Consider the following 144179-nt stretch of genomic DNA (forward strand, 5'->3'; position numbering starts at 1 on the left):
CGCCGGCGCTGTCCTGGCAGAGGCGCCGTGTGTTTATCCAGCAGCGTTCTTGATTTCAGCCAGGCCGAGCTCGGCTCCCTCAACGCAATGCAGCCCTGAGGCAGCGCGGCCTTCGGGCCTGAGCCCGGCGCTGCGCCTCCCTTCCTCCGCTGCGGAACCTTTCTCGGCGGCCTTAGCGGCGGCTTCTCAGGCGCGCTCCCTCCCTTCCTCCCGCCGCGGGCAGGTCTCCTCCGCTTCCCCCCGCTGCCTCCTCCCCCGGGGCCGGCCGCAGCACGCGGCGCCCGTCAGCCCACACTCGGGACCGGGCGCGCGCCCCGCCCCTACCCCGCCCACCCGGCGGCCGTTGGGCGGCAGCGCGCGCTGCCCGGGGGCGGGGACATTGGCCGTCACAGGGCAGGCGGCGGCGGTCGTTGCGAGAGCGCTCCCTCAGCGGCACTCTCGCGAGAGCGGGGAGCCGGCTCGGTTCCTGGTTGGTGGGCGCTCGCCGGGAAAGCCGGGGCGGCAGCGGGTACGGGCCTTCGCCGCTGCCGGCCGCGCACCGGGCTCCGCGTTGCTCGTCCCCAGCCGCCGCCAGGCAGCTGCCCCCTCCCCCTGCGTGCAGCACAGCCGGGCGCGGGCCCGGGCCCCGGCGAAGCGTTGTCTGTGGCGGGGATCATGTCCGCCGGGCAGCAGGCGCCGCCGCTGCCGCCGTCGCAGCCGGACGAGCTGCCCGCACCGCCGCCGCAGCCGGGCGCCAACAGCAGCGAGGCCGCGGGGACGGCGCTTTCGGCCGCCGGCCCGCCCGGAGGCGACGTCGAGATGGAGGTCAGGCTCTTCCCCGGGGGGCATCCCTCTCCCCCCGCACCCAGCCCCGTCACCCCTCTCCCCGGCTTCGCGGGGCTAGGCGGCGGGTGTTGGGGGCGCCGCGGCACGGGGCGCGCCCGGTAGCGCCGCGGCAGGTGCCCGCCACGAGGAACGGCGCCGCGGGGCGTCCCCGGGCCGCGTGGGGCCGCGTGAGACAATGGAGGGGCGGGCGGGGGCGGGCGCGAGGCCGCGCCGTGCCGTGCGCCGCGGCGCCTCCGGGGCGCTGCCGGGCCCCGCCGGGGCGGGCGGGCGAGAGAGGAACGGCGATGGGGCCGGGAAACGGCCCGGCGGCGGCCGGGCGGGGAGAGGGGGGGGGGAGGAGGAAAGCTCCGTCCCTCCGCTTTCCCTCGCTACGGGGCCGCCGCACACCGCACGCGGGTCCGGGGCGCTGTGTTCCTCCGCCGGCTGCCGCCGCGGGGACGGGGCGACGGGAGGCCGTGCCGCGGCGTTGTGCTCATCTCTGCTGCGGGGTCACGGAGGGGCAGGGGGCTTCGCCGTCCTCCCCCCAGGCGCGCACTGAATGCCGAGGTCTCACCAGCGTGGTCACCCACTTCTGGCGAGCCGCCTTCCTCTCCTCTTCCTCCCTGAAGCGCCTTCCCGCCCCTGGGCTTCCTGCCTCAGCGGCGGGCGAGCCCGGCCGCCACGGAGCAGTAAGGCCGAGGAAGTTAAAAAGTTTCTTTGAGGGGAGCCGGGGAGTAGGGGGGCTGCCTGAGGGTTTGGCTGGGGTCTCTTTCCCAGCAGGTGCTTGTTCCAGAGGGTTCAAGGGGTTTGAGCACTTGCCCAGAGATGCTAATTTTGTCGCGGTGTTGTTTCTGTCGGGGTGCGAGGAAACGGGTCGGGCCTGCTCTCAGCCCTGGGTGTTGTGCGCTCTGAGTCACGCTCGGCACTCCGGCCTACTTGATCTAAATAAATTTGCACATACCATATTTTACGGGTGAGCAAGTAGCCAAAGCACTGTGGGTAATGAGTCCTGCTCCGACCTGCCAAAATCAGGGCAGTTCGGGGCTGGGGCTGAGCATGCGGGGGCTGCGAAACCTGTGCTCTTGAGGCACCCCTGTGTGAGGGCTCTCTCCTCGCCTGCCAAGCCAGCTCTTCTTCGTGTGGGGAAAGGGATCCCTGCCTGTCAAGTGAAGTTCCAGTTGAAATAGCTTCTCAGTGTTACGGCTTGGCTGAGAGACTGCTTTTGTTGCTCTCCAGCTGAATTGCAAGGTTCTGTCACCTTTGTCAGGTGTGATGAGGTCAGATGGTGCACTGCAGCGTTTCTGTGTTTCGCCTGTTCGGCCTTCCAAGAGAAATGTGAATTTCATACAGGAGTTCAAAGGGCCCTGTGCTTGTGCCCACTGCTAGGTGAGACTTGGCCAGATCCAGCCGGAGATGAGTAAATAGGGTGTGAATCTAGAAGATCTTTTTATGCTCAGTTCTCTCTGTTTTGACTGGTGAATGAGACATTTGTGTCAGGGTTCTTCTGTTTCCCAGCACCTTACCTGCCCGAGTTCAGTGAGGAAACGCAGCCCACCAGACGTCCCTGTTTTGCCTGCCTTTGTTTTGTGGTGTTTCCTACTTTCCCCTTCCTTTGTTCTACATGGATTGAATTTCACTCAATTCTTTCTTGGCTCGATTAAACAGAAGGTTATTAATGATTTTGAAGGCACCTAGTTTGTTACCTTTTCTCATCCTTTTTAGAAATATTTGGTAATATACTGCCTTAGTGTGTTTTACCAGGGAAGGGTTATCCTGCTTTTGGTTTTAAGAACAAAAGATGAACTTACATGTGAGAGATGATGGGGAAGGAGTTAACAGGAGAGACAAGTGTTAGGGTTATATAAAAGTCCCTGTCTGAGAGAGTAATTGAAGGCGGTAAGTCAGGGATTTGGCAGGAAGGGGATGAGGGAGGACTGCCCTCTCACAGCCATTTGTGCCACTGATGATAACAAAAATTATTTGATTTAACAAACTAAATGGGCAAAAAATGCGGTTTGTCTAGATTCGTGTTCTGCTTCCAGGACAGAACGGCAGTGCAGGCTCTTAATGTAGCCTTGATCCCGTGATACAGAATAATGAGGGATTGGGGGAATCTGGAAAAAGGAGAAAAAAGCCTTGAAACTACTCTTGCTTTGGGACCAGAGGTAGTTTCACAGTATTTTCCAGGGCCAGCTTTGGTTTTGGCTCAGCACCGGAGAAGCAGTATGCTGAGCTCCTGGACCACAGCTGTCTCTCTCATTCACATCGATGTGATGCTTTAATGATGGAGCTAAATCAGATTACAGAGATCTAGCTCTGTCCCTTGCCCTGTGTCAGGGATCTTTGGTCCATCTCCAGGTAATTTTACAGTAACTGATAGCATATGGACTATATCATAGCAGCAAAAAGTGTCTGTGCCATCTGATGTGGATAGCTAGTGGTTTCAAACAAGCCTTTTCTCCTTTATGTGGGTATCTTCCCTTGTTCAGAAAAATAATTTGGTTTTCTGATTCTTTTTCATCTCAGGAATCTTTTGATGATGCATCACCAGGAAAACAAAAAGAAATCCAGGAAGCAGATCCTACGTACGAAGAGAAAATGGTATGTAATATTTGGGACTTTGTGCAGCTATCTAGTAGTTATGTAGTTGCTTAAAATAGACCAAGTTTTCTGCTTGGTTGAAATATCTTAATTGAATTTATTAAACTTTGTCTAGTTATTAAAAAACCCGTAACTTGGAATTAAATAATACCCAGAAAAAAAACTCAGACCCTTCTCTTTAGGCCCTCTGCTCTTTCTCCTTTTCCATTGCAGTCATCTGTGGGAATAAATGCTGATGTGTTTTGCTGTTTCTAGGAAGTAGAGTCCTAGCAGCTTTGAGGTGCTGTAGATTTAAAAGAATGATATAATGGGAAATACTCAAATGTCTTGGGGAAAATTTAACAAAAAGTTGTCAAGCTGCTTCTGAAGTTTATGTGTGGAGTTGTCCTTCCCATCGGGAAGGGGGATTACGAGGAGCTGAGTATGCACTTCTCGGTCAGAAATAGAGAGGTCCTCTAGGAGAGCATCCATAAGCGTTTAAACGGCTGCTGCCTTGTTCTCTCAATGTACAGAATCAGTCTCGCGCCTTTTTTGTTGTTGAATACTTGAATATGATTCCAAACTTATTTGAACTTCAGGAGTAGCAGTTCTTTGTAGTAAAAGTTTATTAATTTCTTTTGGGGGGAGGGGTGAGTAGTAAAAATAAAGGTTTAGCATAAGCCTCTGAGTAGGAGAGTCTTGTAGTTGAAATATGCTTTAGAAGCAGGACTTCAAAATAGGCAGGTTCTTTCAAGCAATACAGTTTATGGGTCAAAGTAAACAAAAGCTTTCAAAGTTCACAGGAGGCTGAGGAAAGGTTTGCTGTTTGGGACAGGTGCCGACTGTATTGGCTGACTTTTCAACTCTTACTTTGCCTGGACTGAAAGGGATTTTAGTTACCTTTTCTGAAATGTAATTTTGTCTTTGAGAAACTCTAGTTAGAGTTGTTGAGCTTTTGAAGATGGGTGATGCTGTGCTTCATAGGTTGGTTAGGAGACAACGTAACTTACTTTATTTTTTAGTTTGTCTAAGATCCTGGATGTAGGAGATTGAGCCATCTGCTCCTCACCATCTCATCACATTTTCTTCCTCTGTGTCTCCCTGTTTTCCTTTCTTTCTGTTCATAATTCCAGTGTCTCGCTGCATGTGGAATTTCTTTATGGGAAGGTGAAACTGATTCTTATGATTTGCTGCTTCCTGTGTTGTTTCTTCTTACCTCTGAAAATAGCCCAGTCTTCTGCGAATTTCTTTGTGCTACTTCCTGGCAAACTGAAGAAAGTGAACTTGGAGCTGTTGCTTCTTGTCGAGACAGGCGCAGTTACACAGAGGGTTATGTTGCAATAGGTGCACTGGAAAAGAAAGTGGGAAAAGTTTCTCTGTTGGTAGAAGGATAGCTCAAGGTTGCAGAGGACAGCCTGTTCTTGTCTGTGTCCTATCTCCAAGATACAGATAATGAAGATACAGATAATGCTTGTTAGACTCTGAAAGGAATATCGCAGTGAAAGCGAGTTGTGGGGATGTGTGTGCGGTATCAAAACTGGCAGAAGATCCCTTATTAAGTTTTAGAACAAGGAAACTTCTGCAACGCCACCTGTATCTCCTGTCTTCTGTGCAGCCAGTGAAACAAGTACTTTAAACTAAGGGTCAGCAGTTTGCATAGCAGTACGGACTTCCCTAGTGTAAACTCTAGAAACAAACCAAAAACGCGATGCAGAACAGACAGGAAAACTAATTCAGTGGATGTGGATTGCAGCTGTCTCAGCCAGCTATAGAGTGAGTCTGACTCTTCTGTGGTATGTACAGGATCTCTTTCTCGGCCTAATTCTTCCCTAACCCCCTGTTTTTACATAGGGCAGGAACTGCTTCCCTAAAGAGGAGAAGGCTCACAGAGCTGGCATTGCTCTTGCAGAAGTCTGGAATGTATGTTCCTTCTTACAAAGAAAACTGACTTCCTGTAACTGTGCAAATCTCTAAATACCAGGTTATGTTGTGGCAGCTGGCAGAATGTCAGAGTGGTTGCTGTTAAGCTTGGAGCTGTTTTCAGTCTTAATTGTCTGTTTTAAAGTTTTGATGCAGCCTCAGGAAGGTGTGTTGATTCCAAATGGAACCTGTCTCAAAGGAACTGAACCTTCCAGATACTCAAATTGTCTCCTGTAATCTTTTTTTTTTGTCCTTCTTGCACAGCAGAAACGACAACTTATATCAGAGGGCAGCCCGACCAGTTAGGCTGAGCATATCTAAGTCTGCCGCTGAAATAGGTGTTCTGGCTTCTAGCTATGGGCTCCTCTGCCCCCTCCGCCCCCTTTCATGCCAGCTCTTTTGCTTATCTGGCACTGCAGTGAGGCGGTGTATCTTACTGAGCAGGCAGGAAGCTCATGTGGTAGAAAATAGCTGTTGCCGGGTTGGTGAGATGAAGAAGAAGAACTTGAAGAGTCCTGTGCTCGCTGGGTGAGGGATGGTCACTTTTTGATCAGAGAAGGCTGTTGAGGGAATGCTGGCCTTGTCTGGTGACACTCATGGAATCTTTGTGCCAAAGCCAGATTTCAGTCGTAGCGCAGGTTTGTCTTGCTGCTTTGATCCTGCCGCATAGCAAAGGATAGGCTTGACCCAATAAAAGGATATCCAGTCTGTCAACCACAGTTACACTCTTAAAGTTAATAATCTCTCCTTTGTCATTTGTAGCTATGCTGATAAGGAAATGTGGATCTGTATTGTTTAAAAAGCATTTGTTATCTTTTTCTTTTAATGAATACATACTGTAATGTCTCACTCTTGTTCCATTTCATTTCCCTTGTCAACAGCAAACAGACAGAGCAAACAGATTTGAATATCTGTTGAAGCAGACTGAGCTATTTGCTCATTTCATTCAGCCTGCTGCTCAGAAAACTCCAACTTCACCTTTGAAAATGAAGCCTGGACGTCCACGAATAAAGAAGGATGAGAAACAGAATTTACTGTCAGTTGGCGAGTGAGTGATGACATGTAGGCCAGCTTGTACTGTAATTAAGGATTTTATTGTACTTTAGAAGCGTAAGTTAAACTTGCTAGTCTTTTGTCCTATTTTAGTGTGCATTTTACACTGTATAATTGTGGGGTTTTTTCAACTGCCCACCTGTATGTTGAGGGCTGTTGAAGAATTGTAGGAGCTACAAGAAGTTTGTGTTGGTGGGGTTTGGAAAGTAGAACACTCGTAGCTGTAAGTTGTAAGAGGTCACAGGGAGCGTCAGCGTGTACTGCACCTTGTGGGCAGCTTGAAAATTGCCTTTGCTGCAGTGACCTGGCTGTGGGTATACAGTGCTGGGTGGGTGTTCCAGAACCCTTCAGTAACTGTCACTCCAGTCTCGTAGTTAGAAGCCAGTTCTGAGGCACACAACGTACCCCTTTCCAGTCTCTTTGCTTTGACACTTGAGCCTGCTAACAACGGGGTCATCTTACCTTGACAAGAAGCTGGGTGGCCCGAAGGAGTTAAGAAACACCATTCTAGTGGATCAGCTAAACATGAGTCCTTTGGAAAGAACCTTGCTAAAAACTTCTGTGGTGTCTGCATTCCATATTGCAGTGACTTTAGAGTTAAGTTTGGGCAGTTTGGTGTCTTTTCAGGTTAGACAGAAGCTTAATTCTTCCTTGCACTTTTTCAGCTACCGCCATCGTAGGACAGAGCAGGAAGAAGACGAGGAGCTGTTAACAGAAAGCTCCAAGGCCACTAATGTCTGCACTCGATTTGAAGAGTCTCCATCATGTGCGTTTTGGTTTGTTTGTTAGCGTCGTTCCCCCCACCCCCCTTTTCCTTCAGAATGTTGTTTAAAATGAAGTTTATTTTCATCCTTCCCAAGGACAATGAGTCAGTTTTGGGAGAGAGGAGAAAGAGAGGAAAAATCTGGCACTGGTCCACTGGGACAAAGCGTGTTAGCTGTTTATTTTCAGTCAGGCTAGAAACACAGGCCAGCGAGTCTGGTTCTCTAGAGATCCAGTTGCTGTACTATAGGTTCTAGAAGGGAGCTAGTTAAGCCTGCCATCTTAGAGTTTTTGCGTATGTAACAGTGTAAAGCACTTCACAGCTACGGGTTCATTTAACAGAGAATTCAGTGCTCTGCTGTTCTAACACTGGACTGTTCTGGTTTGGGGTGGTGGTAGAGTGAAAATTCCTCTGTATTTTGGGTTCTCACGGAAAACAGCTGCTGGAGCAGCTCACAGAAACAAAACTGACACATGGCTGTCTCCAGTCTGCATTGTCCTTGGAATTTACTGCATGAAAAATAATTTGCTACTAATTGATTTTATTCTCTGGCTTAGATAACGTGTCAGTCAGGAAGCAAGGGATGGTGAAATTCCTTGGTAACTTGTAACAGATCTTTTGGTCTATTCTTTCCTGTCTTTTAGATGTTAAATGGGGAAAGCTGCGTGACTATCAGGTCCGAGGATTGAACTGGCTCATCTCTTTGTATGAAAATGGCATCAATGGTATCCTGGCAGATGAAATGGTATGCACATGGCCCATGTCTCTGGGGACTTGTGAACACATGTGATGCAATACAATTTTAGTTCATCTGTATATATGTGTGGTGTTTTAATAGTATAGAATGCAATATATCATTATCCAAATCTTACTTTTCTAGTGTGTTTTAAGTCACATGTTAAGTGTCACAGCTCTCTTAATTTAGATAAACCATGCAGGTACTTTTAGAAATAGGCCAACCTATTGAAAAGGAACCTGCCAACATTTAGAGAAATAAAATTCGGTGGAGGGGAGTTGTATAGAATGACATCCTCTATTTTTTTTTCCTTTTTCTCCATATTGCAGCTATTTTGTTAGGATATTCTCAGGCTGCTCTGGTGAGGAGCGTGTCATGTATGAAAAGAGCAATGTATGCAGGAACACTTGCTCTTGCTGTTAGGGTAAAATGTGAGTAGTGAGTGTCCTATATGGACAGCAGCAAAAGCTACACTAGTGGGAAATTGATGCAAAGACAGATGTAGCTACAGAGCTGTGTTAAAATTTCAGCACCGGCCAGCGTAGCTTTTGCTTCTGTTGTTACTGTTCCCTGAAAGACAAGGGATGAATGCAGAAGGAGTTGCAGTAGTTTGACAGGTAGATATGTTTTTGTCCTCTGAGCGATTCATTTGTATCTGTTTTTCCTAAGGAGCAAATAAGGAGAAACAATAATTTAAATTATATTTGAGGATATCGCATTTCTCATATATTCTAGTCATTTCTGTGTAATAAAACTTCTTCAAGATAAATTAGAGACATATGAGTTTAAGTTACTGTATAGTAATGTTTAATTTTGAAATGCAGCAAGGATTTTCCTCAACATACATGTATGTGAATAGAGGATTTTTTTTTCTGAGTTTAGTTCTAAGTGGAGCAGGCTTGCTTTAATAAAAACAACTGGGAAATTTTAGAAGTTATTGAATTTGTGGTATTCCAAGTCTGTCTTGCACTGAAGAGTTTAAATATTTACTATATTTTTTTATTCATTCTTAAATATTAATCCTTTTGAACTTATTAATGCCTTTCACACAGCTTGTAAACACTTTCCCAGGTGGAATGTGGTTACTTTGAAGACAAAGGCTTGAATTTTAGAAGCAAAATAACTTGCACTGATGTTTTGGGTTTTTTTTAAATCACATGTCTTTGAGTCATAATCTTTTTGTACTGTTTAAATAATATAAATGATCTTCCTCAGTTTTTTAAAAAATTATATGCTGAAGATGGAAGGTTTTAAATATTTCTGTTAAATAAAGAGTAGAGCCCTTAAAAGAGTACTTCTAAAGAAGCTCTGTACTTGGTTTTTTCTTTGACATATGCAGCTGTTTACATTTATATTTGGCTTCTCACAAGACCTGATGTTGTGTCATGGCCTGTAAAAGCCTCCTTACAGGATTCTTAATGTCTTCTCTTTATTCCAAGTGTAACAGAATGCATATGTCCAGTTTGTAAAGTTCACTGACCACTAAATAAATAGTCTGAGTACACCCTGGGCATCAGAATGAAATCTTATGAAACAGTGTTTTCTTGCACTTCTAAGAATGCTTCTTATTTGAAAGGCAGGGCAGAATTCTGACTCCATCATTGAAGGCTCAAAAATGTTACCCTTAGTACTTTTTTTTACTAAATGTAGTAAGCCATCCAAACCCTTCCTAAGCCAGATCGTGATGCCTCTCTTGAGGGGCGCTGCCTTTGGTGTATCTCACCCTTGTCCAGGCTTCTACGCCTCCTTGTTGACTTGAACTCAGCTCACTCTGGTGTGGTGTTTCCTGAGCGATTTACTTTTTTTCCTGACACGTTGCCATCTCTTGCAGGGTCTGGGGAAGACACTCCAAACAATTTCTCTTCTTGGGTACATGAAACACTACAGAAATATCCCTGGCCCTCACATGGTGTTAGTTCCCAAGTCCACACTGCATAACTGGATGAATGAATTCAAGAGATGGGTACCTACGCTTCGAGCAGTTTGTTTGATCGGTGACAAAGACCAGCGAGTAAGTGGTGATCTTAACAGTTTTTTTCTGGGTAACTCCAGCCTGTGGTCTTGCTGTCCTTTACCTTTCCTTCATAGGGAAGGATATTGGATTTGCAGTGGTTAAACAGTAAGACCTACAAGTCCTACCGGTTTAAAATACAACCAGCTTAGAATTCACACAGATGTTGCCCAGCTATTGCTTCTTTGCCCTCATAGTTTTTTATCCAAAGACTTTTCTCTCTCCTTTAGTGAAGGCAGTACTCTGTAGAGCAACAAAACCTGATACATTCCAAACCAGGAAAATAAAGTGCTTTGTGTAAAGAATTATCATCTGTACCAATACATGAATCTGTAGAAAAGGAAACTGCTTCCTGCACAGGGCGTTGTACCGGCTGTAACAGCAGCTTGTAAGGAGGATTACAGGGTCTGTCACTGAGGAACTTCTTTTGGAAATAGCTGACAACCTAATGCTGGAGAGGGTGAGGTGGGCTGGTTGGTAAGGTGGTGCACAGGTGGAGTTTATGTGGCTTGAATTTTGTCCAATAAACCAGAAAATATTGTTTAGCCTCTTACAGCCTTACTATTTCAGTCCTTCTCTTTTTTGTTACTTCAGTATCAGTTCTCTGCCCGCTTTTTAGTGCAGCAAAGAAAACTTAAAAATATGGAATATAATGGTGTCAGCTGGAATGAGCCATTTATTTATGGGAGGAGGAGTTGTAACCGGTGCCATTAAACTGGCTTTTTTCAGCAGTTCGTTTTGGGGGGGTTTTATTATTTCTGAGGGCAGCTGGCTCTGTTTTCAGAGCTGTTTGGGTTAGAACTCACAAAAACACTGATAAAACTTAAAATAATTCTGGAGGGCATCGGTCTAGGTCTGATACCATGTGGGGGTTTTTTGTGCATCTTTTTTGAAGGCAAAAGATCTTACTCTTTCGTAAGTATCTCTCTTGCTTGTATGAGTTAAGTTCTTGACATTTACACATCTCGGTGTTTTGAATGTTGACTGATTCCTGTGTCTGCTTTTAACCTTGGCTGTCAGCATTCTAGAAATTGTTCAGTTAGCCAGATAAAGCTATGCTAGGGATTATTTATTTGGTATTTGAAGCCTACCATTTTATAAACTTTAAAAAATGCCCTACAGAAAATTAATCTTGTGTTCTGCTTTATAGTTCACCTTTTGAAAACCTCATGTGTGTAGTAGTAATCTGCAGTTCCCTAAGCCAGAAATTAGAGCAGACATCTCTCTCCTGCTCTGCCCTGCCCTAAGGGTTTTACAGCTTTCAGCACTAACGATATTGTCAGGCTTTAAAATGGTTGTATGTTGTGTTGCCTCTGCAATTATTTTGCTTTTTTTTTTTCCTTCAAATTCAGTAGCAGCATTGTTTCAAGATGTTAACTGTGTTAGTGTGTTCTTTTTGTTTTGGATTTGAGAAAGGCTCCGTAACTGACTGTCACCTTGTTGTCTAGGCTGCCTTTGTCAGGGATGTGTTGTTGCCTGGAGAATGGGATGTCTGCGTAACATCATACGAAATGCTTATCAAAGAGAAATCTGTGTTCAAAAAGTTTAACTGGAGATACCTTGTTATAGATGAAGCCCACAGGATTAAAAACGAAAAGTCGAAGGTAATTTATACTCTGGCTGAAAGGGAGATCTGTGGGAGTTATAAGGTGGTGGTGTGGGGACTAGTCATGTGTTTTTATCTTTGCTCATGTATCTGCATTCTTCAGTTATCAGAAATTGTGAGGGAATTCAAAACTACAAACCGGCTGCTATTAACTGGAACTCCACTTCAAAACAACTTGCATGAACTCTGGGCACTTCTGAACTTCCTTTTGCCAGATGTCTTTAACTCATCTGAAGTAAGTCTTCATTTCTGCTGGTCAAATTAAATAAACTTTGTTGGTTTTCCAGGTTTGAAAACAGCCCTGTGCATGTACAGGTAGGAGTATTGGTCACTGATAGCGACAGATGGACAGGAATGTTTCCAGAGCTGTGCAGTAGGGTAGGCAGACCATTTTTCTCAGCTCGGCCATTTTTGAGAGCTGTTGTGAGCTTACCAAATGCAAGAGGTATTTCAGCTCACAATGGCAAGGTGCTCTAACTTTGTTCTTATATTTAACTATAAGGTACCTTACTGTTTATCTAAGACTTCTTTCTTGTGAGTTGGAAAGTGCTCTGTGATGGCAGCAGACTTCACACAGTGAAGCCTGTGCTTAACCGTTTTGATGAATTGGGAGTGTAATGCCTCTAGAAAGGGAAGCCTTCTGGTGCATTGCACCAAATTTTTCCTTTCTCCTTTGCATTTTTCATCCAACACTGCAGCAGTATGCTTCTTCCAGACAGAGTTTGTCCAATGGAATGATGAGTGAATTTTTTTCAATAGAAAAGGACTTGCATATTCCTTAATGTATCTTTTTTCTCCCAATGGTATGGAGGTTTGGTGAGTTTTTTTTCTGAAGACGTTGTGTCACAGGGCTCTCCATAAAAACAGACCAGAGAGGGTAATTTGTTCGTTTACTTACTGCCTATGTAAGAGAATCGCTTGAGGTGTATTTATTCACCATTGTAATGACATTGCACCTTGAACGGAAACCTTCTGCATACCAATGATTTTGTTGATACAGGACTTCGACTCGTGGTTTGATACAAACAACTGTCTAGGGGATCAGAAGTTGGTGGAACGCCTCCATATGGTGAGTCTGTCTGCTTCTTGTTTAAGTGCTGCTTTCACCTGAGGTTCTACATAATTCTGTTACTGCTTCTCCTGACAGAGTGTTATCCCATAGCTTATCCCAGAAACTGTGGTAGAGTCTCAGAATAGGTTGGTGAAGCTCAGAAGATGCTCTGTTTCTTGAAATGGAAATTGTTTTGGAAAGGAAAGAAGGGTTTTGGGGTTACATTAAAAATACTGGCTATGCTGAGCTTATAAAAATTTCCATCACGCAAAATCAAAAAAGAATCGGGGGCATAAAACGACTTGAAAGATGATTTTGGCCTAATCTTCCAAAGAAAGCATGCCTACATTCCCCTGTGTACCTGCTGGTATAGACTGCTTTTTCAGGTGATCTCATCACAGGTCTGGTGTTTGAGTATTAGTGGTGAAGACTGTGCTGATTTTGTCTGTTGAGCTGTTCAGTGTTTCAGTCTCCAAGATGTGTAACGATGCAATCCTCCTCAGGTGCTACGACCATTCCTTCTGCGTCGCATTAAGGCTGATGTAGAGAAAAGCTTGCCTCCAAAGAAGGAAGTTAAAATTTATGTGGGTCTCAGCAAGATGCAACGAGAATGGTAAGGGGTGTATTTGACTGTGCTGTGTTTAAGGCTGGTGTGTGCTGCTGGCGACTTGGTTATTGCGGGGAACGTGATTTGACTCCTCCCCACTGGTGTACTCCCAACTCATGCCTGTTACCTCCTGAGGCTTTTGTGGTGACCAACCATGCATAACGGAGTTACCTGACGAAATGGGGGCTGGGGTGTGAGCCCTTGACTACAGCTACTATTTAAAGAATGGTCAGCTTTGTTTTTGGGTTACAAAAGGTTTCTTTTCTTTCTTTGATGTGTAGGTATACACGAATCTTAATGAAGGATATAGATATATTGAATTCAGCCGGGAAGCTGGACAAAATGAGGCTGTTGAATATCCTCATGCAGCTGCGAAAATGTTGCAACCACCCGTATCTCTTTGACGGAGCAGAGCCTGGTCCTCCCTACACAACAGACATGCATTTGGTCACCAACAGTGGCAAAATGGTGGTGCTGGACAAACTGCTGCCTAAGCTGAAAGAACAAGGTACGCAGATTGGTGGTGGTGGTGGTGGTGCTTGAGAGTTGTTTGGGTCTGTGATAAAAATAAGCGTCAGTGCTTCCTAATGTTCCTATGTTTCCCGGGGAAAAACCAGGATGCTGTAGCTGGGATTATTGCTGCTTTCTAGCACGATACCAGCTTGACAAGCACTCTGTCTTTAATAGTTGAATAGCTGATATAGGATGGGTTCGTGAACGTGCCTTGGTAAATAGTTAATCAGTAGTGCAGTGTGGCTTTTTGTGATGAAATGGGGGGTGGGGAGATGGGGAGGGTGGGAGGGGTTGTGTTTTGTTTTGTTTTAAATCCCAGCTAAATTGAGACCACAAAAGCAGCAGCTGGCCTGGGCGTTAGGTTTCTTTCTTAGTATTGTTAGCTGTTTAATAAAACACAGTGTGGTGTTTTACCCACTGCTTTGATTTGCCATAAAATACCATTTCATCATGTAGGGTTAAAGGCAGATCCTTTGTGGAATGTTGGGCTGTCTTGCTGGGTATGATTTTTAAGCAGCACCTGAGATTTTCAGTGAGTTCTTTAAGGCGCTGAGACATGGGGGAACAGTTGGGACAAAGCTCTGGAATACGTTACTGTAAAACTCAGTTGCCGCAGAATTTTTGATGCTGGAATAAAGTTTTAACTCATGAGTTAATGCTGGTTCTTACTGAGGGGACTTGGCTGGAGGAGTGGAGGAAGGTTTGTGACTGGGGAGATATTGCAGAAAAATAAACCCAAGTCCAAACCTCAGCCTTAGGTAATATAAAAGTAACCCGCTCTTCATACCCATGTGTCATTGAAGCACCTGTGGCCATATGTAAGACTAAGCACTGTAAGACTGAAGAAGAGCTCAGTGGTGACTGTGCTGAGTCTGGTCTTGGTTTTTTTCTGCCATGAGGCTTCTTGTTGAGACACAGCAATTAAAGTTGGGTCTGGTCTTAAATTATTACCAAATTATTAAAGAGCATTCGTTATTAGACCTTGAGTCCAGCAGACAAAAAAAATCCAATTAGGCGAACATGGGGGAAGTGGAAACTGTAATGTTCTGTGTTTTACTTAAATCTGTCAAGTAGGTTGGAAATGGTTTTGTGTGTGTGTATACATAAATTACTGTGCCTTTACAGTTTTTGGAGGTGGTTTTTGGCAAGTAAATAAACTGACAAGTCTTTAAGGAGAACTTTATTTCTCTGTATCTCAAATCCAAACAAAATACTTCAGAATTTCATTCTTCATATTCCTCAATGTTTTTATGTTTGTGTTACCACCTTACTCTGCTGTGTCTGGAACGTTTTGATAAGGCCTGTAGCAGAAAACAAAAGCACAAAGAGCTGCCGCTGACTAGAGGCTCTTGTGCGGCGCGGCAGGCGAGCCCCGAGCTGCCAGTTTGGGCTGAGCAGCTCTATTGGCCCAGCACACTCCAGTCACACCTGCTGTTGTGTGGAACACTTTGAACCCCATGTTGGGTGCAAAACAGACTGGATTCGTGGCATAACCCCAGTGGGCAGCAACGCCCACCAGAGTGGTTCCAAAGAATGTTTATCAATATGATGATAGGCACTTTGTAAGTTTAAATATATATTATAAGATGTGGTGATGGCAGCAGCTGCAGCCCATGTGTTTTTCTTAGTACAGGGAACAGCCCTCCTCCCCTCCTCCCCTTTCTGGTAACGCAAACTTGTAGAGTTGGATTGCCAGAGCTTCAGGTTTGGTGTCAACATAAGAAAGCTTTTCACCCAAACAGGTTCAAGAGTCTTAATCTTCAGTCAGATGACCAGAGTCCTGGATATCTTGGAAGATTACTGCATGTGGCGGAACTACGAGTATTGCAGACTGGACGGACAAACACCGCATGACGAGAGACAGGTATCTAAACTCCTCAGCATTGTATTTAGGTAAACATAGTACTAGTAAAACATTTGCTTCAACTGATGTGTTCCTTTTATTTATTTAGGCATCTATTAATGCATATAATGAACCTGGTAGCTCAAAATTTGTGTTCATGTTGAGTACACGGGCAGGAGGTCTTGGAATCAATTTGGCTACTGCTGATGTTGTAATTCTGTACGATTCGGACTGGAATCCACAAGTAGACCTTCAGGCTATGGTAAGTATCCACATGGAAATTACCTTCTTTTTTCTCTCTCACAGAACTTTCCTAGAATTGTGTGGCGTGGTGCAGTAGTTCCCAAATAAATCACTGTTTTTCCAGGCGTTGTATTGTAAGGCTAATTGTCAGTTCCGTTGCAGCTGCTTCACTGTGTGGAAGCCTGTCACGTTTGGGCTGTACAACATTTTATGCAGTGGGAAATGCTGGTTATGTACTACAGAACTCTCAGTAGTATTTACTGAAAACAGCCTGCTTTGTTTAGAACACAACAGCCAAAACCAAACAACCAAAAAAAAAAAAAAGAAGAAAAGATCTAGCTTGTTCATCCCACATCTATAAAGCTTTTACTTCTGCGGGGAGTGGAGGCGAATGTGTTTGCACTGTCTTCCCCCAGACATTGGGAAAGAGACAAAGAAAAGTGGGATTAAACTTTTCAAAACCTGCTTTTGCGGTGGTGCTAAGTAAGCAAGCTCCTTTTAGCAACCAGCTTTTAATCTTTTTCTGAAGTAGATTTGCATGCATCTCCAGCCTCAGGACATGTGACAAGCACTATTGCCCACACCAGAAAGTAACACCATTTAAAAACTACCCTGTTTTTTTTTTGGCTAACGAGGCCTTTCACTGGCAGATCTGGGAAATTTATTTGTAATTACATCAGTAAAGCTGTAGGTTTTCAAGTATTATAGCAAAAAATTAGTTCAAAAGAATGATGGAACTGATGCCTGGAAGCTAAAGGGAGAGCGCTCCAGCTGGCACCAAAGGTGTCTGGACACTATGTTTCACAGGAGTTAATAATTGGCCAGTCAGGTGAGGTGGTGTGTTGTGTTTGTCTTGAAATACTCATGGCACAACTGACTGATCTTGACAAAGGTGGCTGTTACTCAGTACAGAAGTAACTTCCTGGATACTTGGGTTTTATAGAAGGTTATGTAAGGTTAGGAGCATCCAGTCTTCTTCCCTACGTGCCTGAACAAACCCCCCCAGACATACAGCGCTTTTAGGTATGACATCTGGAAACTTACTCAGTGTTTTGAAAAAAAAAAAAACCCAAACTACCCCAAACCTTGCAGCTCAGATACAAATGTGCTCTCTCAGCTTTTGTTAATGGGGTGTCTGTGAAGCTGTAACTAACCTGTGCCTATAATCAGACTGGAAACCATGTACTCACCTGCTGTGGGCTTTTGTTGGGGTTTCTTTGCCTAGGACCGAGCCCACAGAATTGGCCAGACAAAGACTGTTCGAGTGTTCAGGTTTATCACAGACAATACAGTGGAAGAAAGAATAGTGGAACGTGCAGAAATGAAACTCCGGCTAGATTCCATAGTCATCCAGCAAGGCAAGTATTGGAGGCACTTGGTATTATGATGGGATAGTGTGTGTGTCCCCCACCCCCCCAACAACTTGAGACTATAGTACCAGCTGATCTCACCAATCAGCTTTTTAAGTGCTCAACTTGTCCCTTGAATTGGAGAAGTTAATGCCTTGACTTCTTTAATAGATGGGGAGAAGTGATGACAGTGTAACCTTTCTGGTTGATTTGGTTGGAATAAAAAAAAAGATTCAATAAGGTTTAGTCTGGAAATTGTAAAGACACACACCATAGCAGAGCTGATGGAGAAGGCCTTGCAGCCAGCGTGATGTTTGGTGAAAGAAATGTATTATAACCCCCAGCTGGATTTTAAACGTTTTTTTGTTACTTTTATCCTTCATTTGGAATTTCTTTGACTGAGAGAAAAGGATGTGGCTTTAATGTGGGAGTGCAAGGAGGAGAAAAATGAGGTATTGCTCCCTCCCTAATGTAAACGCTTTAGTTAGTCGCTGTCCTCCTGTGCTTTTACCTTCAGGAAGACTGGTGGATCAAAACTTGAATAAACTTGGGAAGGATGAAATGCTGCAAATGATTAGACATGGAGCAACACACGTGTTTGCCTCCAAGGAGAGTGAGATTACAGATGAAGATATCGATCACATTTTGGAAAGGGGCGCAAAAAAGGTGAGAGAAAGTCTAAGAAAGAAACAAGAAAATACGAAGGACTCCCCCCTCCAAATTTTCTAGCAGGATGGTATATCCATAGCTGATAACTTGATTGTCAGCTGGAGAGGCTGGGGGCAGGGTTGGTCAAACATGTTTGGTTTTTCTGCTGCTGTAAATGGTTTATAATGAAGCACCTTTAAAACTGCTACTGTTGTTTTCTCTGTGCCCCCCTCCAAGACTGCAGAAATGAATGAAAAACTGTCAAAGATGGGCGAGAGCTCACTCAGGAATTTCACAATGGACACGGAGTCCAGCGTGTACAATTTTGAAGGAGAAGACTACAGAGAAAAACAGAAGGTAATGTTGAAATTTGGTTTGGAGGAAAGCACAAAGTTGTTTGAACTGAATTTAAGAAAGAAGTGTTGTTTAAAATACAATTTAATCTATGAAAATAGCATGTAAGTTTTATTATGCCATGAAGTCTATGTAGACCTAGTTTTATATAAAACTTGTAGCTGGTCTGAATATTTTGCAAGGCTTAATCTAAATATTTTTGGGCGTGGTGGGATTTGTTCTTACAGATGGCGTTTACAGAGTGGATTGAGCCACCTAAACGAGAAAGAAAAGCCAATTATGCTGTGGATGCTTACTTCAGAGAGGCCCTTCGAGTCAGCGAGCCAAAAGCACCCAAGGTGAAGTGACTTAATTTAAAAAAAAATGAAATGTTCCATTGCACATGTAAACGGTTCAGGCTGAAAGCACAGGGTTGGCCTTGACTCACAACCACGGCCCTCTGCCCTTTTGGGGGGCAAACTGGGGGGCGCAGCTTCAGAAAACTCCAAAGGATTTGAGACCAACTTCTGTGAGAAAAAGTCTCAGTAAGAGCAGGGTGAAACTTGTGAGATGTTTGCAGGGTTGTAGCAAGCTGTTTCTTTATTTCTGTTTAAGCAGCTGTGAATCTTTTCCTTACCTGTGGAAGATTCCTGTGTTGCTGCTCAGAACACCTGAACTTTGTCCAAGGGGCTGCATGTGTGACTTTCCCCAGCTGCTGCCGCCTCCTGAAAGACTCCCAGACCCCCTTCCCTTTTCTCACAGGTCTTCTACTTTTAGAACTTTTCACGGCTGTAATTGTCTCTTGCATGGTGGGGGGGCCTCTTCTCAAGACAGTTTGCTTTTGTAACAAGAAAAGGTTTTGGGGGGGGATTTATTCCCTCGTAAACAATAATCAGTTACTACAGGGAAACATTCTGGATGCAGAAGGGAGTCAAATACAAACTTGGTTTTGTATTTCAGGCACCACGGCCTCCAAAACAGCCAAACGTACAGGATTTTCAGTTCTTTCCTCCACGCCTGTTTGAACTATTGGAAAAAGAGATCCTGTACTACAGGAAGACAATTGGGTACAAGGTAATGGAAGAATTCACATATTGCAACAGTTTACCGCAAGAGTAGAAGAATATGTACTTGTCCTGCCTTGCACAGTAACTCCAACGAAATAGAAACCTCTTGAGTTGAACAGATGGTTAGGTTATAGTAATAGACAAGTGGCAATTAGCAATTACCTGTGAAAAACTATTCAAATTCTACAAAATGCAAAACCTTGCAGGTACCTCGTAACCCTGACCTGCCAAATGCAGCCCAAGCACAAAAGGAAGAGCAGCTGAAGATTGATGAGGCTGAACCGCTTAATGATGAAGAACTAGAAGAAAAAGAGAAGCTTCTAACCCAGGTACAGTTGGGGCTTCAGCAGGAGTGCAGTCAGCTGGAGCTTGCTTTGTGTTTTGCAAGGTGACAGGAATGCTTCACAGTCATTGTCTCGCACACGTGGTAGTTACACAGCTGCAAATCCTGGTTCTGCCTGGAAAGAGGTTTAGTGTAAGGTGGGCCGTGGGCCTGGACACTTTTGGAGAACATGCACCAAACAATTAGTGTGCTCGGGGTCTACAGGCTGTGTATTATATGCCTGAAGAGTAGGAGCTAGCCCAGTGTCAGTGTGACTTGCCAGGTTTGACTGGCAGGCCATGGCACCTTTCCTCAGCTGCGGAGCAGGCACACTACCTGCAGAGCTGAGTGTGCCACTTACTTCCCTTGTTACTTAAGGCGCCTCTTCTGCCAGAATGTCGCTCCCGTGAGGAGGTGAATCCTGCAGGGTGAATGGTCGGCTTTCCCAGGCTATGACTGGCAGTGGATAGCATCCCTCTCTTTAAGAGGTTATGAAGTAAATATATGATTAGGTAGCATGTATATTTAAAACAGGTTAGTGCCTGTGACGCCTTGTTTGGGTGTTATGTTTTTACATTGTATTTTGGAGCAAAATTACAGGACACAAGCTCTTGCTCAAGCAGTAACGCGCTGGACCCTGCTCAAATAGGTGTGGCTGAATCCTCACAGGCCAGGCAGAGTGTGTTACTGCCAACTCTTTGTAAAAACTTACTGCTGGTATGAGACCAGCCTGATGTGGCAGCGGGTAGCTTCAGCAGTACCATTTCCATCCCTACTGCGTATTCCCAAAGCTAGCGTTAGACCTTCTGGGGGAGGGTAGCCAGGGGAAATGGCTGATGGTGCCCCAGAGGCACAGATGCTACTTGCTTCCCTTGAGGGACTTCTGTTAAAAAAGGATCCCGTGTTCTCTTTCAAAGAACACTGGTAGGAGGGATTAAGTTACAAGCTGAAGACTTTTGTCCAAAACTAGCCGGTAGTTCGAGAACAGGGGCTAATCTTTAATATTTAGATGGAGAGGCTACAGTGACTGCAGTATAAAAACAGCTTTCTGCTAACAAACTGCAGAGAAAGCAGAAGTTTAGTACTGTTTCAATGATGAAAGTGGTTTGAAGAAGTGCAGAGACAGACAAATCCTGAACTTCTGTGCAATGTTTCCTTTTGTTTGCTATAAAGGGATTCACTAACTGGAATAAGAGAGATTTTAACCAGTTCATCAAAGCCAACGAGAAGTGGGGCCGTGATGACATCGAAAATATAGCACGAGAAGTAGAAGGAAAAACCCCAGAGGAAGTCATTGAGTACTCAGGTACCGTTTGCTACGTAGCCAGCCCTGTGAGCTCAGGCCTGATGCTGCTTTCCTAGTGGGAACTGCCTGTGAGCGTGGTGACCTCTGCCTTGTGAGCCTTTCTTACACGGCTCTTTAGGCCTTTCAGGGTAGAATTGTTCTGATCGACTTGGGATCTGCTGATGTAGATTTTACCATGTTTAGCCCCTGCTTAATTAGAGCTGTGCTAACATGGGTGTAAACTACTGCTGACCCACTTCAGAATATCCTAAATCCGCTCTAATAGGGTAGTGCTGTCTACAACCCGTGTTAATTTTTGCAAAGGAAATACTGAGAAACCATGGAGAGATTTCACTTCTCCTTGTATTCAACTAACCCCTAGTCGTCTTTTATTACATCATCCTCATCAAGAGTGTGATACAGTAAATGTTCTGCAACTAACAGCCGTTGGTTTTTGTAACCTAAGACCACTTGGTTACTTACTTGTGATGTCTCAGAGGAGTTTTCTATTGTATGTAGTGCAGCTGCACAGTCCCGGGGCTGAATTTTTAAAGGTACACAGCAGGTTACAGATGGGAAAAATTCTTTTAAAAAACCTTTTTTTAAACAACTAATTGTCTTTTAGACACTTGCTGTTGTCTTTCACCACTCAGTTGCCCTCCTGCTTCCCTCTGTAAAGTATTGCAGTTTCCATTTCAAGAAGCTTTTTTCTTTGAGGAGGTGGGCTAACAAAAGCCTTTCTGGCCATTTAAGCTGAGGATTCCTGTATCTACCCCCTTCAAAACAGCACTTGTAATCTGGTAGTACATGATATCAGGAAGTGAAGGTTCCTTATCTGGTAAAGGCAGGTTTAGTTTTGCACAGCAGTAAGTTCTGGTAAAAGGAAGTAACTTGTAACATCTTTAAGATAAAAAAAGCCCTAATTTTAAGATGCACGATAAGAAACTAACCAATTGTTCTTTTCTTAGCTGTGTTCTGGGAAAGATGCAACGAACTCCAAGACATAGAGAAGATCATGGCTCAGATAGAAAGAGGAGAAGCCAGAATTCAGAGGCGAATCAGCATAAAAAAAGCACTTGATACAAAGGTATCTTTGAGTTCCTTCCTTCCTGTATTTCCCTGTGCCAGTGATGTGAGATGCAGGACTCTGTGCCTGGCTGGCATTACTCCTGCACAAAGATAACGTGGTGGGATGGTGTTTGCCTCTTTGCATACTCCTCAACAGTTACTTCCCATAGCTTTCCCATTCTGTAGAAGTGCTGTGCTGGCTGCTAGTGATGATGATGAACTTCAGGCATGGCCTAACCTGTTGTGTGTAACAGCCACCTTCATCCTAGGCCAACCAGTTCATAGTGCCATGTAACACACTGCCACTAACCACATGCTTCTTGAAGAAGTGGAGTTTTCTTATGGACCCATGTAGCCGAAACTGCTGCATACATGCATGTTTAGAGCACTTAAATAGGGAAGACTTACCAAGCAGAGGCAGCTTTTGTTCTGATCCAAACTGGACAGGGTTTGGCAATGAACAGCTTTGTTGTGAATTAGGACAGAGAGTGTATCAGAATCTGTCTGTATTCCCCTGGCCTGTCAGGTTTGGCCTCTTTTCTGGGGAAGTCAGGGGAAGAACGGTGCCTCACCCCATTAACTGTGCTGCGGGCTCCTGTGCCTTTCTACCCTTAGTTGGAGTTCAGCCTTTCCTGAGGACTTGCCTGTTCAAAAGAACCGCTGCCGTTTGAATAGCCAGGCAGATCCGCGCTGCTTTCGGGTGTCATGGCAGGTCTGCAGTCTGCCCTTACAGAGACAGAGCTGGCCAGTGTGGTATCTGCACTGTGTAGAACCCACAGTTCCTCACGTGTGGTGACTTAGCACCAGAGATAGTAACAGTTTTCTGTCTCACTGCTGTTCACCTGCCTGTCCTCATGTCTTGTTTTCATGTTGTTCTATGCTAATTTAGAACTATTTCTTCTTAGCTGTATCTGATCTTACTTGTTTTGTTTAGATTGGCAGATACAAAGCCCCATTCCACCAGCTAAGAATATCATATGGAACTAACAAAGGGAAGAATTACACTGAAGAGGAGGATCGCTTTCTAATCTGTATGCTTCACAAGCTGGGGTTCGATAAAGAAAACGTCTACGATGAATTAAGACAATGTATCCGAAACTCCCCCCAGTTCAGATTCGACTGGTTTCTCAAGTCCAGAACAGCAATGGTAGGTATTCATCTGCTCTGCTTCCTGTCCGTGAACGTGTACAACACCACGGCTCTACACCAGCCTAATGAAAGAACTTGTGACATCCGGAGCTACGGGCATCGTACAATCCATTTTTTACAGGTTTTCCAACAGCTGTAGTGGATGGCAAATGCAGAGAGCTAAAATGTAGGGGGGGGCAGGAGGGAAGGTGGAAGTCAAAATTCCCAGGTACAGTAACGTGAATTGGAGTTAAATACAAACACATTTTAAAAGCAAACGTCTGCAATCAAGCCCATGCTAGTGAAGCCAGCCAGTCACTATCAGAAATATTACATTCCTTTTCTTGCTCTGCCAAGACAGAGTAGAAACCTTTTACCCGCTTACAGGCATCTAACAGTCTGAGATGATTTTTACATTAAGTGGTTGCCTAATGTAGTGAGTGAATATGTTGTGCAATTTAGGAGCTGCAAAGGAGATGCAATACTCTAATCACCCTGATTGAAAGAGAAAACATGGAACTGGAAGAAAAGGAAAAGGCAGAAAAGAAGAAACGTGGACCAAAACCATCATCGGTAAGATTAAAAAAGACTATTTTAAAGGCTATTTTAACTTCTATTTCTGTTTTAGTGGAAAAGCTCCTTTAAAGACAGGGTGTTTTTCTAGTTGGGTAGGAAAAGGTGGTATCTGAAGTTATTTAAAAACAAGAAGAAGCCTTATAGGGTAGTGTTAAGAGCTGCTTAAAGTTCACACTGTCATTCAGCTAGTACAGATGTGCCTGTCAAATAAAGGAAGTGAGCTTACGTTCTAAATGAAAAGTACTGCTAAATCCACAGGCCTCTCCTGTACAGCAAGGACAGACTTTATGCAAGAAAAGGGTAGAGTTGTTTGCTGTTGCCTAGAGCTGCTGTAACAAAAAACTCAGCAGCACAACGGACTTTGCAGCTGTGCAGAAACCAGTAAAGGGTGATGGATGAGTTAAGTTGCTTAGAATTGTTCACAAACTATTTAGAAATACCATTTCAAAAATGGGAAGCTTTATAACATCCATAGTTAGATGGGCTTTTACCTGTATGGTTCAACCTTGTAGATATTTTTTACTTCTTGGAAATTGTACTCCTCCAGAATAGGAAGAATACAAAATGACAGCTAGCCAGAGGGGGGTGTGCATATTTACCATATTACTGTTTGCAGTTTATCCCATTTTAAAGTCATCTCCCTCTGCTCTGATGTGAAATGCATTGATTTCTTACCATCTCTTTGTATCACAGTAACTTATTAAAAACCTACCTTGCAGGCACAGAAGCGCAAAATGGATGGTACTCCGGATGGTCGTGGAAGAAAAAAGAAGCTAAAGCTGTGAATGGAGAATTTTTGTAATCACTAAATTTAAAAAGTAGTTCTTTAATTTACGGGTCTTCATAAGATGTACTGTATAATGCTCAACTATATGTCATTAAACGACATTGGGTTCATCTGTTTACTGAACTAGAAACATAGTACTTAATGTAGTTTCACTTTTTTAAATGCAACAGCTGTGCTGAATTTTTTTTACCATTAACACTTTGAAGTAATAAATAGGCTTCATTTATTAATAAAGTTTCCTGTGACTTTTTTCCAGTAATGTTTCCTCTTGAATGACTGTTCATTTAATCACACACACACAGAGTTTTTTTTCCCCTTTTAGAGTGTTATGAACACTCTTTCCATTGTGACTGTTGGAGCTCTCTAGTTGTGTTTTCTTGTCACAAGCCATCACTGCTCAAACCCCATTTTTGGAAATTCTGTGGCTCAGACCTTCCCCTTATTGAGTTTTATTTTACCACAGAAATATACTCTGTTCCTTGGCATTAGTGGAAAGGGCAGGTATTTACCTCAAGAACTAATAATGATCAACATACATACACACAGGGACAAAATGATAGCATCTGTCTGCTTAGCCTTCCTACTGGTGCAGAGGCCAAGTCAAGTCACATCAGTCACGCTGCGGTTTGTGCCGAAGGAGAAGGGCCTACGACTGACAAAATTCGTTTTCTTGGCAAACAGCAGAGGCAGAAGAAAACAACCCTGTGTGAACCCCCCCCCCCTTCTCCTAAGCAGCTTTGCTAACACCTCTCTAAGTGCCAGTATGCAGCAAGGGAAAGGACCTGAACCTGAGTCTCCCCAACAGCACCCTACTCACTTTAGAAAATTAATTTTCTTGCCAGTGGAAGTGAAAAATGAAACAAAATGGTTGCTCTAAGTGATACCAGTGTGTTACCCCAGTGCCACCTGGCAAAAAACCTTTTGGAAGTACTTGTTTATGATTTGGTGATCTAATGTCTGTAGCAAGCAAATGAAGCTAAGCAGGCTAAACTAAAGTGGTCAGTATTATTTGGAGTACAAGAAGGTGTTAAGGCCCACATGAAAGCATTTGATGCCAGCACCTATACATTACAATACCCTTTTTTCTAATGTGGCTGTAGAATGTAGTTCTAATGCCCCCTGCTCAGGTGCAATGCTCTCCTTACAGACACCTCCCACTGCTGGCCACAGGGCTGAGGTCCCTATTAACACTGGAGACCACACTGCTGGTATCAGATATAAAAGAACACAATCACCCACTACCATTCTAAAGCTACTATTGTCCTTCCCCAGCAATAATTATTTAAAAAAAAAAACCAAACAAAATGAACAAAGAAGCCCAAACAAACAAAAACCACCCCAGTTCTATGAAAGCTGGGAACTGTACGTTACCAAAACCAGCATCCTAAGCGTATGTTCACAACATTAAAGAAGCACTAGGTTTAAAAGGGAAAAAAAAAGCCAAACCAAACTCAAAAAGCATCAACTCCACTCATAGAGTAGTAGTGTGAGTTCTGCCAGCTGCTCCCACCTGAGCCTAGTAGCCCAGCCCTGTCAGAGGCAGCTGCCCATCACAACTAACTGAACGCCAGGAGAAGCGGAGCAGCCAACTGTCCGTGCAAAGGGGTCAGCCAAGAGCCTGCTTTGGCATTACATGTCAGCAGACAAGCCCCCAGGAAATGGGCTAGACTAGACTTCCGAGCTGTCAGGGCTGCTGTGCCCAGCCACCACCGTGTCACTGCTGCTGGTGGGCACGGTGCTGTTCCCAGCACAGTGCTGTTTCCTCTGCTTACACAAAAACACAGTTAGGACCACTGTGCAGATGAGTATCAGCAGTCCTGCCAAGCCTCCAGTAACAGACACAATGCTGGTTCCAGAGCCCCAGCTTGTGACTTCCAGAACCGGCCTGTGATGCGGTGTGCCAGCTGAGCCCTGGCCTTTCTGGATGCTGACAGCTTTGCCAGAACGGTCAAGTACAATGTGTTGAATGTTGGTGCCCCTGTTTCTATCTGCTCCAATGTCTTGCATGAAGACTGGAGCTTCTGGGTTGGCTCTTCTGCTGCGTTTTACGGCTGTGGTGCTAACTCTGCCTTCAGCAGAGGACAGCTCGTGGTGGTGGTCAAGACTCCTCTTGCCATTGTGCCTGTGTGCGTTTTCCTTTGATCGGACTGTGTAAATAGCATGAATGTACCATTCTCGGCCAGCTGCCACCTAAAACAAAACCCAACCAAACAAATAAAACCCCAGCAAACCAGAACAACCCTCCCCCCCTCCACCCCCCCCCCAACCCCCACACCCCCCCCACATTCACTATAAGATGGAAAACAGGGAGCATCAGATTCATCCAGACAGATGTCCCAAGTCTGCTGCCAAATATGTCTAATTAAAGTCAACGGCAGAAACAGACGCTTGGAGATCAGATTAATCTTCTCTTAATGCAGGCTGCAGAAGTAGGTCAGGTAACCTGTGTTCTAAGAGAGCCCGGCTCTTTCTAGTGTAAATGCAGAAAGGCTGCCACCTTTATCTAACAAAACACTAGTTTTACTTTAGGCAAGAAGAACCCCAATTGAGGAGACTAAAACCAAGACTTCAGGAATTTTAATTAATCTGACTTAAAGCAGGATGCACAGTCCTGGACACTGAACTCAGCCACATGCTCTGACTTGGCCAGCCCTGGGTGGAGCCTTATGGGTCCCTTCCAACTCAGGATATTCTGTGATTCTACAATTGTCTTTTTTTATTATTTCTTATAATATGTTTCTTATACAAATTAATTACTTCCCCCCCCCCCCAAATTGCAAGCATATGAAGTCTAATTCTGTAGTTCTCTCCCATGTAAGAAGGTCCCCATGGTAAACAAAGCCAGTGACTTCTGCTCACAGTCACAGGTGTACCAGTGTGCAATAAGAGCAAGGCTGCAGAAGGGTAGCTCAGGGTTACAAAGCAATGCTGTCATTGCTTCTACATTCTCAGGTACAAACAAAGTAAATGCATTGCTGAAATCTGTTGCCAACTAACATTAGTGCCCATGAGTAGCCCTGTGTGCTCTGTTCTCCACCTCGGTCACCTTCAGCATGAAAGAATTTCTCAGATACACTTTTCAGGCGACTTACCTGAAAGAGTGGGGCAGATGACAGGCTGAAACCATCAGAACCAGGCTGGTTTACTAGAGGAAAAGCATCTGCACGATCAGCTGCTAGCATAGCATGAAATTCCAGGTTTCCAAAGGTTCTTGTTTGTGTCTCAGGTTGAGCTTTATCCTAAAGGAAATCACATGGAAATCAGGGATCTAAAAAAGCATCCTGCCATAATTTTTTTTTTTTTTTCCTCACACATACCAGGATCTTGAATCTGTACAGGAGGGAAGGTGAGTCAGCAAGGCATCCGTATTCCCGACTCCCTGGGCTGTACTTGGGCACGTACCCATCGGCGCCAGCGCAGAGGAACACCTTCTCGATGGTGCAGCTGAAGGAGCCACCGAGATTCTGCACCGGATCCACCATCACTCGGCCGTAGATTTCAGATCCTAGTAAAGCACATCAATACATTTTGCCTTACACCAGTCAATTTAAAGCTATTACTCAAGTTACTACCAAATCCATTGCTGCTAAAAATTCTCAGGACAGGAATTACCTTATTTCCCTCTGCATGTGAAGACAGGCTGTTCCATGGCTGTAACCACTAATTTATCATGGGCCTTTCTCTTACTTTCTGTTACAACTCATAGCGCAGTTCTTACAGTGCAGCTCTTTTGGAAGCAAGCTTTCCCTTCTCTTCACTAGAGGGCAACCCATATTCACATATAAGCAGCCATCCGACCTGATTGATAGCATTATATCAAGCAAAATAAAGTTCTTACCAGTCTGAAACCCAAATGTCCTGTTAAGTAAGGGGAACAATTAAAACCAATTTTTTCCTGGTCCCATACTGCCATTACCAGAAGGTTCCCTGGAATCTGATAACAGCTCCAGTCAGCAAGAGCTCTTGCCCTGGGACAGAAGTGAAAAATAAAAATCTAGAATGAGCCTCAGCTGGTTGGCTGAAGCCAACTGCAGTTACTGTGCATCCAGCCTGCATGACTAACAGCTGCACAGCCAAGTCAAGGAGCTTCAGGTGTACAAGTATTCAATTCCTCCTTTTCTGGCTGGAGTAACACAAGCATTCAAATTACTTAGCCCTCTCAAAATGGGGCAAGAAGTTCTAGCATGGGCAGCTTCAAAACCAAGTAACCAGAGCAAGGGGAATATGTAATTATGCGGTAACTGAGCAAGAGTTTTCAGAACTGCAGTTTCAGATACATGCATCTGAATTCTCCTCCTACCTTTGGAATACTTTTCCTCACATGGCCCATGAACAGATCCAAAGCCTGTTTCAGTTACACTAAATTACACTGTATTTTAGTGCTTTTGTATTTTACTTTTCTGCAGTGGAAATACATAGACCACGTAGGTGTTCAAAACTAGTAAAATACATATTCAGCACATGTTTAAACAGTGCCCTGTTGTAGCTTTTGCAATATGCTGAAGGTACAATTGACTTCACCTTTGGCAAAGGCTGCGTCAGCTCCTTCGCCAAATCCCATTGACCCATCAGATATCCAAAGCTCCTTTTGGGACAGCAGAAACATTTGAGTATTTAGACTGAATTCTTCTGCCACTGGGTCACTGACCTGTGGGGAAAAGCGAAATTAAATGACTCAAAAACAGCCTTGCTTGTAGCTTCACAGTGATCGTTGTACACCACTGCCATGGTAGTGATGTGCTGATCAAACCCTGCAGCAGGACACAGCATTTGGAAGAATCCCTCCTACATACAGACATAAACCTCCTGGGGTTCTTCTTGACTCATTAAAATACACAATTGTAGCACTTTACTCCAACGTTGCCAGGTAAGACAGCAAAAGATACCTGCTTCTTCAGATACAGGACAGCAATGTAACTTGTCAGTGATACTTGTAAAAGTTACTGGGACAACAGGGCTGTGGGCAAAGAGGCCAATAAAAGCAGATCAGGACCATAACTTAGCACACCACCAACTCATTCCCCCTACTCTAGGCAACAAACAGCATATTCAAGCCAAGAAGCAGAGGCTGGGAAACCTTCTCACCCCTGGCTGTACTGTGCACGTTCCACCTGCAACCTAGAAGCTGCCTGCAACTTGCCCAGAGAAGTAACCCAGCCAGTGGCCCCCCTCCTGGAGACAATGTAGGAGCTGCCCTACAAGTTGGTTAAATCCATCAGTGCACTGGTAGGACATTCCCAGCCACCACTTCTCTCTGCCTTTCCCACCACAAGCTCCTCATGGCTGCAGGTGCCCAGTGGAGCCCCTACATTTGGATGGAGGAAGCTGGCACTGTGCCACAGGTCTGTGCCTGCCCTGTGATCTGGCACTCTGGAGCACCGTGAGACCCCACTGCACGTGGAAAGGTAGGGGCACGTCAAGGGGAACATAAGGCAAACAGCTTTCCAGTGCAGAAATAAGGTGAAGAACCAACCCCCTCTGTTAAATCCTGTTAACCACAATAAACCCAGAATCTCAGGGTGACAGTCACAATGGTGTGATTATACACACAGAAGTGCAAAATCAACTTAATACACAAATGCCACAACTCCAATTATTCCCTCCTCTCTCAGCCATTTTCCCCTTCCTGTCCTGCATTACAAGGTGGCAGCAGGAAGACTCAAACACTATCTCTAAATTAAACCCAACACCAACCCTTTGAGCAAACAAGACTGAGACATTCAGCTAATTTGCATGTAACACAGCTGTGTCTGCTTGCCGTCCCACTGGGTAATGAAGCAGAAGGCTCAATCAGGAGCAGGTCTAATGGTCAGAAGGGCTGAACAGCTCTGACAAATCCTCTGAAGTTTCCAGTAATTTAGGGGGTGGGGGAATTACATAATTTTTTAATGTATTGACTGAATGCAATGCTATACTATGAGGTTTTAAAAAGTTTGATATGTTTACTGGAAGTTCCCAGATTCAGAGTCTCAGTTTTAAAAACCTCAGGTCTATAAGTTATTTTTGAAACAGCCTCACTGAGAACTAAAATTCCTTCCCCCTTCAGCCCCACGCCTTCCTGAAAACTAGCAGCAAAGCATTATGGAATAGGCTGGACTATGGTAAATGAATGGAAAAAATAGATTTTTATTGTTGGGGGAAAAAATGAATTTAGCTTCATTTTATTTCACCTGAGAAGATGAGATCTAGAGCAATCCTACAAGCACTCTAAAAGTCCTTTGGAAGCCACCTGAAATAGTGCATGATTTCCTCTTGACAGTGGGTACTGTATGGCCCACACCAGAACACCTCTTGCAGTGGCTGCAGCTCACCTGCGTTTCACCCTGATTTTGCTTCTGGCTCGTTCTGCCCATGAGGCTCCAAAGAAAAATGTGTTTGTCCTAAGTAAAAGGTGTACCTGTTGGAACCTGATGTCCAGATCAAATGCAATGGGGTCCTGCGGGTTGCAGACGACAGGAAGGGCATACTGCTGGCCAGGCACCGCGGTGCAAGGGACGAATTTCACCGTGTAAGTGCCTGAGTAATCTCCTACCTGCAAAACATTTAGAGAAATGAGCACTCCTCCAGAGTCTCTGAGCAATCACTTTTTCAGATCATGTTGCCCCTGAGGTGAAGTGGAATCCCCAGAGGCCTCCTAAACACTTTTGCAAACTTGGACATTGCTGTTCATGACCATGGTGCTTTACACCTCATGCAGGAAACGTGTGCACCAACACTGTCAGTGCACTTCAGCAGCACAGGCAAGGCACCAACACACACTGTCTCTCCTTCACCTCTCTGTAGAGTAAGGACTAAGACAGAATACCTACTGTCAGGCCTTGGAGGGACTGACCTTGCTGTGGTGGTGGTGGTGGGAATCAAACATGTCAATGTCTAAATCTAACATACTAAAGCTCTCTGAAGGGAAGACAATTTGGGCTGGATTTTTAGTGAAGGCAAATGGCTCCTTCCCTGCAAGCTCAGCACAAGCTGAGTAACTGGGCTGTGCCTGTCTCACAGAAGCATGACACTTAAACAACCCCCCCTACCCTATTAGAGACACAGACTGTGAGGCCATAGTAGTTCCCACTGACTCCTGAGCTCAGCAGGAGGTAAGCAGCTTTGCCACATGCAGGGAGAAATCCAGCTTCTCATAACAGCAGCAACAATTCTGGATCAGATTTTTCCTGGCCCAGGGAGATAACACTAAGGCAAATTCTTCAAGACAGGCCCCAGCTCCAGCACTGGTCTGCTCAGCGAATGGCTAGCAGGAGCTGGACTCAAGCTCCAGGAACACCAGAAGCTTCTGACTATTCATCATGTAATGAAAATATGCAACGGCATCCAGATGAGTTGATGCTCACCAATCTTACAGTGCTGATGTCTGCATGGAAAATACATTTAAAACTGACATTCTTTTTGCTTCCCTAAACTCAAGTCTGAATATAAACTCACAGAAAAGTCAGAGATAAAACTCCACTGCTGCACAGGCTGGTGGAAGGTCGGCTCACTTCGTAAAAGACTGAGTGTAAATGTGAGGCCAGGGTGGTCAGCAGACATCACCATTGATGATAGAGATGTTCCTGAAAGAATAAAAGGCAAATTATAATTTTCCATAATTAATACTGTTGCCTGACATGGTATAAAATAAACACACAAAAGCAAAGAAGCAAGACCAGGAAAAGGAAGCGCTTCAGTTTCTGAATCCCCTACTACACTGAGACAGACCCCTTACTGTAATCCCTTTCTCCTGAGCCAGGTAGACAGCACTACAGATACTCTGGCTAGCAGAGGTGCACAGACTGGGTACACACCTGGGTGGGACATCACCAGCTGGCCCCAGAAACGAATCTCTGTTTGGAAGTTCACCACGAGTCGCCCTTCGTCACTGATCCGCAGACTTGTGGGATAGAGGGAGCCTAGGGAAGCAAAAAGCCAATGATTCTACCACCAAAGTTTCCTGAATGCATTTTTAAATGAAGGCTTTTCATATACTTACTGCATCTGGAGACCTGAAACATTTACCTAAACCCTGCTGCTCTTTGCAGACACTAAACCGTGCCACATTGAATGTTTTGAGGCAGATTTCTGAACCCACCAATTTCTTCTGAAGTGGATTCACTTACATCTGCTAGTGGTTCAATTAATCAAGGCAGATTATTTTTTTTCCTCCCTCTTGCTGATGTAAGACCAGAGTCACATGAAGTAATTCACCTGCTGATATAATAGAGTGCAGGGAGGAGAAAGGAGGAGTCTGTGACTTTTTGTCACTCCAGCACCAAGGCTACTCACTCTAGTAAGGTTCCTTTTGCAGACACTTCCCCACACAGGGCTATGTAAGTGCTTCCATTGCCCAGGAACCATGTACCAATTCAGCAGTAGAGTCTATCCTCTCCATAGGAATGTCTGCTTTAAAGTTGGTCTGTGCATTAATTTATCTGGTTTCTTATAGATTAAAAGCAGCATGCAGTTGAGGGAAGATTGAAAAACTAAACAATTGTCCTTTGGGTGGGTGCTTTATCTGAGGAGTCAACGTGCCACTACTGCTTTTGAGATTATCTAGACTAAAAACCCACAAGTTATTAATCACGTGCCTCCCGTCATCACAATGTTGAACAGGATGGAGTTTAGGAACGATGGCATCTGCAACAGCTCACCTTGGAGCTCTGATCCAGGAGGGCTGCTTATCCCTTCTTTCCACAGGATCGCCGTGTCATACACAAAGGTGAGCCTCAGCTCAGACTGCAAATCAAAATGTTGCCAGCCACCTCTGGCAGCAGGGGAGTGGAAGACATAGGAGACATAGAGAGGCACCCGTAGAGTTACATACGACTGCACCAGATTTAAGACCTGAAAAACATTGAGGTAGCAGGTTACAGCATGCTAACTGAAAAAAAAATACTTGCACTAACCACCTTGTGTCCTCATGACACACACTCTTTAAACATAAACAAAAAACCCTGTACAGAAACATTTAGCATTTGTACCTCTCAAAAAATAAGTACCATCTAAGATTTTGGTTTAATTTGGAATTAAAAAGAAATCCTTCAAAGCAAACCCCATAGAAATTGAAGATGGCCTAAATTAAAACTCCAGATCAGAACCACCAGACTCCCTAGGCATTCAGAAACCAAACACAAACTTACAAGTGAGCCCTGTAACACCTGCCTCTACAATAGACTGAACTCTACAGATAATGGTACCCTAAAACACTGCGAGTTAAAACTATGGTCTGAATTATGGAGGTCTCTCCCTATCAAGCAACCAAGAAGCAACCAGAATGGGCAGCCAAGTGAATAGTCAGTAAAAAAATCTTCTCTGGTCACTGAGCATCAGCTGAGCACCTGTGGAATGGGAAAGAATCAGGCTGCTGAGCCAAAGCTGCTTCAAGGCAGAATCAGCACAGAGATGCTACAGCCCCCAAGAATTTCCTCTAATTTAAGTGCAACTGCCACAGGGTGCTTGTGCAGTGAGTTATTTCCCAAGTAAATGTAGATATGCTCTCAGAGGCTGTACAGGGGAGCCACCATGCCAGCTCCATGATGGATGTTGATGTAATTCATACTAAAGACCTGCAACGATTTCTTGTTTTACTCAGGAAAATTATGTGGAAAAATCTTATTTGGGTAATTTTTTGTTTGTTTCATATCAACCAAGCTGCCATTGATAAAATCTCACCTATAAGACACCTCTGCCTAAAGCCTGAGCAATGTGAGCCTAAATTAGAAGTGTTTTGGGGTTTTTTGGCATTTTTTTCTGTAGGCTTAGAACACACTTCCAGGGTCAACAACACACTTTACACATACCATTTATTTCTATAAGGTGATAAAACTGTAGCCTTTTCTTTGAATATGCTGCTACACAGCTTTGGGTGATAGCATAAGCATACAGAGTTTGGAAAAGCTCTTCAAGTCAAAAAACCAGAGTTTCTAAACTTCAGATGAGAAGCAACAACAATGCAGTAAGTTGTGCTTGATTGCAGGAGGATGAATAATGGCTGTGCACAGTAACACAGTGCAAAGGAACAAATCTGTACTTCTAAAAACATCTTTGCTAAGTGAACTTGTGTTTCCAAAGCTTCCCATTGAGAGAGGAAGGCACCTCAGTGCCCCATACCTGTCCATCTGTGCCAATGGAGCCACTGCAGTCCGTCAGCAGCTCAGACACGTCGTAGTAACTGTTGAACTCCCAAAGGCAAGCCTCAAGGTTGAGGTTCTGGTAGAAGCGCAAGGTTTTGGCAGATCGCAGAGCACTGCTGTGCTGGTACGGTGATGATTCTCCTATCACTTTGAGGTTCCTAGTTTCCTCTGTAATAAATCCATGCTTGGTCTGGATCTCATTGTAGTCCAGTAGGTTGGAGCACTTGTGGTGTCCCACGCGAGTGCCGTCTGGGCTAAGCGTTAGCTCAAAGTTGGATAAGGGGCGCGTGGAGATAACTGGCAGCATTCCTAAAAGAGCAAATAAGTATTCATTAACTACTGGTGAAAATATTTTTAGAGCTGAAGTCTGCCAATATAGGAGCTAAGGATGGCAAATACTTCATCCACACACTAACCCTGCAATTGGCAAGTTGTTCATTAAACATGGACTATTCATTAAACATGGATTATTCATGGTTCTGAACAACTGTGGAGACAAATCTGCAGGAGAGGAAAAGTGGCGTGTGTTTCTGAAGTGGCTGCTCTCACCACTTGATGCTTACCATCCATGTGGGGCATTGTGACTGTTAGTTGGATCAGATTGGGATGGTCAGGATCATCTGGACCAGTGTAGCGAATTTTAGCTGAGAAAGGTTCTGCTCCTACTGTTCCTGGGGTACGAGGTTGGCAAAGACCTGGGCAAAGGGGAAAAGCAGGTTGTGAGATGCTCACTGAACTGTCACATCTGTGTTAACCAGCTTGGAGATGTCTGTCCCCAGAGCTAGGTTAGAAAAATGCAGAAACATTGGCAGGCTAATTAGGGAGTTCCTCACAGCTCTGTCCATGCTGCCTGGCCAAAAGGTCCTTTTCCAGAGAAGCAAGGGCAGAAGTATGGAAACCTTTCAATGCCCAGCAACAGCTGAGAAACCTGACCTCTTCATGAAGATTTGTTCTTCTTCCCTAGATATGGCAAGATGGCAACTTTACTTCAGCATCTACCTTAGCATCCATCATTTAATGAGGTCAGGGGTAGTTCACAATCACACCTGAGCTCTTGCCACAAAAAACTACGTAAAACATACAGTTGGTGCCATTCTACAGGGCCCACCACTTACACTGGAGATGTATTTCAAGTTGCTTCTCTTTCTGTGTATGACTGAAGCAAAGGTAATTTCTGATTAAATTACACAAAGTTCTGGCACTTTAGGAACATAGTGGTAAGCCCACAGAGGAGCTATGGTGCATAATGACCATTTGAGACCTATAAATCTAACACTTAGGAGCCTCAGGGAATCTTGAAAACTTCGCAGGTTACTGCCTAAACTTTCTAGCAATGGGAAGCCTCAAAAATACTGCCTCTATCCACAAGCCTTGTCTTGTTTTGTAATGGCAGCGACCTGAAAACAACAAAACCATCGCTAATACCCTGGTAACACAAAACATTTTTGGTTCTTCTCACGTGCATCAATCCTACCCAGGTGTTTTGCACTGTGTTAGAGGAGATGGAGGACTCCACGTAGCAGAGGACATATAGCAGAAGGACTGAATTGCACAAAACAGAGAAGTGAGGAAGCACAGCAATGACCCACCTATATAATCACCGAGCTAGTGCTTTTCTCACCCAGTATTTAATTATAGACGTGAATCCTGAGATGCAGCAAGTCAGGCTCCTGATTTACTTTCAGCAGAACAGGACTTTAAAGTAACTCCTAAATAACTGCTGTAGTTAATGATTGGGCAAAAAGATGCTTTTGCTTCATCTGAATTTTTGAGAAAAAGCAACAGATCTAGATATGGATCACGGTTAAGAAACCTGAGATGTGGGCTAATCCCAGAATTGGGATGTCCCCTTACCTTCTGAGGCATAGCCTAATTTCTCAGCAGTTATGCATGAAGTGCTGCAGTATCTGAATTTCTGCTTGGACTCCACAGACCCATCCGTTCCTGGTACCTATATTTTAACTGTCTTTAGCCTGCAGGTCTTTAGACATCAAATTCAGTACACCTATAACCTGCTCTCAGTGTCAGTAGCTGCTGTGTTTAAACTAAAACCACATGGAAAGACAGGTGTATTTGAAATACGTATTTTCAGAAAAGCAAAGGACCCAAGACTGAAGAAGTCAAATTCTGCTTTACTCACCCATCAAATGACCTATGATGAGCACAAATTCTTGAAATACCAGAGGTGATGAGATGATTATAAGATGCTTTTATCTTTTATTAGCAACAGGTCTCATACATGTACAAAATATTAACTAGTATGCAATGACTAATACCCTAAAATAAAACACCCCATAGCAGACCACCATCAGCTGCAAACACTACCTCATGTTTTCCCAGGAAAGGCTACCTAATTCCCATCGTTAACAACTTACCTTCCACTCTGTTTACTGTATAAATCGGACTTAGCAGCTCCAGACCTGCATCTCCATTGACATTTACAGCTCGAGCTGCACACTGTAGCCTGGATCCTGCCTGGAAGTATATTGAGTCCAAGGAGATGGATTTGGTGCAGGTAAAAAACGTGTTGGAGTCCACTTCTCTCAATGGGCTGGTGACACCATCACTCCCACCTGGAGCACCGACAAGCCAGCGGTACAGGGTCAGAGTATCATTGATATTTTCTGTGGCACAGATGGATCCAGTTTTGTCGTAGTCTGAATACTTGGGATTGCATGCCTATGGGTTGGCATTCACACAAAGGAAAGGGGATTAGCTCTTCTTACCTACACAAGCTCCAGGCAAGGAAACAGTTAAGCATTATTCTGACAGTAGCATACTTACTACTAAACTGTATCAGCGAGACAAGACCTTTATGCAGGCATGCCATTTTCCCCATAGTTGAGGGGATATGAATGAATTCCATGGGGCTTTTTTAATTAAAAAAAAACCCCAAGGACAAACAAACAGAAAAGCAAACACCAGATAGCAGTGAGTTGTTACAACTCGTGTCACCTCTGACCACACAAACCTGGAAAATGCTAGAGCTAACTCCAAAAAACGGCATTCTTACTTGACAACATCAAAGTCAGTTCTCCCACATTCAGACACCCTAGCCTGAAAAGTCCCAGTGTGAAACCACTCTAGTTAGAAACTGTTAGAAATATAAAGTGAATGGCCTGAATTCATACATCCCTGGCAAAGAGTTGGCGAGTTATAGCACAGCCCCCCAGCAGTCTGTTGCCGCTCCCACAACAGAATCAAGCAGGAATGAAGATGCGTGTGTGCTGTTTGCTAGTGTAAAATCCAGCTTTTCTTCTTCTCAAAAATTGTCCTTAGTGAACAGTTTAAAACACCTGACTACACAGAAGCAGCAGGCACACAAGTCTGTGTCCCTCTGCAGGGTGTGTTTGGAAGAACAATCTCCTGCAGATGGACAAATGGCTGATACCAGAGGCTGTTTAGTCAACTCTGGTAAAATCTGCTGCTCAGCTGCTCATGGCACAGCTCTGCTTGCACAGCCCAGGGTGGGAACTGTTTCTGGAAAGCTCTGTATGGCTCAGCCATAAACCCTTTTTTTGGTTTGTCTTATCACCTACTCGCCTTCCTGCCTGCTCAGCTTTGAGTTCAGAAATCTCTATTTTTCTGGCCCTAATACCCATGTGGAACTGGGTATGAGCTTGACAGCACAAGGCCAGTACCAAAGACCTATTTAGGTCTGCAAGAAGTACTCACTGCAGAAAGAGCCCTCACAGATCAGGAGTTTTAGTGACCCTCCCTTGGAAGCTGCTGTTTGCAGAGTCAGATCAGCAAGAAGACTTTGGCAAGTGCCTCTGACACAGTAACAACCTGCTGCGTTCAACTGTCATTTTCCAGATTCAGTACTGTTTCAATGGTATTTACATGGCCCAGAGTATGGAATGAGTAGGTTGGACAAAAGCATGCAGAAACAAGCCTTACTGTGACACAGACAACAGGATAGCCAGTTGGAGGGTGTGGATTCTCTTTGCTCTTAGCAGTATCATCATACATCAGAAGAGAGACAACCTGGGGCACAGCTGGAAATGTCACATCTGCAACACTGTCCATTTCTTCTATGTATACAATGGCTTTACTCATCTGAGTTGAGAGAGAGAGAAAAGGTTATCCATATTGCTGAAAATAAAGAGCGGAGAGAGAAGGAGAAGTAGTGCCTGCAATGTAATTTCTACCACCAAGCTCATTCTGGTTTTATGCAGGATTCTTTGGTAAAATGGTGACTTGTATCAAGGAAAATTCAAACCTAAGAGGTTTTTAACAGTTTTCCACTTAAAACCTGTTCACCAACAACTAGAAAAAAGGAAGAATTATTCTCCCAAACACAAAGAAAAGGGAAACAAAAACACTCCAATTTTTCTTCAAAAATAAAAATTAGCCTTGGGAAACAGTCAAACATTGCTTACCAATTACTAACTGGCAAAACATGCTAAACTTGGGAAAAAAAAATTACTGCCAATTAAAGTAGACTTGGGTACTAGGAATCATAGAATGGTTTCGGTAGGAAAAGAGCTTCAAGATCACTGAGTCCAACCATCTATCCAGCCCTACTAGGTCTAATGCCAGACCATGTCACCAAGGACAATAACCACTCTTTTTTTAAACACCTCCAGGGATGGTTACTTAATCATCTCCCTGGGCAGCCTGTTCCAATATCTGACGACCCTAACAGTAAAGAAATTTTTCCTAATATACAAACTAAACTTCCCGTGATGCAGCTTCAGGCTGTTTCCCCATGTCCTGTCACTAGCTACCAGGGAGAAGAGACTGACCCCCACCTCATTACAACTACCTGTTAGGTAGTTGTAGAGAGCAATGAGCAAAGACAAACATTAAAACATAACCTTTCCTCCTAATTTTCACATGCTTAACTTCATTCCTGACTTATCTACCTTCCCCAAAACTTGCCACAAACATAAAATACAAAAACAAATCCCCAAACTCTCCTAAATTAATTCCAAAGACCTTGTAGTAGCTTCAGCCTTCACATCAATTTGATCTCACTTGACAGCCAGTTTAGGCTTTTAACGACTTAAGTATAAAGACTGTGGGTCAACTTTAGAGCCTCTGTTTTAAAATAGTGGCCTACAAATTTATCAAGGTATAGATGATGTAATAGATCCCAGGGCCATAGTTTCTCTGCATGTAGTAATGCACTTTATGTAGTACTGAAGTAAGAAGTTGCTAATGTTTGTGTCAAATTACATGCCTCTGCACTGCACCTGTTTAGAGAGAGACTAATGAAGTCTCTCCATTGTTCTGGGTCTGGTGGCAGACAGAGTTATTATTAATACAAACAAAGACTGCCAATCACAGTTTCTTACTTTCTTTTCTTCTAATATGTTTAATCAGAGCAGGTTTCCAGCAGCCAGTCATTGCACTATACTTCCTAAGATGTATACGACTAACTTCAAAAGAATGAGAGACTCTCCACTGCCAAACTCTCCGTGAAGCATCTGGTGAGTTACATGTAAAATCTGTAACTCAAATTATAGACTTTGTTCAAAGTATGGGGATTTACAGCTAATTTTGTAGCACTATTTAGACAGGTATGCACCAAACTAACCACAGAAGCATATGAATACCAGTCTGTCACGCATGCTGTACATATATAGGGGTTTAGACATTTTTATACAAATAAAAAATACCATTACAAATGGCAACTTTTGGTGTTAACAGTGGCTACCTGTGTCTCTGCTACCATGTTCTCATCAGCTTTCAGGTGGACAGTGAATGCTTCTCTCATTTCTCGTACTCCGTCATACAGAATCTCTACTTCAAGAAAATGTTCCGTTTCTCCTTCTCTGAATTCAATATCTGATTAAAAAAATTACAAACAACAAATTAACCTAACATGAAGAGCCAAAATATTGTTTGCTTCATCAATTGTGTTCAAGTAATGTACTCTGTTGCAATAACATGGTTTTACTCTAAGTAAAATGTGGTAGTAGTAGTAGACTGAGTTGTTACCATCTGTTCTTCAGCATAACCCCCAAGTAAAACTAACTCACTTTCACTGGACAGAAAAAATAATTGATATTGATAACTTGGAAGACGTAAAAGTAATGTCAAAATATAATATTCTGACGTGATTTTGTGTGAGCCAACTAGCTTTCTATCAAATAATTCCTGGACGCAGTTCAGAGTCAGTGTGGGCCAGGGAGGTAGTTTGCATGCAGAGATGCTGCTGCCTCAGAGGCAAAGTTCAACAGAGCGGGTCTCCATGCCAAGGAATGGTCCCAGGTATGTTATTATACCAGTATGGATACTGGTCTCAGGCTCCATTTGCAAGACCTACTTAAGCAGCATCCAAAACACCTGCTCTCGGATCTGAAAAGTCAACATACTTGGCATTAGGTCTTTAGGAGATGTGTTCATCTACACAAAATCCCAAGGTGAGAATGGTCTATTAGAAAGATGCATCTGTGGTTCTTCCTCCGGAAGCCAAGTGGGGACTGTAATTTCTTGCTAGAAGCCAGGAGGAAGTATCCCTTTCTCTGACACCAGCCCAGTCAATAGCACAAACACTCAAGACATGAGAAGCCTTTTTTGTTCATTTTGCTTTAATTGCATTTAATGTTGTACCTCCCTGGAAGACACTGTAGAAAAGTTACTCCCCTAGGGAGTCTGCATAACCACCAGACTATAAACTGTTCCTGTGAGGGTGGCACTCCTTCCAAACCACGTTTCTATAAGGAAAGCAAATTGAAATGTGCTGAGTGGGTCACAGAGACAGAATATGAGCCTGTCCAAACTTGAGGTTTGGACTGTTTCCTGGGAGATGGGGAACCTGGATGCCAGCTGCCAGGAGTGGGCTTTTCTGTGAAAAGCATCCCACCACTGGCAACTCCTTATTTTAAGTGCTTAGGGCAGATCTCTCTTCCATACTGCAGTATGATGAAAGCAGGCAAATCTAGACAATTGCCTTAGAATAGCAGAATCGGGAATTTGAGCATATCCTTATATCATCTTGGGCTGTGTATCACAATATCCCAACCCTCTTCCACATCAGGGGACCTGAAGGCAAAGCTCAAGATCCAAATGCTGCATGGCTTGGGTAGCTAACAACCCAAGCTGAGCTGCATTTTCATTCTTATGAAGAAATCCTGAGTTTGCACTCCACATTAGGAAATTCAAATTAGCCAAGAACAAGCAGAATCTCATGTCCACCCCCGTGCTAACACAGCCCCTTCCAGGTCCTACAACTAACTTGGAGAAAAAAAAAAAGCCAGCACTCAAATCTGCCATTCCAAAAGACACAAAGTGAAGCAGGAGCTCTAAAGTACAGCCATTTGGTTATCAAAACAAGAATTCAGGTCCCACTCCACCACTCATTTGTAGAAAGGCACTTTCCAAACTGATGTTTTCCATCTCCAGCCCCAATGAATCCCTTACCTTCTGACATTGGATTGTAGTCTTCCCCTGCAGTGGCTGAGCCATCCTTGGTGTGCACTCTGACAACAGACACTTTGGAGCTATCACCAAGGCGGAGAACGTGGATTCTTACTAGTGCAGTTTCTCCAGGCTCCTGAGGCTCCTGAATGCTGTGTTTTATTTTAAAGAATTTAATCACTGGTTCTAGATGAGAGAGGGAAAAAACCCAAACAAAACCCCTGAACATTGAAAAAAAAATTTACTGATGTAAACTAGACCAAATGCAAATATCTTGTCTCAGAGTGAATAATCCAAAGGAAATTAGAAGGTCATAACAAACCTGACAATTCAAAGTGATTATCTGGCTATTAATTTATTTAGTTTAGTAATTGCTGTGTGGAATGACTGAAGTGAGACATTCTGATTAGAATTCAGACAGAAGGTTGTAGCTATTATTAAGCAGACAATACCTGGTCCTCTGGTGTTTGCTTTAATAGAGTCTAGAGTGGAATATTTAGAGGTAAAATATGTTTAGCTTTTGAAGAAAGCAGTCACTTTTAGAAGTTACATATTCTAACACCTTGTCAAAGGTATAGGATAAACCTGATTTTCTTAAATGAGCCTTCATGACTTGTAAGTAGTCCATTTTACGGCATTATCAATTATATTATGGGCATTCTTGTTCGTTTGAGGTTTTAAAAATATTATTTATTTATTTTGTTGGGTTTTTTACTCATGCCATTTGATGTTTTCAGATGCATGATCTGCACAATCTGTACATAATAGCCCCTATTATATTCATAGAATCATAGAACGGTATGGGTTGGAAGGGACAAAAAAGATCATCAAGTTCCAACCCCCTGCCATGAGCAGGGACACCTTCACTAGACCAGGTTGCCCAAAGCCTCATCAAACCTGGTCTTGAACACTTCCAGGGATGGGGCTTCCACAACTCCTCTGGGCAACCTGTTCCAGTGCCTCATCAGCCTCATAGTAAAGAATTTCTTCCTTACATCTAATCTAAAGCTACCCTTTTTCAGCTTGAAGCTATTTCCCCTTGTGCTATGACTACACTCCCTGGTGAGCAGTCCCTCTCCCACTTTCCTGCAGGACCCCCTTCAGTAGTGGTAGGCCATAATTAGGTCTCCCCAGAGCCTTATCTTCTCCAGGCTGACCAAGCCCAACTCGCTCAGCCTGTCTTCACAGGAGAGGTGCTCCAGCCTCCTGGTCATCTTCATGGCCCTCCTCTGGACTTGCTCCAACAGATCTATGTCTTTCTTGTACTGGGGACCCCAGAGCTGGATGCAGTACTGCAGGTGGGGTCTCACGAGAGCAGAGACAGTTCCTGACAGTTTTGTGAGTTTGAGATAAGGCATCCATGATTATTTCAACGTAGTCAAATTCATTATACTCTTATCAATACAAGACATACACAGCAATAAATGGAATGGAAATAAAGATAATTTTTCTTTCCATTATTTCATGAAAGACAGAGCCAGTGATACACTCTGAACAGGCTAAAAAGGTGCAATTTCAAAACCTTAAAAGAAAATGCTTGTCAGGTTTTTTTTTAAAACTTGGTACTGGGTACTTAGAAAACTGTTGAACCAAACACTGAATGGAGTCAGTCCCACTTTCTCATTTGCAGCTACATGCATAACCAACAATTAACATAAAACTCACTGTCGTCTTCATCCTTAATCTTGATAATGGTCTCTTTCTGCTCCCCAATGGAAGCACCAAAAGTAGAATTACTTTTTGGTGTTCCAAGCACCAATCTGAATTCCTCCTCCTCCTCATAAATGACATCATCCTCCAGAGTTACTACACAGGTCTTCTCAGTTTCTCCTGCAGAAACAAGACCAAGACATTTTTTATTCATAGTACCCCAAAGGCCAGGATAAAACCAAAATGAACCCCCCACAACTTTTTCAGGTTTACCATAGAAATGTCAGTCAAGAACGTAAAGTAGAGCCTAGTGCTGACTGGTATACTTCATTTTTTTGTTGTGTTTCAGTCAACCCCATGACTCTGACACAATAGGAACTAAACAACATCCTGTACAGCATTCATCAAGGTGTTGCATGGCAAACAATCTGCTGCTCCAATTCTCCTCTGCTGAAGGCACTGTATCAATATTATTCCTGCTTATTCTCATGAGCAAGTGCTACGTTCAAAAGTGTGGCAAAGGATGGTCAGTACTACCAAGTTCTTTATTGTCTGATTTCAACCATAAAAAACTTCAAAGGTGCTGCTGTTATAGTGACAAAACTATTTATAACAACTCACAGACTGCCCTGGAGGCCTTGCCCTTATTTACCATCAGATTACTTGTCAGACAAAAGTAACAAAGTATTTTCAAATTCCAACGGGAAAAGCTCACCTGGGAGAAACACCACTAGAGAATCATCTGTATTTGGCCTCTCCTTGTAGTCCATCATAACGTGGGCAGAGCCCTGGCAAGTATAGCAACGTACTGTGGATTTAAGGTTAATGTCCCCGCTTCGATAAATGAGGGCCACCAGCTGCCTGTCCTTTTCATTTGCCATGTACATTGGTTTGTTGAACTGGACGTTGGGTACTGACAACAGAACACATTTTACAAGTCAAAAAGGACCCTTACACAAAGGCAGAAAATGTTAAGCCACATTCCTTGATTTTTTTTTTTAAAGGTAGGGGTTTTTTTAACTTACCATTATTTAACATTTTACAAGAAACTGAAGAAGTCTCAGATTTACACATTTTTTTAAACACAGATTCTGAATCTAGATGAATCAATTCAATTATTTTCTTGGTCTACAGCAGCTAATTGCCAGTTTAGTACTAATTTTGTCACCAGTTTACTCACAGTAGCTGGGACTTGGTGAATTTTCTAACAACAGCATTTGAGACATTTCTGAGCTGCAGAGTCTTTTACCTGTGATGCAGAAAGGAAGTAGGTGCATGATACCACATGGGCAAAAAGGTGTGACGACCACAACTCCATCTCCATTGAAGTCAGCATCATATTTTGCACTGACTTCAAGAAGTGAGTGTTTCACAATGAAGTGATAACTGCTCCTCAGAGTTCCATTTGAGAATGAACTTTCTAAAACAGCACAGCTTCTGTAAGTCTTTGAAGTGAAGTGAATTTACAGAACTTGGAACTGCTGAGGGTCATCTCGGTTTATTTATCAAGCGCTGGAGAACCTCTAAATGGGGCTGTGCTGAGTGTTATTTACTTTGAGATTTTTCACCTACTTTCCCTGCTGCTCCCTTGCCCCCACCTCCATGCTCCCCCAGAATAGCCAGCACACAGTTTCATGCAATACTGTAAACTACTGCATCAAAACCTGCATAATTATTTGAAAAACTTACAATTTTTGGTATTCAAATTACTACTAGGGAAAAAGGCTGAATCAATATGGCCTCTCTACCTTCAAAATGAATACTTACTCAAACAAATAGCCTTAATGCACCAGACAAACAAGTGTATTTTTTGTTCACGGCACAGTTCAACTATTATGTTAATTTGTCCAAACAGTATATCCGAGTACATACTGAGAAGGAAGTCAGATTAAAGAACCAGCATCACAACCCTGTGTTCCAACTTCAGATGTAGCACAGTTGTTGGTCCTTATATTGTAGTTGGGGTAAATAGTACATCACAGCACTTATTTATGCTACTGCCAAAAGAGCTCTTCCACCTAATTGCACCTAAAAGACGAAAAGCAAAAACCCTTGAGAAAACTCCCCCATGCCATTTATACTCACAGTCCGTGATGGTGTCGTCGATAAAGACAGTGGTTCTGCTGGGCTCTCCAAGCACTGCATTCACAGGCACGTGGAGAACAAGTTCAAACTTCTCCAGACCTTCCAGAATAGGCTGGCCCAAGTCATCAAGGATGATCACTCGAAACACTTGCATGTTCACTCCCGGGTTAAAATCCAGGTTACGGCTGATACCCACGTAATCAACTCCAGCTGTTTGGGAAGCAACAACACTGTGCAGTCAGTTACTACTGTATGTTAACATTCATTTGTCATTTGTGAAATGTGTTTGCAGCTGTTTCTGTTGCTGCCCTGGAGAAAATTTAATTTATATTTTTGTCATAGTCAAATAAATTTGGGAACAATGAACATACAGAGCAACACACACAAATCATCATTTCCTCTTCAAGCCATCAACACAATTAAAGCTTGTTTAAAATCCTTTAAACTGCACAGTAATAGGCTACAGCCTCAACAACATGCAACAGACCTGATGTCCACAGCAATTAAAACCCTTTTGCTCAACTCTGGACTACATACAGGAGATTTTACTGAGCTGCTTACCTTTAAAGGAGAGGATGTTTGTCCCAGAATTAATTCCAGCTGCACCCTAAGAAAAAGTGTCTTGCACTACACTAGATCAACGAGCTTGAAAATCATTCTGTTACCACTGCCTCATCACTAAAATAAGAAGGAATCTTGAGATAGGGTGAAAACACCTAGAATACCTATATCTTGAGATAGGGTGAAAACACCTAGAATACCTGATGTCCACAGCAATTAAAACCCTTTTGCTCAACTCTGGACTACATACAGGAGATTTTACTGAGCTGCTTACCTTTAAAGGAGAGGATGTTTGTCCCAGAATTAATTCCAGCTGCACCCTAAGAAAAAGTGTCTTGCACTACACTAGATCAACGAGCTTGAAAATCATTCTGTTACCACTGCCTCATCACTAAAATAAGAAGGAATCTTGAGATAGGGTGAAAACACCTAGAATACCTTTTTGTGTGTGTTTGTATGAGACTAACCTAAACTGGAAGTTGTATAATGACTTCACGTCTTATACAAGTACCTCGTTTCACTGAGATTCAGACTATTTCCAAAATTTTGCAGACTTTCTTAACCAGAGCATTACTTCCCACCTCCTTTTAAATGTTCTGCTTGTCGCTTGTAATGACAGCAATTCTTTCCCTTCTTTGTTGCAGTCTGGTGAAGTGCACGTACTTAAAAGGACTGCACGTAAGCATTTACACACTTAAAGCAGATGTGTCTTTCTCTTTTACACATCATTTTGCAGTCTCTGGATTGGAAGCAAGGAATGCTTACCTGCATAAAAACTGACCTTCCTGGTTGGCTCTGTGCATTAGGAAGAACCACAGTTCTTGCACAGGCTTTGTTCTTTCCTTAATCCAGTATGGATGCATACATATTTCATATACAAACATGTTAATATTTTTTGAGTGCAAAACTCCATAAATACTTGGAATCAGGAAAAGAAACAGTGAAAAGGAAATTTTTTTCCCTATCTCATAACTAGACTTTAACAGAAATTACTTTTATAAAACTTATAAATTCAAGATTGAAATGCAACATCAGTTGGCTACACAACACAGAAAGGACCCAATCTTATTTCTCCATCTGAACAGTGAGTTTTCGCATGCTCATCCCATACATTGTCTATTCTGCTAACCACTTCTTTGTTCTTCAGTAACTGCAGTCAAATTTTATTGTCATATATGTACATTATAAAGCAATTAACTGTCCTTTCAATCACACGTGTTGTATTACTAGTTGCTGTAATGTTTTATTATATAGCAAATCTGATAATCTATTACACATACAATAAAAAGATAATTTTGCTTTCAGGTTGATTATTATGAAAATTTCTGAAGCCTTATCTATCTCTTGCCAGTGTGTCATCAATCTGTTGGGCTGAACAGAAAAATTCTCAATGCAACTGATTTCCTTGACACCCAGCAGCTGTAACCGCTCCTTCAAATTAACAGCTAGCAAGTAAAGCAACATATTTAAACAGGACTACAAAATTTTGGCCAGCCTAGGTATTCCCGAAGTCTGAAAGGGGAAAAGACTTTTTGTTGAGACTGAGAGAAAAAAGGTGGTATACAGAGACAGTCACCAGATTCAGGTATTTTGTGTCAGTGTTCGACACAGAAAATCCTTGGAGGATTTTTTTTTCCCTCTCCAAAGTAACTGAGACACCCTAAAATCTCAACTAGACCATCTCTCACAGATAAATAAAGCTTCATTGACTAATGTACTGATAGCATCATTTCAGAGCAACTGTGGATTTAGGCTGTAAATTCACTTTTATTCCAGGGAAACACAGTGTTATAAAGACAGTACTCTCTTTCCCTCCAAGAGTTTCTCCCAGTGTATGCCATCAGTTAAGGTGTGAGTAAATTAATGATCATTTTATCCACATCCATTCTGCAGTCTCCATCAGAAAGCCAGGAAGCTTAGCTAAGCTGTCCTTACCACACACAACTGTGACACAAACACACGTTTTCTACTCAATAAATCCATGTCCAATGTCTTTCACTTAACTTTTCCACCCCTTAGATACATGGAAGATAAATAAAAGCGAATGCCAGATATCCCACATTCATAGTCGCATACTCTAAAGCAATCTGATTGACATTCTTACAAGAAACTCACCTTCTGCTGACACTGGTTCTGTTTTTCTGGAATGCACTGTGACAGAAGCTGCTTTGGACAGATCTGTTCCAGTCCTCCAGACACGGATCTCCACATAACCAGCACTTTCATCCACTTGATATTCAGTGTTGCCAAAGTACAAAGCAGGCTCTAAATACAGAGAGAAATGCATGTATTTCTGAAAAAGCCTCTTCTGTCCTGCTCTTGTGTGTGTGTATTTAGCAATTAAACTCTCAAGTCTGATTTTTAGTGCTCAAACTCTGCAGTTTGATTTAATGTGGTAACAGCTGACAGAAAAAAAAGAGTCGTTACCACTTTCCCCTGCAAATCCCAGCAATATCTACTGCTCACTTACATAAATATTATTATGTGCCTGCATACTACTTAATGTAAGGAGGGTTTTTTTACATCCTTTAAAAAACAACACTAAACACTTCTTAGATTAAGTAGATATAGTGTTATATAAATAAAGTGTTATATCTCTATATTTTTGATTTTATCTACAGCTGACAGATCTTCCACAGTTGGCTGTTTAGCTTACTGTTTGTTTACCATCTGAAGTAAAACAGTTATTTCAAAAACTGTGACTATGAAGTGTAAGAGACATAAGAAAAGGGATTGTTTTTTCCATTATATATTTATTATATAAACCGAGGCAGATTTTTTATTTGTTTATTTGCTATTAAAGGAAGTATATAGCTCAATATACCTTAGTCCTCAAAAGATAAAGGCAGTTTGCAGGATTTCATGAGTTTAGACATTAAAGAAACCTTTTTAATTGTTGTCAAAGCTTGCATTTGACATGGATGTGGCAGATTAAAGGGTTACAAGCTGGTTTTTTCTTCAGTGTGGTAAACTGACTTTAGTTATTCATAGGGAATACAAAAAGATGCACAATCCAGGTCATGGCAAAGGTCAATAATAAATTGGACTCGTTTAGCATAAAAGATCAAACTTCACAAGACTGTCTCAAACTAGCACCAATTTAGTTCCCTTTCTGAATACCCATCAAGAAGAATGAAGCAGCGCACACTGCAGACACGTTATACCTGCTGCTTTTACTGAGTAATGGATAGAGTCTGCTAAATTCAAGACATGGCCTCCTTTACTTTTGTCACTGAAACAATAGTAGGCTTTATCTTACTATCAGTATTAATAAAGCCTGACACAATTTGTCTGTGCTGCATATTATTACTAATCAATATTAACACAATGTAGAGAATCTCTCCAATACCACAACAACTTTATTTTAGCACAATGGCCAGTATCTTTAGTAGAACCGCTGCAGTTGCACAAATGCCTGGCACTCATCTAATACTCTGCGTTTCTGTTGTACCTCTTGGCAAAATTCAAAGGACTCTGAAAAGCTTCAGAAGTAGTGACTGTTGCCTCCTACAGCTAGGGAAATGGAAGCTTGCAGTAAGTCACCATGGTTGGGAAGAGTTTTTCATTTTGGCTACCCGGTGTTTTCCAAAGCTCAGTTTATTACAGAGCTAAAAGCCAGTTTTACAAAAGGGACAGGCAAGTTCCAATGATTCACTGTGGCAAGCAGAGCCTTTTCTATATAATGTGAAGCAACTCAATAATAAAAGTGCCTCATATCACGATTTTTTTTTAATTATTATTTTTTTTAAATTTTGCATCTCACCTTTCCAAACCTAAATAAATAATCTTTTGTGAATGGGGAGAATATCTAGATAAGTTCTTTTCTCAACAGTGACAGACAGTACCGCTGAGCTAATTGAGAATTTTATATTTGTGTAGAAACACTATCTGCTTCCTCAATATACATATAACATCAGAACACCATCTGGCCCATACCTACACAAACATTGCCAATGCTTGCAGGAACCTTTGGATACTTACTCTAATTTTTCTGAGCCACTGAACTGTGAACCTTTGCATAACTTTACCATCAGAGCAAACCCTGATAACCACAAAGACTTGCTGCAGAAGCAGATGAGGTCTTCTGCACACAGTACACATTTTTTTTACTATTGTAGTCTTCCTGAATACGGTGGAAAGAAGAGTAGTTCAAATATCTGAACTTACACACCTTTTTGTCACAGCTAATGGATTATCAACTGATTAATGATGCCCTGTAGGATCTTGTGTGAAGCACAGAAAGGGTAACTCTGCGCAAGGCAATGACAACACTCCAGGTTATATTTGCACCACTGGGACCAGCATCCTACTTCAACGGAGTGAACAGAAAAAATATTGAGGTCCCTCAATGGAAAAATCATTTGGAAAAATACAACTTGACAAAAACTGCTACAATTCTGGCCACAACTCAGGATGATCACTGCAAAGTATGCTGGCAAGAGTAACCAAGAATCTTTTTAATAAAATAAAATTATTATTTCTATTAAAAAAAATATACTTGCAATATAACATCGTCTAATCTTTCCCATTCCTTCATCCCATCTGAAAGCACTGTGCAAGATTCCAGATTTAATTTTAAAATGTGACTGGTTAATTTTCTCTATTTACATAGGAATCTGCTCTTGAATATCAAAAGTCCATTCAATTTTCCTTAGGCACAGCTTAAATATAGGCTCTAAATTCTTTAAGCTTCTTTGAAGCTTTAAGAGATCAAGCAGTTCAGCTTATTGCAGTCCATGATACCAGTCTTGAGCCTTTAAATACCAGCCTCCTTAATTGGGAGAGAAACATTTTCTACCCCCCCCCTAAATTGTACATGCTGTGTCTACAACTCTATGGACTGCAACATTATAACTTCAGCTTCAGGAAATGCAATAATCAGTCGTGTTATTCGCATTACAGTCATCTCTCCCATTTTCATTGTACTCACCATAATTTGGCATCTCCAATTGTGCTAAGCCTATTATAATTCCCCTGCTGAGAGAACTTCAAAAGCTTGCTCCAATGGTCCAAAGTCTCTCAGCTTTATTGTATTATCAATGAAAAATACCGAGTAAGCAAATACTTTTGTTTATTTCCAATACAAGCAGATGAATATAAGATTTAAAAGTTAGTTGTGTGGTGTTTTGGGTTTTTTTAAATATTTCATATGAACATGTTTCCCATATAACTCTGCTACAGGAGAGATCTGTTCCTTGGAGACTGTGACCAGTGAAATACTGAAATATTCAACAGCATTTTATGCACCTACTCTCCCCAAAAGGCTAGGGATAATAAATATCAGTTAATGGGCTATTAAACATACAGGTACAGCCTTCAAGGAAGATGCCACTTGTGGCTCAGTTATTACAGCGAACTAATCACTTGCCTCTTATACACAACCCATTCTTATTATGGACTGGAAAGATAAGCTTGGTACCCTTTAAATTTTACCAAGCCTATCTGTTTTAATGACATATACCTTATTTAGGTAGCAGCAATTGAACAAAAATAGGAAAAAAGAGAAGCAGCTTTAAAAGCAGATGCCACTCTTCCTTTTAGGATGGTCAGTGAAGACATCATTACATTAATTTCCAAATGTTTAACTAAGAAAGCAAAACAGCATCTGAGCTAACTGGTACTCTTTAGTAAACAACATGATTCATTCATTTCAATCACGAAATTTTATAAACTGTTAATTTAAAATCAATTTTCCTTCATAAAACAATAGCTCTAAGTGTTAATTTGGCCTGGAAAGCAAGCCAATAAGCCATTCTTTTTTTTTTTTTCTTTCCCTTTTCAAGCCCTGGTCTTGAAACCTGTTCTACCTGTGATGCCACTTAAACACACAAGCAAAGATTTAATGCGGATTTCCTCCCACTTAGAAAATCACAAGCTGTTTACACCTATGTTTTCAAAGCCCTTTATTGAACAATGGACCTTTGTTCAGCTAGACACCGACTGGGTGCTCCCAGGTGCCCACACTACAAGAAAATGATACACAACTCTGAGTTTACTGGTTTAAAAGCCAGGGTCTACAACCATCTCATTATTCTCTGGCTTGGAGAGACCCTAGATCAAAAGATAGACATTATGTCTTGACTAGTAACTTGCTGTGTCTTTTTCTTTTTAATTATTGAACTAACACTTTCCTTTATTTAAAAGTTACTAAGACACTATGAGAATGTGGAATAATTAGTTTTAGAGATATTTAAGTTTTAAACTCTTTCATGTACTAGGTTATATGAAACTGGTGACTCTGAAGGCTCCTGAGACCAAACGATGACTTATTTGTGGGTTTTATATTTGTTACTTTAACCTTACTAATGCTAAGCAATACCAGTCCTAGTATCAAGCAATAACCTGATTTCTTGGTATTGTGAGATGTGGAACGCTGTGAATAATATTAGTATATTTACTTTCATATGTATGACAGGGAGTGGTCACTAAATCTTGTTATGAGTGAACAAAAGAGCAAAGTGATTGTTCCCAAATTACTTTTGCTTAGAAAAAGTGTGAAGAGTACCTCCTATGTTGCATGCTATACCAAGGAATACATGTTCTTACTGCATGTACCTGTATGTGGTCATAGCTGCCATTACACTGTCAAAAGGCCTTATCTGGCTGTCAACAAAAATTCCATTGACTACACTGATGCAGTCTAACACCTCTGTAGGTATTTAGCACTTATGATGTAATCATTCAAGCTTATCTGCTATATTGCCCTTTACTTGATCCCAGCTATATTTTTACCACCTGTACTTACAAATAAAGGAATTCAAACCTTAGAGCTTCCTATTACCTGAAGGACTATGCCTAGTACTTTGCTGCAAGATTACCTACTTTTTATTTGAACTGTTAAGGAGCTTGTAGAACTGTAAGATTCTGGAAGTGGAGCCAATATTATGGACATTTCTGTAAAAAAAGCAATATAAAAAAAAGCCCCAAAATGCAAAAAATGTTCCAGGTTCATTTGTATTAAAGATATCTGTTTCCTGTCTATTTACTCAAAATTATAATAGTCTTACAAAGTGATGTATTCTAAAGACACTTTTCATTTCGTAGCAGTCTCTTAAAAATGAGCCCTGGCTGTCTTTCCATGTGATATTAGCAGAGTCCAGAATTACTCTGAATTTATCTGATGATAGGTAGTTTTTTTGCTGGATAAGACTTTTGAGAGAAAGCTTTGCAAGCAAGCAAGCAAGCGAATATATGATAGTTTATCAAAGTTGTATTAATAATTAAATGTGTGATAATTTAGTTATCACTATAGTAATTTAGTTTAATACATATAAAATAATTTGCTATCTATTAAAAACTGCAAAGAAAATAATTTTGCTGGTAGTGAATAATTTTGTTTTCTTTAAAATCTGGTCTTTGAGTTTGGTAAAAAAACCCCAATTCTGTCCTTGCTTCAATGGCTTAATGCTATATTATTTTCCTTCCTATTCTCTGAAAAAGATAAAGAAGCCTTTCAACAAGTCTAATCAAGCTGAAGACTGTGATACTCTTATTGACTTTATTCTTATGGCAAATTCACTTTTGATAAATCTTTTGGCCTCAGAGAAATTACACTAGTGACTGTTTTAGCCCATTCATGTTCCATTTGAGAAAATATTTCTCCTCTCATCAATTTGACTCTGCCTTGACTAGAAATAAACAGCAACTGATAGAAATATTCTCCTGGATCTTCAGCTTCTTACTTTTATTCACATAACAGTGAAAACTACTATTTTATTACAGCACACAGAAATCAGCCCCCAAATCCTCATTAGTTATTGAATTAACCAAAGTTTCAGAGAATCAGCTCAGTATAGCTTAGGTACTGAACCTGATCACTACTGTATCTCATTGTAATTGTGTAGTCACAGTACAAACTCCTGCCTTATTTAGTACAATTACATTCACAAGATTGGATTACCAAGAAAAATTTAGACAGACACTAAATGAACAAACAGAAGTATGACAATAAAGTACATGGGTTTTCTTCTCCTTCTGTCTGATAGTACCAATTCTTGAATTGAATTCTCTGTCTCCGACTTCATAATAAAAAAGGAAAACTTGCATTTCTACCTTGACACACTGGGAATTAGTGTGCATAGAAACTTGGCCTCTATTAACTATGTCTATTCTTTATCTTTATCTGATAATATATAAATGTTTCTATCTACAATATTGTCACAAACCTAATCCAACACCTGTGTAAACAACTGAAATCACAGACACTGCTGCAGTAACAGTAAATCTAATCTTCACAGATCTACTTCAGAGTAATAAACCAGCCATCTATGCCAGTGAAGAACATGAAGTCTAGTTCTTAACTCTAACTGCAACAACAAAACCCTGTAAGCTAAAGTGCATGATGCATAGTTACACTTAAACACCATTCATATGTGTTCTGTTAGCTTTTCTATTGAGTAAGCAAATCCTAGACCCATGTTTTCAGCTGTTTAAAAAATAAAGACACAGTGGAAGATATTATTTAATCAGTAAAACTTCCAAAGAGGAAAGTCCCACCGAAACACTATACTCACCATCATCTGTGTCAGCCAAGATGGTTACTTTAGTGCCTGGGAATTCAGTGCCAATTTGGCCACCCACTGGCATGCTCAGAGAAATATTGAAGGTCTCATCTTCCTCATAGAGAGAGTCATCAATAATGATAACACAACAGATTTTCTCAGTCTCATCTTTATTAAAATGAACAATGCTGCTGCCATCTTCGGGACGCGAGATGTAGTCAGAGTAAGACAAGACAGTGGATGGTACTGTGCCAGTAGCAGAACCTATGAGGAGAAAAGGCAAAAGAATTAATTACTGGGACTCATGACTTTAAAGAAGCAGAACAACTACAGTCCTTTAAATGAAACAAACACAGAGAAAGTGTTTTATGCTGGAATTGACTAACAAATGTGCTTTGGTAACAGGTTAAACACAACAAATTCTTCCTATTTATACTTACAACTTCTCCAGCAGTAAAGCAGCTGAGGGCGCTCTTCTTATCACCCAGTACTGTCACATTCCTGTTCCCAATTCACTACTGTCTCCAGTTATCCTGCCTCACCATTTTTGTGGGGCTGCACTTAACCAGGTGAGATAAGCAAGTCCACTAATTAAAAAAACCCTGAGCATCTCAAAAATATGCTCTGTAACAAATTATGTAGAGCACAGCCTCATCAACAGTTGAGCAGCCACAATAAAAACCATTTTGTGAGGGAAGAAGAGTGCAAAAGCAGTTAGGAGAGGTAAGGAGCTGAACCCCCCAGAGAGGTTTTGCTGTTGAAAGATGAGGACATGTGGAGCTACATGTGATTTAACATCACTCATGACTGAACACATTTCATAACGTTTGAAGTGAAAAAAATGGCAAGATGTTTCCCTTTTCCACTTCTACACGCATCAGAATGCCTATGAAAGTCCTTGGGACTTTAGGATGAGGACTCTTCCTGAACAAATAAATGTGAATTTGAACTTCATATTTACCTCACTGTGTGTTTCTGAGAAGGTGTTCAAAAATAAGTTCCTCCCTCTTACCTCTGCTGTATATATTTATTTGTGTGAAATACTTCTTAAAAAAAAAAAAATAATTAAGGCTTATAGTTAATACCTACTCCACCCAAAGGTCAGTTACAAGTGGAGTTCTTTGGTGGCCTACCCTGGGTCCACAAAGATTTTTAGGGGACAAAAGCCTAAGCAATCCTGTCCCACCTCACTGCTACCCGTGCTTTGAGGAGCAGGTCTAACTGGAGACCTCTAAAAGTCCCTTCAAATCCACATAATTCTGAGTACATTATGTGGTCTGATTTTCAAACATTTTAAGTACACACAACATGCACAGATTACCTTTCTTTACACAAACAGGGGTTAACAATGCATCAGATACTTAATAAGATGGCTGAGAATGATTAAATGAGAGATGGCTTCATGTTTGACGTGCTTCTCACATTGTAAACTGAGAAAAATTATTTTACTGCAGCAGGCTTATGAAAAACAAAGATCACAACAATTACAGCCATTTTGGCTTTGGGTAAAGGGCTAGTATTACTAAGGCCAGGCAGGCTGATATCCTACAAGAACAAAAAGCCTTAAGTAACTCCATAAGATTTTCTGTGCCTCGATACACAACAAAAGAGGGGAAAATTCAGTTAAGTCACAGATGAATGAATAAATAAACTCTGAATGCCTGCCACTGAAGATCCCTGCCAACCACTCAGGCTGATTCTTACAGGTAAGGGTAAAATACAAGCAAAAGATATTAAAAAGGTTTTCTGAACCAGAAGTTTAAATAAGTCACAGAACGGAAGATGATCCCAAATTTTACTTGCCCATGAAGCATACAGAATGCTGATATCTCAACCTATGACTACCTGATAGAAATCTTCTGCATGAAAACCTTTTTTTTTTTTCAATCAAAACTTTCCTATTTCTTTGCTTAGGACAAATGTTAGCCTCTATCTTAAGCCTCACCTCATTTATACCTTATTTTTATTAAATCTCTTTTTGAGCGCACATTTCATTTTTAATTATCTGATATGTTTCACAATATTGGGTATTTTTACAGCATCTACTATTTTCTGTCCTCAGTCATCCTGCTTTTTCAGTTTATAGAATGCTTGCTTTGTAGTCAAGAACTATAATTGGAAAACTTAGGATTCAAATGAGTTGAAGAAGGAATCATTATTAATTACCTGTTTGCATTAACTACAATATTTGAGTGACTATCACCTTGCTGAAAATCAGTACACAACCACAAAGTTACATTCCCACATCTCTGAATATCTAGTGTAGATTGGGTGGTGATCTGAACTATCTGGCTTCTAGCCTAATCAAACCCCACAAATCTCTTCTGATTTTAGACATGTTTAGTTTTAAATCTACACCTCTTCTCTGTAGTTCACAACCAAGTCCATACATCACCTTCTTTGCTAACATTTGCTAGAAAATTCACAAGTGAGGTAGAAAGCATTATTAAGGTAGATCATTTTGCTTCATGCAGCCTCTACGTCAGTTATGTTTAAATAAAAAGTGATACTCGATGCCTGTAGTCTGTCAGTTTTCAAATACTAGTTCTTGCTGCACCAGCTGAAGCCCTGACTTGGCTTCTTCCAGCTACATAGTCTAAAAGCAAAACACTGACAATAGGAAAGCTCCCCAGTGGGGACCTCAGTTGTTGTTCTACAAAGGGGCAGTGATCAGTCAGATCCTCAACATGAAAGGTATGGGGCTTAAGACTGGAAGAGTCCTTTTTTCCCTCTAAACATTCACTGCAGGGACAGGAATTTAATCTTCAGCAGGAAAAGCTACAGGAAAAATAACGGTCCCTCTTGAAAAAAAGCTATACATGTATGCATACCTACATGTACATGCATACATGCATACGTACATACACGTATACATATATACATGTGTTCATATACACACATATTCTTACATTTTGGCTTCAAAATACTCTGTAAACAGAGAACTAGACACAGGTAAGTTACTTGCAAAAATCCCTTGTTCCTGCTACTAAAATAACTGGAAAACTAGTTGCTGACTAACACTGACTGCATTTGCTCTCTTACCTAAACATGAATATTGTGCTGAATAATCTGTTACCTTGCTAGATAACATACCTTGGTGTGTAGAACAAATGACCATCAGTTCTTGACTGATGTCTCCAGATCTTCTAACAGGAATCAGTAGGTCACCTATATCTTCCTCTACTCTATATTCCAGCTGAGGAATAAACACTGTAGACACTGAAGGTAAAAAAAAAAAATAAGAAAAGAGGGAAAGGAGGGGGCAAGGCTGAACACCTGAACACAGTTATGACATTACAGACAAGGTATGAATTCAGCCAGGGAAGAGATTTAATTAGAAATACAAATTGCTTCTTCAGCTTGGTGAAAAGGCTGAATCACAACAGAGCAGACAGATCACAGAATCACAGAATCACAGAATTGTAGGGGTTGGAAGGGACCTCAAGAGATCATCGGGTCCAACCCCCCTGCCAAAGCAGGCTCCCTATCTCATATTACACAGATAGGCATCCAGACGAGACTTGAATATCTCCAGAGAAGGAGACTCAACCACCTCCCTGGGCAGCCTATTCCACTGCTCCGTCACCCTCACTGTGAAAAAGTTCTTCCGCATGTTGGTGCGGAACTTGTATACAAGGTACACAGGTACTCACAGGACCTGCAAGTGAACAATACTGTCTGCACCTAATTACAGAATCTCAGGGAAGTGACACATACCATCCCCAGGATCCACAATCTCAACTGTTGATATTGTTGGAATCTCAAGGGCAGCCATAACTGGGTCAGACAGAACAATCTGGAATGTTTCAGATGCCTCATATTCCTTGTCTGCAAATATCCTCACTTGCCAGGTAGCAGATGTCTGTCCAGGATTGAACTGGACCTGTTTCTGAGGTTTCCCCTTGAAGTCTTTATCCTTTACTGCTGTACCATCTCTGGTTCCAATACCTGCAGTAAAACAATGGAGGAATTAGTCTGTGTCTATTTTAATAAAATTAGAACAACCATATGAAATAGTTTAAAAATGCTAATCTGGCAGTTACTGACCTTCAGGAGAAAAGAAAGATGGTTATATCACAGTTTCTCCAATATTGATGCATAGCTCATGAAAAAAATAGGTAGTTAGAACAGAGCCCTACCAACATTTGTGTGCATAAAGAATTGTATTTGCATGAAAAATTCCAGTATCAAATATGACCGAATACAACTGTTCAACAGTCAAGTTTTCCATCTATATAAAAATTTGTGGGACAAGTTTTCTAAGTTATGACTTTAGAAAATTTGTATCAATCTTTTAAATCTATGTCAATTAAGGCAAGTTTAAGTCTTCATCAAAAGTATAATTTGGTCACACACATGAAAAAAAACAAACCAACCAACCAAAAAAAACAAACCTCAACACTCATCTCCTTCAAAGACAAAATAATCATTGTATGTTCAATACTTGGTGCCTACAGTTTCTGTTACTGCTCTGTATCTGTGCTGTACTTAAACACACTTAAGATCTGTGAAGTACTTTTATCCATTTCACCTGTACAGTAACTTCCAAAGACTTTTGCACCCACCCAAGTTTTGCTTCTGCAGATGCTCTCCTGTGTAGGTGAGTACATAACAAGTCATTTGACATGGAATTGCAACTCAGTGTGACAGAACAGTGTTCTCAGGATTTATTTGGTCCACCAGACTGTAAATTTGATGCTTCTTTCCCACCACCATTTTTTCATCCTTGTGTGACTCTAACCTGCAATACTAGTTACCCATCCTCTTTTCTGGCATATTATCCAAGCAACACTGTACAGGTTTAAAAGACTACATATTCTCATCTTAATAAATGTCACACAGGATATTTGCATACCAATGAACCAACTTAGTTCAAAGGAAAGCACCAGAGGAGGAATTAACTGAAGGTAGGTTCTCTTTGCTATTCAGATCAGATGGCTTTTGCTGCAGCATGAAAAAAGGACAGTAAACCATGCATGTTTCAAAAGAGCAAAAACAATACCCAGAAACATGAATGTGCTTTATTGGAAACTCACACACAGGATGTTGTAACCGGCATAAGGATTCGTTCACCTTTTACTACCCAATGCAGCTCTAACACCTCTTTATTTTTGTTAAAACTGAGACTTTACCATACATAAAAAAATATCAAGAGAAGACTTTTAAAACACAAAGCTGCACACATACTGTCAGAATCCAATTGCAGATGTAATGAAGCAAAGATCTGTAACTCACCATGGGGTTTTCAAATTCATTACTGCCTTTGGGTTTCAATCCAGCATTAGTTCAAATATATGAGCATGTTTCTATTAAGTTTCAACACAAGCAATTACAAGGTACTTTACCTCTCTAGTTGAGAATAATTAATCTCTCTCAAATCAATGGCCTACGTCTTTGTGAGAGAACCTGATGCTTGTGAAGATCTTCTCAAGGCTGCAGAGTATGAAATCATTCCTAACTTATTTAATTCTGTAATAATTCCTAAATTCCCACAATTTTTCTATTCTACAGCTGTTTAGGTTTTTGAATGGCTGATTTATTCAATACTCAATAGCCTGGTATATTTGTGTTGCGCAAAGCAAATATTGTTATGCATGGGTTCAAATGATGAAAGCCCTAGAACTCTAAATGTTGTTTCCTCTGTTTGGAGTGGGGTTTTAGGGATTTTTGGGGTTTTTTTTTTGTTGTTTTTTTTTTTTTTTTTTTTAAATCAGGGAGAAAATAACCTTTTAGCTCAGTGCTCCTTGAGTCGCTCCATTGGTGCAAAGATTTCTATGATTCTTGCCCCCTTTGCAGAGCTGTCACGACTGGGTACTCTGCTGGCCCATGATAGCACACTTGAAACATCAGTGTGCTCTACAATGGCCACCTCTGCTAGCAGACAACCCTTTGAGAATTTCTAGTAGCATTTAGATTTTTCTCATAGCAACAAGGCCAGCATAACGCTGCCCCTGTAAAGCCAGGAGCTGTAACTAACTTTGCCACTTGGTTCCGCAAGCAGAGACCAGCTACTTAAAAACTTGTTTATCTGTAGCTGAAGTTAACATGTTACAAAATGTATCCTTCTGCCAAAATAAACAAACCAAAGTATCCCAACATATATTTTGTTGTCTGGCAAGTGACTTCAGGAAAAAGACACTGGGCAAACAGAAGAAGTTAATTTTACTGATTTGTTCTTACATCTTCTAATATACATACTCAGATTTCTAGGTGGCAGCATTAGAAAATGAAACACATAGCCACATCTCAGCAATAAAAATCTATACCATTTTTATTCCCTTTATTTGACATTTATTATGTAAATAGTAGAAGAAGCAACTATGAAAACTTTCCAAACAGCTGCCTGTTCTGGAGCAAGAAGCTTCACACTTTAAAGATCTACTTACTGATAAAAGAAGTTTCTCGCAGATATCCTCTGCGCCTGATGGTCACCTCTAGAAAGTTACAGTTCTCATCCACTACGTAGTTCTCCTTCTCCAGTGAAATCCAAGCCCAGTTCAGTCGAAATGGCTGGCTCTTTAACCTGTTCCCTCCTGTGTCACAGAAAAAGTATCCTGAATACTACATACAGTTTGAAAAACAACTAGAATTCCCTAAGGTCATTGTTTATGTATACTTATATCACATCAGGACAAAGCCAGCTACTTTTATGAGGGACAGAGATGCATCAGCTGAATCACAAAAGTTCAGTCTCCCAGACCTTCCGAGTTGACTGGCACACATCTTCCAAGTGGCTGGAGCCCCACTACTTCAGGGGTTGCAGCCTGTGTCTTAGCACACCAGCTCCCTAATTATGCTGCCTTTTAACTCTCAAAGATGACTTTTACGAAAGATTATTTCTGTCAGAAGTGGTATTAAAGCTGTGAAAATAACTCTTTGGGAGGATTTAGGTGGGTCACATTATCCTCTCACACTACTGACTCTTTTTAACAATGCTAGTATGTGCCTGTCAACATCAAACATGAGCACAAGCTGAATTCATCAACTCCTAGTAAATAGAGGCAACGTGTAGTATCATATAAGGAAGACACCATATCATGAATTACATAATGATTGATTATGCAAAAATATTTGGAATTTGTGACTAAGCTTCTCTTCTTTGCTTTCAGGAAAATCCTTAATGAAAAACAGTAGTCATTTTACATTTCAAAAAGGAAAACTGAAAAAAATCTCCAAATTATGAAGTTAATGCTATTTAAAATGTATATAGCCAACAAAAATTGTTATAATTTTCTTCTGTTTTGGAAAATTAACTTTTTGAAAGTTTTCTGTCACATTCTTACATGATCTGGCAAATCCCTTGTTATTTGATTACATTTGTTGTGTGGAAACAAGTGCTTTTGAAGACATAAGCTTCCAGCTCATTAATTGGTTTGTTCTAGCAAAATTAGGCTTCATGCTGCATGCAGTATGCTTTGTAGTACAAGGTTATAACATCTAATTTCAGAAAGTTTTCAGTGCTTATAGATATTGACAAGGTATAGACAAGATAAGAATAGACATGAAAAGAGTTGCCCACATAAAGAACTAATAAGTCTCTGTCTTCCACTTGCCTGATGATTACCCACATAATGAACAGAAATTTCCAAAAAAGACTACTTCAGATATTTAAGAAGCCTCTACTTTCTGAAACAGACAATTTAATAAAATAGAAAATTGTATCCTGCAAGGATTTTGTTTTGGGTTCATTTTGGTTTGGTGTTTTTGTTAAAAACTGTGTTGGTTAACATTTGTCTTTTAAAATAAAAACCACACTTTGCTCTATAATTATGTACTTCTGCTACAGAAGAGTGACAACGTGAGATTAGCTGAATAAGCACTGAAACTAGGATTAAAGGTTCTCATTCTCTTCAAGTGCCTGGTTGACATCTAATCAAAATCACTCATTTTCTCATTTGCTTTAATGTTGCAAATACTAATTATCTATATGGATACTGCCTCAAACTCTTGAAAAGTGTAGGGCAAAGTCCAGCAAAGGATCCTCTTACTAACCGGAAACAACTCTAGATTACACATTGGAAGTAATTCCAGTAATTAGTGAGGTTACAGCTGCATAAAACCTAAAAGCCTGCAATCAATTTCAATACATAGTTACAATTTGGAATTAATTTGTGCCTTTGAACAAAAAGAATGCAAGTCTTTCCTCAACAATATGAAAAAAGCATTGCAGAAAATAGATTTCTGAACAATCACCTTAGTTATATACTGAAGCCTAAACCTATTTACCAACTAGAATATTTTAAGCATTGCTCTATTTTGCTCTTTGACTGTTGTTTTGGTTGATATTCTATTGCTGCGTATAGGCTGGTAAAAGACTGAAATCATAATTCACACGTGCTTCTTGGTGACAACTCCCTTATAGAAAACAAAAAGGCTTCTTTTTATCCTAGTAACATCCCAACGAATGACAATATTTCTGCTGGAAAAAAACCTTTTCAGTGTGATTATTCTATTTCTGCTAGTCTTTCCTGTGGCTGTTTGCTTCACAGCCTTCAGCTCTTGACAGACTTCAGTGGTTTAGGGGAGGTTTTACTCCTGCTTTTTACAAATAATGCTGAACAAATAATGTGTGCTCCAGATTAACAGAGACATGTCAGGTTAGAAATAAAACACTGGAAACAAAGGGAAACTGAATTAAGACTAGATTAAACTTGCAAGGTTTACAACATGAAAAAAACTTCGATAATGAATTCATGATAAACCAGCCAATTTCCTACTAATCATCAACTGCAGTCAAAAGCTAGTTCCCCAGTGTGAACTTACTGACGAACCACTATTTTACATCTGCATTTTCCAGAGAAACAGAAAACACTGAAAATTACAACAAATCATGTTTTAAAAATGGGCCAGTATGAAATTAGATAGTTGCATTTCTACAGTTAAGACAAATGGAGGCACTTCAACAAGGTATTATAATTAACAAGGCCCCTCACTCTTTCACTACAGTCTATCAGCCTTTTCCTGGGCAAAAAGGAAAGCCTTCAAGGGATGTCTCATACCATCAACTTCATAAACCAAAGAAAGCCAGAATTGTTTTTCTCTTGGCAAAGAAAATTTCATAAAAACATCCCAAGTTGCATAAGAGACAGCACTCCATTTTCAGTGTTTTCCTAAAAATACTACCCTAGTTACCCTTACACAAAGGTTGATGGCATGCCAAGTGCTAATAGATCTTGGGGAAAAAGGCTAGATTGGTACAAGGAGGTAAAAGTTTGCCATGTGCTTGGCAAATGGGCCCTGCATGCTATGCAACATAGATTTTCCTCCTGTAACCCTCACAGACAACATAAATATATATTCAGTGATTTTAAATTAGCAAAGAATAGTATATTAATAACCCAGATAGCATGACGCTTTGTTTCTTTTTGCTCTGGTGAAAAGCCCACCTGACCACCACCTCAGGCTTTGGTTTAGCTTGGGTGGTTGGTCATGTTTCTATCAATTCCTTCAAGTGAAGTTATATTTCTTTCCAATTGCAGTTGGCTTTGACTTGCTGCATAGCTAAAATATGCTGAAAGGGATCAGAAAGACAGAAAGCAGCTCAGGGGAATAACCAGTGAAGGAAATAAAAGGAGTGAAAAGTTGGAGAAGCACAGAATCAAGAAAGAACAAAACCCACAGGCTCAGAAAAGGAAGGTAAATATAAATATGTGTGAAAGGAAAATAGTTCCCAAGTCTGGAAAAGATAAAAAAGGAGATGAAAAATACAAATTAGTAACTTTAGCTAGAAAAGTCACAAATGGGACTCATCCCCCTACCACTCAAAAATCTTCAAAAGTTATTGGACAAGATCTGGAAATGTAGAGTTTGTTAGAAACTAGGCAGTTTTTGTTTTTCTTGTGAACAAACTTTATTTTATACTATGGCTCAAGGAGTTACTTTTTCAGAGAAATCATGCTCCAAGAAACTAAAAAAAAACCCCAAACCTCAAAACAATACTCGCCCTTGTCCCAGCTATCTCTTTTTCCTCTGCATTTACATAGACACACTTAGAAAGGTTTTGGTAAATTGTTTTTATTTTTTTTTGGGGGGGGGGGGGGGGGCTTTGTGTGCACTACAGTATCAGGTTGTATTGTAAGGACATTCTCAGTCTGGTATTTGTAAAAATATAAAAAAAATACTGGCTCAGAAGGAACAAGTGGCTGCTCTGAGCAGAGCAGCTAAAACAGCTGCCATTAATCCCTGATCTTCTTTAATCTTTCTTCTTTGCTGGCATGCACAGAAGGTCTAGCATGCTACAGCAGCAGGCAGGCATTCTATTAGATTCCAGAAAATTTTGTTTTCACAAAAGTATTTCCAAGAAACTTTAAATAAATAAACAGACAGCAATAACCTCTGACTGAAAATTCAGAAGTGGATTTACTGTTTCTAATATTATTAATCTCTTTTACATTTTAGAAATTGTTTCTATAAAATTAAAACTGTAAGCACAAACGGCAAAATTAGTAGATGTAAAAAAGGACCAGTTCTTCGCCTTTACTTTTGATGGATTTAATAGATCTTCTTCACCTTAGTGCCTCAAGACCTGAAATAACAGCATAGGCTCCCATCTTAGGAAAAAAACCCCACTTTTTCATGAAAAAGTAATCTCCCTTGTCCTACCCTAAGCAGTTATTTTTATCTGATCTTAAGGAAAATCTAGAGAAACATAAAATTACTGGTGAATCGGCTTTCTTAAGAAATGCACCACTCTGGTCTTCTGAGTAACTTAAGTCTGATCACAACGTTAATTCCATTTTAAGGACATGCCAGCATTTCAAAAGACCTTAGAGTTGACTTTGAAGAACAAAATAATAAAAGAGTAAACAAGCTAGAAAATCACTTAAAAAATCTAAATACAGAGTATATATAAAAAGTGTCTGCTGTATAGTATCAGACTTTTTCTTAGAGTCTATGCAAGGCAAAAATTGCAAAAAATTTTAGGTGTTGGAAGAGGGGGCTAACTATCCAAAGAGCAAAATACAGCTGACAAAAAAGTACACCAAATCATTTTGAGTACGTGTTTCTAAACCAGCGGTGTGGTGCCACAATCAAGCCTTTTGCATGGCCTTTAAACTGGTATTTAATGGGTCTTTTACAAGTCACGCCTAGTTTAAGCTATCATCAAGAAATTTTGAGGCTTTAATGAATCTACATAAAGCTGCTTATACTCGAGATTTTTTTCCTGTTTGATGTGGCTGGACAGGGAGCGGTAAAAGAGCAGGCACACTGTTGGTCATAATTTGAGCTACTTTCATTATTGCAGCTTGTGGTGGAGGGCTGGTATGCACAGGTTGAATTACCTTGTCTTCTGCTTTTAAATCTAATCCAATTATGAGGATTTTGACTTTTCATCCTCCTGGATTCCAAAGAGACCTGGAAGTCAACTAGAAGATTTGTAATTTGAGAATGATAAGCCAGTCCCTACATGAAACACGAGGCGAGCCTCTGCAGCAGAAAACCAGAAGTCATATCCCATCTTTGCCTTCACTTGCCCACCCTTCCCCACGACTGTGGCAGCATGGCACAAAAGCCATGCTCCAATTTTCTGTAGCTATTAGCACAGAGGAACATTGTTTATCCTGCATGGCTGGAAAGGTGTTTTCCACCGACCATGGCTTCCCAGTCCTTGGAGCTTTCCCAGTATATGTATACACTGCAAGAGCTCATACAGAAAATGCGGCTCACAAACTTACTGCTGCTCCAGAAACTCAAGCACAGGAGTTTCATGAGGAGCCCAGGAATTCTTGTTCTGGCAAAAGGGACCATCATTAGCGCACTTCTAAATAAACTGGTTTACCTGGTAGAGGAACGTTGCAATTAATAGTACATTTAGGAGAAAAATCAGCAGAACTTTTATATCACAAGCTTGTCTACTTTTTGACTGCTTATCTAACAGTCTCTATCACGGATAACTACAGTCTAGCCATGACACATCCTATTTAGAAACATTCCCCTGTTCACAAAGAGAAAGTCTGAAAGTGGGGAATTCAAGAAGGACAGATAGGGCCAGGACTAAGAGAATAAGACAGAGCTCCTGTAGAAGGATGTGCACTAGGAAGACAGAAAGACACTCCTTATCAACTACCCAAGGAATTTCCAGTTGATCCTGAGAGTAACTTGATATCATCACAGAGATACAACAAAATTTATTAGAAGTCTTCCCTGTACATAGTCTTACACACTCTGTTATGAGCTAAACCTAACTCCTACTCTTCATTTAATTTAAGAACACATTAATTTTCTTCATGTAACCAGGAAGATCATACAACAAGTGACCCTGAAATCAGGCCTGTGATCCAACAGAGACAGATGAGAAATAAGGGTTTGCTAGCTATTATTTCTCAAACGTCTCTTTGGAAAAACTCAGAAGATAAAGGAGAAAGAAAAAGACAGGTAGAACACAGGAACATCAGAATAGTGGAGTTAACAACAACAAAATATTAAAGAACTGGAATATGCTCCTGAAAGAAGCTGAGTGAGCTTTTCAGTCAATTTTCATAATAATTTTAACAAGTAGAAAAATGAATTTTTGGCTAACTGGTTCTGTGCCAGGAAAAAATCTTCAAAAAAAGGAACGGAGAACACTACCAAAGGAAGCACACTGTCTGCAGAAACTGATGAGTATTTTTAGAAACAATATTTGTAGGTGAAGCTAATACTAAACTCTCACATTTCTGGACTGTATATGGCCTGAAAGAAGTCATGGTAGCCGTGGAAATTTGTTCTTCCACCACTATCCTTTTTTGTATTAATTACAGTAAAAACTATATTCCAAGCAATCAGCTTCATTTTCATGCTTAGGTTAATTACAGTAACTGCCTGCTATTGTAGAAACAGCATCACCAGATAGTTAATTTAATTATTCTAAATTGTGCAGTATTCAGTTTACAATCTATTCATACATTAAAGACTATTGTAGCAGAGAATTCTACCAAAGCTTTGCAGTAACAAACACATTCAAACATTCTGCAAGCTATCTGAACTGATAAACCAGCAAAACTTGGGTGATGAACTCTTCACAACAAATTTCCTTACCCAGTCACCATCTTACATATACTTGTGGTCTGCCCGGGCTTTGATCCTAATCCAACCTGATCCATCTGATCTAGTTTAGGCTTCCACAGTATCAATTTTTTTCAAAGTTATCAATTCATTTGCAAGGAGTCATGCCTGTTACATATGCAAATGATGTGCCAAATCTCCACAATATCCCAAGAACACTCATATACAGAATATGTTTTTTTTTTTTACAATGATGCTTTTATCACAAGAATTTAAGCCCCTTACAGACTTTACAAGCTTTTGAAAGAGCGTTGTGACAAGCATGCTCGATGAACAGTAGTCCAGTGTAGACATGATAAATTAATACAGGGAGTAACAAACCATAAATGAAAGTAGAAAGACTGATCACCAAGATCCATAGATACGTGCCTAAATTCTGGAAAAGTGCCAAGAGGTAGGACAGAACATAAGATACATTCCCTTCATGCTTCACAAACCTTCCCCTTTACTCCCAGGTGAAATATCTGCTTTCCTGAAGTTCATTGTACATAATTATTTTGTAGACCCATAGCAAGACCAGTGGATGAGGAGGGATGATAAAAAAAAAGGTTTCCTGAATCCTCAAGCCACTTGGATGCTGACTGAAGTGCCTCAACTGGGTAATAATGCCCAGAAGCCTTTCCAAGAACCTTACAGAAATTAGTATTTGTCTGAAAAGAATCAGCATTACAAGAAGGGATGACTGCCTCTATCTCCCATTTTTTTGATTTACTGTCCCTGTAACTCCATGACAGTTGTGACTTCTTCACTCATGAAGGCTGCTTGCCCATGTACCTTGTCCTTTGATATCCTCAAAAGGGAGTTCCTGCTGGGTTTCCCCAAGAAGTGTACTTGTTCTGTTTCAAGTGAATAATCATTTTTTATACAATCACATTTCACAGACAATAAAGAGAAGTACTAGAGCACAGTGAGAAGTGCTTATGTTACAAAACTTGGCCAGGACATTCTCTAGGTAAAGGAAGGTAAAGGAAGGTAAAGCAGGTACCTGAAACAAAAGCAAGAATTTCTGAATACAACTTTGCTCACTTCAGCTCACACAGTTCATGAAATTGGTAGGTTGTCCTTGGTGAGAGCTTCACCATTACTGACACACTGTATCACAATAAAGTTTGGTAGTAATTTTGTGACATGGCAAACAAGTGGTACCCATGCCATTTAGTTATGGAGCAGGTTGAAATTAGGAGATAACTCCTGAAAACGTAAGAAGAGTCAAACTGCACAAGTAAATAATTTCTACTGAACAAAAACAATGACCAAATTATTGAATGTGGTACACAAAGGAGAAGAATGGTATCTTCCACCTATGGAGGTACTGATTTGGCAAGTATTTCCTTTATGCTAATCATTGATTCTACAGAAAAGTTCACAACCTAATTAAGTAAATGCAGGCAGATTAACTGGTGCATATTTAGTTTTTAATGTTTCTTGTTAAACTTCTGTCCTAGGAACTACATTACTCAGTAAAGAAAATCTTCAGCTCTGGGCTGAAAGGATCCCCTGTCATCTGCTAAGGTGAACTGAATCGAAAAGGAATCTCTAACCTGTCAGTGGCAGGCTAGAGTAAAGGGTGTCAGCTGAACTTGCAGTCTCCTTCCCAACAGCTCAGTCACTGCCTGTGACTGCGCTAGCATACAACAACAACAACAACACAGTTATCTCATGCCTCACACTGATCAAATTCGCTAACAGTTTAGTGATATGCTTCAGTCATGATAACGATGATGTAGTGACTATGCATTGCAATCTCACAGAACATAAAGTCATAATTACCACCTGGATTGGAAAACTCCACAATTCTTTCAAGTGAATCACAAGCCTGATTCTGAGGTAAACTATTGAGGTTTGAACTGCCTAGTTACACAAAGTTCACTATGCTGGGATAAGATCAAAGTGATGTAGATACATACAGCTGAGTGGATGTACATGATAATCTTAAAAAAGGCTGCTCTTCATAGGTTTGTTCTTCAAGTGGTACTTATCACACAGCTACAAATGCAATCACTGTCTCAGAGAACAAGAAGTCTTTGAATGTCTCCGGCTCTTTTAGGAGAAAGCAGGAAAAAAGATCAATGGATGCATTCATTCTATCCAATACTCCTGCATACCCATCCTAAGCAAAATATAATTTCAGTTATACTGTTACATGGTCAGTGCCAAAATGTATTACATTACATAACTGTCAAACTAAGTAGAGAGGAAAGATATATTACCAAGTTTATCATTCTCTGTGCAAAAATAACATCATGACTGACAACACACATGTTCAATGCACAAAGGATGCAATTATCTTATGCTAATCATAACCCAGAAGTACAGAGCTTTCAGCCCTCTACATTTTCCAAAAGATAATTTTCCATGTGTGCTAACATGAGATAAAAACTACCCATCCATAATGCAAATGGTAGCTTTAATCATAAATTAAGTTCCTCCCTTGAATCAATGCTCTTCTGCAACATAATTTAATATGCTTGGCATTTCAGGTCCCTGAAGAAGTGGAGGCTTCACAAGTGAGACCTTGGCAATGTTGTAAATCAAGGATCCGTGCAGGAGATTTATGTTATAGTCTGACTTTTGAAATATTCCAGCTAGAGGCAGCTGACTGATCCATAGTTTGAATATGCAGGGTTCATAAGCAGGATGATGTCTTGGGAAGTTATGGCCTTCATAATTCCCCATTTTACATCAATATGTCAAAACCAGGCAACACAGTTCATTGTACAGGCAGCCCTTAGGGAAGGCTTCTTTAAGTGCCACACTAAGTAGAGGCTGAGGCTGAACAACAGACAGTACCTTTGAGAGGTGAGAAAGAGCTTTGCCATCCAGGGATGATAAGAATATATTATTCATTTCTTATCTGCGGTTTCAAAGAACTGTCATAAACTTCCATAACATCAGGAAAAGCAGCTGTCTAGCTTCAGAGATATTTCCTTCCTCAAAAAGGCTAATGTGACTGCTGCTGACCTGTGGAGCTTCATAACAAAGGGAAATACACACTAAGGCGGCCATAAGCCAGAGTAATGGACAGGAACATGACTGACCAGGGAAAGTTCAGTCTCATCACTGGTGCCAGTTAAGTTTAAAGAACATGTGAGAAGTCAAATACCTTAAGAAATATTTTCCCAGTCACAACATTGAAAGTAGAAAATCTTGCATTCTTCCTCCCCATCCCAGCAGTGATCAACCAGCCAGGATAAGGTAGTGCAGGTCCTGCTTTAGGAAGACCACAATGGGTATTCCCTTTGCCTACATGAAAGATGAAGCTAACAAGGGAGGATCATAGAATGGCATGGGATGGAAGGGACCCCAATGATCATAGAGTTCCAACACCCTGCCACAGGCAGGGCCACCAACCTCCAGGCCTGGAGCTATACAAGGTTGCCCAGGGCCCCATCCAACGTGGCCTTGAACACCTCCAGCGACGGGGCATCCACCACATCTCTGGGCAGCCTGTTCCAGCACCTCACCACTCTGTAAAAAACTTTCCCCTAATAAAATCTGGGACCATCTTCATCATGATGACTACTATCAATGAAGCCACTGTGAGCCTCACAAGTTCTAGGAGACTCAAGAGACTTGCCTTTTGGTACAACTCCCATATAACCTCCTTTGGAAGATGCTGCTTTGGAGCAATGTCTGGTCTGCACACTCTGCCCATTCAATTACCTTTACTTAATTTTTTGTAGATTAATAACAATACTGCGATGCATTTTCTAATCGTTCAGAACAGCTGACATGTAAGAACTAATAACAGGCTGAAGGAAATGGAACATAATTGATATCAAAGAGGTTAATGTAGAGAAGGCCAGTGCTGATACAGACGGTGAACCTCAAGGAAATTTAGGTGAAACCAGATAACAAGTTTGCAACTTGTCACTATTTCAATTTCCATTTTGCACAATTCAACTTGAGCACCAAACATCTGAAACTGAGCCCCACATTATCCTCAAAACATCTTGAGTACTGTAGAAGATGCATGTTGAACAGAACAAACAGATTTGTATTCTCAGACAGGCATATTATATGGAACAGGTTTCTTTTTCTCTTTTTCTTCCCCTGACTTCTAGATACTGACAGAAAAAGGAATCACCATACTTCTGTGAATATATCATGCACATAAATGGCACCTTTTCTTCACAAACAAGTTCCAAGACAATCTTGAAAGTTGGTAACATCAAGGGAGCTTGATGTTCTAACCCTGAGACTGGACTTGTAAACAACAAATTGGGCCTATCGCTACCGTTAACACAACGACCTGGGACCACATCAAGCAGAATGCACAGAACAAATTCACACTAAATGTTTCTTTCTACAGAGCTACCCCTTAGTAGCTAGAAGTAAAGAATACAAGATTTTCTTTATTATTTTATGGAATGCAAATGCTCTTTGGTGTATTTTGATAGGATTCCTCTATCCAAATTCTGCTTTAGAATCACATTCTGCACAAGGTTGGAAAGCATCCTGAACTAGTCCTATGAAGTTCACATCAGCAAAACATTGTAGTTTTCAGTATCCACAAGTTCTCATTCCTCTTTTGGCAACAGTAATTAAATCAAGATCTAGAGGGCAAAAATGACAGGACTGCCAAAAGGTTAAGTATACTAAAAAACTATGAAATAAAAAGGTGAGCTCTACAGGTAAATAAAGGAGTTACTTATACAAACTATCACTGAACATAAAGCTGATGGACAGGCATTGGACTAACAAAGTATAACTAAACTGATTGTTGCATGAAAATTACAGAGGAAAAATAACAAACACTTCCAAAATCAAATATGGTAAAATAAAAAGTAACCACTCTAGGTTTACTGCACATCATTGCTTCACTAAAAATCTTTGAACAAACTTAACAGTATGTTACCTGTGTGCTTACCCCAGGAATACATCACGAAAACCAGCTGAACCTTAGCTACTTTGTGTTCAATTTGTACCCACATTTGGTCTGTGAAATGAACTGCAAGCTCAACACCGAACACTCACAATTCAGAGCTGTCAGCATGCACAAATAATTAGTAAGGTAAATTTCTAGTACTTCTGCCCAAGTCTTCAGTTTAATGGCAGGAATGAGAACAGTTTTGTCAAATTAGAAGGATCAACTTTACCAAAAGCTGCCAGCCATTCTTTCTTACATATCCCCTGATAAAGGTTTCCCAACAGCTCAAATAGTAGATCAAGTAGTCATCCAGATGAAGAACCAAAAAGATTCTTTCGTACATTCAAGTTAAACAAAATGCTACCATTCAGAAGTATAGTCTGCTATTACAGGATGACACTTATGTTTGGAAGAACCTGATTGTGGTTTTGCAAGGGAAGTGACAAGACAGAGGAAAATACGTGCATTTTCTCCTCAAATTTGGCACACACACACTTTGTTGTTCTGTTTCCATTTAACAAAATCAAATACTTGAAAGAGGATTTTAGAAAGTAGACCATAAAAACATAGAAAATAGGCTTTCTTGAGTGTTTCTGTAGTTGTTGCAAATCATATTAAAGAATTGCTTCTTCTCTCCTCCTGCTAGGTCTTTAGATATTTTTTTCCCAATAGATATTATAGTTGTGCCTTCTTCCAGGCACTCCCTTGGGATGTAAATGCCCGAGGTTATATGTATAATGTATTTCTAAGCACTGCAGCCAGCCAAAGACTAATCCAGATAGAATTTATTTTAAAAGCATTTCTTTGTACTACAGCAGTAATGACAGCATTGGCTTTTCAACTTCTTTCCCGCATCAAACAAGTTTTAAGTGAATTTCCAGATGTTGCTTGCACAGAACACCTCCCTGTAGCTGTGTACTCTTCCCATAGTTGCACCAGTCACATCAGTATACAACAGCCCTTTGGTCAGTTCATACTGTGGTTACAAGCATGGCTGTGCACATTTATTGCCACAGCTTTTTCTTACTCTGTTGATACATGGAACAGACAGATGATGAAGTAATCTAGCTGAAAGAATGATTCCATTTAGCAGAGACTGAAAGCGCTGTTAATAAAAACATCTAGTAACCAACTCCCTTGGTGTCACTGAGTGTATAAGGAATAGAAATTGCCATCTGTTCAGTCATCTCGTTCCTTTTTCCCCACTGCTTCTCATCATTATATTACTTAGTCACACCACAATCAGTGAGAGACTTGTATATTGATCAAGTGACAGCAAAACAAGATGTCTGAAAGAAACAAAGGTAGCAAATCACAGCATCTTCCTCTGTGCGCTAAATGAAACACAGGCAAAAGTAGACAAAGAAGAAATCTCCAATCTTTCTTAATTTAACAGCCTCATTTGATTTTAATCGCATTGGTTGCACACTTCAAAAAGAGCTAGAAAATAATGGGCTTGTGAAATCTAGCTTGTTTTTTCCATCCCCCTCAGCTGACCAATGTTCAACCTTTTTCTTTCACATAGCCAGAGGAAGCGCAGCGCAAACCAAAAGCCATTTCCAGACTGTCACAGCTTTGCCCCCTAATTACTCTACTGGCTCCTACAAGAGAAGATCTTTCTGACTGTAAAGTTGCCGAGGATACAAAGTGCCAGCCATGGGGAATGGGCTAGTGCATTCTTTGCTTATGAAACAGGTCTTCGAGTTTCCTGAAGCCCAGTGTAAGGAGAAATGAATGAAATTATTTGCTTATCCAAACCTTAACTAGAAAGGAAATAATTTCCTTCAAGCTATGAATACTGTGCACGTCCCCAGCTGCCTACTATTCCATCTTTATTTGGGAGCATGAGAAACTTGTTCCTGGCAGGATCACAATGAACCACAGATGGGGTTGAGCTAATAATGAAAATGTTTTTAATGTCCTTGAAACTATATAATCTTTCATATATGAACAAAGGGTCATTATCAGATGACTGGCTATGAATGTTCAATTACTATGTGGATAATTAGAAAAGAAACAAGTTGCGTTTCATTGCTTTGCTAACTGATACCCTCAGTGCACTGTCTGCAAACAGGAAGCATTGCCCAACAGATAGGATAACACTGAAAGTAATTCCAAGGCACTCACGTTCATCTTCAAGTCATAAAATGAACAGCTTTATTGAAGCTAATCAAAATAAAGCAAACCAAAGTATGAGATAGTTCTTAATCCATAAGAGAATGCTTATTTCTGAGGCATATACTTATCTGTAGCTGGATAAGTTTACAGCAAATGGGGGACATAAAACTACAATGATTTATACTGCTATAAGAACAGAAATAGACCGATAATAGATAGTCTACTGAAGCCTTTGAAACAATAACAATCTATGCAAAACAAGGATGTGCTTCCATATAAATAAGAGCAAAATGGACCTGTCCAGTCTATCTTATAATTTTGCCAGCCTTTCAGCCATGATCTAAATCAACTGAACTTTCCTTATTTAAGAGAGGTTAGCATTAATTTTCTCTATTTTCTCTAAATTCAATAGTTGGATGCAATTCCCAAACAATCAACACCCACCTTGCATGGTTGAATTTTTGTAGCAGGCACAGCTAACCCTGAGGTTGTCACTGCCAACAGTCCTCAACAAAGACCACTGAACAAACAGCATTTTGAAAACAGTATAAACCATTAAGAGTTCATAGCTTGGGTAGCAGTTTGCATTAATTGCGACATTATATGTTAAAATTAATAAAATATCCTCATTTGTATTCCTATGCATTCATGGCACTTTTACATATTACTTAGAAATAATAGAGGACTTTTTTATTTAAAGTGAACAGTCTTCCAGATGGTATAATTCTAAGACACGTATATAATTAAGCATCTTAACCTTACCATTGTCTTCAATAGAGAAATAGAAGATGTCACTGGTAGCATTATCACCTTCCTTCAGGATGTAGCTGATCTTCATTTCATCAATATCAACTAGGAAAAGAACATGCTAAATAAACCATCATAAAATTTTACTTCAGAATATAGAACATAATTCATTCTGCCTTTACTAATTGATTACTTCCTAATAAGTTGGCCAATTTGTGGATAAAGAATTTCAGCAACCAAACCTGTATAAGGTGGCATGGCTTCTTACACTGGCCTACACTCAGCAATGCAACATAAATTTAGTTATTAGCTCAAAGAACAATGGTGAAAAGACAGTGAGATAGTATTTAAAAATAAATGTTTATGGTAAAACTGAAGTCGCATCCTTGTGTCAGCACACAAAGAATTACTTTGCTGTAACTAAATTCAACTTATTCTAAGTAAAGATCTGCATTTTTTTTGAAAGATCAATTAAATGTTAATTTTTTAATGCTTTTCTATGGCACAAAAACCCACTGGAAGTACATTTGGGTGAATATGAAAATGTAGTAAATCACAAGTAGGTCTAAAAGTCATTAAATGTTTTATTTGATATTCATAGAGAATGGGGGGGAACCATCATGATATTACTATTACCCTAAAGTTGCAGGTGTCTTACCCTGTGCAACATTTCATCAGTATTTCATCAGCGTTTATTTTAGTTTAATTAACAACAATTTGATAGAAAAGTGTTTGGGATACACCTAAATGTTCGTTTTACTCCATTCAGCATTAAGATGTTACAGAGCCAATTCTGATCTACTAAGAGACTTCTCTGGGGTTATCAGTTGCTCTTTTTCTGGCACAGGAGATTTAGGTGCTTTCTGTCAGCTGAAAATGTATGAAACATTCTTGAATGAATGGCAAATGATTTTTCACAACACTATCTTGGCAGATGAACTGCCAGCTTGTAAAAATTAATTGCGTTATCTTAATCTTACAGCTACAACCTAGCTGGAATTTACAGATGAATACATAAATCGAAACAGACTTTTTCTCTCACCAGATTGTTTTTTCTTGCAAAAGAAAGGTAACATACCTGAGCACATAAAAACAATGGACAATGCTAATCCTATTATAGCATTTAATGAGAATTTTGGTAATTGACCTCCCTGCTGATAGTCAAAGCACACTGCAGGTAGGCAAGGTCTAGGCTGGAAGTTTCCTTGTGAAAGCTCTCAACATACCATTTTATCCAGGAAAGATGAATTACAGTGCTAAACCCAGCAAAATCCCTAAGATCAGCTGGAGCACAGGGAGATCTATAGAGTTTGGGGCTGCTGTCACTGTGCCATATCCTGCAGTTCTTCCCTCTCCCCAGGTTTGGTGGAGCTGACCTAAAGAAGGCCTCCTTACCTACTGAACTTTCTCTGTGAAACAGAATCACATATCACCCAACCTACTGAGGCTACACTGGGTGCCCCCTGCTGTTGTTTTTTTTTTTTTAAAAAATATGAGATCCAGTGATGTGCAGAAATGTTAAGCACCTTTCCAAACAATTTTCACCAAATAGTGACATTTGAACCTGGGTTTAATTTCCAGGCAGGCAAACAGGTACTTCAGTCTTCAAAAAGAAAATAGTGTGGGATCTGCAAAATCATCATATCAGATTTTATCCCATCTTCTTATGAGCAGCATTGAGCTATGTACATGGCAAGAGGTACATTTAACACACAGTAGTAAACACAAAAACACATGCACATACAACAGAGATTTTCTAATCATGCCTTCATAGGTTAAAAAAAGTTTCACTTCTGAAATGCATGTATTCTAATTCTGATCCTTTACATACAGTTCACAGCTTAGAAATCACGGTGATTTTTAAATCCCCTGACATAAAGATTCAAAAAACATAACACGAAATAACAGCTCACTGAGCCCAATGTTTATAAGCAAATAGCATCATCAGCACCAACCTTGCATAAATGTTCTAACGCTCTCATTTCCGTGGCCAGTGTTAATGATGAAGCCATGTTCTGGCCCATCTGTTATTTTGTATTTCAACAGTTTGTGTGGACTATCTCGATCCTCTGCTTTTAGTGCCTTGTTAGTGATCAGAAAGCCTAGGTGCCCATCTGGAAGCCTTCTCAGAGTAGGGGCACCCTTGTTCACCACTATTTGTGGCACCCTGTTGTCCAGTGAACTGATCAGAATCCTCATTGTCTGGGGTTGATATATCTCCTTGTCAGTGTCAGGGTAAACATAAAAGTCTGTGTGGGTCCCATCAGTCAAAGAGAAGGAGAAACTATCCTGGCTGGTTTCTGTACCATCATGTCTGTAGCTGATAAGATTCTCATTCAAGTCATGTTTGCTGAAGCTGGTGACTGGGTAGCTGTTGTTGTACAAAATCTGGCCATGCACTGGAACCTGAGTGACCGTGAATAAGAGTAAATAGTCAGGCGTATCCCCATCCTCCACGGTCAGCTCGAAAGGGGTGATCAGCCTGGTCTCCCCTTCCTCAACAGCCAGGTCACCAACAGTTAGAATTGGCTTTTTATTGTCCACGTCTGTGATGAAGACCCTGAAGGTACGGAAGACTGGGTTATACCCATCTGTCACTTCAAACTCAAAACTGTCCATCTTCACCTCATCCTTTGCAGTGTGAATATAGTAAATCTTGTTGCCAGCAAGTTGGAGTTGAGTAAAGGAAACAACAGACACTCCAGGACTGTCTGAATTCTCCAGACGGCCCCGGCTTGGGGATCGAGTGACACTGAAATGCAAATTTTCATCAGGACTGTTAACGTCACTTGTGCTGAGCAGATCAGTTGTGAGTGTCACCTTTCCACCTTCTTTCAGAGTTACACCCTTGTTGATCACCTCAGGGAAGACCATATCAATGCTGCCTATGGTAATATAGAAGTACCTGTCTATCAAAGTATTAATACCATCAGTAACATCAAATTTCATCAGGTCACGCACTCCATGTAGGCCGGTATGAACATAGCGGATAAAACCCTGGTCTAAATCATCTTGTGTGAAGTTTGTGCCTCGTGTAATGTTGCACAGCACCTCCTCTTGTCTGTTCAGATACTGTAAGAAACCCTGTGCAGGCGTCAAACGGATGACATAAGCAAGGCTCTTGTCCTCCGAATCAATGTCTGTGGCTTTAAGGTCTTGGCTAGAGATGACCTTTGACTTACCAATCTCTACTTCCAGACCATTGTTAACTGCCAGCCTGGGGGTCTCATCATCTACCGGGATCACCGTAATCAGCACGTTCTGCTCCACTGTGTGGTGTCCATCAGTCAGCTGAATTTGGAAGCTATCTTCTTTCGTCTCCAAGTCATCATGCTCATACACAATGCTGGAAGCCTCCTGAATCTCCTCCAGGGTGAAGCTGTGAATAGGCACAGTGCCCGTGGGTAGTTGCTGCACAATCTGCCCATGCTTAGGGGGAACAGTAATGACAAAACGCAGTTCATCTGGAGGCATGTCTGCATCAGCTGCATTGAGGATGGGGGTGTTGATCACCAGGCTCATCCCCTCAAGGACCACGAATTCACACACAAACATCTCTGGCTTTTCGTCATTGGTGGGGATGATGGCAATGGGGAAGAACTGGTGAGGTGAGAAGTTAACACCATCAGAGCACTGGAAAGTGAGTCTGTCCTCCACAGGCTCCAATCCTTTGTGAATGCTCTGCACATAGTTGATATGGCCTAGATGCACATCTTTGATAGAAAAAGCACTAATGGCAGTACTGGCTCTAGACTTCTCAGATCCTGGAGCTGGAGATACATTCTCCAAATATCCTGAAGTGGACTGAATTGTGACAATGCACAAGATATCATCTGTGGGAGTATCTATGTCCACCACATCCAGCTGATCCAAGGTTAGAGTACCCTTTCCTCCCTCAAGGACACTGAGTGGCATTGCCACAACCATCACTTCAGGTGGAATGTTGTCCACAGGCAATATAGTTACAGCCACACACACCCTATAGACTGTGCTGCCTCCCACCACCCATTCGCCAGAGAGGTCAGAAATGGTGAGATTGAAGGAATCATACCTCTTTTTCAAACCAATCTCTCCACTGGTGTGAGTGTAGGCTACAGCTCCATTGATGAGGTCATGCTGGGTAAACTTTTCTGACTGCACTCCATCCACAAGGATGTCACCCAACTTGGGTGGATCCTGCACAAGGAAGGTCAGCACCGAGCCATCTGTATCCTCTATTATACCCTGGATAAGTGATGCAGTAATTTCAGTAGCACCATTTTCCAGGACATCAATGGCTGTTGCCACTTGTCTGTGACCACCAGGGAGAGCAATACTTGGGTTTCCATCATCCACAGGCTGCACAACAATCTTGACTGTGATTGGTATGTGATGGACTCCATCACTCACCTCCAACTGAAAAGAATCACTAGCAAACTCATCGCCACTGTGCTTGTAGGAAATGTGACCATCAGCAATATCATCTAACAGAAAAGATTCCCCTTGCACCATCAGACCCTCCTCCAGGTAATGTAGAGTGCCATGGTCTGGAGCTTGAGTTACAGTGAAGACAATCTGGTCTGCAGATGTGTCCGCATCTGCAGCATCCAGTTGATTGCTGGTGAGAAGGAAGCTGTTTCCCTTAAGCACAGTGAAGCCTGTATTGGTGATCTGAGGTGGCTGGTTGTCCACTGGCTGCAGGAAGAGAGTAAAGACACCTGGTAGGGAATTGCCAGCAGAATCCTCTACAAGGAATGTGAATTGAACCACCCGGGGTGTGATCCCCAGCTCCTGATCCGGCGGTTGATATGCCACCTTGTGGTGGTTGACCTGAGCTTGGGTGAAACATGTAATAGCTGTCTCAGGACTGTCAGCCAACACAATCTCTCCAGTGATCACAGAGTGGTTCTCATCTGTGTCAGTTGGGGGTGTCAGTAAAGTGTACTTCAGCTCTCTGTCATCTGTATCCATGTCAGTGTACCGTAAATAGTGCTTCTTAAAGACAGTCAGCTGGTATTCCTGCACTGTCATCTGCAGGCTAGTACCTGGGTACAGCACAGGTGGTTGGTTGTCTACTGGTTGGACTCTGACAGTGAACACATGCTCCCCTGACCGGTTGGGGGGGTCATTATCATCCTGCAGCTGGAACACAATATGGCCCATCACTGGACTGGTGCTGTGAGCTCCTGTGTGCCTGAAGAACAGCTTCCCATCAAGGATGTCCTGTTGCAGCCATTCATTCACCACTCTCTCATATAGGTATTCATCCTCCATAAAGCGCCAGGAGGGAGAGAAGTGACTCTCCAATCCTGCTCTGCTTTCTTTGTTCTCATAAGATGCTGGTTGCTCTGCCTGACGCAGGAGCAGCTCACCAAAGTGCTGGGAGCGCAGTAGGGATGCTGCTGAGTCCCCAACCAGGACAAATCGGATAGAGGCATCATCCGAGTCAATATCTGTGGCACTGAGGACAAAAGGTGAGATTTGGACAGTCTGGTGCTCCCTCAGCACTAGCCCTGTATTTGCATTCAGCAGCGGTGGCTGATTGTCATCAGGCACAATGGTGATGGGGTACAGAAATTTGACCTGGTGCTGCCCATCTGCCATGCGGAAAACAATGTTGTCACTGTAGCTGTGCTCACTGCCATCATGCTGGTAAATCACCTGCCCTGCTGCCAGCTCTGCAGCAGTGAAGTATTTGCGGCTAGATGGTACACCCAGTATGTTGAGCTTCCCGTATTGCAAGCCCCGTGACACCCAGACCTTCACTTCTTCCAGATTGTCTGCATCGCTGATCTCCAAGTTGCCAGACAGGGGCCGTGACTGGCTCTTAAAGACCATCAGCTGTGGGCCAGCCACATGACTGAAAGTGGCCACTGGGGCCAATGTGTTCATGGGCTTTACAAGGATCACAAAAGCAAAAGGCTCTGAGGAGGCACCATCAGCGTCCAGCACTTCCATTTCTACTTGGAAAAGCCGCTCCTTGTCTGAGTCCAGGGTAGGGGGCTGGTAGGCAATCTTCAGCTCCCTCACCTCCTGCTGTGAGAAGGCAACGACGGGGTGGCTGGAGTCATCAGTGCTGAGCAGGAAGCCTTGCTGCCCTGGGTCACCGGGCCAGGAGGAGGTGAGATTGAAGACCAGGAGGTCTGGGGGTGTCTCCAGGTCCTCAGCAGCCAACATGTCCAGGGTTAGCGCAGTGAGCACAAACTGGTCCGCCTCCATCATCATCAGTGCCAGGAAGCTGGGCTTGGGTGGCACGTTGTCTGCTCCTTCACGGATGTGCACCAGCACTTGGAAATACTCCTCCTCCTTCGGGCCGCTGGCAGGCAGGACGGACACCCGCGCCGGGATACAGTCCCAGGCGGGGGAGGTGGTGGTCGCCGTGTGCTGATAGCGGATCCCCACTTGCAGCACAGCGGTGCATTCTCCGCTGTAGCCGGTGGACAGGGGCCGCCCCTCGGCGTCCAGCAACCGCCCGTAGGCCGGCAGAGGGTCGGCGCCGGCAGCCGCGAGGGGCAGCAGGGTGAGGCGGCAGCGCCGGCCGGGCTCGCCCTCAGGGAAGCCCAGCACTTTGCTGTCCATGGGAGCGCTGAGCCCCTGGAGCTTCTTCACGGGCAGGGGCAGGTTTCGGTTGAGCAGGCGCAGCTGCTGAAAAAGCACCTCCACCTGCAACGTGAAGGGCACGACCAGGGTCCGACGGGGCGAGTCGTAGCGGAGCTGCAGGCGCAAGCGGTACCGGCCGGGGCTGCGGGCCCCGAAATGAGTGTAAGTCACCTGCCCGCGGGTAAAAGCGCAGGGGAAGCGCACAGGATCCAGGGCGCCGGCGGGCCGCGGGCTCGGTCCACTGCCCAGGACCGTCACGGCACACCTGTCACCCGGCTGGACCCGCAGCACCAGGTCCGCCGCCGGGTCCAGCAAGATGGAACGCCCGATGGGGACGCGCAGCTCCCGTTTGGAGACCAGGATAGCAGAGGCATCGGGCTCCGCCGCCCCCTGCGCACTCATGAGCCCGAACAACAGCAGTGCCGCCGCGGCCGGAGCCCCTCGGCGCCCCCCAGCCATGACCGGGCTGCTCCCTGTCACTCCGCGCACCGCGCCGACTACTAAAGGGCCGGGGCCGGCCTCAGGGTTGTCGGGGAAGGGACAGGGTCCTCCCCCGGCGCTGCAGCGGGAATCGCCGCCCCTGGCCGCGGCTCCAGAGCAGGAGGTGCAGGTACGCCAGGCGCGGCGGCAAGGTGCGAGCTGGGACGGCCCGAGGGACCCGTGTCTCAGGGCAGGCTGCCGAGCACCAGCGATGCGAGGGAAGCAGAAAGCCCGCCCCTACCCCCGGATCCCTTCCCGGCCCCAGGCACAGCCACACTCGCTCCCTCCGGCGGTTCAGCGGCAAGAGAATACGGCGAGATTAAGAGAGGAAAATAAGGAGAGGTAGACGAGGCAGGGAGCGAGGCAGATTTGGGGAGAGGTAAGTAGAGGCAGAGGGGAGCTGCACCCAAGGCGGCCGGCAGCAGCCGGGCAGGTTCGACTGAGCTTTCCCGGGCACGGACGATGCTCGTCTCGGGAGCTATCTGGCTGAAAACCCGAAATAGAAGTTTCCTCTTCAGAAGAAGGCGAATTCAGTGTGGAGAGGAGCAGATACAGAATTTCAAAGCAACCCGACCTTTGTGCTCTAGAAGGGGCTACTGATAACTTCATCTATTTGTACAGATAGAAGTTTTCATCCCTTCACCCCCAAACATGGCATACAGTTCATGCTGTGTGCAGACAGGAACAAGGGGGAAGTCAGCGAAACCACGCTGACTTCAGGATGTTTGCTCGCTGCTAAGCCGTTTGTCACAGCTAGAAAACTGAAAGCAGCCAAGGCAGTTTCCACTTTGCTTGAGACCATTCCTATTCAGTTTCACTTGCAGGTTCTCAGTCCTTGCTCAGGTTCTTGGATGAGGACAGCAGATAAGAACGCCACTGGATTTTAAAATCCAAAGTGGAGTACAACTGAATTTTTTTTTTTTTTTTACATTTAGCTTACCTTTTCATTAAAAGCACAAGTTGCTCAAAACTTAATTTACTGTTTATGATTTTTATTTTTTCAAATTCTTCAGGAAAATCTCAACAACCTACTGAGTGCCACTGTGCATGAAGATTGTTAAACTGCTCTTAACTAATATAAAAATAGGATTGAGGGGTTTATTCTTAAGTATTTTGCTTGGGTTCTAGTAGAAGACTGAACTTGTGGTGTGGTTGAAACTAATGAACTTTTACTGAGACTTGTTCTTTCAGGAACCTAAATACATCCAGCTTGTTTTCCTCAAGTCAACAGTTAATTTCTGGGCAAATATAACTGGACTAATCAGCAACAATGAAGTTGCTGAATAATCACTTGCAGATAGAAAGGGGCTTTCAGCTCCTGATAGATTCAAAGCCATTATACCAAGTTCTGTGCTTTAGTAGAACTGTTTAACCAATAATCCAAGTTACCCACCAAAACCTGTGTGTGAATCTACATATAGACACAAGCACGCAACCTTCACAAAATTTGCATTTTTTTCCATCCTTAATCAAATGTAGGCATTTGTCCTATAAAGAACAGTGCCAGCACACAAGATCTGTGGAAGACTCAGAGGCTGTATGCTATTGCCATCAAGTTTCCCAGAAAGTAAGACAAATTTTCCCATTAAAATAGATAGAATGAGAAATGTGTTCAATTGCAATTTTTACCTCAGGAGTGTGTTGGGCAGCAAAAATTGAGGAATTGCTTTCCCATGTATTTTTGTTCAGTCTGCTGTGAGGTAGCAAGATTTATCAGAAATTTGAATGTACACCACAAGAATTCAGAAAAAAGTCAGTTATGTGTTTTGAAGTTATGGAAACTTGACATTAAAATGCTAAATCCAAACTACATGTAACGGTCCTGACCACCTTGCTCATACCCATCCCTCACAGGGAATCACAGTACAGGAATCATTTTCTTCTTCTGTTTCACTGCCTTTTGAACTATTTCATCTTTGTTATGTCACTGAAATCCAGGCCTATAAGCATGTATAAATAGGTTACCATATTACATATTAAAAATGGAGGAAATGCTTTCATACAGAAAAGGAGTATTTTTTTCCTCTGCTGTGTCACAGTTTTGCACAGCTGTGCTGCCGAGATGGCTTCTGTGAGCAGCAGCCAGAAGCTCTCCGCAGGTCCCAGACTGAACATCGGCCAATTCAAGGCCAGAGGTACTGCTGACCAGGGCCGAGCCAATCAGCAATGGTCACAGCACCTCTGTGAATCACATTTGGGAGAAAAAAAACCTGCAGGCAGGTGCATTTTCCCACCAGAGGAGGGAGTGAGAAGATGTAGCAAGCTGTGCGGACACCAAGACCAGGCCCAAAGACCAGGGGGAAGAATGAGGCACTCCAGGTTCCAGAAAGAAAGATTCCCCTGCATCCCATGGAGAAGACCATGGTGGAGCAGGTGTCCCCTTGCAGCCCATGGATGAGGACAGGGAGCAGAGACATCTATGGCCTGTGAAGAGATAGATCCATGCCACAGCAGGTTTGCCAGGGGACTTGTGACTCTGGGGGGGACCAGGCCAGAGGAGTCTGGGCCCGAAGGTCAGCACCCTATGGAAAGGAGCTGTGCTGAGGACCCTGCTGAGGAGATGACTCCCCAGTAGAGAGGACTCATGCTGGAGAAGCTTGTGGAGGACTGTCTCCCATGGGTGGGACCCCACGGTGCCGCAGGGGAAGAGTGTGTGTGTGGAATTCCACCCCCCCCCCCCAGCTAAGAAGGAAAACAACTCAGGAGGAACAGACAGAAAAACCCCATTTCCCATTCCCTGCCCCTCTCCACGCCACGAGGGAGGGGGAAGGAATGAGCGAATTTATGATTAAAGTCAAGTGTGTGAAGAAGGGAGGGGTGGGGGGAAGTAGAAGTGTTAAGATCTGGAGGAGGAAAGCAGCTTACAAGGAACTGACCAGAGCCCCACTCCCCATTCCCTGACCCTCCCCACGCCATGCTGGGGGTGGGGAAGAAGCAAGTAAAATCGTGAATGAAGTTTAAGTCTGCTAAGAAGGGGAGGGGTGGGGGAAGGTGCTTTAAGACCTGGCTGCACTTCTCATTACCCAACTCTGACTGGGTGTGTAGTTGTAGTGTAATAAATCACTTCCCTTTATTCTGTGTTGAGTCTGTTTTGCCCAATGCACTAACTGGAGAGTGATCTCTCTGTCCTTACCTTGAATCCTAAGCCTCCCAATATATATTTTCTCCCCTTTTCGGATGGAAAGGGGAGTGAGCGAGCGGCTTTGGTGGGCGTTTGGCCTCTAGCCAGGGCCAAACCACCACAAGCTGTTAGGACCTGATTCACAACTAAGTCCCACAATCACCTTTCAGTTGACTTGGATGAGGTTTGAATCAATGTTAGTTACACAAGATGCTTAGAATCAAAATCAAAGAACTGTTAAACAAAAGCAAACTTTTACTTGTTCAAGTAGCTTCATTGTGCCTCAGACATAATCAAGTAGCTTCTCTCCTACAGTATTATTCCAGTTAAAGCCCCTCCAATATTAAAGCAAGTTATTGCTAGCAGTAGAGATCAGACAGCCAGTACTATACACATGCTTGGTATCAGGAGAAGATTCTGGAGATCTTGATTTCTCACCATGTTAATTCAGTGTATAATTGTATAACTACAACTAAAAAAGTAGAAGTTGCCCATTTCCTCCCCCCCCCCCCCCCCCCCCCATGTTCTACATATATTTTATTAATACTGATTTCAAATTAGGCTCTACAATCACAGAAGATCTTAAGGCATAGCTAGGACACAGTCCAAACCTCACCACAGCACAAAATACATGACTACATCCTCAAGTTCTAATTCTGGGTCATTTAAAAAAAAAAAAGCAAACAAAGCAAAAGTTGCTTAGAGCATTCATTAAGCTAGAACAGAAAATCTCTACCTGTTCCATTAAAAACTGAGTATATCTGCATTGAAGCATTACACTGACAAACTGTGTTATAAAAAACGTGAAGCTAAGAAAATCCTGGCAAATGCTCCCTTCTGAATAATACTTTTTTCCTTAAAAATCACACAACTACAATTAATTTTGGATACACAAGCACTGATGCACATTAACCTCTAATAACCAAGCAGGTTGACACAATCTGACAGCTCACTGTGGCAACCCTCTGATAGGATCTCTCTGAAATCTTGGAGTTAAGATTTCAGAGTCAATTACTATGGAATCTATATCCTGCCACCCAAAACAGCAAACATTTTCCACAGAACTAGACCAACAGTAATCACACCAAGATCCTTTTTCACCATGACACAAATATACATGAAATCGCAATCAGAAAGATGTTTGAGTGAATACTTTCTACACAAGTGATGTGTAAGCGTTTTAAGAACAGACAATGAGTCTTCCAAAAACCTCTTTCTGATGGTTATTTCTGACTTTTAAAAGTGAGGATTATAAGAACATCTTTAAAAGCATCAGTTAAGTATGTGGAAATAGAGGTGCAGTGATTGATACTTTTGCTTACCTTGGAATTTGTTGATCAGTTGCCTCCAAATTCACTATTGGTTTTACAGCTCCAGCTTACTCCAACTTAAGTCTCCAGTCTTAATGTCTGGACCCTTCGATGGTTTAGAACAATTCTTTGCATATAGTTCGGTTTCAAGTTGTGTTTTTGTTTTGTTTGTTTTTAAACAAAAATCAAGAGATTAGCCAGATACTAGCATTAGTCCATCTTCTTGTATATCATATCTTGAAGTGAGACCAAAGGTTTTCTTGGGTTGATCTTGGAGATATTAGTTGGAGGGAAGGGACTCTTGAAGGTAGTCAAATTAGAAAATATGAATGAATCCTAAAATGTAATCAAAGGGGAAAAAAAAAGTAATTTATTGAACTAACAATGAATATAACTATTTTGCTAAATGCATAACATCGTTTGCTTTTTTTCCTCTTTTAATATATTTGTTTCATTTATGAATGGCAGTATGAGATGAAGCAGTGACCAAATTAGACATCTGTCTCCCAGCCTGGAAGTAATTAGATCCTAATTCCATAGTAGTAGTGTCAGTCAAGCACTGCTCCATGAGGCCGAGCATATTAATGCCTTCACTTAACATGCTTTTGGTAACAACAAAAGTCAGCAACAGCTCCCTTTAAAAAAAAACCAGCCTCTACCTTCAGCAGATGCAATGCCCTGGTTTGGAAGTGTCAGGGCCCTGCCCCATGTCTTATGAAAGCTTCTGCTGTGTGATGTCCCTTTTTTCTAACTACACGCCAGGTGCTAACACCCCTGTTCAGAGACTGAGAATAGCACACCAATCCATGGCAGTGCACAGCTGGGGCTTCTGCATGCATACTTGCCTTCATCTACATGCTACCTTTGTGTTTCATACAGGGCTTTGCCCACACCCCCCAAAATTAATGTAGTGCCCAAGCTATCTGTCATGTTGGAGAGGTGAAAAACTCAATCATATAGCATTACATGATGTTAAGACATACTAAGCTGTACTATAGGATACCATAGGGGCAAAACAGAAGAATGAGAGGAAGCACTTTTAGGTGGTGGAAGTGCTGCAATTCACAGCTCTCAGGGAATGAGGTACCTAAGAAGAAAATAGATTGGATCTCCAAGATCTCATACTGAGAAATATATGTACCTGTTCTAGTAAAATAAGATGCTGAAATGCTTCTGCTGTACTGTCTGCAATACTCTCTACTGGGAACAGTTGTACTGATCATCTGTATGTGTGTGTACATAAACATGGGATGCATGCTTATATACGTACAAATTTGATTTCTAAAACTTTTATAGGACAGTGTTTAATTTGTATAGTTTTATGCTTCACTTCAAATAAGTCACCATTCCACAGCTAGAGATTCAACAGACGCTTAAAAGTTTTTTATCAGTGCAACAACTCCTCACATTTCAAATAATTACAGGAAAATACAAGTATCCAAGGGGCTATTTAAATAACAATAGGGCTAACATTTTTGGCTCAAAAATGAGCTTTATGTTGAGGGATACTGGGAGTTTGCACACTTGTTCATTCATCTTTCCCCTTTCCACTGTAAATCAACAAGGTTTTACAATAATGCTTGAGGTAACAATCTTTACATATATTCACACTCAAAGGAGGCCGTTCACATTAGAGTCCCATCTATATGCATGAGATGTACTCCTCCTTACTTAACCTGATGCTTCCAGTCTTGCAAGACACAGGAATACTTTTCAAGGCCTGCTTCCCTATTTTTATTTCAAACAGACTAGATGTCATGGGATCTGAAACAGTCATTCATGCAACACCTCCTACCCCTGGTCAGTTGAAGTGCTGACTGACTTTAAAAGTGATGTTAAAGCACAGGGCATTCTGTGTGAAGAGACACAATGAACAAAAGCAAGCAAGTGCACTTACGAGATGCTTTTCATGTGAAATTTGGGGTTAAATGACAGTGTCACTATGAGGACATATGATATTTAAATCCACGTGTAGAGTAAGAGAACTACCTCTGAAGTTTTTTTAAATTTATGAATAGCCAGTCTTCACTTAGAATCGAGAATCTTTCAACATTGCACAAGTGAATGATGGCTTCATAGAATCATAGAATGTTTTAGGTTGGGAGGGATCTTCGAAGGTCACCTAGTCCAACCCCCCTGCAGTAAGTAGGGACATCTTCACTAGATCAGGTTGCTCAGAGCCTCATCAAGCCTGACCTTGTTATTTATTTCTTTTATGGAATCCTAATCACATTTTGGACTGAGAATGTACCATGGGTTTGGATTTTTTGGTTCTTTAGACTACTTAATTCTTTCATGTAGCATGTTACAATTTTAAGTTTCTGGGGTGCCATACTACTTATTGTTAATATTCTAAACAGTGCAGAATACGGACTTCAGAAACGCTTATCAGAAAAGTGCTTGTTATAAAGGGAATTTTGAGTACCAATTTTGTTGCCTTGGGGGAAAATAAATAGTTATAAATTAGACCTCATCTCCATAAATACAGCTTCCCCCAGGTTCCAAAGGCATTTAAATCTATTTGTTGAAGTTAGCCAGATTCCAGTTTTGTAGTATTAACAGCAATGAAACAATAGATAAATTATTAAGGATAGGCAACAGATGTGTAATTTTCACATTTCCTGTTAATTCCATCCAGTACAGTTATCTGTACTATACCTACGGAAACACTTAAAATTAAAAAAGAAAAATAAGATAAATAATAATAAATAAAACTCAATAATAACCAGCTTGATTTGTGATTTATTTGCATCAAAACACTTGCAATTATTTTACTAATCAGCCTGTTTCCATCAGGCATGAACTCATACTACATGCTAGCTGGAATATTTACTTTCCAAGATTAATTCTTTCCCTTTCCTTTATTGGAATACAGAACTCTCTTTAGAGTTAATTATTCCATGGTGAGGTTCACTGTGATGGGTTTTATTTCTTTAATTCGGTGATTTCCATTTCATGATGTTCATATAATAATTTTGCATACTATTGTAAACATACAATTAATTACTATAAAGCAGCCATGAACTTTGTGATGAAATTTCCTATGCAAACAGCATATGACCAACTAAAGCTACATACAGGTTCTTTCTTCCATATTAACACTGAAAATGTAAACACTAATTAGTCCATCTATAGTCTTTTCCTCACAGAGTTATTAGATATAATTAAAAAAAATGGGTAGAAGTGATATTGAAAGTGATTGAACACTATTCAATTTTTAGAAATGTCTATTCCAGTTAAACAGGGAGTAAAACAACGCTGCAGCTGCCATCCTCAGAACCTCTTTAGATCCTCTCCATCTTGCAGCTGCAGAGCACAGATGAAGCCCAGGAGCTCCCTGTGGAACACTCCAATAGGTATTTCATACCATACTTCTCCCCTGTGCTGAAGCCAGGTGGCTTCATTGAGTTTGATTGACAAGGTAGATCAAATGAGCAGTGACACATACAAACATCAAGGAAGCTCCCCAGGGCACAAGGCCCCTAAACTCACGGATTTGTTGTCCCTTCATTAATTTGCAGTAGCATTCTGGGATTCTAAGGTACTTAGACAGACTGCTTGCAAACAGTTACAGATTTTGAAGAGACCAACTTTTTACTTGTGCAACCTTGAATGTTACTTTTGGATCCAAAGCATTCTGCCCAGACAAAAATGTATTTTGCCACAAGGAGAGGGGAAAACAAGTCTTCAGTGTGTGGTTAGAGGCTCCAGATACATCCTTGGGCAGTTCCGCCCAGTACCCCCACGGGCAGGTTCCAATTAGTACCTCTTCTAAGAAAGTTAACATCTCATGGACCTCACAATAATTGCTCCAGAATACAAAGGTAGAACTAGATAACTGCACTGGAAGAGGCATATTTTGAACCAAAGTGCTTTCCAAAACAATTTGGAAACAACTAGAAACCAATGAGCATCTCCAGCGATGATCCATGAAAATAAGATCGGGGTAAAGTCTCTTACCACACTGACAGTCCAGAGCAGAAACAGATTTCCTTAAGAGAAAGTAAAGGCCATAAGCAGAGGCAAGACACCACTATTTCATACATCCATATTTCTATAAATATATGCAACATTCTAAAGAGTTTAAGATGTCCATTTTTAAAAATTACTTACATGCAAATGTAGTGAGATCCCATTGGTTATGTGCACCTTTGAATAAGTACAGAAACATGAACTGGTCTTTTTTCCTTCTCATTCAAGTTTCAGAAACATTTTGGTGTAGACACACTTCATCTGTGTGATTTCTGCTGTCCAAGTAGCTGCCCAGGCATGTTTCCCAAGTGTATGGCACAGGTTTCCTTCCCTCCCCCATGTTGCAGGTGTTGCCTCTGTGACATTTCCTGATTTTATAGGAGATACATAGACAAGCTTCTGCCCAAGTAGGTCAGGTAGCTAATTTATCTGATAGTACTCTACTGACTATAATTTTCATTCCCAAGTAAATTCCAAGCAATGCATTTGGTTCTTTGAAATGAATAGGCTAGTCCTTTTCTTAATACCTCTTTGCACTCTTCAGAATAACGATTAAAAGGTCAATAAGGTTGTTCACATGAGCACTCCTATCAGAGAGGATTACAAAACCTCAGAGACCTGCTTAGGTAGACCAGCCAGCCTTTCACGCAAGCGCCCCCACTGTGCTTCAGGCAATACTGGTGACAGAAGTGGCTTTAAGTCATTCATGCACACAGAGGAGCTGCCTGTTCTCCTCTGTGGGCAGCAGACAAAATTCATGGAGCAGAACAGGAGCACTGTTCACTGTAGGGATTTATTCGAGAGGTGTGACCTCCTCAAGCTGTCACTTGAGTAGAAGAGAAACCGTATGATTTCAGAATGCATCTCACCACCCGTGAAAGTTGGTAGGTGTGAAAAATAGACAGGAAAGCAAGTCAACAGAAGTTAAAGAAGCCTTAAGCTAAAGCAAATGCCATGTATATTACCACAGAAAACCATCAATAAATTATATCCATTTATGGATATAAAGGTATTTTTTTTAAATCATATACAAAAAGGTTATAAGGTATTGACACATCTTTCCAGATTTTGTCACTGTAAATTCTATTTCACACAAAATGAAAATGGCAGATATGCCAAATATTTTCTTAGTATTTTTACTCTAATTCATTTGAAATCAGGATGATTATATAATTTAGGTCTTCCATGCCATCTTATCAATTGGTTTTGTTTTCATTAAATCTGCATCCTAATAACTTTACTACAAAACCAGAAAAAAATTCTTTATATACTCTGATAAATAATGGATCATTTGATAACTCTTTGCTCACCCACAATTGCTGGGAGCTAGTTCCACTCTGGAGACTTGCTCCCTATTTTTACAAAACCAAAAGCAGTTGGGTAGCTCTAAGAATTGGCCATTTTTCATATTTTAAAGAAGAAAATGGCATGATTTTTCTGTAATACTGGATGGCTGTTGGTTTAAAAGATGATGACATACAGTAAGAGCAGTGGGATTGGTCAGGAGTCCTAGGAAGCTGAAATTGAGTTAACCCCCTAGTTGATTTTAAAGAACAACTATTTTCACTCCATACTGTTACATTTTAATGCTATTATTCGGTTTTTTAAGTGTAATCTAAAATTAAGAATTGGAGCTGTATCTGTCCCTGAATATTCCTAAACCCTGTAGCAACTATTCAAACTTTTCTTATTTTGATGAATAAATTTGGAAGTCACGTACACAAAACTAAACCCAATATCTCAATATTCTACCAGGAGTGGACTTGAAGCTGTCCTGTATTTTTATCAGAGTTTTTCCACACAGGTTTTTCTTCAAGAACGTACTGGGGATTTTTGGCATGTGATGTGCTGCTACATCTCTGCAATGATACATCTGCTTAGGACCTAGGAAACCAGATGCTACCAGTCTTATCGGCACCATCTGCTCTGACATAACTATCAGAGGATCTAAGTTCAAATTCTAGCTGGTTTATGTTAAATATAAAGAGGATTTAGTTGGCTCCTAGTCACCGATTCCATTTGTTCTAGGGACTCACATACTCCAATATTCAGAGGATCTGATCCACATCTTTCTTTCAAAGATCCTTGTGTTAAATAAAAAAATAGTAGTGCATTGTTAAATCACAGCAGTACTTCCCTGAAATTCCTATTCTGTGAAGCAAGAAATAGTTCCTACTTGTTTAGCTTCTCTGTAAAGTAGACAGAGTACTCTACTGAAAAATAATCCCCTTTTTCATCATCAAAAAGTACCTCTACCCATATGTAATCTTTAAAAGATTCTAGAGTTAGTCATGTTCTTACTGCACTATTTCTATTTGTGCTAAATGAGAAAGTTGTTCAGATTCATGGGACAACTGAGACCAAATGTAGGTGCTTGTAATACTACCAAGCTACTCAAAACAACCCAGAGGGGAAGAGAATAAAAGCAATCAAACCACTTTTCAGGGCTGATATGTGAAGTAAGGCTAGACCAGGGTTCACCCAGAGGTTTTGCTTGTTTTCTTTTTTGATAAAGAAGCTCTTGTCCAAAGCAAAGCACTGATTTGACAGGGAAAAAAACAGCGTTTCAGCACAGGCCTCTACTTCAGTGGTATGAAGCAGATACTCAATGTTGCAGAGAGCACTCATTAAGCCAGTGGAACCCACCAGCTCCAGGCAGGACTCAGGAGACAGGTTCAAGCCTGGGCTCCAGGCAACACAGCTACGTGGGAGGATGCTGCCAAAAAGAAAAGCAGTTGTACATGTCCCCCAGGCAGGCTAGAGCAAAAGGCAAAGTGGGCACTTGAACACTAGCTTCCCACAGCCCAAATTATTACCTAGGCTAGACTAGATCAAGTGAATCCACCCCCTTGGAGAATCTCAGGTTACCCTTAACATCACACAACACATCTTACTGAGACTTTTCCCCTGTCAGCATGCAGTTTCTTGTCTACTATGGTAGAGGTAGGTCTACTCACTGTAGAGAAGCAGCAAGAGACTTGAAAAATTCACTTGTTCCATGGCCTAACTTTGAGAAAATAGTTTCTGACTTAAGTCTTTTTAGAAGACTAAACCTATAAAATCTACCAAACAATATATACAGAAATGGATTAATTGATATGAATGTCTACAGTAGAATGTCTAGGCAGCCTGCACATGCACCCAAATTAGCCCTTACACATTCCAAAGCATAGTACAGATGCTGCAAACATCAGTAGAAAGATACTGCTCAGTAAAGAGCACATGCAGAAAAAATAACTAATGCCTTGTCTTTCCACCCTGCCTGTCTAAGAATAGAGTCACCTTTGCCTTCTAGTCTCTGACTTCTCACACACATTCATCTTATGCAGTCATTCTGCTATTAACATGAACTAGCACAATGTAAAGGCTAGGCAACTTTGTGAAAAGGAAGACTATTTGCAGTAAGTTAAACAAATACAAGGCTAAAAAAAGAAATACCAAAAGAAAGAGAGAGAAACAGCTCTCCCATTGGGGCAAGAAACTCCTTTTAAGCAGTTTTGCTTAGGTGGTGGCACCACCACTCACTGATCAAAGCATCCCATATAAGACACTATACACAAAACTCAGAATTCTTCTCCCACAATTCCCAACTATGCACAGAACACAAAAAAGAGCCTCCAGCTAAAGTAGGAGGACATCTTTCAATCCATCACTTTAGTACTATATTGCTAGCCGGTCAGTATAGAAATAATTGACTTTAGACAGTAGTCAATATACATATACCAGCTCTATAGAGTGAGGAAGTAATAAAGCAAGAGATTGATCAGATGTTACAGGCATTGTACAAGCCTCCCACAACATTCCTTTGTCTGGATTAGACACCATCAACAGAGCAATAACAACTCATACCTACCAGTAGTCCCTCAATCAACGCATATTTCTACACAGCATGACATTTATTCTAACTCCAATTGTCAGTTTGGTCTCCAAAAAAATTAAAGAGCATAGACCTTTACAAGAGCTCCCAACTGACTGACTTTTGATATATTTCAGCAATGCCCTAGAGGCTAGCATTTGGCAGTTTAATTTCCCAACATGGATGTAGCCATATTTCGTTGCTCTAGGCTAAGTCTCAAAAATACACTCGGAGTCCAACACTACACAGAGGTAGCAATCACTTCCTTCTGAATGGCTTTTCTTCCTCAGATCCAAAAAACTCACATTTAAGGTTATTTTTAAGTTTGATAGTTCATGGTCTACAAGGCAATGTTAGTGCTTTATGTTGTATACACACATATGCAAAACTGCTCTGAATGCTACCTCTAGATTTTTGTACATCTTATCAGAACTTGGTGTAAAGTTAGAACTCTTTTCTACTCAAAATTATTGTAACAGTTTGTCTCAGATTTTTCAAGAATCATATTCTATTATTCCATAGCATATTGGTAAGTATTGGGAAATACAAAGCACTAAATATTAAATTAGAGTTTTCACTCTTGGAATTGAGACTGTTTAAGAGAGAAGTGCTTCTCTGAGCTTTAGTAAGAAATCAGAAAGTCTGCTAGGTTAATATGAAAATCCTCATTAACACCATGTTGTAGCAGCTAAGGATGCCACCCGATAACCAGGAAGCTCATGGCAGCTTCAGCTGCAAGAATGCTTTTCTTACAACCAGAGGCATTATTTTATTATTTTTATTCTAAATTTGGAATACTTTTTCAAGACTAATTGGTACAGTTTAATGGATGAGCTATTAAGTTTAATAGAATTCACTAATATACTTTATATTGCCACTTATTTTGGATTTGTATGGCAAGGGTTTGGTAGTTATACAACATAGCAAATTTATAATAATCTAGTAAGATTTGGCTATTGACATGACTAGTGCTTGTTATGTCATTCTGATCTAAGCTCTGTATTTATCAATTCCAGACCTCACTAAATAAACTGTTTAAGTACAGCTTGAGACCGAAATGACCATCATACATCTTCAGAAGGCAGTCCTTTGGATAAGAACAAGGAGTTTATGGATCATACTTGATAACAGCTTCCAAGGTCACCCCAGGGGCTCACAGGCAGTCTGAACATACACGAGCAATCAAGGGCTTAAGCAGGACTGGCTGTGCAGAGGTACACAGCAGCAAACACAAGGCACAAACAGGTAAAGAAACTCTCAGGAGGTATAACATACTATCACTGCATTAAATTTTAAATAAAACTACAACCAACTTTGATTATATCTTACTCTTTCCCTCCTTCAGCCAGCCTTACACACCCTTAGGCACTCAGACACAACCAAATGATATTTATGTCTACAATCCTAGAGTCACTATAGCCCATGAAAAGCAATTCTCCCACTCACACCATAACAAAGTTTGGGAGTCTTAGCTGATGCTTTAAAACTGGTTTTAATAGTCACATATAATAGGTTTCATTTAAGTAGTAATATACAAATATATTCACCATGCCTGCAAAACAAAAATACTGCCTTAACCCTGGTAACAGCTCAGTCTAAGAGATAACAGCTATACTGATTTGATTGGCAACATAAAGTCAGAATATGGCTGTAATATTTCAAAGCCAGTTCAAACATCACATGGCATTTTAGATTCAACTGTTCACGTGGCATGTCATGGGGCACACAAGGGGCCTCAGTGGTACCAACAGAGGAGATGTACTCTCCACCTGTGAACACAACTCTAACTGTTCCAGGGAAGCAGTGAGATTTCCCCGAGGTCAGACATCCGACTTACTGTGTCCTTTAAGGGCTCAGCCTGCAAGAAGTGGCTGATTTGTAGCACTAAAAGAACACTAAAAGAACTACTTGCACTGTGCCATTAGCAGGGCAGGTTTACCTACGAGCATAACCACAGCATGGTAGGACCTCTACCTAAAATAAACTTGGCTTTTATAGCAGAAAGCCAATTTCTAAGAAATGGAATACTTCAGATCTTTTAATGCTGTTTTATCAAGGGAGAGAACATTGTTTGTGCCTTCTAGTATTTCTCAGTAGAGTCACAAGCATTTTAGCTAGTCACACAGTTTAAAAAGACAACACACAACCTTATTCATGAAAAAAACAAAATACTGTAATAAAAAACAGAAGCCAAGCAAGGAATAAAAAAATTAGGACTAATATGAGAGATACTCAATTGGGTTATCAGTAAGAGAAAACTTCCCAAGTTTAGAATGCAAACACAGAAAAAATTACTAATACTATTCAAACCCATAGAAAGAAGAGCTGCCTACCTCTAGAGCTGGTAACATTTTCACAGGCTTGCCAGGAGTCATTTCCCACAGCCTACAGTGAGCTCTGCATACTAAACCAGTAACCTCTGCAAACCACTGCTTTAAGGTCTCTTAGTCCTGTCAGGTGTTACACACAGGTGTTGCTCAGCTGACCTGCTTGGCACATTCTTCACTGGCACCTGGGGAAGGTGCTGCCCAGCTGCTGAGTTCAATGGAGTCATCACATACATGAAACTGCCCCATTGCTCTGAGTTTGAAAGAGAGGATAAATAAGAAAAGAAACCACAATTGTATCTAAACTATATAATTTCCTTGGGGGCTTGGGGTTTTTTTAAAGCTTGTAGCTTTTAAAAGGAAGAGGCTTAAGAGCAAAACCTTCTGTAATTTGTAGCTGCTTTGAAGGCAGAAAGGGAGGTTTTAGATCACAGAACAATCACATTATCACAAAGAGCCCATCACAAAGACACCATTGTAAGTCTCCCATTACAAACATTAAAGTCCTTTATTTAAAAAAAAAACCCAAAAACTAGCCTCTCCCAAAACTCTGAAGTAAATCTCTCAAAACCCCATCAAAACTTCTTTCCCACCCTAGTAGCATATTTGGAAACACTGAACAAGGAGATCAATTCATTTCAGGCTGCAGTGTGTGTATAAGCCCTCATCGTAGGTTATATTTGCAAGCTATTGGTTATTCCCCATTTGCAGCATTGAGTTTATGAAGTTATATGCTTTGATAAGCTAAGATGCAAGCTGCTTTGACTCAGTTCATCTGGCAATTCTTTAAATCTTTGATTTTAACAACCACTCAGAGGTTATGAGGTCATCTGGAGAATACTACTCCCATACTATAGATGTACTTACATAATTCTAACTACTTAGTTAACCTAAGAGCATGTCAAAGTTTTATAATAAAAGAAGTATGCCACAACATGGCATTTTCTCAAAGCTTTTACATTCCTTGTTTTCTAATCTCTCCCTAAATATTATCCCCTTCTATCATAAATATTAGAAATCTGCACTGCCAGTATCTGTGCTTGCCATTACCAAAGCTACAAAAAAGGTACAATCATCTTCCTACTTCTGATTATTACTGCCTTGGTTATACATCCAACATCTGTATTAACTTTCTTAATCACACTTGAAACCTCACACTGAGTTTTGCTCCAGGTCTCCCTGCTTCCAGGATATGGGCCTGAATTCCTTGATCTTAAATTCATGTTTCATGGTCTTCGCCCCCCTCCCCCCAATATTAAAAATTGTAGTGCTCATATGCCTCAGTCAGGATCCACACATTGCTATAAGGAATACTATAAACCCTGAGACTGATGTTAGGATTTTTCTAAAAGCTTTTAAGTGGAAAAAAACAATTCTTTAAGTAGTGCAGGGTTGAGTATCATCCTTTGCATGTCTAGTATAATTTGTGCCTCAGTAGTTTACTAGCTAGGATTTCTAATTTCTTTTAGATCAGGTTTTCTGAGAAAGCATAAAAAAACCCACAGTTAGGCTTGCTTACCTAAAAGCACACACTTTTACACATTTCTTAATGGATATACAAAATAGCATCAAAAAGCATATCAAACCAGCTTGGAATTCCTACCTAAACTATTTTAGAAAACCAAGTCCAGCACCATGCCCAGGGAAAAACCCCCCAATACACAAAAATAAAAAAAAATGCATTTGTAGGTCTCATTAATTTTTCTTTTTTCAGACCTCTCAGTAACTTCCTGTGGCTCTGCTCTCAAAGTCCTCTAAAGTTGTTTCTGTGGCATACCCCAGGGCTACACAGGTCACTGCAAACCTCCTCTAAATCCCTCATAATCCACGTTTATGCAGGAGGAGCTATAGGGTTAATAGTTTGTCTTTTCCACTACCATGAATTCTTGCAACTTTGCTCCCCCAGATTTCCTCACAGCTGGCCATCGTGTTTGTCTTTTACAGGACCTTATTGACTGACCTACTGTCACCCATTTGAAGCCAGCAATGTTAGTCAGAATAGACACAGGTGCAACACAGCTCCAGTGCCCTTTCAGGGCCACTCCACCCTATGATGCTACCAACAGTCCAGAAAACACATTCAAGCTCCCATGAATATTGTCATTAGTTCCAAGGTAAGAAAGGTCATGAAAATTACCTGGAAAAAATACTTTAAAACCTGTAATTGCTTATTAATCATGTTTTTCTGAAGATGTCTTAGGGATTTTAATCATCTTTCCTGTAAGGAAAATATGTTGATGTTTAAATCCAGCTTCAGTATACTTTACATAATTTGAGAATAAATTTGGCTTTTGAATGGAAATTGATACCTTCACATAACAGCAATACAATGCAATAGTGTCCCTCTACAAACTCAAACTATCTACCAGCAAGAAAAATAAATAGGCAAGTTGAAAAAGGAAGTGTTAGAATTTGGCTAACAGATTACATAGATGTGATCAATGTAACCTATAAGTTTGGAGATGTGATAATGTGATATAAAGTATTCTGCTGCAGATACGATGTTTAAAATCAAACATTTTTCTCATTCTTGGAGAATGGCTACTCACCATCTTTCAAAAAAGTGAACTGTTTTTTAATCAATCTTTAGTATTTCTAAATGATAATTCATTTGTTTTAGTTATCACCATACTTCCAAAACTAAAAAGGAAACATTGGGAGGGAGCTACATACAGTGTGTGCCTGTTTGTGTAAGTGAAGGCACTGTTCCCTTTTCACTCCCACTGCCCCCAAAATCAGAAGCTTCTTTCCCCCTGTTCTATTTTCTCATAGAAAACACTCAAAATTCTGAGACATGTTACTGATTCCAAGGTCTGCTCTGTAATCTCTTACATGTGTGCATTGACAACGTTTTGCTTTAAATCAGCCTCATTTAGAAGGATCAGCATGATTTACACAGGGAAGGAGAGCCAGCATGCAGATTCAAGTAACATTGCTTATTAAGAACACTCTATTGGCAGTGACACCCAAAAGCATTTGATTCATCTTTTTCTCCTTGACGTGCTCTCTATGTGGAAGCAATGCATAATCTCCTGTTTCCAGATACTTCCTGGATGTCTGGCTACTTCACCCTTACAACTGACTGACTTTCTTCTATTTTTAATGTATAGCTGTAACAAATCCTACTTGTGTCAAATCTCTTCTCAGACAGTCAGTGGGTCCAACCACGTAACTTGAAAATTTCTGCAAAAGAGGCAAAAGCTCCAAACTCCTCTCTTCCTGTCTGAAGTCCTGCCATTCATATCTCTCCCAGCTTTAAAACAATACCATAATCCATGGTCATAGTACTCAGCAAAAATAATTATCATGATTGATTACAACAAGGGAACAAATATCAAGTTACTTCATATTTAAATGGCAATTCAATATGAAGCACAATGGCATCTGGCTGCCCTGAACACCTGTCTGCACAGCTAGTGAAGCAGGTAAATAAAGCAAAGCCCAAACAATTCAATAAAGCTCTGAATTTAGCAGAGTAACTCACACCCACTTTTCCTGCAGCAAGCCTTTCAGCCAGGTACAAGGGTAGGGAAACACAGCTGCTTAACACACAGAAACAAGACAGAGACTTGGGCAGGCTGCTGTCTGAAAATGGCAGAGGGTGGTAAACAGTGCTGGCTGCCTGGGGAGAAAGTCTCATTTCATTCCAGGGAATTCAACCAATATCCTTTTTGCTTGAATATGGCGCAATGAAGCACATTACTGAATTCTGTGGGTTGGTCATGTCAACAAAATAAAAAAAGAAAACCAGAATGGGACATCAGATATAAGACCTATGAACAAAGTTTTGCAATATCACTATGTGGCCTCCTTATATTTATAAACTCACTTGTAGGATGGCTCTTCAGACTTAATTGTCTGGGCCACTCCAGACAGTATTATTTGAAGATGGTTCATAAGTTGCTTACAGATCTTTAATGTCACAGGTCTATGTTCAAAATATACAAAAGTAGACAGTGTAAATGCTGAAATATCAGACCTAAACTTTCTCCTCCTGTCTGTGCCTAAACATGATCAGGTGCAGGCATACACCTGAATATACAGGCACAATGAAATAAAGAAGGGGGTTTCAGTCCTTATCCTGATTTCATGGGATTTTTTTGCAATTTAAGACAGGCTTCTAAGCTTGCTTTTCTTCACGGTCTTCTGAGGCAATGAAGTTTACACTAGGTACATAGAAGAAAGAAATGGAAGGTCCTATTCCACTTCATTGATGAGATTACCAGGGATCCATCTCCCCATTTACCAGTCAGATGATCAAACAGCACCTCTTTAACATATTGATCATCCATTTAAATGAAAAGTGAACTCCTTTAATGAGATTCACAGAACAAAGGTCCTTCAGACAGGCCTTCATTTATTATATACCCACAAAAAACCCAGGATGGCTTTTCTAAAAAATCTAAGAAAAACTAATCTCAAGAAAATGCTGAAATTAAATTTCTGCTATAGATGCATCATGCATTTAAAATTAAAATGCAACAGCAACCACCCGAAAACCTCCCCACCTTTCTCATCTCCCATTTTATACAGATAGACAGGGACAGCAGGCTGCCCACAGATCAATCCTACTTCTCAAACTGTGTTTCCTCTTTTTGCACAGGGAAGGTGTCAGACGCCTCATCCCACTGGAGCTGCCGGCTGGGGAGCTGAGCCCCACGGCTGCAGGAGGGCAGCAGTGTGAGCCTGGCTTGTAGCTGTCACTTCTCGCCGGCTGGGCTGCGCTGGACTTGCCCTCTGCCCCAGCCTGTCATACTGACTTGTCTGCTAGCTGAGGTATGAGAAGGAGAGAGACTTTTTTACTCTGTCAATATCACTGTGCTTTCATTAAGATGCTGCACTACAATATTTGTGAACAGAAAATGAAAAAAAAATTAGAAGGGAGGAAACAGAACCACTCGCTGCTTTTCACAGCCTTTCCTTCTCCAACGTGCATTAGGACAACTGCTCACTTAGGCTCGGGTCCCAGGTTTCCAAGGGCTCATAATTTCTCCCCTGTTTTTTAGAAGAGGGGGAAAATATTAGTTCATTAATATTAATTAATAAGGCCCAAACCCAACTGGAGTTAGGGGAAGGAAAAAACAAGCATAGGACTAAAGTAATCCAGCCCCTTTGAGAAGTCAGGCCAAAATTCTTATTGCCAACACACACCTCGTAGCATCTTTGTCTCACTGAGAGGCCAAATTGGGCTGTCTGCTTTGGGAAACTATGTCACTGAAATATATTATATCAGGCAACAAGTCTTTAAAAATAGCATACAGAAGCAACAAGATGCATGCATCAGCTTCATTGCCAAGTCCAAGTCCCTGCCAAAACAGGAAATATAAACCAAACTTCTTCCCTTTCCACTGTCTACCTTCTGAGTCCACAACACACAACAAGACTGTTCATTCAGTGAATTTGATGTGTTTGAAGGACAATTTATGAATGGCATTTTAGACCTGTACACCCTGAAAGCTCGGTTTCCCTCAGAAGAAACACTTACTGTGTGAACTGCAGTTAAGTATGACTGCACAGAGTGTTCTAATTAAACAAACAAACAAACATATGAAGGGTTGTCACCCACAACATGCAGGTTATCTGGTAACACCCCAGAGGCCCAGAAAGGCTTCCGATCCTCTTTTTCCTTCCTTCTCTTTCAAACAATAATCTTTTGTAACAGTGCAAATTTAGGGAACAGGAGAAAAGATAAGCAACAATTTTGGAATAGTAGAGAAAAAAAATTATAGTACATCTTATTAACCTTATCACTCCAGATATTTGTGTATTCAGCTTCCTACTCCTTAGAATTAATTTGGTTTCTCCCACAGTAGTAATTCACTGTATAGATAAAAATAGCTCTGAGAAGGGAAATAGCTCTTCAGCTGTTATAAATGCAGTTCTTGCACTATGAAGTAGTTCTCTGAAACATTGTACAACAGCACATCAGATGCTCCAGAGCTGTGTTTGAAAAATTCAAACACAAAAACCAGAAAGGAAACAGGACTTTATTATCTGCATAAAATTAAATCACTTACTGTGAAATTAAAAATAATTAAAGGTTTCACAAAATACAAATTTGGACACCTTACAAGTAACTGATGGGACACCTCTGTTGCTCAAATAGTTTATCAATTGCACCAGACAACTCAAAAGACTTGAATGTTGAATTTTAAGGTGTTTGGGGTTGTTTGTGTTGGGTTTTTTTCTTTGTCTCTCACCCTTCAAGAGTCTCAAACCAAAGATTACACCCTTGCATGAAGGAATAACACTCACTTCTCTGAGCATTATTTCCTGGCAGCAGACTTACAGTTTTTTGTGAGTAATTGTTAGTGACTATACCTCAATGGATTTTTTTTGGCATCTGGTTCTCATTCAGGTTTACCTGAATGGCTGTTCAAAAGGGTAGTTGAGGATCTGATATTCCTTGCTAGTCTCTTACTGTTTACAGGCACTGCACCTATTCTATTGATGCCTTGATGAACATGTTGTTCATTTATTTCCTTACTTTAAAACTTTTTATATCATTCTTACCCTGCCTCACTTCCCTCATCCCTGATGATGTAAGTTTGACTGGTTTGTCTCACATCTGAGACAAACATTGTTGTTTCAGGTTCTGCTTGAAATCAGAGTGAAATCCCCAACGATTCTGACTGTTCGGACATTATGGCCATTCCTTCTTTGCAGCCTAACATCTCACACAGCTTTCTGGGAGCATTCCAATAACTTTCCTTTCTACAGCCTTTTGTATTTTTTTAAGGATTTTAGAGGATGAACTTCTGACCAGTAGTTATTAATGGGTATCAGCTATACATGACAAATTTTCTAAGCTGGAAAGTATCCAAGCTTCCTACATCACTGAAATTGAAGTACATACTTTACAGCACACTCTGCTAATGAAGTGCTCTGAAAAAAAGCCAGTAAGCACCAAGAACCTAACCCTGCCTGCATAAGTGTATTCTATACCATCATCACAAAAATGTTACTATTTAAAAAGATATAATATTTCTTTGTTAAATTATCTTGAGACACTAGACAGCAAACTAATTTTTTAACATGCAATAATAAACTCATAAAATTAAAATACCTGTTGATAGTTTCATTTACATTTTCCCCCATGGTAATGCTTCTCTAATTATAAAAAAAACCCTTAAGATTTTAATTATAGTTTATAGCAGCATTACTTCAAAATAAGATAGTCTGTTACCATTTAAGTTTAGAGACTGTTAGACCTTCTGAATATTCTCACAACTTTTTGTGGTGAACAATTTTTAACTCATTAAATATGTACTCTAATTATTAATTTTTGCACCTGTTGATTTCCCCTCCCATGCAGCCCCCCTTACTTATATCCAGATTACATTGTTTTCTTCAGATCTGTTTGTTTGTAAGAAGCAAGACTATTGCACACTGCAAGGGTCTGGATTAGAGCCAGAAGGATAGAACTCCTACTACACCAGATCAAAATCAACTATTAAAAGAGCTGTGTTGAGAGTGTCTAAGTGTAAATAAAGTACTGTAGCACTGAATATTAGCTGATGTTTGTAAACTATTTAGTATAAAAGCAGATTAATTTTGCATTCTGAAACTAGATGGTTTAAAGCAGATTTAAGCAGTATTTTAAACAGCCATCAGATGTGAGATTTTGTCACACAGGCTAAGAATGATTTAGCCTCTGAACACCTGTTGATAGACATAACCAGTGGGTCTCCTCCAAAGTGGGAGAATCGTGTAGCAGGAATTTGAACTGTTATGCCTCCATATTTCATAGGAGACTCTTAACCACCAGGCTAAGAAAACTTGGGAGATGATCACAATCTTTCCTCCCTTTTATTTTTCCTTCCCAAATATTTTAAGCTCTCTTATTTCATCTGCACGTGGAATAGTAATTCCTTTTGAAATTGCAAATATTTTCATGCAGTAGAAATCAGATTCCCCACATAGTTTCAGGGATATAAATTTGAGACAATGGTCTATGCTTTCATACTGCTAGTGTTTGTTGGTTGAAAAAGAACAATCTTCTTTTCCATGTCTCCTGATTCCCTCTAAATGAAGTTATGAGTATGTATACTTTATGTATGCCACAGCACTGTTCCTTTCTATGCTTTAAGACAGTAGCACAGTAGCACACAATTTAATTGCTTTCTGCCTGTAATCATAGAATCATAGAATGGCATGAGTTGGAAGGGACCCCAAGGATCACAGATTTCCAAATCAACATAATCACAAATACAAATCAACTCATAAATACAAACAAAACAAATAATCGCAAAACAAGTATTATTACAACATTTCCATATGAGATCACGGAATGAAGAGGATACTAGTAGCTTGGCAAGCATATTAATCTGGCAAAAGGACTGCTTCCAATCCAAGACTCCCAACTCCTTCCTTTTTTTTCATCATGACCCGGTGACCTTTGACTAAATTTGGTCCAAAGGCCAAGCAGCCTATGAAAAGTAGTAGTTAGCTACTTGTTCTTCTGCAGCAGACTGAAGAATTTATTCAAAGGACTTCCATAAACTACAATTAAGGGTATTTTAAAACATTTTTCCTTTTAAAGGCTGAGAAAATAATTTTAGTAGTTGTATTTTCAATAGCTCATTTTTTCCCTCTTTTTAAAAATAAAATGAAATTATAAGCCAATTTAGTGATCATTCAACCTTTCTGGAACAAACAATAGAAAAAACCAACACCATAGTAGAAATAAAAGGAATAAAAAATACAACAAAAATATCAAGTGTCTCATTTCTCAAAGCTGACAACTGATTTTTGGAAAGGAAAATTCAGGGGAAAAATATACCAGCAGACCTAAGTATTCAAAACAAAGCAAGAAAAAGCATCATTGTCTGAAACTGCCATTATGATGTTTCTATTTTTCCTATGGTCTAAGAAGCCCTAATATACAAAATGCTTGGGATACAATATAGATTTTTAAGAAGTGTATTCAGTGATCTATTTAAATTACAACAGTCAACTAGTTAGAAAAGGGAGCATATGAACGCTTGATTTCAGCATTCTTTCTGAAGAAAGCAAACAGATAACTTTTCAAGGCAGCCTTAAATATTTTTTTTGTTCTAAGAGAGTAAATAGCTTTGGGTTTAGGTAAAACTCTTCACTGCCATGACAGGTGGCCCATCATCTTTAATTTATTTGAAAGCTGAGATAAGCCAGGGCTCCTATTTCACTGAAAGACATGGCTGAAATGGTGTTTTCTTTAGTATTTTATTAAGGTCTTCCACATTATGTGAACAATAGTAACAGGTCTGGTCAGTATGTACTTTAAAAGTGCTTCAGTCAGAGAAACACTCGGGAAAGCAACCCTGGAGTTCAGGTTTTAAATGAGTATAATTTAGGGGAAATAAATGAGTATGAAAAGGAGTTTGGTGGCCATCAGGAACTACAGAGATAAAACTCTGTCAGCAGGCCAAATACCCCTAGAGCATTCAGGCATCAAGCGCCTGAAAATTCTTTAACCAAAAGTCTGTATTCCTGAGTAAACCACAGTATTTGCTATTTTCTGCTACTTTCCATGCTGTGTGCAACTATTTGCATCTCATCATCCTTTGTAGAGAAGTTATTTACAAGCCAGTGTGGGAAAAAAAACCCATATAATTTTAAACATTAACTACTCTCAATGCAATAACCACCAAAATCCCATTATAGTTAATATCTTCTATTACTTCTTTTCTTGCTACATCAATCCTTAAGAAAACTTATATTCCACTTCCCTGCTTTTCAGACCAATATATATAGTCACTATATATTTAATGTAACTTGGAAAGCATTTTGGGATAATTTTGATTAAAGGATATTGCATCAATGCAATAAATTATCCGCGTATATCTAGCTGAATCTACAATGTTTCCTAACCAGGGGTATAGGTGATGATCCTTTACAGCCAAATAATTCATGTTCTCTAGCACTCAAAGCCTCTTTTGGAGAGAGGGACATTAATATTTCTGAGAAAGTACAAGCTATTTTTATCAGTAGTTTTCTGTAGACAGGGTTTAAGGATATTGGCAGTATTTATTGGTAGCTGGAAAAATCAGATGAATTTCCAGGCATACAAGTATCACTTTCCTTTTTTTTTTTTTCCCTCCTCCAGTTGAATTATCTGGAGCTATTATCTCTACCTATAAACTTTGTCCTGACAGGTATCTTCTCTGCCATCTAGACCATTCTCTTTGTTCTCATTTATGCTTGTTGTCCAGGACTGGTGCCACACTCTTCTCCCCACACTGGCAAACTTGGGCACATTTTCTTCTGGCTCAAGACAGATCTCCATGTCTTTCTAAGCAGGGCTGAACAGGAGAACCATGATTAGACATGCGGCTGCCATGGACTACTACATCCTTCCTCGTCATTCTCCACATGGGCACCTCCTCTAAGGCTCTGTTTGCCTTAGATTGGTTGCCCACAGGAAACATTTGTTTAGATTTTGTACTCTGACATGCTACAAAATATGATTTTTGGAAATACTACTTGGAAAAGATGGCAAAGTTAAGAATGACATCTTGAGACCAGTAGTTTAGCAATTCTACTATTATGATAATTCTAGGCAACATCGTATTTTGAAGCGATATTTCCCCTCAATTATTACTTCATGAAATGCCAGTAGTGTGGTAATACCTGAACCAATGGTCTGAAACAAATTCACTAATTCAAGATGCTTGTCAGTCTGAAAAAGCAGGTTTCGGCTGAGCTGACCTCTCTAATCATGAGACATGCTCAGCCAATTAAGGACACAGGGTAAATACCCTCAGAGATACATGCACAGCTTCTTAGGGTAATAATTCATCAACCACCAGGTAGAGCAAGAGGTGACCTCTTCATGCCTAACTCTTCATCTGAAGTAAAATACCTGAATGGCAAAGGCTAATTCGCTAATGTAAGTCAAAAATTTGATTTTGCTGATTCATATGAATCAGCAAATTCAGAAGTCCTTCAATCCAAATATTTCAAGCTGCTACACTGAAGAGATGTGATTTCTTTGGTAATAAGATTCATTCTTTTCTCAGCCTTCAATTTTTCTCCAAGTAACAGTTCAGAACAATCCTTGTGCCAGCCCTTGTAATAAGAGGTCAGAAGAACAGCAAAGAAGGATCAAAGGGGATTCTGGAGAAGGTTACATCCCATATGATCACATTTCAAGGAGTTAATTAAATGTGCTACTGTTGTAATAAAGGAATTAAAGAAAAAGATTCTTTTGGTATTTGACTGTTCATGGTGTATCTTGCAGAAAATGGATTTGCTTGTCGTTGTTGCTTATTGCCAAACTACTGCAGCTACCAGAAAAGCAGCTATGAAATCTTGGTGGCTGTGCTCTCCCCCTCAGTAAACAGCTGTACATTTTTTTACTGTACTCTCAGAAGTTGCAGGAAGTGAGTGTTGTTTGTTGTCCATGCAATACTGCATATTGCTGTGGCAAGAAATCTAAGCTGTCTTAGTGGTGCTGAAAACAGTAAAATAATCGTTTCTTTTGGTTGGATTTTAACACCTTTCCTGGGGCCATTCTGCCACCTGCCTACAGCTGAACAGAACTGTAGAGAATACTATTGCCATTTACTAAAGCTAATTATGTTATACATATGAAAAGAACTAGTTGATGACTCCATCCTATATATATTCTTTCTCTATCTATATCTTGTCAGGAACACATTAATAAAAGTTTTACTTGATTGATAGAAAAGATGCAAGTGAGAAAAGTTGCTGCAATGATTTGTCAGGTGGAACCTCACCTGAGCCATTCATGTCACAAGCAGCTCTCACAGTCCCACCAACTTTGACAGCTGTCAGATTCTTCAGCTTGCAAAGGTTCTGTTTGGCAGCTGGGTGTTGCTCTTCTGCCCCCTTCTAAGTGCCTTTATCGATTATTTCACCATGTGAAGAAACATCTTGCCATTCCACTGCCTCTCAAAAAAAAAATCCTTCCTTCACACTCTGTGGGAGGCATGACTGGCCCAAGTATGTAAAAGGAGACAATTTCTGCTGGTAAGCTGAGAAATTTCCTAACCCTGTAAAGTAAAGAAATACCCCATTTTTTCCTCATATTTTCAAGACTTTATAGGAAAACTTGGCCACTCCTGTTTTTTACCCAAGAAATATTTTGCAAAGATCTTACCTAAACATCATCTAAGTTAACTAAGTCTCTAATTACTTCTGTTGCATTTCACTACTTTTTCCATAGGAATCAATCACCCTGATTTAGCTACATGATATTTCTAATGTAACCATTGAGACATTTTTTCCCCCTAGCACATCTGAAATTCCCATTAACAGCATTCATTCATAATAATCAAAAAACCAAAGCATCTTGTGGCCATTTCCACTTTTATTAAACTGTCTCTGCCAAGTGATATGCAAATATGTACCTGAGTAGAACAAGTAAAGATTTTGCACATGATTCAACATCCTCACATTTTTGGTCTCGTGCTTGAAAAACATATAGGCTGATTTTAAATTATGCACAGCACATCTGTATTACTGGTTAATTTCCTAAACTGATTACCTCAGGAAAGTGGACCAGACCACTTTTAAACAGACTCCCTCTAGAACCTGCAACCAACTATTTTCTAGTAAACTGAGGAGAGCTACCATGCTTAGAGCCCTAATTTTACAATTTAAAGCCACTGCTATTCTCCCCATACAGGCACATTTTCCTTGAGCAAAATGCTTCCATACAGTAAGTGCCATAGATATTTAGATATTTCTGAGGAATTTCGACTAGAAATGGAATTCTCCTGGTATAAAGGGATGATAATCCTGTTTGCCATGGTCATCTGAATGAAAGTGATCTGATGTAATTATTTAATTTTGTCCTTTGACCTCTCAACACTTCCCAGTCATTTGGCTCATGAATGGAGGCTTTCAGACAGGGATGTATCGCTCCTTGTCCTCGGCATATTCTACTCTTCCATTTGTAGAACTGCACCAGTCTTTCTACAGCCACAAGGACAGTCATACAGATAAGTTTAGAGACAACAGCTGCAACTAGTGGCACCCAAGTTTTATTGGCATTTCCTCATCGGACTAGATAGTGCCTGACCAGTAGCTGTTGAAAAGGATGGCAGAGATGCATACTTTTATTTTAAGTGATGGTTGTGCCCTGTTTCATTAGGTAATCTGGCTGCTTTCAGAGAATGTACTTCATGGACCTTGAACACTGACCTGCATGTGATTCTTTGTGTTTATCACTGTTCATTACCACTAGCAATGCAATCAGAATCTTCAGGCTGTCTTGTTTAGGTTACTTGATGCTGTCTGAATGGAAGGGACAGCTGAATCTTACAAGTACCTGACACAACCTGTGACATCAGTGATCAAGATACTTCATACACTTACAGAAAAGCAGTGACAAATATGGATTACCACCCCAAATTCCAGTAAATCTTCTTTGTACTCGTTGTTAAGTAAATGTTCATTTCTAGATCTCTGTAATGGTGTTGGATGATCAGTTTAGTTTTCAGAACTTACACTTTAGTGAAATTAAGGTACTTTGTTCATACCAATATTTTCTATTCCATCCTGACACTACATCACTGTTCCACCTTGTGTTCACACTTTTGGACTTGATAAGTACTTATTGCCCTTCCCTTTCTCCTAAGTAGGAATAAACTACACCAAACCTTTTGCTGGCACAAGGTTCCATTCTTGCAACACCCTCCTGATGACCTGAGATCTAGATAGCACAGGTAAATGTGCAAGCTAATGCACTGTGAGCACATCATGATCACAGCTTTCTTGGAAGTCACTGCGAGTTTATCTTGAAAGGAACAGGGTAAGGATTAGCTGACACAGATTCAAGCAGGTAACTCACTTCAGTAGTCAGTGCTGTAATATACCAGCTTCAGAAATAATTTCAAAAGCACACTTGCATTTGAAATTGGAATTTTTGAAAATGCAGATATGTTGACTTGCATATTTAAAATCTAATCCTTGAAGGGATTGATCCCAGGAGTCTGAAGTGACTTGAGTTATATTTGCCTGGGAAAGTATACGGTCCTTCTATAAAATAGGTAAATTGTGCTGTGATTCATCCTTGTATCTCCTGTGGTGACTGATACATAAACTGCTCCAGGAAGCCTCTCTGGAAATGCTAAATCTTTACAAATATTTATTTTGCATAGATTATTCTATTAATATCCAATCCAGACCAGTAATGCTTGTGATACTTTTGAGAGAAGGGAGAAGAGATGAGGAAAGAAGGTGATACCAATTTCTATCTCTTAAACAGGTCTGTCTAATACCTGTCTAAACAGTACCAAAGGACAGGTTGCAGTCACGCATCTTTAAAGATTGTCAATCCTGGCAATGACTTAACAGCTTTTTATTATTCAGAAAAGGCAGCCTGAATGCAAGTAACTTCACTTATGACAGAGTGAAGACATAAGAGCTGTATGAAGCCCAGCAAGAAAAGGGGAATATAGGAGTCTGCTGGAAAACACAAAACTTGAGAACGAAGCCTGGGGCACATATAATTACTGCACAGTTCAAAAGACACCTGCCTGTGTGAGTTTATCAAGTTACACAGGGAACTAACATTTAGAAACCACTTACTGAGCAAATTTTGTACATAAAGTTTTTGGTCTAACATGCTGGCCGCTTTGGAATGGAGTTTGCATGTATTGTGGAGGAATGCTTAAAATGAAGAGACAGTTGACCAAAGCACTTGTATCTTTCAAAGCCTCAGAAGCAATATACCTTCATTAATTACTCACCTCTCTGTTTTATAATTGTATTGTGCTTTTGAGTAACATCTTATTCTTAGGGTCTGTTTAGACTTCCTGAGGTGCATGTTGCATACAACACTTGTTTTGTTTCTTTTACCATGTCTTAATCATGACATGTTTAGAGTTCAAGAACTAAGAAGTGTAAATATATTCCCAGAAGTTTTACATGATATACTAGTGTCAGTTCAAATGTCCCAGCCATAAAAATAGGCAAGCCTGTAAAACCAGGCTAAGATCCCATAATACCCTTTACCACCTATTTCTAGCCTTCTGACCTCAAGCTAGGAATACACACGGCACAACAGGAAACATCGTGGAAAAAACCTTACAACATTCTAGTTGTGATTTTGTCTAAATTTTGAGTCAGAAATTTTGAAAACTGGCAAAATAAACAGCTACAAGCCTGTGAATACTGGATTGCTGCCCTTCATATCTACACATCCAAATCCCTATAATGGCAATTCAGTACTGCCTTGCCAGTTCCCCTTGGATAAGCCAATATAACCTCCAAAGCACTTTACAAGAAACACCCCTCACTCTGGCCCTTGGAGTTCAAAAAATGCTCTGTCCCTATTTTCCGATAGGATTTCCAGAAAATTGAATGCCACACCTTACTTCCCTCACTGGCTTCTTTTCAACATGCACACAGTTTTCAACTGTTTCTCGGGGAGAAATAAAAACTCTGTCAAGGAGAAATTGTCCACATATGAAACACACAACTGAATATGATTGAAACAAAAGGAAAACCAACTAAAATAACAAAGGAGGAAATAATATATATGGGAACAATTATTTAAAAAAAAAAAATTCCCTCTAACCCTAGCCTCACAGCTCAAAGATTGACAAGGAAATAATAAGTTTTATGTAGTCATGTATAGTCCAGAATTATTGTCATAACATTAGTACACGCACGTATTTACTGCCAATAGCTTTCCAGTTCACACCTTGAGCATTTCCACCGTGAGCTGTGAAACACCACGCGGTCCTATGGCTTATTGCAAGGGCCTGCTCCATTTAAAACTCACACCATGTATTCAGCTGTAGGTATGTGGGGGGAGGGGCAAGAAGAAAAGATGATGCAAAAGAGTAAAGCAATGAAAATGCTTTGTTCTTTAAACACATTTTTTGGAGATACTGTCTATTGCACACTGTCATGGAATTACTGACCTACTAGTTAAGCTGAAGCAGCCCTAAGACACTTGGCTTGTTGTGTTCTCTGCCTTTGCATGGATGGAAAATATCTGTATTCCTTCTATAATCTCTAAAATATGGTCATATATTAAACTCATAAAATTAGTACTGTTCTCCCAGTACTGTATATTCTATATGTTTCCATATATTTCTTTGGTAGCTTTCCCCATAGTAACACACCTTCCCTCAAATCCCCTTATTAGCTGAGTAAGGTAGTATTGTCACCCACCCAGAAAACTACATCATCCTGTTTTACCATGGGAGAATTCCATTTGGCAAAGAAACACTTGGATATGAAAAGATTAAATATTTCTTTCAGGCTAACTACAGTAGTTAGTATATTAGCAACATTAACAGTTGGTTAGAACTTCAAAAGCATATTCTATGCTTGCCATAAACTACTTTGTTGGTAAAAATAATCAAGCTGACTGGCTTTAGGCAAATTACTCTCTCTGAATTGGACTATACTTATTTTTTATTTGTAAACTTCAACATTACAACAGAAAGTTGACGTTCTTGAGTATTTTTCAAGATTTTTTTTCCTAGTCTCTCAATGCCTCCTTGTTATCTCCTTCTCATTCCATCCTGCCATGTTCAGAGATGTTCTACTTTGAAAACTCCCCTTTAAGGATCAAATTACGTATTTTTGTCAATCATTCCAACAGTCTATTCAAGATTCTTTAAAAAAAATCATAATACACCCTCCTTTCCTGCAACAAACTTGAAATGCTTAAAAAAAAAAGCAACGCCTCCTCCAGGACCCCAAAGTTTCTATCACCCCACTCATGTATTTTAACACATATGAAAGTAATATAAAGAGATAAACATATTAAAGATGAGCCAATTATAGCATCTAATACAATTATGTTAATCAAATGCATTTATTTGTTTGAAAGGGTAGGAGTGGAATAAATGTCATTCTGTATTCCTAGATGAAGGCTTAATGCTTATGTAAGAACTACTACTAACAATTTAAAAAAGAAAGAGCATCACAGACCTATGATCACACTGTGTATGTATACATATATGTGTATATACCTAGCTAGAATTGGTCTGAAATGCTAATTTAAAACCTAGTTAGTACTTAAATTCAAAAGCATATTATAGCTTGTAAATAATTAGTTTTAACATCTATTTTACAGTAAATTTCCATCTGTTTCAAAAGTGATAGCTAGATTGCTGTCTTGATGTCGTTATCTCTATACTTTTACCTATTTTTATCCTGTGAATAGGCGGAGAGATTGCTGTGATGGATGACAGCTTAAGATGGAAATCTGAGCCAGCAATCATTCAGCAATGACAGACATTTCCCAGAGATTCTCTCAGAAGACTTCAGAAACGTTGTAGGACAATGGTTTCACACAGAACATCCTTTAAAAACAGGGGAAAAAAATAGAATACTTTCAGAAATAAACCGTAATATCACTTTCATACAGGTACATGAGAGTCTGTTGCCATTTAATGGATTTAGTATTTATATGGTTACTCACAAATGGCTCCTCCGAGTTTCAAATCACTGGTGCTAAGGTTTTCCTTTCTACCAGCAGTGTGAACCTACAAGCAAACTTAATGCTTGGTTGTAAATAGGGATGTAGAAAACCCCATAAAATACCTTTGAACATGCTGTCTTAAGTAGGAGGGGTTTTAGCAATACACTGGAAAGGCATTATGGAAATGCAAGCTGCCTAACATTTGCACTCCAGAGTACTTTCACTCCGAAGCAGGCTGGGTATTTGTGACAGATCCAAGATTATGCAAAGATCCCACGTGCACAGTAAGCAGGGAGATATGGCAACTACCATCACACAGACTAAACACAGAAGTGTGCAAAGGTGTGGTCTGAGGTCACTCAACCTGTCAGCAAAAGGAAGCACAGATTTGAGCACCACGTTCATCGGATACTGTGTAGAGCCAATAAACACTCTAGAAATACTTACAGACCCAGGAATACTCTTCATGAACATGGCCTGGGGAGCTTGCCTTGTGCTGTTACACAAACTTCCCAGTTCTCCAGTTACTAGAAAGCATCTGCTTTATTAAAACCAACAATCAATTTTTGGAAGACATGCTTGCAGCAAAGGCAATGCATGGTGTCACAGTTTAACTTGAATTAGAAGAATCAATATTATCAGTCTCATATTTTCTTCCCCAAGTACTTCTTTTTAATTTATTATAGATTGAACAAAGATATCTCTTAGTTTTAAGCAAACCTGAGTTCATACTTCATCCAGGGCATTATTTGCATTGATTTCAGTAGATTTTTGATCAGGCCAGTCATGCTGCACTTGGCAGCTAAAAACAACATCCTGCATCCTACCTCCCTAAACACCCAAAGGAACTGTAAGGGAAAACACACCTTGAGAGTAGATTTGAGCAATTATTCCTACTACTGTTACTAGGATTCTGTTAGCAGTGTGCACTTCAAATAACTGGAAGGAGGTTGTGCTAAGATGCAGGTACGAGAAAGGAGAGGTCATATGGTTGATGCTGTTGTGGAGAAAATGGTATTTACAAAACACTTCCACACAACTCTTGAAGATAGTTGGTGAGGAATAATACAATGACACCACGTTCTTCTTCTTCTGCCCCTTCCCACAGTTTTCTGTTATCTTTACAGTCTACCTCTTTGCTCTTCCTTTTCTCCACCACCACTAAATTCCCTTACATCCTTATTTACCTCACACAGCTCTGCTTGCATTTGTAGGACACCACCCTATGCTTTGCCTAGCAGAGATTGCTGTGGTGTCACCAATTTGCCATCTTTCCTTCCAAGCCTACTGACACTTGTTGAATTAAACTTAATTTAGCAACAGTCAGTAAGATGAGGAATCATCTCTGAAACCTTTAATACGAGTGTAATGGAACAGTGGAATTAGAAAAGAGGTGTAAAATTTTTACTGAAAGTAAAACTACTTGATTCAGAGCAAGATTTTCAGGATCATTTGGATGGCTAAGAACACAGTTAGGTGTTTATATTACTTTACATATCTGATTTTTAACATAATTCTGAAACTTTCACTGTGTATGTTGCACAGTCTGGTAAAAATGCTGACTTCTTTTTTCTTCCTCCCTCATCCCTGCAGTTTTTCAACTGGCAAACCAAGAACTGTAGAAAATTTCCATGAAAAGGATATAGATTATAACATCCACCTAGTAAAATAAGTGTCTCCGAACTGAAAACTACAACTGGAACAACAGATCATATCAGCTATATCCATTCTCCAGACAAGGTTCCACAATACACATAGAAAAAAAAAAAATCAATGGACTCAATTCTTAAGAAAGTATCATGGTAAACATTGAATAAAACCAATGTTATTCAACTTTTTTGACACACACTATTTGTTATAACTTTGGATGTATTTTCTGCCTCTTTTTCAATCACACTGGAAATACTATTCACAAATTTCTTCTGTTTATTTTTTAACAACCTTTGAGATATAATGCAGATCACAAACTAGCTTTGTGCCACATACTATCTGAAATAAGGGATTTACAGATGCCAAGGAGCACAAGAGCTCATGTTAAAAATGATCACGTTAAAAGAATCAGGACGTCTTTTCTATGCATGTAAAAATTTTGCAGCCTGAATGCCTCAGTTCCGAAACACGCCACTGATTCCCAAGGAGAAATACTACATAATTTTGATACATATTTCAGTTCTTTGTCAGCAGGGTCTCTACTGCCAACTCTTATCTTTTGCAGAGCACCAATCCCTAAATTCAGAGTTGCAAAGGATACTGTGGTTAATTTCCTGAGTTCATTAGTAATTAAGGAAAGGCAAAGAGGAAGGATTACTATTGCCACACAGGAACAACCACCCAGGCAGACATAAACACACCTCCCATGTAATAGTTACATAGCAGCCTTGGCTTCCAGTTTTATATATTACTTCACCACATATCATTCTGATTTAGGCTTTTACGAGTGTCAAGTGATTAGTCTAAAATCACAGCAAAGGATTCAAAGTTCTATTTTGTTTTAGAAGAAAGATGGTCCAGCTGTAAGCAGAGTTTATGGAAAATGCTGTTTCAGCTAGGAGTTATTTTTCTTCACACTAGCTGGTACAGCACTGTGTTTTGGACTTAGGATGAGAATAATGTTGATAATGCACTGATAATTTGGTTGTTACTGGGCACTGTTTACACCAAGTCCAGGACTACTCAGCTTCTCATACTGCCTTGCCAGAAAAGAGGCAGGGTGTGCACAAGAAGCCAGGAGGGGACATAACCAGGACAGATGACCCCAACCAGTGAAGAGGACATTTCATACCATATGATGTCATGCTCCATATATAACTTGAAGGAAACTAGCTGGGGGCTGGACCATGGCTCAGTAATTAGCTGGGCAGCAGTGGTCAGCAGGTGGTGAGAAATTGTGCTGTACATCACTTGTGTTTTATTGTTGTTATCATAATAATAATTCTCTGTCCTGTTAAACTGTATCTCAAGTAATGAATTTTACCTTCCTCCCTCTTCTCTCCCTCATCCTACTGGAGGGGGCAGGGAATGAGCAAAGAGCTGTGAATCGTTTTAGCTGCCTGCTGGGTTAAACCACAACACTATGTTATGACTGAGCAGGAAGATCAAATACTTCCAGTGTTGACAGGTACTGGTTGAACAGGCTGCTTGAAAAGGAAGTGCTTTTTCAAGCATATTCTTTCTGCATATCTGTAATCTCTTTTGTGGCTAAATTTACTTCCTATCCCATACTATCATTACTGTCAAGTTTTTTACAACCTGTGTCACATTCATTCAGTCGTAAGGACTCCTGCCCCAGAGGACCTGGCTCAGGAACCTGCAATGTCATAATAGTTTTCCTCCTTGTCACTGAGAACGTCTGATTAAAAAAATTCCCTTCAATATATCCGCATAACCAGATAGGAAACTCTCTTCTGATTTAAGAAATATTTGAGTCTAAAAGAATATTTCCTTTTTTCAGTTGGGGAATTCACTTTCCTACCTACTGTATCTATAGAACATATAGACACAATGAATAACACATGAAGAATGATCACATCAACTAACAAATTACCACATTTCTTCCACTGGCTTGGGAAACAGAGCCTCAATTCAATCCAAAGCAGCAAACGGTCCCATTTGCAGCAAGAATTCTGAGATTACCTTCTCTGAAACACACCAAGATAATTTAAAAAACAACACACCCAAACCTCTCAAAATCCTCCACAACAAAACCTCTCTTCATAGTTCCTTCCTTTCTCTGCTGACTTTATCTCAGAAACAGCCAGACTAGCCAGCATAGACGCTGCTTCCTGTCTCTGTATTTACACAGCCCCCCTCATTTGGAGACAAGGAACCCACTCATGGAGAAGGCAGCCTCTCTTAAGCTGGTAGTAAACTTGTGAAGAGCAAAACATCTTTTGTCTGAAGCTAAGAACACAGCACTGGATTTTCTGGCACAAATGGATACAGATAGATGTGAATAATAATTAACCCACAGGAGGGCTTCTTAGCCAAAAATGAGGTTTGCAAGCTGTTATGCATCCCCAGACTCCAGATACTGCTTGTTGAAGCAGTAGTAATTCTTCAAATTCCAGTCTCTGTAACCCCTTGGATGAAGTATCTGCACTTTTTATACAAAGACCTCTGGGATGGGAACTCAGTTGACAAGTTAGAGACAGTATGACTTTGGGTGGTGGTTGATGGTAGACTCGTACTTGCATAATAGGCTAAAAGCAGTGGTGAAAATCCACTCTTTCTCTAGTCATTCATAACAAAACACATTTCCCAAAACTCGTGGGAAAGTTTATGGATATGCTTGTAGAACATCAAGAAAAATGCATGTTCTAATTTGGTTTTGCTTCAGGCGTAGGCTGGGCTTGGTGATAGATGCTTCCAACAGGGGGTTCTGCTTTGCATTTTGCTTGCTTGTTACTTTTTATAAGAACTGTTGTTTTGAGCACTACAGAACACTGCCTCACACCACACATTTCTCGGACCTAAAAATAAGTTAACTTAGAGTAGCAACATGGTAGCACTTAGATCATTCTTCAAACAGCAGTCTGCAAAGCACTCTCTGGTAGTCCAGGGCTGACTAAAATGCTCTATCTTTTTATTTTACCCTATTGCATAACAAAATAAGCTGAAAATGCAAACATCTGGCTAATTTCTAAACAAGCAGCCACGTATTCAAAACTAAAACCAGAACTCTGATTTCTGTGACAAGGAGCACGAAGTGAAAGCACTATCTGTGCCATCTCTTTCTACCACACTTCCCATCTCATTAGAGAGAAGCTTTGAGCATCCCTGTCAATGGCCTACCAACTATTTGTCACCTTTCAACAATTAGTTTAATCAGAAAGCTGCAAACTACCTTCACACAGAACAGAAGGATAGGTGAGATGATGGGGCCCAACTATGCATGAACTATGGGGCAAGGTACTGCATAACCCCAACTCATTCCCATCACAGGTGCCCCAGTACTGCTACAGCTGTACCAACTGCACAGAGATCACTATTCAGAGGTTTTCTAGCCTCCGCAGCACAGAGAGAAAGAAAAAAAATCTGTCATGAAAATCCCTGTGTAGTATGAATAGGAATTGAATCAAGGCTTTCTACACTGCAAGAAAGAATTCATTCCTAGAAAGCATGAAGGCTAGACATGGTAAAATGCCTATTTTGAGGCTGCTTCACTGACTGGTGTTTGAAAGAATGTGTTTTGTAGTGTGTAAATGTTCTATAAAGGCCCAATAACTGCATTATCTATATAGAAAGATAAGAGCATAGGTCTGAAGGCAGTTTTATTCTTCCAGTAATTTATTTTTTACTTATTACCATAGCTACAGTACAGTCATCAAGCAATGGAAGTTCATTATATAAGAACGTAACTTTCGTGCTTCAAGATCTATTAATTTTCTATTTTTCTCTCCTATAATCTAGATTTCTGGTCATATGAATAGTCATTCAATTGTATGATTACTCAGAACCTCTCCTGCACTTTAATTCACTGTACTGTACTGTGTGCTTCTTCATAGCTACACCGTTCCATTATTTTATCTCACCTTGGACTAGCTGGAAATACAGATTGACGGGTGTTACCAATCCAATTCAGGAAGCAGTTAAATGACTTATTGTCATAATGAGCTCCATAAATGTCACCACTGTTTATCAAAGCAAGAACTTTTGCCTAAAATCTCTGAAAATACAACTATGTCAATCTGATGCTTCAAAATCTGTTTTGGAGTTTCTTCCTGCCATCAACCTCCCTTCTTGATATGAGTTCAGGTTACTTTACCACAACGTTTTCTCTACTTGCTCTTTCTACTCCCCTTAGGTTTAGAGCACAGCACAGATTTTTCTTCATTTTCCTGTAAGAAATTTCTAACAGCTGTAACAAACTTCTGGAAGTCATCCTAAGTTACAGGAAAGAGGGAAACAAATACCTACTTCTTTGGCAAATCACCTGCAAAGTCAAATACTTCTATCTGCACAAGAGCTTTACTACACTAACAGTAAAATTCTGAGTTTTATGCTTAACTCTTGAACTTCATCCTAGCAAATGTTTCTCATCCCTTTCCCCGTATCCTACAGGTTAGAAGCAATGTCTACATGTGCCCAAGCGGGCACATGACTTGGATCAAAAGTTTAACTTCTTAATCACTGCTCCACTTCATGTGCAGTTCTACCCAAGAAAGTATCTGGTGCAATAGACATTTCCAGTATTACTTTGCCCTAAAGCACATTCACTGGTATTTAACTCAGCAGCCTTTAGAGGGCAAGAAAGAGGTCTGTTAAAAAATTACTGACAATTTAAATACAACTTGTAAACGATTGGAGAGTAGAATACCAGACTTCTCTAAAGCAGCTTGAGAAGGGGCATTGTATTGTATATATGGACAACACTTATGGTTACTGGAATGTAGTTTTCACAGCACACTCTACAGCTGCCTCTGAGATTTCCAGCTTCAATAGCTGTCTACATTTTGGACTTTCAAACTCGACAGAGTAGAACTTGTTTTTCTGCACGGAAGGTCTGACAACACTGCTATAATCACCTAAGACTAACAGGATTTTGTATTTGACCATTTTTTAAGTCTATGATACCAACTTGGTTTCTTGATTAACAAAGATGACTTGGTAGAAACAGAGAATAGGAAGATTACATTTTATCACATCCTTTTTATTTATCCTGCAACTGCATCTGTAAGATTTCACACTCCAAAGCACCTGTCAAAGGAATCCTTCAAAGACCAAGCTAATATTTGAAACCTGTCATCTCCTGTAAGTGGTGTCACACTTGGGCTCACATCAGATCCAGTAACATGTGCCTCCATACTGACCTGTGAGCCTATAGCTGCCAAGGTAGGAAAAGCAAGTCAAATGAAAACCTGCAGGATCAGCGCTTCACAACATATTCATTATTTAAGTGCTTAGTAAGTATGGAAATTGTCATCTACTATGTCTCTAAGCAGACAAATCATTTCAGGTCCAAGAAACACCAATTATTACAGATCAAGAAGCAGTATGGTAGTGCAAAGGGTCAAATGCCTTTCTACTTAGTGTCTTCTTGGCTTAACAGGGAGAGAAAGATTTTCAGCTGAACGACCCTCACGGATGGGCTTAGACAACCATATAGAGGTTCCTCAGATTTGCACTGCCCTTTGTGAATATATCACAAAGCTGAAGAGACGAACAAGATGTTCTAACCTGGAGTTTCCAGGAAGCTTTTGCCAGGTTCTTGGCCATATCGCACTGGAGAGACCAACCCTGAAGTAGTTACACCAAGTTGTTTTCTTCTCGTGTCAGCTCACCTGTTCCTATGAATGTAATAATCTTACTAAAACCTAGAGGATTTTCTAAAGAAATCTTTTCTATTGGCTTTGGCCTCCAGCTGGTTTGCAGCAGAAATTCCTTCAAGACTCTGGCCTAAGCTAAGTGCTTCCCTTCCTTCAAAACAGAGTCATATAAATCAAGATATAAATCAAGATGCTGTCTGTTCCCATGCTGATTTTTCTCCTCCTCCTCCTCTTGTTTCTGCAAAACATATGTTCCTCAGTTTATCTAAATGAAAAAAATTGTATTTTCTTTTAGCTGTACAAGTCAGCGAGGCAGCACTCTGCATCCTCCCCTGACCACCATGAAAGAAGAAAAATTTCTGGCACCCCACTAGGAACACCCAGAATCATGATGTTCCCAATGGTTAATATAGCAATATACATAGCAGGGTTTCGTTTATTACTTTTCTGGCATATGCTCATACTGTGTTGGCTGGCTCAGCAGTATTTAGCAATTGTTCCTTACTTATGTGGAAATATTTCTTGGATTAGAATCCAGTCTCTCCGTGCAGCTTAATTGCTGAACTATGTGGTAATACAAATGTTATTTTGCCCTTAATCATTGTTAACAGAAACATAACCATGACCAAACTATCTTGGATATACATATGATATTCAATATAATGTATAACAAAAGGCATTGTATTAAAATTTCTATTGAGTGTCAATGGTTTTAGTTACAACCTATAAAATTATGCACAGTGAATAACATTTCACTTACTAGCACTTCGGTCTGTAACAAATACTGAAGTGGGAACTGCAAAAGGAGTACCACACTGATTCACATATTAAAAGGGCTCACTGCACTCATTCTACATAATCCTACATAACTTGCAGTTTCCAAGTTTGTGACCCTTTGATCCTCATTTGGCTACAAGAAGAAAGCCGTGTCTCTAGATAAAGGAAAGGAAGGTTGCCCTGGACCATTTGAAGTCAGAGAATATTCCACTCTTCCATTGCTTACATCTAGGCTTGTAAAGGATCAAAAAGAATTTTGCAAGACTAGCTTAGTGTAAAGGCATTCTGGTTTCAGCAGGGATAGAGTTAATTCTCTTTGGAGTAGCTGGTATAGGGATGTGGTTTGAATTTAGTATAAGAATGTTGGTAACACACTGGTTTTAGCTGTTGCTAGGTAGTTGCAGTGTCCACACACAAAGCCAAGGACTTTTCATCTTCCCACACCCTGCCAGGTGCACAAGAAGCTGGGAAAGCACAGCTAGGACAGCTGACCCAACTGGCCAAAGGGATATTCCCTGCCACAATGTCGCACTGTGTACATAACTGGGGAAACTAGCTGAGAGGCAGATGTGCTGCTCAGAAACAGGGCACCAGATTGTTGGGTTTTTTCCCCCCTCCATATGTGGTGAACAGCTAGATTTGTACATCACTTGTTTTATAGATATTATTCTTCTCTTTCTTTGCTATCTTATTAAACTGTCTGTATCTCAGCCCATGAGGTTTATTCCATTCTCATCCCCATCCTCTTGGGGGGCTGGGGAGAGTGAGAGAGCAGCCACATGGTGTTTAGTTACCAGCTGGAGCTAAACTATGACAGTCCTTTTTGACACCCGGTGCGGGCCCTGAAGGACTGAAATAAAGACTTATCTGACCAAAGCATGTTAGAACAAATTTGTTACAAACATTTTTTCTATGATTATAATTGTCATTGGTCTGACACTCACAATGTTGTTTTATTTGTTCTTGGAGTTGTGTCATGTAGCACTGTATTTTCCACATATACAGGTTATCAGTGTTTACGAGTGGCTTGTCACCTTTGGATGTGGGATTAAGGTTATCACTCTGCTGTTCAGGTTACTACTGGCATATGGTTTGGGTGTAGGATTAAGGTTATCACTCTGCTGTTCAGGTTACTACTGGCATATGGTATAAAATCATTGATAGTCAGACCAGTTTGGTATTTGTATTCAGTGGCAACTGAATCCGTATGAAGTAGCAGCAGAGTGACAGTAAAGGTTTCATCTCTGTACTTTGAGAGCCATCTGTTGGAAGCCATTAATAATTACACTCCTTACTTTCTTTTCCTTAGAGAGCCAATACATAGCAGACACGCCTCCCTTCTCCAGACTAATTACAACAGCTCTTGAGAATGCTGAATATCCTTGGGATGTTCAGATCAGCATGCTTTTAGGTCTCCTGAATGTGGTTCAGGTCTTGTTTAGGGTTAAACAGTGATTTAAGTACACCACCCAAAGATTAACCCCCTGTAGTACAACCAGTGACCATAAAGAAAGTATTATCTTTGGGAAGCAACTGCACACAGTAATTAAAAAGCATACTATGGATCATTTCATACAACAGGGAGAAAGATTGGAGAGCTGTTTTGATGTGGAAACAACTTCTTAATATTAGCCAGAAAGCTTGAATTGATATAGAAGCTAAGACCTCTACTTACTGAAACCTTCAATTTCTTCTTGTTCTGGAAATTAGCAGACACACAGATTGTCATTAATGACTGCATCTGATTTCCTTCATGAAGTCGTGCCTAATTAGCCAAGTGGAGCCTTAAGACCAAATAAAGTAAAATAGATTTTAAAAGATATGCAGCTCAGTTATATATTAAAATTTATCTCCATAGGAATTAAATTTCCCTCCTCCTAGAATCTGAAGTGAGCATTAGAGAACACATACAGAGATGAAGAATCCCACTGAACAGCCTTCTAACAATCCTTAGTATATTTTCTTAGTTTCAAAAGCATGTTAATGTAAAGTAACAGGATTCACAGGCAGCTAAGCCCAGAATATCAAACACTGCTGAAAGAAGGGCATTTGGATCCCACACAGAACAACAAACCAGGCAATGGTACAGTAGGAATGCATGATGAGCCGTGTTTATGATAGATTAGCATCTATGCAGCAGAATTAAAACCAAGATTGAAACAAGGACAAAGATGACACGCCTGGAGCATACTGCTTCAAAGGAATTCAGATCTATTTTGGGCCTCATTTAAGTGAAAGCAGTTTATATTTCCTGATCAGAGCACAGGATCAGGGTTATGTTATACCTAAGCCAGTGGCTTTGAGAAAAACAAACAAGACCAAATGAACCTGCCCCTTCTGACCCAGGGAAAGGAACAGAGCTTGTGCTGAGCTGAGGGCGAAGTAAATTTGGTGAGGAAATTTGCATGTAGGATCCTGGTGTGCACATCATTTTCTTTTGATAAGGAAAATAATCTTTGCTCAGAATGTGATCTCTGAACCACAATGGAAAAGAGGACTCTCTAGTGACGTAAGCATTTGAGTCACAGGATCATGAAAAGAGAGGTCAGAGATCCAGTCCGAGACTAGGACCAGGGTCTGTGTGAAGAGGATAGAAAGGATTTTCAAAGAAACATGACTACCTGAAATGCAGCTTTATATACAGAGGACAGAGAGCACCTCCATCCAAAAGTCAATAACCTACCAGTATACTCTGCTGGTTTGGGTCTGAGCCATGCCTTTTATACCTCCTAAGTACTGTACCTACATATCCCATTTTCCTGACAGGCACTTAAGAGCCAAAAAAAAAGTAAAGGTGGACATCAGCACTATCATTTTAATTTTTGTTTTAAAAGAAGGTCTCCATGCACAATGGAGGGGGCTTGATCCTACCTGAAAGCTCTGAGCATACACTAGGTATATCTACTAGACCAGGACAGATAAAAATTTTTAAAATAGCAGTGCCAGGTAAGTGATGATTCCCCCCACCCCCCCGCCCCTAAAAAATAACATGTAAACCCTGGGTATCCCAGTTACATTTGCAATTCTACTAATTACAGTCTTGTTACTTCCATTTTGAGTGGTCTACATTGAAGATTCAAATTTGTACTCTGTCATTCTCAGGGAAAATGGTATTTTAGGTCCAAAGCAACACAGGATTTCTGTTTTAGACCTTACTCTTTACCCTGTAGATGCCTATTTAGATTACATGAGCAAACAACACACCTAGACATCAAAGTAACTGCATGAGGCTTTACCTAGCCCTTAAAAAAATAACCCAGCCTGTACAACCTGAAAATGAAATACCTGCAGCACAGCAAGCTTAGAGAACTGGATTCTGTTTGTGTTAACTAAAATGTTGCCAGATCTTAAGTAACCTGAGGTCACAGCTAGATCTAACAGACTTCCTGTGACTGAGAGCAAGCCTTGCCTCACACAGAGACAGCTTTAGACAAAGCAGTGTGTTGTGGTGCTGCAAAGAAACAGCGCCAGAAGCAGCCCTGTGGCTTCAGTACAGAGTAGGGTCTCTGCTACTCAGATGGTGCACACTGCCAGCAAAGGTGCCTAAGACCAGTTTTGCATAGCTGTGCATTTTATCACATTCTTGATGCACACAGATCTTTCAGGTCTTAAACTACAGTGCCATCCGACAGCAACAGGAGAATGGAAACATGGAAAATAAGCTCAAGCCCTGCCTCTCAGTTACCCAGGTACAGAAAGAAGAAATAGACCTCTGACTCTTACGGTGAAAACTGCTACCAAAAACCCTATGCATTAACAGTATGGAAAGTGCTACTTAGAGAATCTTCACCATATTTTCACTGCTCACTTGATAGCTCTCAAAATATTCATACTTGGCAAAAGGTAGAAAAACCATGATGAGGCGCATGGTTTCTAAAAATGAAGCTTGATTTATGACAGATTCTGTTTAATTCTGTTTACAGAGAATCCTGCTGCTGGGAGGAATTGAGCTTGGCACTAACACGTTAACATAATGTTACTCAAGGTGAAAATGAACCAACAATTTCACAGTTATGAGAATGTGTAAGTAGCATTGGCTGCTAGGTTTATATGTAGATGTGGGTATTACTGTATCACAACTACTCAGTGATGCAAAATATTTGTAGGAAGAGTTACTATTGCCACTGAGAATATTCTTCTCAGCCTCTTCAGATAAATAATAAAAATGCCTTGCTTTTTGCAATTACTTCATCCTGCTTATTACTGGGGTAATACACGTAGAGCTTAGAGTATTTTAAGCCTGAAGAATGTAATAGATAAATCACTTGAAATCCTTATTAAGAAGAAACATACTGCTTTTTAAGGTGCTTTAAGATGAATGTGGATTTCAGAGTTTATGTGGGCATTGGTTTGTACCTACTGCAGGACTGGGATGATGGAATGAGTTCATACAGCTCTCTGGCCTGGGCTCATTATTTGGTAAGCCTATAAAATGGGAGATGAGGAAAGTGCTTAGCCCTACAGTTGTCAGCACAAACGTTAAGTGGTTTATGTTTGATCTCTGAATCTTTTTAAGTGGTTACTAAAATCTGTCAACATTCTACCTGCATGAATTCTTCCCAAGTTGAAGGGCTTGATGTGATACAGTACTGCACCCTCAATTGCTGAAACAGAGCTAAGGAGTTCAACAGCATTTCAGAATCACACTATATTTAAAGATTTCCAGGACAGTAGAAAAGTCTCAAGTAAATTAAGTCATAAACTCATACTGACAATCCTTCACTTGGGTTTTGTGGGTTTTCTTCCTGCTTGCTGTGCTCTGACCATGAGCTACAGAAGAGAACTCTGACTCTTCATTACATAGCATGAGATGTTTATGCTTCCACATTCCTAGGTACAAATCTTAATCCTGTAAAAGCTATGTGCCTTTATCAGCTGGAAATATCACTTTTGAGTCTGTTGGTAGAGATAAGCAAGTAAGCTCTGACAGACTAAGAACAACACGTTCAGCAGAGACTTTCACCTGCCTGTGATGTGAAGATGGGAAAGTATAGATCATGATATGTCTAGAGAGGAGGAAGTAAATCATTGTCATGATTTGATAAAGCCATAGAAGATGTTCACTCCTATTCGGTTTTTATTTGGTTTCCAGTTTAATTTTTAATATGTAAGAATAACTTTTCTAAATAAAGCATCAGTTACTGAGTTCTCAAAGACATTTTCCTAATTTTTATTTCCTCTTCTCCTTAACGTTGATGTTCCTATTTAAGCATCAGCTTATACGTTAAGAAAAAGGTTGGTTTGTACCCTTTTAGCACTTATATACATGACTGGAATTTTTAAAACTTTGGAACTTAGCTAATATTTACCTGCTACGGACACACAATGGTAGAAGATACCAAGATGGTTACATGTGATCATGATACATGTTACGATTTAGAAACATGAGAAGAGGAACACTCAGGTCTCTTATTATTACTAGTCTCTCAAAAAAAAAATTCCCAGCTGTTTCTCAGACATTTGATTTTTAAGCAAAACAACATATTTCAGCCAGAGCATGTATTATCTTTTCCCTTTCACTTGGGATTGTATTATTACAAACTATCTAATTCCTCATACATGGTGAAATGGTCTTCCAAAAAAATCTCTGAATGGAAGCATGCTATTTATCCCATTTGTGAACTACATTAAAGAGATGTAGAGGCAGACAAAACTACGAGATAAGAGGGATATGCTACATCTCACAAAACCCTTTCAGATACCACCATGAACAAAGACACTGCTCATAACACAAGTTCGGCCTGAAGGGGAAGAAAAATATTCTTATACGTAACGTCTAAGCACGAGACATATGTCTGTACATTTAGCTTTCTGAAAACCAAATGCCACTCCTGTCACACCCAGCTTTTCCAAAGCCAGGCAGGAGAAACCCTTCTGGGATAACAGGGACTGACAGCAACTGCAGCAGTCAACACCGCCCCCCAGCGTGGGCTGTTTCAGCTGCATCCCGCAAGGGCTCCCCGTCCCAGCAAACACTGAGTGAGGCGTCCCATCACTCCACTGTATTTTAAGAAAAATAACTTTAAAAGCTAGTATTTATTAATTGTTACTCTCCTTCTTTCTATAAATTACTGAAAAAATAGAAAGGAATGTGCAAACATGGGCATATTTGTTTCACCACTTATATTTGCTTTAGGTTGTGTTTAGTATTTTTTAAAAGTTCTACAGGTGCATCAGATCAGCTTCACAGATGATGGGTAATACAGAATACATTTTCTTTCTGTCATTATATTTCTACATATCTTAACTGTAAGCAAATTTGAGAGTGCTTACAGAGATCCACCAAAAACAACAGGCAGAACACACTTATTTACCTGTGTCCTCAATGAATGCTATGAGCTTGTGCATGAGAAAGGCAGGTATATCTGCATATGAACCTGAATTGCATTAAAAGATAGCAGTAGTGCAATCCTGAGGTCAAGTAATCCCAATCAACAAGTTGCAGAATGGTTAATTTAGCCACATATTCTCTGTATTTTATATTAACATATTACTTACTGGAGTTCACATTTCATAAGGAAAAGAAGGGGTTCCTAAATAGTTTTGCTGCTAGCAACTGAAAGTTTATATACATTTGAGCTCACCTATGTATGTCCACTCCAGAAGATCCCAGTATCTCTACTGTTGCAGAAAGTACTGTCGTGAATAATGCCCACAGGCCAAAATCTATACAGCTCTGTGCACAAGCCCATACCTCAGAGATCAAGGAACCAGAGCTGGTCAAAACTGTCCACCTCAGGGACTGCTTTTTGGAGACTTTGTTCAAACACTGCTACACTTCGACGTGAATGCCATGCTACACTCTTGTGTCACACAGAACATTCTTTTAATAGAAAGAAAAATGTATCTCCCTAAATAAATTCCCATGCTTATTAAGGAAAATGGTAGTGCGAAGAAAGAGGGGAGCACCAAGAACAGCGTGCTCCAAATACATACTATAGTATTGGAAGTCCAGCATAAAATTAAATTGGAGCTTGCTAAAATTACTGGTTTTTCTAAGAGCACCAGTTTCAGCGCACACTGTGCTTGGTCACCAGGCTGTGAAGCAGCTATGTTCTCAAACACCTTCCCTTCCTGCATTACGTGGTGCAAACCCCTCAGTCTGGGAGCACACCATTATGCTGAGTTCCCTGGTACGGTTTGTGTTTTATCTGATCCCTGAGTAAATAAGTTCTGATGGAATTGCAGGTCGGGTTGGCTTCTCCTCAAGCCCCTGCTGGCACCAGCCTTTCTACTGCCAGCAAAACAGGAGGTTTCACACTAGGCAATTGCAACTGATAGTGTCAATGGTCAGCTGCACTGCCTCTTGCCTTTGTCACCAGCTCTCTCAGCTGCCTGGCATCAATTTATTCTATTCTTTGTTTACAATCAGCTTGAGACTTTCTTTCACACAAAGTTTGCTTCTCTTGTGACCCTAGTAACCTTTACTTAATTTATATTGCTAAGTCCTGAGGTGGTTCAGCTGAGCCCCTGGGCATCAATTCAGTTTCTGTGGCTTCTCAACAACCTTGTGTACATATATGCAGTTGTCAGATGCCACCAGTCTCTGAAATGTGCTCTGCCATTTTCTATTCTGCACTGACATGGACCCAGTATCAACCCCTGGAGTACCCCACTAATGTCTGGCCTCCAGCTGGACTTCATGCTGCTGATCACAACCCTTTGAACCCAGCAGCTCAGCTGTTTTTCAACCCACTTTGCTGTCCACTTGTTTAGTCTGCGCTTCAACTTGTCTATGAGGATGTTACAGAGGACAGTGACAATGGCTTTGCAAAGTCTAGGTAGGCAACATCCACTGCTCTTATCTCCTTCACCAAGCCAGCCATCAGACTGGAGAAGGATATATGGTTGGTGAAGGATGACCTCTTCATAAATCCTTGCTGACTACTCCAGCTAACCAACATGTCCTCCTTACACCTGGAAACTGCTTCCAGGACTAGTTGCTCCATCACCTCCCCGGGGATCAAGGTGAGGCTGACCAACATATTGTTCCTTGGACTGTCTTCTTGAAGGCAGGGGTGACATTTCTTACTTTCAGTCCTCAGGAATCTTGCCTGATCATCACAACCACTCAAAAATTGAGAGTGTCTCCTAGTCACTCTTCACACAACATTAGAAGCATCTCTGTTCTGGATTTATTAGTTGTGGGCTCCTCATTTTTAAGGAGGCTGTAATACCAGTGTAGAAGGCAATCATCATTTTTAATTATTCACAGACAAACCTTTTCACTAAAGCACCAACGGGATAAATAATAATTTACAGATTATTAGTTGCAAGGTGCTAATGACAAGTCACTAAAGAGCATATGACAGTCAAATTTACATCAGTCCAAGGGTGGATGCAAAAGCTGAATGCCTAGTTTAACATGAAATAGAAACTTTTTGCTGTGCTCTGCATGCTCTCAAAGAAAAAGACCTGAAAGGAAAACACACTGGATTTTTATTTGACTACTTTTCAGAGGTATTAATTGACTTAAAATCTGAGACCAGTTCTCTTACCACTGTCTCCCAACACCACCTCATTTCTCCAAGTCATTCTAGTAGATAGTTAAATGACCTGGAAAAACTGAAATTCAAGTATGTTCAGGAGTGATGATCATGAACTATAGAATGGTTTGGTTTGGAAGTGACCTCAAAGATCACCTAACCCCCCTGCAGGGACACCCTCAACTAGACCAGGTTGCCCAAAGCCCCATCCAACCTGTGTTGGACATTATCAGGGAGGGGGCAGCCACAGCTTCTCTGGGCAGTCTGTTCTTGTGTTTTACCACCCTCATAGTGAAAAATTTCTTCCTACTACCTAATCTAAAACTACCCTTTTTGGTTTAAGGCCGTTAGCCTTTGTCCAAAAAAAGGATAGAAGTACCCCATTGGACAATGTTGGTACCTTCAATTTTAGTGAAACTGGGGTTATGCTATGGCATAGTTCTGTATCTTAGACAAATCAGTTCCATTAGCAAAAAATATGGAATGCTAATCCATAAACCTTCTGCCCCTCCATTTTTCCTCAGGAAATTCTAAACCTCCAAGATAATAAATCACTTTGCCCTTCATTTCTTTGAAATAAAAATGCTAAAGTCCTATTATGCTTTTCTAGGGATCAAGCTACATAGAAAAGAGTGAGAGCTTTATTCCCTGTAGCAAGCCTGCCATGAGCCTGTGGGGAGGCAGTTTATAGCAGAAGAAACATTGTACTACAGACCCAGACAGAGAGCCCTGAAGAAGACTGTTCTTCCTTTCAAATATTTTTTTCTTTCCTCCCACTTTAGTCTATCTTTGCATAATCTCTTTTATTTTGTTCAAGTGAAGCAGCAAGAAATCCCCCCCCCCCCCCCCCCTTTTTTCTTAAATCAAGAAAAACTAGTGATACTCAATCTCTGGTGGGAAAAGGGACACACCGAGGCAGAGTCCTGGCTCACTTCTCCCACATTATTCACACTGATGCAGTTAGAAGCCAATGCACACTATTTGCTGTGTTGTCTCCATTTGGCTTTTAACTTAAACAGCCATCTGTAGGAGAATCTCAGCTGCTTTCAGCAGCCAGAAGCACTTGAAAACAGCAGCCCCCTAACATTGTTTAATTTTTACAACTTTGAGGTCACAAAAGCGACCACTAACTGTTTCAATGAAACTCCATAGGATGGGCTTGGCCAGATGATTTGTTTCTGCTTTAGGATTTAATTTGAACAATATGGACTTTTCTCCATTAGCATAAAATAAATCAGCACTTTGCACTGGTTTCCCACGCATCACTTTCAACAGGCTGCCAACATTAGGATCATGTGGATAGATGACAAGCACTCAAACTACTTACATCTATTAGAGTCCATTGGTCACATAAGCTCTTGGTTTTGATCATTCTTTAAGTTGTATATCACTGCTAACGTACTTCCCACAGTCACCAGTTTTAATACACACACGCCTTGTAATTCAGCCACAGAGCATATTTAGACAGTCATAAATTCAAATCAGGTAGCAGAGGTTTGAATAATATAAGACATTTTCCCTTAGTAAGGAAGTTATTTCAAACATACCATAGGTGCACTTGGCAGATTTCAAGCAGATCAAGTATCAGAATCCGTATTTTCCTTCCCCAGCTTTACATATTCGTGTTAGCACATAAAATGCTGCTTTATATATAAATTACTTTCTTCCATAAGTCTAACTGAGCTCATTTGAGATTTACTGAGATAGAGGTCAGTTACATCAGTTCATCTTCAACATAATGCAGAAAATAATGCAGGGTAAAAAGAAATGGTCCAGGAAATAAAGGTAGGCCACTGCACTAGCTAGAAAGACTAGGGTATTTTTTCCATGAAAGACTTTCAGGTTTCTGCTTCCCCTCACAGCATCCCTGTCTAACTGCACCATGACATAGGGGACATCCCAAGAAGATAAGGAAATGCACTGGATTTATGCAAAAAGCAAAGAATCACGATGTTCTAGATGCCCCTACTCATTAGCTCTACATTCCCATACCCTTACTGGTCAGGAGGCTGTAGGCAAACACAGTTTGCAGGCAGGAGGTCAACGTTTGATGGACAGTTTGGCTTCACACTGGTGGCCTCAGACCCAGGGCCAGCACAGTCCAATGAACACAGCCACTACCTCAGCATTCAAGCCTGAAGCCACATCCACACAATCTCCCAGCAGCCCTCAAGGCTTCATGGTGCCCCCACCGCTTCACCATGACCATGCCCTGCTGTGAGCTTTCTGTTTTCTGTCATGAAACACACCTCGACCCTTCAGGGGGCTGAGCAGCAAGTCTGCCTTCCCCCACCTAAAATGGAAGGCCTCAGGCCACAGGGGCAACCTCCTCCCACCCCTCTGTAATGGCCTCCCCTCAAGCACAGAGGCTGGCTGACCAACCTGTTCCTGAGGAGTTTTTAACCCTTTTCTACCCAAAAAGATGGGAATAACAACTCACCTCATGCTGCAGGATGTTGCAGCAGGACATTTAGAAAGCAAACTGGCTTTTCTGAGGCAGGGCACCAGGTGCCACAGCTGGCACCAATAAGGCTCCTAGCAAGGGGGAGCCCATCACCAGCTGCTTCACCAGGGAAAGCCCAAATAGGATACCCTGTTTCTTGTCTACACAGATCAATATGGTGAAGTGTAAAATGCTGTCCTTCACCTCAATGAGTTGTTCACCATTTAATCCTCCCCCCAAGAAAACCACAAAACAAACAACAAACATAAAAACTAAATGTCATTCCAAAGTTTTCCATTATGCCTACACCTATGACATTTCTGACCCACACACCTGATACCAAGAAGGGATAAATACTGCCCACAGAGCCTTGTTAGCAAGAACACTGCCAGGAGCAGTGTGTTTTCTGGGGAGAAGAGAGTCAGGCAACAAAAGGTGTTTCAGCTGCCAGCCGGGTGATTTTCAGAGGTGACACACTCCATGGAGCAAAACTAATCTTTAGTGCTTGGCTTGTACAACACTGAGGAGCTCTGACAGGGACTGACCGTACAGTCCTGCACCAAAGGAGACAATGTGGAAAGAGGGTTCATGCCAAAGCAGTGTGTCAAGACCCACAAGCAATCCTGCAGTAATTCCCACACTTCTGTCTCAAGACACTTAGCTTTGTTTGGCACGTGAGGAAATAAGCACACACAGTTTTTAGCAGTGTACCACTTCACAATAAACATATTTTCTGAATTTTCTTGTCTTGTCCTAAGCTATTGATGAGCTAAAACACAGGATACAAAGATCTGGGGAGAGTTAAAAGAAAGGAAAAAAGACCAAAAAAACCCCAATAAAACTAATCAGAACCTGAACTAGGGCCTAGGCAGGAAAAGCATGTGATTCTTGGCACTGGGTCCCAGCAGTGCTGGCGACAATTCTGGGTGCGTCTGTTGTGGAGAGAGTTTCTACAAACATTTTTGCAAACTACAGAAGAGGTTCAAAATATTTACAAAACATTCAGGAACACAGACTATCATTCAGTTTTATGCACTAAGTGAAAATGTGTCCTATCCATGTTAAGGGGCAATCCCTACACCTAGAAATTTCTATGATCATCCTTCCAGATCCAGCTATCTCCAGACCAAATCATCTGTAATGCTTCTTGTCTAGACCAGACTGTATATTGTACATGCAAACTTGGTTGCCGGTTTCAATTATGAAAGAAAGATGGACTTGCTGAAGAAACAAGTTGAATATGTATCTAAATACTACAATAAACCAAACTGCAGATGCTTCTCTGAAAACCATGACAGATTAAATATGCACATTTTTTTCTAAACACTTCATGTTTCAATTGGCAGCTATAAGCCAAATTACTCTGCCTAGTCCGAAAACACCACTTATACAAAAGCATCAAAATTTCATGCAGAAAATTTTCTGAACATGAGGGGATATTTTTCATAAGACTTTACATGGATAGACTAAACATCCCTAGGTTTTTTTAAATATACAAAAATCAGATGCTCTCCACCTGCTAATCACCGAGGTCAGATAGGAACAAACCCAAATCATTCCACACTCACATCTGAATTTTGGTGTATGTATAAAAACTTCACATTTTACAACTGTTAGGGCACTTTGGGTTGAACCAAATATTGAACTAAAAAGGTAGCTTCAGATTTTATGTTAACAAAAGATCATTTTCTCTGTATTGCTGAGCAATTCCAAAAGAGCTGCAATCAGCCTCCTTGGATGCAAAGTTTTCCTTTCTTGCATTCGCCTGAGACTTCAGTGCTGCCACAACTCAGTTTTGGTTTTTTTTTTTTCCCCCTCAGTAGGACATGCACATGTTTGTATTTGCAGAGTAGGTTACAGCTGGGGGAAAAGAATGTAATATTTTGGTTTATGGGAGAAAAGGAGAAAGACTGGTGCCATAGACAAGGATTTCATTAGGATGAAGAAATTCCATTTTTCCAAAGGAAAAAGAGAGAAAAAAAAAAAGCTTTGCTTGAAAAGCTTTTATGAAGCAGTTTGTGTGGTTGTTATAATTTCAGTCTCTTAAAGATTGATAACTGCAGATTTACATGATTTTGACCTGGCCTTGAATCTTCTTAAGCCTGTTGAAGTCCTCAATTCCATTCCAACCAAGTAAAGACAATCTCGATCAAAAAGCTGTTGCACCAGCATGTAATATTACAAAGAAATCTATCAAAACTGTATCAAGAGACCTAAAATAAGACACTAAAACTTGAAACAAAAAATTAGCTGCAACTATGTATTATTGTCTTATCCTCACTGCATCTTCTAAAGCACATACAGAGCATGTTTTTGCATGTCCACAAATATTTTCATTATTGCAAAATACAACTGAGGAGCCTCCCAGTGATGTTAAAATGCTGGTAGCAGCAGAAGAAAGCAAGACATTTTTCATATCAGAAAGTGAAACAACCAGAATTAACAAAGTGAAATGGAAAATTAGTTAAGATGGTACAAACCACATTTATTTACGTATTACTTTCCATCACTTTAAAACTTCTTATGCAGTAGTTTTATAGCATTTTTCACTTTCTTTTTCCAGACCAGAAGTGAAAAATAAAGAAATGTAGAAATGAAACCTTCCTTACATAGCATCTATTCTATATAAAAGATAAAATGCTTGGTTGTCTTCAAAATCCCTTTTTTTCCTCTACTGTAGCTGAATCTATGTAGCAGAATAGACACATTTTATCATAGGTTCTTTATGCTTCCTGATAAGGCCATGAAGCCATATACAACAGCTGGAGCCACTGTCTCAGACCATGTATAAATGACTTATTTTTTGAGGGACATTGCACATCATGCAGGAATTCTGTAAGAAATACTAGATAACACCTACTAGCCAGAATCCAGACTATTTTATTTCCAGAGGCTAGATACCTTATGGAGTCAGAATAGCCCTTGAAAATAATAAAGCAATAATGCAGTGTGATAGCTCAGCCCCAAACAGCTGCTGAGAACCCCACAGCACTTACAAAGATAGACAGAGCCTCCGTGGGTTGGGATAAAGACAGTTTACCAACAAAAGCATGTTAAAGTAGAAGAACAGCCAATTACACTCACACCCACTGATAACACAGAGTACCTTACCAACCCAATTACAGAGTGCTGCAGAACACAAGGACCAACACACGGACCAACACACGGACCAACACACGGACCAACACACGGACCAACACACGGACCAACACACGGACCAACACACGGACCAACACACGGACCCAGCCACACTCAGACTGACATGAAGATAAGGAGCAATATCCCTCTCTGACCAGCCCCTTTTATGGGGGAGTGATGTCAGGTAGTGTGGAAACAGCCCAGGCTGACTCAGCTCACCTGGGATGACTCAGCTCACCTGGGCTGGCTGCTTGGGGGGGTTACCTTTGGCCTGGACAGAACCAGGACAAGCAGCATCAATGCTAGTCCTAATATTGTCTTGCTTTCCTGAGTAATAGTCTAGCAGGTAACACCATTGTCTAGGAAGTGGAAAACCTGTGTTCTAGGTTTTCTTAGCCTGAAAGGTTCTGAACTTACACCATCCAACTTAAGAAGAGCATCCTAAGCACCAGGTGAAGGCCCTTTGAGAAGGGTTGAAGCGGAAGGAGGGGATATTTCTCCAGCCTTCCTATGACTGTGCAGTCAAGAATGCTAGTCATGGGGTCAGAAGAAAAGTAGGCATGCAGGACTCTGTGTGCTCCCATCTGAAAGAGGGCACAGTGGGGGATATCATGCACTTCTACCAGGCAAATGCAGGTATTTTACCCTAGACTGTCCCTGGATAAAAATCAGAAGCCACAGCACTGAGTGAGAGAACAGCTGTCAAAATTCGTCACTATTGTTGGGCTCAACCTACACCTTACTTGATTCAGCAATGTGACTAGAACTGATCAGCTTCGTATTTGCTGCCTTTTGACCATTTTTCATTCTTCCAGTAACAGCATGGCCAGCCTTCACAGGAGGGATGAAAACCAAACTCCTTCTGAATTCACAGTAGCTGGTGTCTGAGATACTTTCCTGAAATACAGATTCAAGCTACCTTAGACTAATGCAGTCTGGAATTGCAGCCCTGTCCTCTTTCTCTTGGGCCAGGTGAGTTGTTACTGCTAACCTTTCACTTACGGATATAGTGCACTTTTTAACTTGCATTGGATTTGGTAGTTGAAATCCATATGCATGTCTTTGCAACACAGACCTGTTGTGTAGAAATCACCATAGAAATGGCTTCTACCATTAGGAAAAAAAGGCTCATCTTTAGAAATATGCAGTCCTTTGGACAAAACTCGTTTTTCCTTATTCACCCAATATGTAAAATTCAGAGACTGACAGATTTCCTGTTCCATCTTGTGAAGAAATGTTGGAAACAGTTTGGTTGATTTGATTTAATCTGAACTGGAAATAGCAGTTCATTTGAATTTTTCTTTTAATTAAAAGGTCTCCAAGGAAAAAAATAAAATTCATAGGTATCCTCTAACCAGCAAGCTGGGACCAGTATACTGACTTAAATATACCTGAAGCCTGTGCCCAGCAGCTGTGTTTGCAAAGCTGCTAGAGGTACAAAATATTCTGTATTTTTAAAAAGGAGAATACTTACATTATCAAGACTTGGGCCAAAACACCCTGAGTTCAGGATTACTGTGAACTACAGTTTTGTTTTTCCCATTATTCTGTGATGCTGTGATTATAAACAGTCCTTGTTTCCAGTACTTAGGACACTTGTAAGCTGTTACTCTGAAACATGCTGGTCCTTCTAACATCTGGAGACTTCAAATCAATACTTGTGATTTTGGTTTGAACTCATCTAAAGCTTTCCAAGGCTAGATGTTGAGTTGCTCAATTTCACTCTCTCTCAGCATTTCCTTTCTGTTTCCTTCTACCATATGCTTTCAGCCTCCCATGTCTCCACCTCCAGTTGTCTCCTCTCACTTCAGAGATTTCTACTTGCCAGACTTCATCATTGCTGGTTTTTTACTATTTGGGTTGCTTCCAGCCTTCAAGCCTCAATTCTCCACCTGTTCTTCTAGTCACTCGGGGTTTTTTTAACTCTTTTTGCTATTTGTTCCTTTCTATTCTTTTGGACTTCTTAGACCTATTTTTCCCATTTATATAAATTATTTCTAATCCTGATCTCTGTCCTCCCTTCAATCTTGAGCCCCAGGCATGTGACTGTCACTAAAGCCTTTACATCTGAACCAGAATATTTATCCCATAGTCTTGCTTAATCTCTCCATTGCATTTATTCTTCACAATCTTCCAGCTCTCACTTCAAATTGAAAACACAGCTTTTTGCTGTAGCATTTCAGAACTGCACTCTTTGATTTCTTACATCTTAGCAAAGGGGGGGCATCTGTATTATTTATATGCAGAAAGCATTTTGGTCATGCACGTTGTGTGACCACATAAAACTTGCATTGTTCTGTGTCTCCACACCACCTCTGAGGGATCCAGGATTCTGTGTGGTAAAAAAGCACAAGGGAATTTTGGAAGATCGTATTTTCCACTGACAGCTCATTCTGAGCTGAAGTGAATACACGCAGCAGTGACATTTTTAGCTGCGAGTCCAAATGAATGTTGTTTTTTTGAGGCAAAAGCCAAGCTAACCCGGGTATTCAATGGCCTGCTGCTATATGCTCAACCACATGTACCTCTAACATTCTGCTTCAGTCTTGTGGGGTGTTTTTAATTTGGCATAAACCACATAATTGTAGAATACCTAGCGCCAGCCTCCACTAGCCTGGAGTTGTCATTAAAACATATCTAATTTGTCTGACAGACAGGAAAGTGAAGATTCTGTGAAAAGCAGATATATTCTCATGGACACAGATCCTGCCATCAGATGTTGCCTTATGAGGAGTAGCCTGGTTTCAGCAGGAATAGTTAATTTTCTTCCTAGCAGCTGGCATGGTGCTGTGGTTTGAATTGAGGGTGAGGATCATGTTGGTAACACAGTGATGGCAGTCAAGGGCTTTTCAGCTTCTCATACCGGCCTGTGAGCAAGGAGGAGGAAAGAACGAAAGAAGCTGGAGGGGGCAAGGCCAGGACAGCCGACCCCAACTGGACAAAGGGATATTCCATACCATGTGATGTCATGATCAGTAGGTAACTGGGGGGTTGGCCAGGAAGCAGGGCAGGTCAGCAGCCTTTTGTGATGAGTTGTGCTGTTTGTCACTTGTTTTGTATATTCTTTTATCATTATTACTATTATTACTCTTTTCCTTTTCTATCCTGTTAAACTGTCTTTATCTCAGCCCACGTGTTCCTTTTTTTCCCCCCCTTTTCAATTCCCTCTTCTATCCCACTGCAGGGTGGGGGCAGTGAGTGAACAGCTGGTCCCACTTGCACCAACTTAAGGACAGAGAATGAAATGCTTTAGTAGAAGAGCATTATAAGTGATATTCCTTGATCTACATGGATGAACTCCTCTTTCTTGACTGGATTTTATCCATAAGAGACCAATAAACAGAACCCATCGACTATAACAAAGTCCATCTAGGTTGGGCTCAGACATCTATTTGTTCAGTTGTCCTAGTACCTGAATCCAATAAGAACATTCTGGAGAAGAGCAAAGATTGGGATTTTTTTAAAGGACGAGGCTGAATTGACCACTAAGTTATTTTATTCTTTTAAAGGGGGTCTAAATTGACTGCTGATTAAAACATTTTGTCTCCCTAAGATAATGTGCGTTGTCCCATGTGATAAATTGGAGACACATGGATTTGATGGATGGACCACTCTGTGAATAAGGAATTGGCTGGATGGTTGCACTCAAAGTGTGGTCAACAGCTCAATATCCAAGGGGAGATAAGTGACAAGTGGTGTTCCTCAGGGGTGAGTACTGGGACCAGCACTGGTTAGTATCTTCATCAGAGACATGGATTGAGTGTAGACTCAGCAGGTCTGCCAATGACATCAAGCTGCGTGATGCAGCTGACATGCTGGAGGGAAGGGATGACAGGTGGGCCTGTACATATCTAATGAAGTTCAACAAGGCCAAGTACAAGGTCCTGCACATGGGCTGGCACAATCCCAAGCACAACTACAGGCTGAATGGAGAATGGATTGAGAGCAGCCCTAAGGGAGACTTGTGTGCACTGACTGACGTAAGATCAATATGATCCAGCAACGAGCACTTGCAGCCCAGAAAGCCAACCATATCCTGGGCTGCATCAAAAGGAGCTTGATCAGCAGATCAAGGGAGGTGATTCTGCCCGTCTGCACTGCTCTCCTGAGATCCCACCTGGTGTACTGTGTCCAGCTCTGGGCTCCCTAGTACAAGAAAGATGTGGAGCAGTTGGAGCAGGTTCAGAGGAGGGCCACAAAGACGATCTAAGGGCCGGAGCACCCTCCAGTGAAGACAGGCAGAGGAAGCTGGGCTTGGTCAGCCTAGAGAAGAGAAGGCTCCGGGGAGCCTTCCAGTACCTAAAGGGGACCTACAGGAAAGCTGGAGAGGGTCTTTCTACAAGGGCATGTAGTGATATGACAAGGGGTAATGGCCTTAATCTGAAGAGGGTAGATTTAGATTAGGTATTAGGAAGAAATTCTTCATTATGAGGCTGATGAAGCACTGGAACAGGTTGCCCAGAGAAGTTGTGGATGCCCCATCCCTGGAAATGTTCAAGACCAGGTTGGACGGGGCTTTGGGCAACTTGGTCTAGTGAAGGTGTCCTTGCCCATGGCAGGGGGTTAGAACTAGATGACCTTTGAGGTCCTTTCCAGCCGAGGCCATTCTATGATTTCATGATAAGAGGAGGCCCCTAGGACCAGGCAAGCCCTTACAAACCCTGGAACTCTGACGCAGACATCCATGGTAACACTATATAAATGTCATGTCTGGAACTCTGTAAATGGTGGTGTAAATACATAATAGAGCTTATTTTAACAACACGTCAACCAAGTGAAAAGTAGGACAGACAGAAGCTTTGCATGCCAAAAAAAAAAACAACCCAAAAAGACGGGTTTGTCCAGCATAAAAAGAAAAAGTGGGTGTTCATGAGTTAAGTGAGGCAAGGGAGGGGTACAGGAGAACATATCTCAACAGAGGGGTCTCACACAAGCCTTATCAATGGCATACATGAGAATACACCCCTTCCTGCTCTTGCATGCAGACTGGAATCCCCAAATCAGACAGCACAGATGTCTTACTCTAGCACTTCTCACTACTGTACTTGACCAGACATGGGAGGGACTAGAAGGCCACAGTTAATTATCTGAATAGTATAAAAATATGGTTATAAAGTGAGTCTGAGAAGAAAACTTCATGCTTTGAAAACAACTGGTTTGCAATTCTCTGTCAACGGACCCATATCTTCCTATCAAAAGAATTAAGTGTAATCAACATAGAGCATCCAGCTTGTCTCCAACATGGTTGCTTCCAGCCTGGTTCAAAGCTCACTAACGGGAACATTTATGAGACAGAAAGATGTGTGTTTGTGTTTTCGTGTATTTAATGCCTTGCTTCTTGGCTGAGGAACAGAAGCAGTCCTACTGATTTTGGACAATTCACTGCAAGGGTTTTAAGAGTCTTGTTTGAGATGGCATGAAATAGGCTGGTGGAGGTGTTCACACCTACTGTCCATCTAGAGACACACATACTGTTAATTGAACCCTCGGCCCTTCAGTCCCTTCTCACCCTGCCTCATATTTACAGTGTTCTGTCTGGTTTCATTTATAGGTCAGATCTCTATAGATAGGAAGTCACACTGACTGCTGCTAAGCCTGTTTCTAGCATGTGAAAGCAGAAGAGGAATATGAAATGTAAGTGGATACAATAACATTTTAAAGGCCTGGAGGATGACTGTGTAAAAAAGGGTTTAAAGGTTAAAAAAGCCTAAGTTTCTACTGCCAGGCTTTTCATCTTAAACAAACTGAAAATGTTTTTCTCTGCTTATGAGATAGAGGTTATTGCAACTTCAATCTGCCTTCATCTTTACTTCATGCAAGAGTCTTTTGCATTGTCCAAGTTGGCAGTGGTCTTTAGCATAGCATACTTGAACTGAAGCAGCATATGTTTTGCTTCTAACTTGTATTGCACGCTGTGTGTGTGGATAGTAACTTTTATAAACACCTTGTAGAAACTGTAAAAACTGTAATTTTTCCTCAGAAAGTATACTAAGCTTGCAATTTTTGTCTTCCAGTTATTAAAAGCAAATGTGCTTTCACACTTCTAAACTTAAATCAGTTTAGTATAACCAATACGGTTACTTTGGGGGACAGGAAAAGGGAAGGAGTAACTGTCCTGTGATTTTGTTCACAGTAAAAAGATGAATAAAGCTATTAAAGTGCAGATAAAAAAAGAGAGAAAGAGAAAAGAGGTCTTGAGCTGCAGAACTCACATCTTCAGTGTGTTGATCACATCAAGCCTGCGTTGCTAAAAAGGCAGTAAGTATGAAAAAGTTTGAGTGCAAGAGAGGACGATTATACCCACTCTGTGCTCATCGTTTTTTTGTAAGGCACCTGTTACTAGTGCTGCTTGTTGCTGGCTGTAGGGTACTGGGCTCTGTGGGCCCTCAGCGTGTTCGCTTTTTGTATGTTATTTACAAATGTAGCTGGCTACTGCACAAACACAGCTAGCCAGCCATGGCATTTGTTGCAAACCAGAAATCCAGAGCTTGAAGGGACCTGCAGAGACTAACCAATGCCACCTTCCTCACATTCTGCTAGGAATAGGGGTGTTTTGTGCCATTTGTTTTTAAAAGTAATCTCCACAGAGCAAGGCTCCAACACCATTTTGGGTAGTTTGCTTTTCCCCATCTCATTCTGAAAGATTTATCTCCTGTCTGATCTAAACCTTATTTCCTGCAAATTAAAGCAATTCTTTCTCATCTTTCCTATACTGGGGGAAGGGGATGTACGAACAAAGTAACTTACAACAGGTTTCCCATTCCAATGAATGCAAGTGCCACAAAACCGCAGGCAGCACGTGCTGCTGGTCTGACATCCATTCCTCCAGCTTCTGCAAAGCAGAGCTTTCCTGATCTCCACGCTCTTCTCTCCTTCCATTTTGATAAACACTTCACCTCCCCTATCTCATGCCAGTCCTCTCTAACTTTTCTATAACACACTACTTGTTTCCAAACCAAAGCCACAGAAAACAGTTTTCTGTTGCCTTATTGTGTAAACTTGCATTTTCAATACCATCTCCCCAACTCTCCCATCATGCTGCTACTGCCATCTGCCCATCCGTATGCAATGGCTGTCAGTCTCTCTGATGATCAGCAGGCAGTGAAACCGCAGGGTAACGAGCCAAACGAACCGTTTTGGGAGTGTGTGTCAGGCCATACGTTGCACAGATTTTGCTGACACAAATAATTCCAAATTCACAGGTAGTTGAACTGCGAAGTAGTCAGCATCTGCTCTTGTGGGGCTGGTCACCCAAGCTAAAGAAAAAGCTTTTGATATGTCAGCAGTCACAGACACTTTAAACAAAATGCGAGCACTAAATCAAAAATATTATTTCTATTACAGAAATTATGTAAGAGTCCAGCTAAAATACAACCACTCTGAAAACATTTCCAAAAGCAGAATCAATCACAGAGACTTGCAAACATCAATTAAAAGTACTATAAACATGGTTTATATAAATTATTCCTGGAAAATGATCAAGTGTTTGTTGTTCTTACTACTTCTGCATTCAACTTACACTGTTGCCCTGGGCACTTTTGATCTAAAAAAAGCATTTAAACACTTACTGAACTTCTATCTAATGGAAGGAAAACAGAAGATGCACATAAAAAAAGCTACATAAGAAGCAGATATAGCGCAACTCTCCCACCCCAAATAATATCATTGCAGATATTCA

General features: G+C 40.9%; 2 protein-coding genes across 2 annotated transcripts; one reads left to right on the forward strand and one right to left on the reverse strand.

The window, feature by feature from the left end:
* Nucleotides 1–654: 654 nt before the first annotated feature.
* Nucleotides 655–24531, forward strand: SMARCA5 (SNF2 related chromatin remodeling ATPase 5; the record flags this gene model as incomplete). Its single annotated transcript, XM_084263780.1, has 24 exons — nucleotides 655–804; nucleotides 3331–3405; nucleotides 6186–6352; nucleotides 7023–7123; nucleotides 7765–7865; nucleotides 9688–9867; nucleotides 11316–11471; nucleotides 11577–11708; nucleotides 12474–12542; nucleotides 13028–13137; nucleotides 13413–13639; nucleotides 15387–15508; nucleotides 15597–15749; nucleotides 16956–17092; nucleotides 17601–17745; nucleotides 17965–18084; nucleotides 18309–18419; nucleotides 19021–19134; nucleotides 19334–19456; nucleotides 20623–20755; nucleotides 21703–21821; nucleotides 22737–22949; nucleotides 23393–23503; nucleotides 24226–24531. The coding sequence occupies 24 exons, from the start codon at nucleotides 655–657 to the stop codon at nucleotides 24289–24291; spliced, it is 3135 nt and encodes a 1044-aa protein (XP_084119906.1). The 3' UTR covers nucleotides 24292–24531.
* A 1430-nt stretch (nucleotides 24532–25961) lies between these two features.
* On the reverse strand, nucleotides 25962–82336 carry FREM3 (FRAS1 related extracellular matrix 3; the record flags this gene model as incomplete). Its single annotated transcript, XM_084263248.1, has 24 exons — nucleotides 25962–26483; nucleotides 27386–27532; nucleotides 27611–27798; nucleotides 28815–28941; nucleotides 30691–30825; nucleotides 31728–31855; nucleotides 32087–32191; nucleotides 32930–33122; nucleotides 34389–34720; nucleotides 34975–35106; nucleotides 36787–37090; nucleotides 38312–38470; nucleotides 40074–40204; nucleotides 41783–41965; nucleotides 43445–43609; nucleotides 44145–44342; nucleotides 45515–45724; nucleotides 48191–48340; nucleotides 54589–54840; nucleotides 57670–57795; nucleotides 58294–58524; nucleotides 60963–61109; nucleotides 75371–75460; nucleotides 77311–82336. The coding sequence occupies 24 exons, from the start codon at nucleotides 82334–82336 to the stop codon at nucleotides 25962–25964; spliced, it is 9381 nt and encodes a 3126-aa protein (XP_084119374.1).
* Nucleotides 82337–144179: the final 61843 nt, after the last annotated feature.

Source organism: Gallinula chloropus, assembly GCF_964237585.1.
Source record: "Gallinula chloropus genome assembly, chromosome: 4".
In the NCBI taxonomy this organism is placed as follows: domain Eukaryota; kingdom Metazoa; phylum Chordata; class Aves; order Gruiformes; family Rallidae; genus Gallinula; species Gallinula chloropus.